This window comes from Prosopis cineraria, unplaced genomic scaffold, assembly GCF_029017545.1.
Source record: "Prosopis cineraria cultivar Desert tree isolate PC_DT_omini unplaced genomic scaffold, ASM2901754v1 PC30, whole genome shotgun sequence".
NCBI classification, from domain to species: domain Eukaryota; kingdom Viridiplantae; phylum Streptophyta; class Magnoliopsida; order Fabales; family Fabaceae; genus Prosopis; species Prosopis cineraria.
Genome location: NW_026555361.1, coordinates 1 through 117438, shown reverse-complemented (window position 1 = coordinate 117438; position 117438 = coordinate 1). Strand labels below are relative to the sequence as shown.

Sequence of the window (117438 nt, the reverse complement as noted above, 5' to 3'; positions counted from 1 at the left end):
TATACCCTTATCATGGTAGAAAATTTCTACCATGATAATCCAAGACAATATATCACAGGTCTTAAAATATCTCAAAAAGCAATTAGAACCATGAGGGACAGACAGGATCCTCATGTCATGATATTCAAATCAGATCATAAATCAAGAGGGACAGACATAATCCTCTTGGTCATATAAATACTTTTAATAAAAAGGATTAGAGTTTACATGCTTCACAAAAAGATATGTCCTAAGTTGGCACAAGATACATTGTATAATCAAAATAAGAGGCAACATAAAAGATGGTGTCTCATACACCATAGTTACACCTCTGGTGCTTTCTCGGCCGGACTCGCTCCTGTAAAAATATTAACCATGGGGAATGAGACTTAAAAGTCCCAGTAACAAAAATTAATATGTAATGATGCATGCGGATGTAACTAATCATGCGATTGCTAAGTGGGCACACAAAAACATTTAATCGAACCATATTTCAAACAAACCGAACAAGTATTTAATTGCATGACTACACCTTATATCCTCTTTTCGCCATGCTCGGACGCCAAATCACCGGCCAAAGGTGAGTTGGACCAAGCGACACGCCACTCATTGGGTCCAATGAGGGCTTACCACGTGGTAATAATTAACCGAACAGAAATTCCCATTAACACCATACATTAAAATACCTGACAAGTCATGCATCATTCAAATATCCAAACAGGAATATATCCGAACAATAATATCTCATCATGATAACAAAAATAAATTTTTAACCCACTTGGCAATAATTTCAAACAAGTATATAACAGTATTTATTTTCAATAATTCATATTTTTCCAAACAACAAAACAACACATAACCATTCACAAACACACTCATCACAACACATTAATAATGGTTACCTTGTGTCTTGAATAACAAGTTCCCCTTCACAACTCCTCTTTCACCACTATCTTTGTCAACACAATCTACATAGTTATTTCATAATACTATATATTAATTTTACATTAAAATAATAACTCTAATTTAAAGAGTTAAAAAGTCTTAGATCTATAATCCATATTAACACTAATTTAAGATTTATGCCTCATTTAACTTCCAAATTCTTTTCTAAAATTCTCGTACCCTAATAAACTATTTTTAAGCCTCAAATTACTTTAGTATCACAATTTCATCCTTCTATATTCTAAAAATTCGTCCAAAAATAAATTAAAAATTTTAAAATTATCCTGAAGCCTCAAATCACCTTTCTATAACCTCAAAAATACCTATTCATACTTAAATAAATATTTAATAATCAGAGGTTCATCCCTACATCTCAGATTCCACATAAATTCAACCATATAGATCTAGATTTTAACTCAAAAATTCTTAAACATGAGTTTCAACCTCAAGAAAATATTCTATAATATTTATTATATCTCTAAGAGTTTTAACCTATTTTTTAATCCATCATATCATCAGATTAACTATCCTATAGAAAAGTTCTAATCAAATATTTACTCTATCCTACAAAATAATCATATCACTAGAAAGCTAATATTATTTAAAAAATGACTATAAAATTAATTTTTTGTAATTAAATATTTTTAAATGCTAATCTAAACAGGAAAGTTAGAACATGCATGAAGAAAAAGAAAATAATCCCCCCTTGCAAGAAAACGCCGAGCAACGTGAGAGGAAGAGAGAAAAATAATATAAAAATGGAATTGTGAGTCCCAAAATTATATTAAAAAAAAACTATAGGTTGAATTTAATTATTCAAACCTTTGGGCCAAAAGTTACAATTTCCTCTAAATTGCATCTTAGCCTCTCATGCTTCCTAATGCACACACCCCCTCCTTTTTATACATGAAGGCACCTCTTCTCTTCCCTCATCTAACCAATGGGACTTAGAAACAACAACCTTCCACCCCCTTTTTTTTTGTTCCTTCTACCTTCTCTCTTTTTTTTAACACACACATAAAAAAAATTATTTATGTATTATATCTTAACTAAATATTGCTTATGTGGTTTTAAATTTAAATTTTTAAATTCATAATTAAATACCTAATCATAATATTATTTCTAAATAACCTCAAATAATATAAATTCCTATTATTATCATTTTTTTCCTCAAAACCTAAATTCCACAATTTCTTTATTATATAAAAATCAGGATGTTACAATTCTCCCCTCCTTTTAGAAATTTTGTCCTCAAAATTTAATAGATAAGCTTAGAAACTATGTACCTAAGCAAATAAATGTGGATAATCTCACCTCATACTCTCCTCGGTCTCCCAAGTAGCATCACCTAGGGCTCCACCCTTCCAAATCACCTTCACAAGTCGGATGGTCTTATTGCATAGTTGTTTGTCCTTAAAGTCCTCAATTCGCTCCGGTTCGGATCTAAAGGTCAAATTCTCCCTCAATTCCACTTCTTCAAGTTCAATAACATGGGAGGGATCCGGGTTGTACTTCTTTAACTGTGATACGTGGAACACATTATGGATACCTGCAATCTGTGGAGGTAATGCAACTCTATATGCAGCAGATCCAATTCGCTCCAAGATCTCATACGGGCCCATAAATCTAGGTGTCAACTTTTGCCTTAATGGATCTACCAATGCCTGTCACTGGAGAAACCTTAAAAATACATGATCTCCTACTTCAAACTCTAACGGTCGTCTCCTTTTATCGGCATAGCTCTTCTGTCGGCTCTGAGCTGTTAGTAATTTTTGCTTAATCATTGCAATCTTCTGGGTGGTCTGCTCTACAATTTCTGGACCAATGATACTCCTCTCACTTAATTCTGTCCAACACAAAGGCGATCTACACTTCCTCCATACAAGGCCTCATAAGGCGCCATCCCAATACTAGAATGATAGCTGTTATTATAAGCAAATTCAGCTAATGGCAAATGATTATCCCAACTACCTGGTAGTTCAATGGCACAAGCTCTCAACATGTCCTCCAAAGTCTGGATCGTCCTCTCTGTTTGTCCATCTGTTTGGGGGTGGTATGCGGTGCTAAAACTCAGTCTGGTACCCATAGCCTTCTGTAGCGCACCCCAAAAGTTTGAAGTGAACCTTGGGTCACGATCTGACACAATTCTAGAGGGTATACCATGAAGTCTAACTATCTCCTTAATGTATATCTCAGCAAATTTCTCTAATGTAGAGGTAAACTTGATCGCCAAAAAGTGAACGATTTGGTGAGTCGGTCTACTATCACCCAAATAGCATCCTTACTCGAGAGTGTTCTTGGCAGTCCAGTGATGAAATCCATGGAAATATCATCCCATTTCCACTTTGGAATATCTAACGGTTGCAGTGTTCCAGCTGGCTTCTGATGTTCTATCTTTATCTTCTGACACGTTAAACATCTAGAAACAATAAAGTTACATCTTTCTTCATTCCTGGCCACCACCAACCTCGCTTCAAATCATGGTACATTTTAGTTATACCGGGATGAATTGTATATTTGCTCCTATGAGCTTCTTCTAAAAGGATATTCCTCAATCTTGGATCATTAGGTACACAAACTCCCTTTATACCTCATCACTGTGTCCTCAGAGATGGTAAAATTTGGGGCCTTACCTACCACTATCTCCTTCCTTATATTCCTTAAGTAGTCATCACTCTGCTGTGAGACTCTGAGATCTTCCCAGAATTTGCTCTCAAAGTCTGCTACTGGAGTACGGCCATTTGATGTTCAATCACATCTACTGGAACATCATGAAAACTGTTCCACAAATGATATTCATGAACCATCAAATGTGCAGCATGAATAGTCTTTCTACTTAAGGCATCAGCTACCACGTTAGCCTTACCTGGATGGTAATGTAATTCAAAGTCATAATCCTTCAGAAATTCCATCCATCGTCGCTGCCTCATATTAAGCTCTTTTGATCAAATAAATACTTCAGGCTCTTATGGTCACTGAAGATTTGAAACTTAGATCCATACAAGTAGTGTCTCCATATCTTCAGAGCAAACACAACTGCAGCTAACTCCAAATCATGAGTAAGGTAATTTTCCTCGTGTGGTCTCAACTGCAAACCACTCGGTCATTTTGCATCAAAAAACACATCCTAAACCCTTTAAAGAAGAAGTATCAGTGTACAGAGTGTACGGCACCACAGGGTCAGAATAGTCAACACTGGAGTAGGGTTAACTCCTTTTCAATTCTTGGAAAGCCGCTTCACATTTGTCAGTCCAAATAAATGGGGCATCCTTCTTAGTCAGCTTAGTTAAGGGCATCGCAATTTACGAAAATCCCTTAATAAAGCGATGATATAACCTGCTAAACCTAGAAAGCTTCGTATCTCTGTAACAGATTTGGCTGTTCCCACTTCATCACTGCATCAATCTTGCTAGGATCTACCGCAACACGTCTCTGGACACAACATGGCCCAAAACTTACTTCTTAGAGCCAAAATTCACACTTGTTTAATTTGGCATAAAGCTTATGTTCCCTCAAAACTTGCAAGACGATTCTTAAATGCTCACCATGAGCCTTCTCATCCTTTGAATAAATAAGAATGTCATCAATAAACACTACTACAAACCTATCTAAATAGGGTCGAAAGATCCTATTCATGTACCATGAATACGCAGGAGCATTCGTAAGTCCAAACGGCATCACCATGAATTCATAATGCCCTATATCTCGTCCGAAATGCTGTCTTAGGTATATCCTCTGCTCTCACTCTCAATTGGTGGTACCCTGACCTTAAGTCAATCTTTTGAGAAAACTGCGGATCCCACAAGCTGATCCAGCAAATCATCGATTCTCGAAAGTGGATATTTTTCTTGATGGTTACTTGTTCAATTGTCTATAATCAATGCACAATCGGAGGCTTCCGTCCTTCTTCTTTACAAAAAGGACTGGAGATCCCCAAGGTGAAACGCCGGTCTAATGAAACCCTTCTCAAGTAGCTCTTCAATTTGCTTTTTCAGTTTCGCTAACTCTGAAGGGGACATCCGATAAGGAGCCTTAGAAATTGGCCCTGTACCAGGTACCAATTCAATGAGAACTCTACCTCACGCTTTGGGGGTAAACCAAAGACTTCGTCTAGAAATACATCCGCAAATTCTTTGACAATTGGGATATTCTTCACACCTTCATCAATCTCAGCTTGGATAGAGAAGAAAACCATGTAGGCCTGGCAACCCTTCTTCATACATCTATCAACTTACGCCGCGGACAAGAAAACATGATCTTGAGTCTCGACTGGGGTCACCGACAAAGAAGATAAAGACACACTCCTCTCTCTACAATCTAGGATAGCACCATTTATAGCCATCCAATTCATTCCCACAATTACATCCATACCTCTCAGTGGTAGGATAATTAAGTCCATAGTTGTTTTCCTATTTTTAAACTCGACCACTAGGTTAAGGCATGCCTTAGTAGTCCTCACAGATTCTCCCGCAGGAGTAGACACATTCATATCAAAAGGTAAAATACACACAGGCAAATCAAGGTTCTTTACACAAGTTTCAGAATAAAAGAGTGTGTAGCACCCGAATCAAATAGTGCAACAATATCATGATGAAGGATTTTGATGTTACCTCTAATGGCATCTGGGGAGTTCATGGTGTCCTGAGTAAGAGCAAACACACGGCCAGAGACAGTAGGATGTTGGGAAGGGTTCTTCATATTTGAGCCCTGGTTATCCCCACAAAAACTTTGCAATATGACCGAGTTTCCCACAAATGTAATAGACCCAGCATTGTCCGAAATGACGACGCCCGCATTTAGTGCACTGCTGAGAGCTCGCTGTACTCGAGGTAGGGGTAGATATTGTTGGGCTCCTCTGTGACCCGTGATAACTACTATGATAGCTCCTCTATCCTTGGCCCCTTTGAAATGGACCCTTCTGCCTTCCTTGGTTCCATGAGCTACTCGAATCCTGATGGTTTTTCTTTATAATGCCTCCAGTGGGTTGAGGGTAGGTTGGGGGTCTACTATATGAATAACCCCTCTTCTCTCTCTCTCGACCTCTTTCTTACTACGAGCTACTACTTGTAGTTTTTATGCACATTTCATCATAATCTCGGATATCTAGATGAGCCAATTGTTCCCTCAATTCTGGTCTAGCCTTCTCCAATAAGCGCTTAGCCTTCCATTCAGAATCATCCTTATACTGCAGGTACGTAGAGTATCTAGAAACTCCTAGCAATGAATGTGTCCTCATTAAGGTTCCCTTGCTTAAGGCATGGAATTCCGCTTCCTTCTCAGACCTTAACTCTGATGGAAAGTAATGCCTGAATAATTTTTCCTTGAATTCCTCCCAGGTGAGTGTAGAATCATCCTGGCCCTGCTGTCTCCCACCAATCTCTTGCTCCTTCACTAGGAGCACTAATGCTACTTGTACTTTTTGATTGCTGGTGCATGTGACTACTTGAAAGATGGATTCGAGTCTCTTCACCCATTCCTCTACACGGATGGTTTAAGGTTACCATCAAACGTAAGAGGGTTAAACTTCCTAACAGTTTCCCACACATCAGTAATGGTCGGTGGGGCTCTCTGTTCACTAGGAGCACTAATGCTACTTGTACTTTTTGATTGCTGGTGCATGTGGCTACTCGAAAATGGATTCGAGTCTCTTCACCCATTCCTCTACCACGGATGGTTTAAGGTTACCATCAAACGTAAGAGGGTTAAACTTCCTAACAGTTTCCCACACATCAATAATGGTCGGTGGGGCTCTCTGTTCCTCCTGCCTAATTTCCTCCCTTCTAGACTCATGATCTCTCGGAGTGGCAGGATGTGAGGAACTGCCTTCCCCCACATGATTCTCAACTGAGCCCTATCTCCATTTTCAGTTACCTTTTGCCTCTTTAGCTCTGTCAACTCTTGTTCGTATCCTTGAACCTTATCTGTTAATGTTTTTACAAGCATTCTTAATTCCGCCAAGTCAGGCTCCTCATTTGGCAGTGGCGGTGGCAGGTGCTCATGTTGGAATCCTGAGTTACCACGAGTAACAGGAATTTTCTCTCCCGTCCTAAAGTATACAAGATATAAATAATAAAATTAGCCTAGCTATATAATGGCCATACAATGAGAAGAACCATAACAATGTATATTGCCAACCGACTATATGCAATGCACCACACATAATAAATACATATTAAATTCACACAAATAATAGTTTCAAACAAAAATTTAAATAAGTGTTACTAAAATAGAGGCTCGAAACATGATGCTCTGATACCAATATGTAACACCCTCAAATTTACAAACCGATTTTCGCAAATTATTAATTCAACAAATTATTTTTTTTCATTGAACCCTTATCATACCCTTATTATGGTAGAAAAATTTCTACCATGATACATCCAAGACAATATATCAAAGGTCTTAAAATATCTCAAAAAAGCAATTAGAACCATGAGGGACAGACAGGATCCTCATGTCATGATATTCAAATCAGATCATAAATCAAGAGGGACAGACATAATCCTCTTAGTCATATAAATACTTTTAATAAAAAGGATTAGAGTTTACATGCTTCACAAAAAAGATATGTCCTAAGTTAGCACAAGATACATTGTATAATCTAAAATAAGAGGCAACGTAAAAGATGGTGTCTCATACACTATAGTTACACCTCTGGTGCTTTCTCGGCCGGACTCGTTCCTGTAAAAATATTAACCACGGGGAATGAGACTTAAAAGTCCCAGTAACCAGAAATTAATATGTAATGATGCATGCGGATGTAACTAATCATGCGATTGCTAAGTAGGCACACAAAAACATTTAATCGAACCATATTTCCAAACAAACCGAACAAGTATTTAATTGCATGACTACAATTTATATCCTCCTTTCGCCATGCTCGGACGCCAAATCACCCGACCAAAGGTGAGTTAGACCAAGCGCCACGCCACTCATTGGGTCCAATGAGGGCTTATCACGTGGTAATAATTAACCGAATAGAAATTCCCATTAACACCATACATTAAAATACCCTAACAAGTCATGCATCATTCAAATATTCAAACAGGAATATATCCGAACAATAATATCTCATCATGATAAATAAAAATAAATTTTTGACCCACTTGGCAATAATTTCAAACAAGTATATAACAGTATTTATTTCAATAATTCATAGTTTTTCCAAACAACAAATCAACACATAACCATTCACAAACACACTCATCACAACACATTAATAATGGTTACCTTGTGTCTTGAATAACAAGTTCCCCTTCACAACTCTCTCTTTCACCATTATCTTTGTCAACACAATCTACATAGTTATTTCATAATACTATATATTAATTTTACATTAAAATACATAACTCTAATTTAAAGAGTTAAAAAGTCTTAGATCTATAATCCATATTAACACTAATTTAAGATTTATGCCTCATTTAACTTCCCAAATTCTTTTCTAAAATTCTCGTACCCTAATAAACTATTTTTAAGCCTCAAATTACTTTTAGTATCACAATTTCATCCTTCTATATTCTAAAAATTCGTCCAAAAATAAATTAAAAATTTCAAAATTATCCTGAAGCCTCAAATCACCTTTCTATAACCTCAAAAATACCTATTCATACTTAAATAAATATTTAATAATCAGAGGTTCATCCCTACATCTCAGATTCCACATAAATTCAACCATATAGATCTAGATTTTAACTCAAAAATTCTTAAACATGAGTTTCAACCTCAAGAAAATATTCTATAATATTTATTATATCTCTAAGAGTTTAACCTATATTTTTAATACATCATATCATCAGATTAACTATCCTATAGAAAAGTTCTAATCAGAATATTTACTCTATCCTACAAAATAATCATATCACTAGAAAGCTAATATTATTTAAAAAATGACTATAAAATTAATTTTGTAATTAAATAAATTTTTAAATGCTAATCTAAACAGGAAAGTTAGAACATGCATAAAGAAAAAGAAAATAATCCCCCCTTGCAAGAAAACGCCGAGCAACGTGAGAGGAAGAGAGAAAAATAATATAAAAATAGAATTGTGAGTCCCAAAATTATATTAAAAAAAAACTATAGGTCTGAATTTAATTATTCAAACCTTTGGGCCATAAGTTACAATTTCCTCTAAATTGCATCTTAGCCTCTCATGCTTCCTAATGCACACACCCTTTCCTTTTTATACATGAAGGCACCTCTTCTCTTCCCTCATCTAACCAATGTGGGACTTAGAAACAACAACCTTCCACCCCCTTTTTTTTGTTCCTTCTACCTTCTCTTTTTTTTTAACACACACATAAAAAAAATTATTTATGTATTATATCTTAACTAAATATTGCTTATGTGGTTTTAAATTTAAATTTTTAAATTCATAATTAAATACCTAATCATAATATTATTTCTAAATAACCTCAAATAATATAAATTCCTATTATTATCATTTTTTTCCTCAAAACCTAAATTTCACAATTTCTTTATTATATAAAAATCAGGATGTTACATCCTTCACTCAACCAACCTTTCTCTACTCTGCTTTTGACCGACCCCACTCCTTATAAAGGAAAGCGCATGCACAAGCACCAACTAACGATAATCTTATTAGTAAATTCTGATAATGGTAGGGTGAGTCCTCTTTAACATAGGGAAAAGGAGACCTAGCTCCTAGATCCCTAAGTGATCACTTCCCCCATCTCTGTCAATCTTGAGCCAACACCCATCGGTCCGACTAAAGCCACTTAAAAGGTAGCCCGAGAGGTGACAAAGCATACAAAGCTTTAGGGGATGCTATGTCCACTGCAACTCTAGGTGGTGTTATTAGTTTGAAAGACATTGAGGCTAAAATTAATTAAGGAGGGGCTTTCGCTGCAGCCTTAAGTAGTGAGTTGGACCTTAAAGTCTAAGGTCCTGCTTTCACTGAAGGCCTTAAGATGGTCTTCCCTATCAACTCGATCCCACCCCCTAACTCGTCAAGTGCTCAAGAAGTCAAGGGTTTTGAGAGGTCCCTAGAGGGATTTTAGGCGACGACTGTAAATAATGCTCTGGTTACTCTGGCCTCCCCTCAAGGCGTCTCAGTGCAGGGTTAGACTGATTCTTCCACACTCACGAGCCGTGTGGAGAAGGCCCTAAGCTCAGCAACATGGTCTACATGTACTCCTCCCCCTTCCACGAGCAAAGACAAAGCACTCGTGAACCCAATTCAGGTATTGACTTGTTCTGCTCTTGTCCCTCTAGTTTCCTTTTTTATCTCTCGTTATTGACCTCACTTTTTTTCTTCAGCTGGCTACACTGGAGATGGTGTCCACTGATGCCCTTCTAGCCCGCATTCATGTCCTTGAAACAGACATGGTGTTGGATGCTTGCAAGGTCGTGCAATTCTAACTCAGCTGTGATCTACTCTTCATTCTTGAATAGAATTTTAAGAAGATTCGGGCTCCTAAGGTTATGGAGAAGGTGGTCTCTATGTCTAAATTGGTGCTCCTAGGAGCTTAAGTCCCGGCATGTTATGGCATCATCAGTCGGTGCCATAAAGAACTCCCCTCCTGTCAGAATATTTGAAAAACAATTGGTCTGTGAACATTGATGCTAGCTAACATATATGCATTCTCTTTAAGTACTTTGCTTGCCTTGAACGGTCCTTCTCAGTTAGGCAAAAACTTACTAAGCATCCAGTCTTTAAAGCTAGGTGACAACACAAGTTTCTACATGAGCTCGCCCGCCCAAAAGTGTTTCCTTCTTATTCATTTATTATATATCCTTGAAACCTCTTTCTTCTAGGTGATCATATGATCCAGCGCTTGTAAGAATTAACTCGTTCATCATAGCCTCGTTGTAGTCATCAGACGGTCTTCCTAGACTGGTCACAATACGTAACGAAAGGACTACTATTTTCATAGGCAAAATAGCCTCATGCCCATATGTTAACACACATGAGCTCATGTTCGTAGCTTTTCTCTTAGATGTCTGGTATGCCCAGAGTGTCTCAAGCAATCGTACGTGCCATTCTCTAGGATTTTCTTTGATTGTCTTCTTTAGAATTTCAAGGATGATCTTGTTAGAAGCTTTAACCTGTTCATTTACCTAAGGGTAATATGGCGAGGATGTCAATAACTTAATCTCACTTTTCTCGACAAAGGCTTTGAAGTCACTTTCAGTGAACATTATCCCCTGGTCCATTGTAATTGTTTGAGGAATCCTAAACCTAAACTGAAACGTACACAGTTAATAATGTCGTCCTGCTCTACTTTCTTCATAGGGACAGCCTCTACCTACTTAGTGAAATAATCTGTTGCCACTAAGATGAATGAGTGGCCCTTGGATGAGGCCGAATAAATCTTCCTTATTACATCCATAGCCATCCTCAGAAAGGCCATGATTTGATGATTGGATGCATGTCTGATGCTAGCACTTGTGTTGGCACATGAGTCTGGCATTTCTTACACCTTCTAACATATTTGATGTAATCTATCGTTATTAATGGCCAATAATATCCATGCCTACGCACCAACCATTGCATCTTTAGCCCTCACTGATGGGCCCCACATACTCCCTCATGCACCTGTCTTAAAACCTCCATATAATTAATGAAGGCCAAACATCTAAGTAATAACCCATCGGAGCCTTTCCTGTATAATTCATCTCTAATTAAAACGAAGTGTTGAGTGCGTATTTTAATTTTGTAAGGGTATCATTGATTGAAATCTTGTAAATAACTCTTAAAATCATCTCGCCAATCCCGGGTTAGCCCTTGCGAGACCGCACCAGATTATACTATCAAACCACACTGAGTGCACGAGGGATGTTCTTCCCATTCCACCACAATTACCTTTTTGGTGAGTTTAGGTGACAGCCTTAGCCTTGACACTGTTTAAGCCAGTTCATTGGCCTCCTAATTTTGAGCTCAGGGAACATGAGTCAATGTTACCATCTCAAACTCTTCTAGAATTTGAGAAGCCCCAACATAATACATTACTAGAGCTGGGCTCGTACACTTGTACTCACTAGTTAATTGTTTGATGACTAATTGAGAATCTCCTTCTATGACCACATCACGGGCTTTCATTTCTTGATGAATCTTGAGCCTTGTGAGTAGTGCTTCATATTCCACCTAATTATTAGTATACTCAATCTAATTGAAGAGATAGTATCATTTTTATCTCCGTAAGAGAGGTTATCACTATCCTGACCCCAGATGCTTGTTTAGTACTAGATCTGTCAAACTTAAGCACCTAGGGCCCCAAATCTATTGAGAACATAGGTAGTTCTTACTCCTCTTCAAGGAGCCCAATTGAAGGGTGATCAGTCAGAAAGTCTGCTAATGCTTGGCCCTTTATTGATTTTTTAGGCAAAAATATTAATAAAAATTATGCCAAGGCCAAGCTTCACTTCCCTATACGGCCTGTCATGATTGGCCGATTAAGCATGTATTTAATTAAATCAAATGAAAAACCACATACACAACTGCATTTATTATATAATGCCTTAACTTAGTATAAGCATAATATAGTGCCAAACACGCTATTTCTATAGCTGAGTATCTAGTCTCTGTGAGAGTTAAACACCTACTTAAATAATAGACTGCCTACTCACATCCCCCATCAATATTTTAGGCTAACATACAACCTATGGATGTGGCGGTAGAAGCTAAATACAATAAAAATGGGGTGTTCTCCCTCAGGATTCTTAAGACCGAAGGCTTTGTTAAGTGCTCTTTAATCTTGTCAAAGGCTGCTTGATGACGTTTGGTCCAAGTGAATTCCTCAGTGCCTTTAAGTTTTAAGAGCTCAGAAAACTCTTTCATCTTCCCTGTAACGTTCGGGATGAAACACCTGAGATAATTGACCTGTCTTAGAAACCTTTGAAGTTCTTTCTTATTGCTTGGTGCCTTTACCTCTAAGATAGCCCGTACTTTATTTCGATCTACTTCAATCCCCCTTCTTGGACTAAGAATCTAAGGAAATTACCTGCAGTTACACTGAACGCACAATTAACTGGGCTTAACTTAAGGCCAACCTCTCTCATTCGAAGGAAACTCGTTCTCAAACGCTTAATATGATCATGTGCCTTCTTAGATTTAATCATTATATCATTTATGTACACTTCTAGATGTTTTCCTATCATATCGTGAAAGATGGCATTTATAGCTTGCTGATAGGTGGCCTTGGTATTTTTCAGACCGAATAGCATAACTACCCATTCAAATGTTCTAATGGAACCCAGGCACCTGAAAGTGGTCTTGTGAATGTCTTGTTTTATGATAAATATTTGATTGTATCTAGAGAAGCAATCTATAAATGATAATAAAGCATTTCCAACCCTAGCATCCATTAATCTGTCTGCAATAGACATTACATACAAGTCCTTAGGTGTGGTCATGTTTACATTTCAAAAATCTATGCAAACTCACAGTTTTCAATTCTTCTTGATTACTGGGACTATATTCGAGAGCCACTGAGCATACCTGCAGGGCTATATGAATCTGGCCTGTAAGAGGTGTTTGATTCGACTGACATTCTCCTGGTGAGCTGTTAGTGCAGTCTATAGTTCGGCTTTATAGGGAGCCTGTGTTCAACTAGCTGTCTCACCAGTCTTGGCATTTCATCATAGTCCCATGTGAAGCAATCCTTAAATTCCAACAGTACTTGCTTGATGGCATTCTTTTGTTCTTTATCTAGTAGTGAGCTAATGAAAGTGATCCTCAGCTCTTCTAGAGATTCGAGGTATACTTCTTCTAGTAGATCCTAGACCTCTGGAGCTATGTCTTCAAATTTCAGAGGTACAGAGTCTAGCTCATATAGTTGTGTTACCTTTTGGGTTTCATCATCATATACAACTTTAGTGCTAAAGGTTTTGGGTCCATATTCTTCTAATTTCTCTTGTATATTATGCAACCATAGCTTTTGAATGGTCGTAGCTGCTGTGGCCTGTCTTTTATCTATCTCAATCATCAACCAGTTCTATGATGGGCTTGCGCCTCTTCGATGTTAGAGGCACTATAGCGTCTATTGTGGTTCTGTATGAAAGGATTCCTTAAGCCTTTCGAAACGTAAACAGGCCCACATCAGCATTGTAATACCTCGCATCCATAAAGTCATTGACTACTGTGAATGGCTTGTCTTCAGCCCAGACCACTTTTACTTCTTCTTCCTTCCATATAAGGAGCATTTAATGTAGAGAAGAAGGTATGTACTCGTTGGCGTGAATCCAATCTCGTCCTAGAAGGGCCTGGTACTATACTGTGGCACTAATCATGAAAAAAGCCATTAGTGATGACTTGGTCCCAACATCAAACTGCAATAGTAGTATGTCGAGGACCTTAAATGCAGTCTCAGTAAACCTTATAATAGACACTTCAATTAGTATCAAGTCACGCTCCTCTCACCCCATCTTCAACATCATGCGGGCTGGCGGTATGTTTACCACCAAGCTGTTATCTACGAGGACCCTAGTCATTAGCCTCCCATCAAAATGTGCCCTGATGTATAAAGGCTTTAAGTATTGGGTCATCTTAACGCTAGGCTTTTCTAAGATAGCCCGCTTTGGCTTCCTTTCTATTTCTTGCAAGGTGATTTAGCAAACGAGCTCTGCAGCCTTCTCTTTCTACATTTGTGTCCTCATAGGTTTATATCTCTCTTCTTCCTTTAGCTCCATTAGGCAATATTGATACGGGCCTGCCTGTGCTGGCCCCAAGGAGTCTTATTTCTATTGGTCCTAGGTACCACTAGTGGTGGACTGAAACTAAGAAGGTAGTGTTAACGAGACCACGCAGCAAAGGTTAAGCGGTATCTCTCCAATGTGAATAGTCCCATCTTACTGATTTTCATTCTCACTTTCTTCATCTTGATCCTCAGTGGACTTCCTTCTAAACTTGCTAGCCTCTTACTGAATGTCGAGTCTCGTCAAGGCAATTGGGAACTTCTTTTGTCTCACAACTTTTCATTTTAGAAGCAACACGCTGCCAAGTGACGTAATGAACCTGCCTGAGCCCTTAATAGCTTTTGGCTTTGAAGGAAGCTCTATATTGCTTTCTAATGTTATTGATGGCGGTAAAGGTAGGCCATCAAGGCCTACATCTCAGCCTATTGGTGTCCCTGTAAATGGTTCACCTGCTCCTGGGGGTGTTAAGTACTTGATAAAAAGTTGAATTTGCCAGACGGCTCCTTTAGGCGGTCCCAAACCATCTTAGATCCATCTAGCTTTGTCATTATCAATCCCCCCAAGCCAATATCCCATCCTAATGGTCATTTTCTATTTTTCTTCATATTCTGTTGATTGTCTTCATTCTGGGTTTCTCCTAAACAATCTTAAACTATCTTGGAGCCATTTGGGCTTTTGATGTTCTGCCCTTCTGGGCCCACGTCCCATCTAGAAGACTTGTTCTTGTTAGACCGGCTCATAAGTTTCTCTAGGAGGTCCCATACTGTCTTAGGGTTCTCTTCAATCACTTTATCCCTGTTCTAGATGTTCCAAGTCCTCCTATCTTTCTGCCTTTCATTACTTCTCCTAGGTCGTCGTTTGTTAGAGTTTATCTCCCCTATGTTGATTGTGGTAAATGGTGGGAAGGGGTCCTCATCTACAACCATGAATTCTTCCTTAGGGAATTTCAGAATTTTCTTGTTGATCCAGTCCTGCATGCCTTGGTGTTGTGACTCCATGAGTGATGGTACTTACAATATTTCTTCCCTTTTTGTTCTTCCTTCAAAGGGATTTTATGATCGGCAAGCAGGGAGATAAAGTTTTCTTTGAGGAGAAAATTGAAGATTTCCTCTATTTTAGTGGTATCAAAAGTGTACTAGATTGTATTTGGCCTTTTGGGAAGCTCTCCAGCCTTCCTTATTAGAGCTGGGCATGTGTAGTTTTTAGCATTCTTTAGTTCTGCCACCGCCACGTCTAGGTCTCCAAAATAAGTTCTTGCCGTAGTTTGTCGGTGATGGTCATCTTCCTTAAGCAGTTCCTCATAACCCCATACTTTGGCCATGAGTTCGTAGAAATCTTAAAATTCCATCCCTTGGAATTTCTTTCGGAGTTCTATATCCAGTCATGCTTGTGCCAGCTTGACAAATTCAATTTCTGGAAGTAGCATGTGGCACCTGCTCCTCAAACATTTGAACCTCACCAAGTATTGGTCTGCCGTCTCTCCGGCCCATTGTATGAGTTTGTAGAGTTTCATTATACTGACCTCTGGCTCAGCCTTATAGAACTGGATATAGAACTTCTGGTCCATTTCCATCTAATTGATGATTAAGTTAAGGGGTAGTGACGTATACCATGTGAACGTTAGGCTCGTGAAAGTATTTGGAAACAATCTCAACTTCAAGTTAGCGAAATTCTCATAGTTAGCAATCTCACCATATTGAATTGTGAACCTCCCAATGTGCTCCAGTGTCGACTGCATTCTGTCCCATGAGAACAATGTGAAGTCAGGGATCCTATATCTCTAAGGGTATGGGTTGTCCATGTCTATATATTTTAGATATGATTTTAAGAATGTGGGGCAGCCAATTAGCCTTAACCTTAGTCCATATATATCTTAGATGGCATTCCTCAGGGCCTTCATGTTCACACTTAGTTTTGAGGCTCAATCTGATGCTTTAGGATTATTACCGTGCCCCCTAGGCCACTCGTGCCAAGTTCCTATAAATAATACAAAGGATTACTTAAAGGATGAGTATGAGCAAATATTTGAGGGTTAGGGATGTCTCTTACAAGTATGCCGCCCCAATGGTCAGCACCTATATTGATTCCTACTTGCTACCCTCCAAGCGGCCCTAAACTTAAGCCTACTTCTAGAAGAGTGCCTCTTAATGATGTGGCTATGTTCCTCATGCTGTCATGCAGAGCCTACATCATGATTTTCTATTGTTCTTTCTCCCTACATTCTAACATTTCCAATAATAGTGCAAAGAACCTTTGGTTTTCTTCCAGCTGCTTATCCATTTAGTCTTGAATTCCCCGTAGTACTTCTACCATGTTGGATATGATCAGTGGGTTGGGTTGTCCACTTCCTGACTTTAAGCCAGGGCTCGTGCTACTACCACCTGTCGTCATCGGCACTACATGTTCACGATGTTCAACTACTTTAGCATCAGGCGATAAGTGTTCTAACCCTGCATGCGTAGAGGTCTCTTCTAGTTCATGAGAACCAACACCTGTTTCATCAGTCCTTTTATCTCTTCGTGTCCTTGCCATCTTTGTTACACATGTCCCACTGAGCATGCCAAAAATTATTCACGGTGAACAACAAATACTAGGTGTGCCAGAGATGCTGAGTCTCAATTAATAATAAAAGGGTCCCGAGCTCTCTTTTTACAGTTTACTCGAATGTAAAAAGATACAAGGCTTTGGTAAAATAAGTGTTTAATTGTTATTGAAACATGAAAAGATTGCAAACCTAAAACTGAAAACTAAAAAGGGGTAATGAATGTAAAATTGTGAGTCTTTGATTAAGTGTTGACTAGTTTCTTCTGTATTTTCTTCTTCTCTTTATAGTGTTAGAGTAGAGATAGCCTATTCCTTGAAATCTAGCACGTTTTGTCGAAGAATTAGGAATCTCGCAAAACTCATGGCACAGTCTTCACTCCATGCTCTCTATTTTGATAACTAGCCTGTTTCATCAAGATACTTGGCATAGATTTCGGCATTACTTAAAATCCTGTTTTCGTGCCAACGGTCTAATATTTGTAACTGACAATTTTAACATGTTTAATTATTGTGGCTTTTATTAAGCTTCGGGGCCAACTCCTTTTGTTTATATTAGGCTTGACACTTCACTTACTCAGCTCAACTAGCCCTGTGATCTATTTGAGTGAGGTTTCATATTTAGCCCAAATATTATGAAAAAGAATGTAATGCAGATTTAAAAAATTTTTAATTTAAATAAAAATAAAAATAAAATTTTATTATATTTTCAAATAAAGTTAATAACTTGATCATCTCTTATTAATTTTGGTCAAATAGTTAAAGGTGGAAATAGATAAAATTCAAAGAGGCACATTGAGGGATAAGTTTAGAAAATGAATGGTGGTATGGTGCCAATTGAGAATTAATTGAGAGGAGGAGTAAACGAAGCATATGCCGTAAATGCTGTCATCTTTGAATGAGACATTGACAGATCACATGGGAAGGAAAACATTGTCATTTGAACATGTCCTTCTACTTCCTTTTTTTTTTTTTTTTGCCAATCTATTTTTTTTGTTACCTTTGTTTTCAATCTATTTTAAATTTTAAAGTTTTACTTAAACTTTAAGTACTTACAATTCAATCTATTTTATAATTTTTTTATAATTTAAATAATTATAAAAATTGAATGGTTTTGAATAAAAAACAATCTATTTCATAATTTTTTTATAATTTAAATAATTATAAAAATTGAATTGTTTTGAATAAAAAAACTATAGGCATTAAAATTATAGGAATTGAATTACTTAATTCAAGAATTGAATTGATATTTGAGGAAAAAAAATTAAAGAATTAAAAGTTATCAGGCATTGGCAGACCACATGGGAAGAGAAACAAAAAAATGGGCCCATTAATTGTTTTGTTTGAAGAGTTGCTCAAAACATGATTATAATTTTATTCAAATTCATTAAATGAGTTGAAACTTGAAAGGGTCTAATAAATAATAACGGAAGAGCCGATGAATTTTTCAATTAAAAATAAAAATAAAAATAAAAACAATAATGACAACAAGGATGATGAGAAGGAAAAATATAATTGCTAGGTATAAGTTCCTATATTTTTATTTTGTTATTCCCAATCTTTTAAATTTCATATGTCCACAATGTTAATTCTTATCATTACCAAGGGAAGTAATATATATGCATATATAAATTTGATTAATTTTGTTGGTGAGTTGATAAAATCATAATGGGTTTGATATTGTATAATTAAAATAGTTACTAATTTTTTTATCTATCTACCTTAGCAGTTTTTTTTTTCTTGAAGTTTTATCCATTACATGTTTAAGAATTTTTATTTAATATCCTACTTGTTTATCTATTTTATATTCATTTTTTCATGCAATACATCATAATTTTAATAAATCAATGCAAAAATTAATTAAATTTACCTATATGTTAGTTACTGTTAAGTCCTTATAATTATATTTAAAAATATAAAAAATTAATAATTATTAAAAAGATACTCTCTTTGTTCAAAAATATAAAGTATTTTTTGAAGAGTTCAATGTTAAAAAATGTAAGGCATTTTTAATCTTTTGAGATGTAATTATTATTTTTTAAAAAAATATTCTATTAAATAAATTATTTTATTTATTTTAAATAGTTAATATGATAAATATAAAAAATAAAATTAATTTAAAAATAAATAATTAGTTCACTAATGAATGAAATTTGATGAAAAATATTTTATTTTTTCAAAAAAGGGAGTACTGTATATTTGAAAAACGGAAACTGGGGAGAAGCACGTGGTCACATGGCATGGGACGGAGGATCTGCCAGCTGCGCCGCCTTACACTGCTGGCATCCCTCCCTTAGCTGTCAGTATTCTGTGAAACTCAAACTTCCACAGTTCCCCAAGACCATAAAACATTCCATGTTTTAAAAGTCGCATTCAACGTGACTGCCCACCCTAAATTTTAAATTGCTCGCATTTTAAATCATGAAAAAAAAAAACAGATTTAATTTTTCTATTTTACTTATTATATTTATTAATCTGAATTCTTGTATTTATTGTAAATTTATGATATTTTTCTTAGTTATAAAAAATTAGGATTAAAGGTAAAAATATAAATAAATATATTTTTGTGACAATAAGGATTTTGTTGATATATGTAGGGTTGCACAAAAGTCTCACAATCTTGTTCAACCCAATCCAACTTATACAAATCCAGCCTGGTTCAATAAAAAAAGGGACTCGAATGACTAAAAAAAATCAAAAAGGCTAGACTTTTATTTTGTAGTTGGACTGGATAGAAGATCAAGAAATTAAACTATTTGATTCAATATAGTCCTTTAACTAAAATAATTTTTATTTTGGCTACAGATTGTTATGAATTTATTATGATTAGCTTTTAATATTTTGTGATAAATTTTATATGATTATAAGTATTTTTGTTTCCTTAATTAAGCTTATCAAGTTAAAATGAATTATGGCTCTCATAGAGGGAAAAGGAAAAAAAAACAAAGTGAAATACTTGACCACCAAGATTAATCTCCTAACTCTATAGACCAAATATAATCCTATTCAATTTTGAGTTAAGCCTGAATGAAACCAAACGATAGGTTGCATAACTTAATTATTTTCATGAAAAAATTAAATTTCGGGTCATGATGAACTTTTGTCTTGTTAGTCTTTTTTGCTGCCCTAAATATACAAATATTGTTTGAAAGTTGCTCATACTTTGAAATGGCAGGAGTCAATTGAAAAATGTACAGGAGTTTCGGTTTTTATGATCTAATTGACTAGATTGATAGTCAAATTAATGATATAATAATTAAATAAAATTAAAATTAAAATAATATTAAATGATATATAAATAATAAATAAATACTCCCTCCCTTAAAAAATGTAAGGCATTTTTTGAAGAGTTAGATGTTAAAAAATGTAAGTATTTTTTGTCTTTTAAGATGTAATCATTGCCTTTTTTTTTCCAAAGTGTTCATATTAATAATGACTTTATATTTATTGTAGAGTGTTTAACAAAAGTAAATATGCAAAGATAAAATTAGTTGAAAAGTAGGTAACTACTTTATTGGATGGTGAGATTCAATTAAAAATGTCTTACATTTTTGAACGGAGGGAGTACACAGTATGTCTAATTTTAGGTTGTGCAAAAACTTGACAGTCTTGTACAACCAGATCTAATCTGGACAAACCTGATCTAGTCCAAAAATAATTGACCCAAAGAACTAAAAAGATCAATAAGACCATTTTTTTTTAGTTGGATTGGACAGGAAACTAAGTTGTTAGATCATTTAGTTTGATCTGATCCTATAAAATTATTTTAATATAATTATAATAATTAGTTTTAAGTATTAACAATATCATAGTAAATCAACAATATTATATAATATAATTTTATAAATTACCCCATATAAGTATTAACCATTTTATAGAAAAATATGACAATAGATATCCACTATTTTCTGAAAAAAAATAAAGTTAAACTCTTCATTATTGTTTGCATCAATATAATAAAATTCAGTAAGAAAAATTATATAAATTGAATATCAAAACAAATTTTAATGTTTATTTACTCTTTTTAAAATAAAAATATAGTTAATTGATATAGAACAAAATTATCAATGGAGCTAAATGATATAATATCTTATTGTTTATATATACATACATACATACATATATATATATATATATATATATATATCATTGATCTCCTCCGATGGCCTCTCACAAGATACTGGGAGTGAAGAATAGATCCCCTCTTAACTAAACTGCTAAGTAAACAATAATTAATGGGATAATAGTTCTTATTATTATTGTTTTTAAAAAATTTATTTTCACTCTTGTATAATATATATATATATATATATATATGATAAAAATACACTAACGTTGGTGAAAAAATAAAAAAACATATAAAAATGTTAAAAGTTTGTGTTATGCATGAATCATGGACCATGTAGTATATCTTATTTTTCATATTATGTATGGTACTTATTATACACGCCACCCATGTCAATTTAAGGTGAATTTTTTAAGATTTAAAACATAATTTTAGTTAGGCTGAACATGAGAAAGTGATTGAAAATATGAGAGTTGTTGGGAGAATTTATACTAAACACATGGATGATGTATTGGGAAAAAATTATTTTTTATTATTAATAAGTACTCTCTTGTTAAAAATAATTCTATTTGAGACAAGATCAGGTATTAAATGTAAATATTTTTCTTGATGAGAATTCAAACATTTATTCATCACGTTGTGAGATACTAACCTCATTGAAAAAAATTATTTTAATAAGCTATTTAGAATAATTTGTAAAAAAATTTAAAATATCTTTTCAAATTTCATGATTAAATTAATTTCTCCCAGCAACTCAAATTTTATACTTAACTAAAATCAGTTTTTCGAAAAAATTTAAACAAATTGGCTTAAATGAAAAAAATAAAATAAATTTTTTGGGACAACTTTTAAAATTAAAAAACAAATATAATTTAATTTCAGGTTAAAAATTTTAGGGAGAATGATAAAAAAGTCCCAAGGGGACAATTAATTTAAATTAAATATCAATTAATTTTAAAGTGCCAAACTCTAATAGCTTGCAAGTTCGACACTCAATTTTATAATTTTATTATAATAAATTTATAACTTATATTTTAAATTTTAATAAATAAAATAAATTTATTTATTTTTCAATTATATCAAAATTTAAAAAATAAATTATAGATTCATCACAACAAAATTAAAAAAATTAAAAGCTGAACTTATAAACCTTTAAAATTTGACACTTTAAAATTTATTTGGATCTAATTTAAATTAATTAATTCCTTTAAAACCTCTCTATCATTCTCTCAAAATATTATGGCATGTCTTTAGAAAATTTATGCTAAAAGTCTCATAAATTCCATCATCCAACCCTAACCTTGAACCCTAGTCCTTAGAATTAATTAGAAAGGGAAAATGATATTTGCAGGCCAAATAAGAATAAGAATATTAAAGACAAATATGGAGTTCAAATTTTGAAAATTATTGCCCAAGAACCTCTAAAAAATATAATATTTTTCATTATGAAAATAACCTTCCTCCTTCCTTCACTAATTTTTTTTTAACAAAAGTTATAAGGAATTTCAAATCCTACCAATTGCTAGCGACAGCGTCATCGATCATTTTTGTCATAAAGTATTTTTATTTTTTCAATAAAATAAAAAGACTAAGGTCCTTTAGAACAATTTTCAAAATTTGAGGTCTCTATTTATATATAATATCGTTCGTGGTTTGCAAATGTTATTTCCCCCAATTAGAAAAATACTTTGTTCTTCCTTTATAAGTTACAAAATTATGTTAGCTGATCTGGCCCTAATTATTTGCCAGGTTGAAGACCTGGCAAATAATGACACTTCATTTGTGGGTCCTCTAAAGGTTTTTTATTAATTACATTTTATTGTTTTAATTTAACATTGGCCCTTAGATTCATTGTATACTCTAACGTTAAAGCTTCTTTTTTTAAAAAAAAAAAAGATTATTGATCTGTCTTCAACTGAAGCAATACATTTTTAAGTTTTTAATTTACCCTTGTCATTTATTTAAATTTTTCATTTTTGTCCCTTATATGAATTTTTTAAAAAAAAAAAGGACACTTGAGCTGTAACTAAACTAAGAATAATTTGATATCATTATTATGGCTTGATGTTAAAGCATTTTGTTTCATGAAGCGTCACAATTTGCTGTCTTCACATGATTACAAAGCAAGCCCTACTTATCAAATATGTTATAGAAAATGACAAGTGTGTATAAATACTAATGGTCAAGGACAATTGAGATGAACTTATGTTTGTTTTCAAGTAAGGAAAACGATTCAATTTCCAACAATATTTATTGTCTAAAACCAAAATCCAAGGAAACTATTTCGTCTGATCAAAAAAAAAATCCAATGAGTTTTTACTTAACCAAAGTTAGTTAATTTAAATTGTTGGATGTATATTCTCCTTGAAGATGTGTCTCAAATTCAAATATTGTATACAAAAAAGCCAACAAGATTGTAACATGATGAATCAATATTTAAATTCATGTTAAGAGAGGTATATATATTTAGTGTTCAACTATATCATGAATAAAACTTTTTTCCATAAAAATGTACATGTAGCCATAAAAACAAAAGTTGTGTACATAGAGTAAAAATCCACTCAAATTGCTTTATACTCATGTAGTACGTTTAATTTTGGTCTCAGCCAAAATTTGTTGGAATTGAAAGTGACTTTCAAAATTGATTGTTATTACAACAAAAAATGCAAAGAATGACTATGTTCGTGAAGTTTTGGTGATTTTGGTAGGTTTGTCTTTGTTTTGATTATGTTAGGATTAATCATTTCAAGACAAAAAAAAAAATTGAAACAACACATAATGAAATCATGATTAAAAATGATGTCGGGATGGGACGGGACATGAGTTGAGCACCGTGACATCCTGACCCGTCCCCCCCCCCAACACACACATATATGTATGTATATATAATTATATATGTATGTGTATTAATTTTAGTTTTTTAGTAACATATATTAATTTTGTTTGATAGATAATAAATTTATTTTATTTTTTTCTAAAGTTAATATTTCTAATATTCTATTACTTGTGATTTATGATTGATTATTTGTATTGTTTTAAAAATGTTATGTGATTTGATAAATATTGTGTTGAATTTAAGTTATGTTTTTTTTTTGTCTTTATATTGTGTTAGTTTTATTACTCCTTTGACAATATTCATGTTTGCTAGCTGTTAAGTGTATTTTAACTTGTAATTTAAGGTAATATGTTGATGATTTTTGAGTTTACAAGATGGTATTTTTTGGTTTAATGCTGGATTTCAAGAACTCTCATTATTTTATATCTTGAGAAGATTGTTGAATGATAATACTTTAAAAAAATACCTAAAATTTGAATGTTAAAATATATTTTAATCATTTAACTTTACATAACGTTTCATTTTAATTTTTTAATTTTATAAAGTGTCTTTTCAATCCTTTAATCCAATATCATCATTTTTATCAACCAAAAATTCATACATTAAAATTTTAAATATTAACAAAATATTTTCAAGTGTTGAATATTAAGTTTAATTTTTTAAAATAATCAAATGGATAACAAAAAATAATCATTTAAAACTAGCAGCATTAACGTTAAATGATTGAAAAGATATTTTATAAAATTAAGAGATCAAATTAAAATCTTATATAAAGTTAAAAAAATTAAAAGTATATTTTAACAAAATTTAAAAATATGGATATTGACAAAGAAACTAGTTGATTAGTTCTTAATTTTTCATATATTATTTTTCCTCACTTTTTTTTTTTTGGTTTTAACCGGAGTCTTTCGATTTTGTTCCAATTCCAAATAAAATGGGATACATTGGGACATATCCCAAATGCCACTAGCATAAACATTTGTTTATAAGTGGGAAAATCCCACATGATCAGGCATATATAATTTTAATCATGTAATTTTTTTTAATTTTAATATTTTCAAAGCACTTGTTCATCTAGAATTCCCTAACTCTAATAAGGATGCCATTAGAATGTTGAACTAATTATAAGACTAAACAAAACTATGATATATATATATATATATATAAATTATTAAGTAAACACCAACATGTGCTTATTTACCAAATGGCAAATGATATGATTAAAGTCAACTTCAAGGGCCGATAATATAATGTATATAAAATATCTCAAATATTAGCTCATCAAAACTAAGATTGCAAGTCGGAAGAAGAGGGATTAAAAGTCTTCGATCATATGCATACTAGTGAATGATTGAATTAATAAAGAAAGACTTGGACAAAATGGATGACCTCAGAAAAAGCACCATAAAAAGGAATGGTCAATGAATGACCTTAATTCTATCGGTTGATAGGTCGATTTGAAATAAGGTTTGAAATTTCCTATTAATATCAATAATAATGATAATAAATAATATCAAAATTGCTAGCCTAACAAACATCTAATGTGAATTAATCAAAGTTTTAAATATCAAAGTAGTTGAATGAATAAAAATCAAGGACAAATGGATACGTAGTAAAAAAAACCAATAGCAATTGGGCCTAATTGAAAGGGATTTGATACCACTTAAATAAGGTGAAAATTTTAAATTTTGTTAATGAAAAGAAAGTCATATCATTTTATTAAAATTACTCTTGTTATGATTCAATGATGAATATACATCCTCAAAACACTTCCAACTTTCTTTTGTATCTTTCAAAATTTTGGTTTGTAAAAATTATAATTATGGGATAATGAAATTTTTAATCTCTCAAATTTGCTTCAGTTATTGATTTAATCTCTTAAATATTTTTATTGATTTGGTTTATTAAAGTTGTATTAGTTATCAATTTGCTTATATTATTTAAAGAAGAGGTAACATTATTAAAATCTATAAACGTGGATGATGGAATATTGAATAATGAAAAGGAATATAATTATTTAGGCAAAACTAAACTCTCTTTAAAAAAAAAAGAATGAAACATAAAGTATAAGAAAATAAGTGAAATAAGGAAAATAAGAAAAAAAGAGAGAAAAAGAAGACTAGAAAACAAAGCTGATTATTTATTCTCATTTAATTACAAATATATTTCAAATTATCAATATATTTTATAAATCAGATTAATTTGACGATCATTTGTGTTTCAAAACTTAGGGTCTGTTTGGATTTCAGTTGGGTATAATAGATTATGAAAATAATTGATTAAGTGGTAGATTTTAATCATAATTGATTATGTTATAACGTAATCTGTTTGGATACTGTTTTTTTAAAATTGATTTTAACAGAATTGAAGATATTTGGATAATTTAATCAAAATTAATTTTAACTATATAATTTAATTTTTAAATATCAAATATTAATTTTTTAAATATATAAAGTTTAAATTTTATTAAGGAAAAAAAAAGAAAAAGAAGAGAGTTTAATTTTATTTTTATTAAATTATGTGCTTTCTTTGTAATTTTTTCCTGGGCCTGTTTTTGTAATTTTCCCCAATGTTTTTGACAAACTTTGGCAGAAAGCGGACGAAGGGAGCTTCGGAAAAAACGCGCGTTTTGGCCCATAATCAATTTTTGATCATTTTCGACTGTTTGGATAGATTGACAGAAAAAATCGATTTTGGGTCCAAAACGAGCGTTTTCTCCTTATCCAAACGGGCACTTAAAGCACTATGATAATAACTTAATAATACATAAATAGCTAAATTAATAAAAATTAAATTTAAGTGGACAAATTAATAAAAGAAGAAAACTTGAAGAACTAAATATTTCATCATCTCTAAAATTAACTTTTTCCCATTTACGTGTTACTCTAGATCCATGGTAATTTAAACATGATGGATATATATATATATATATATATATATATTGTCAGAATAGTATTCTCTACCAATAATTTAATACCAATCTTTTTTTTTTTTTTAACGTACAGACGTCAAATGATAAAATCAATCTATTCAAGGATGATAGTTCCTCCCAACCAATACAAGCTGTACTATATTAAAACCCATAAAAATAATAATAATAAGTTAATTATTATTAAAAGAAGCTTTTATTAATACATGTAATGTACACAAAGTTCCTCATTAAGCATGTTGTTTTTACTGAAAACCTCACTTTAAGCACGCCTGAAATTGTACCTTCCTCACCTCTTGACCTAATTAATCCTAATTAACATCGAGCATGATTTGCTTACTTCCTTGGGACCAACTTTATGGCTACCTTAATTAGGTTTATGTTCAATGATATTGGTTCCTGTATCCTTACAGTAATCAAATTGTCACTAAAAATAATTAATATTTTGATACAGAAAATTAATATTTGTATAATGAATTTATATTTTTCAAATTTAATTCCTATTTGGGATTGTTTCTGGATCCATGAATCTTTCTTTGTTTCTTTCTTTTGGATAAGAAAAGATTCCTTCTTTCTTACGTTTATTGATAACTATAGATACGATTAATTTTACTTTAAATTGATTAATGAACCTACTCCCTGCATCTCATTTTATAAGGCATTTTTAAAGTAAAATTACAATTACTTTTTTCTTTTAATTTCATTTCTATCGTTTGATATCCTGAAAAACCTGAAAATATTATCATATCACATCCAAATTAATTTGAACCCCATTATAGAAAACTGTTATTATCAATGATAGCCTTAGTCTATGAGTATCTTAGGAAATTGAGAATGTCTTCAGCATATTTATTTAAGAGAAAATCAATCAACAAGTCCCCATAGTTTTTCTTAATTTTGAATTAATTTTTTATAATTTATTTTATTTTAATCAAGCCTTCTGTAACATCCCAATTTAAATTTTAATAGTTAATTTTAATTAATAAAAATTTTAAAAAAATTTATTATTATTAATTAATTAATTAAAAAAAATTATTAAATTATTATTAAAAAAAAGAGGTATGCAAAAAAAAAAAAAGAAGAAGAAGAGAAGAAGAAAAAGAGAATTTGTTTTCGGCCGCCGCATCAATAGTAATATAAAATAATAATAAAAAAGAGAGAGAGAAAAGAAGAAATAATAATTAAAAAAAGATGTGGGACCCACTGAATTTTTATAAAAACTCACCTGTTCCTTCGTTTCTTCATTCATTCCTTCGTACGTGCTGAGGCAGAGAGAACGCGAGTCGCCGGTGCGAAATATCTAAATTTTTAAGGTAAGAGTTTTTAATAGGATATTTAGGGTGTGATTTTAAGCTTTTTAAGACTAAGTAAGTGTTTTAAAAATTTTTCTTAGTCATCCTTTTTCTTTGGTTTCTGAGTTTGTAGTGGTAGAAAATTTAAGATCTGGAAGAGGGATAAATTTATGTTGAATAAATATGATTTTGACGTTGTCAGTAGTATAATAAATGTTCTAGAGTATAAATTTGTTGATGATCTTTGAATTTGTGGCTTATGGATCAAATTCTAAACTATATCTAAAAATATATGTTGATTTATTGAGGTTTAGATGATTATTTGGGATGAGAAATGAATTATTATGGTTATAGGATTATAATTCTAAGTTAGAGACTCAATTTTTAATTTTTGGGTATTTTAGGTACGAATTTATGAAATAAAAGAAAATTTTGATAATAGAAATTAGTTTAAAAGTTGATTTTTACATTATTAATGTTTATTGATAATTAAAAGAGGAGTTAAAAAATTTTACTTAATAGTATTAACTTTAGATTTGTATTAAGATTGAGATTAGAAATTATATTATATTTTTAATTCTATTATTAAGATTAAGATTATAAATAATATGTTATTTGTAGATTGTATTACTGGTGAAGATTATGGTGAGAGAAAAATTTTAAAGAATAATTTATTGAAAAAGCCACAAGGTAACCATGCTTTTAATTTGTGATTAGTGTTACTCCATGTTAATTGGGTGATTATTGAGAAAATTATGCATTTTGTAATATTGTATAATTGTACAATATTATTATGAATTTGTTTGATTATTGTGGGAGGTGTTGGGAGACTTGCTATTGTTGTTGTATTTATGTGCCACGTGGTACACCCCTATTGGAGCTCAATAGGTGGTTTGTAAGGGCTCGGGCTAATTTACCTTTGGCCGGGTAATTTAGCACCGAGTGAGGGCTACAGCTCGAGGTTAATAGAGGGATATAAGGATGGTTATTTGTGTGTATTGTAATATTTTTTATATTTATTAGAATTATATTATTTTTAATTCTTACTTAGTAAGCACACACTTAACTGTTTGTATACACTATCATAAATTGGCTTTGGTTACTGGGACTTTTGAGTCTCATTATGTGGTTAACAATTTTCAGGAGAAGAGCCATGAGTGACACGTGGAGGAGTCCCAGAGGCTTAGTGGTATAGATCCACTATCTCTTTTGGGTATTTAATTTATGATTTATAATGTGTTATATTGTCAATATTAGGGCTTTTTGTTTATTGTCAATTATATGAATATATAAATGTAATCATGCCTTTCAAACTATTTCTATTTTTGATACAATTTGAATGACTGTAATTTTAATATTTGGTTTACTTTGGATTGGTTAAAATGGCATGATTATAAAGCCAAATAACTGGCTTGTGTTGAAAATTGACTAAATTGCTTATTTTACTTGTTGGGAGTATAAGGATGGACAAATATGATTTAGTTTACTTGTTGGGAGTATAAGGATGGATAAATGTGATTTAGCCTAATGGCATGTGGGAGGTAAAAATTTATCTGAAATGTTATAGTGTGTGAGTTGAAGCCAATTATAAAATATTTTATATTAAAATTATTGATATAAAAATGTGTTGGGTGGCCGTAACCCAACTATGGTTGAGTTAAATTATTTAAAAAAAAATTTGGTGCGTTACACCTTCATAATTTGATTCATTAAACATATTAATTCGTAAAGGTTAAAATCAATAATGAATTATTAACCTTCCAAAACAAAAACTCTTTTGAAGTTTATAGAAAATTTGATTTAATATTTTTGGCCAAAAATAAGAAATAAAAGTTGATTTAATACAATATTTACATTTGTATTGATTTTTTTTTGAAAATTTTATGTGTATAAAGACATTTAGAAGAAAATCTAATTATATAAATTGTGAGTTATAAAAATTATGTAATTATATAATATTTTAATAAAAATGTAAATGTTTTAAATTTTTTTAAAGGAGAAATTTAAGTTTTTTAACCTTCGAGATTAAAAAAATTTAATGAATCAAAATATAAGATCTAGATTAAAATAAAATAAACTATAGGAACCTAATTTAACATTGAGAGAAACGGACATCTAGATATATTTTTCCTCTTGTTTAGGCTAAAATATAATTTTATCCCAAGCCTAACTACTTGGGCTAAAAATAATAATTTTAGATTAAGTTCACAACTTCACATGAGTCTTCTAGATGAAGAGTGACTACATGCTATAAAAGAGTGGATGAAGTTATGAGAAAAGTTACAACTAATGGCCTTAAAAATTAGAGCATGAAGCCATGAGAAAACTGCTTTCTTGTGTTTTTAAAAGGAAAGCCACCACACCCATACCCCTTCAACTCTACAAACATTTCTACATAATCTCTCGTGAGACTTTAATGGACACAAATCTCAATCAACTCAAAAGCATCCCAAAAGCTTCAATACTTGATTTGACTAAATTAGATAAATTTTCCTTTAACAAATTTGACATAATGTCTTTAACACATCACGCATCTAGCAAAGAACACTGAAGTTCAATTCTCCAACAACTAATAGAGTGCCAGCTCCTAATAAAATAGTAATAACAACACATTAGCATTGTTCCTTTTAGATTTTTTATTTTTTATTTACTGTAATTTCCTTTTTATTATCATCAATATCATGGCTGCTCTCACCATGCAAGTCTCACATGTTTCTTTATCTTTATTCATCAATTTGTTTTATTTTTAAGCACTTATATTCAGAAAAATTATAATAAATACCCCTAGAAACTCAGCATTTAATTTTAAAAGTCAGAAATATCACACTTTTTGGAGACACATTTCTCTGGGATGCCCGCACAAAAAATCTGCCAAAACGCCTTTATTTGATGCAGCTCCACATCCTAGGACTTCAAGACTTAGGATAGAGCTGATTTTTTTGTTTTTGATAAAACATGATAAGTTGATTTAACTTCTTCAATCAGTTGAAACTTGAGCCAATTGTCCCTGGATAAAATTGCAAATACTAATGGAATCAATTAAATTCAGCTTTGAATCTTCAATTTTTCAAACAAAAATTTTAAACTTTTAAAAATATCATTAATTTAACAAGGGAGTTAGAGAAATATAGGTAATGAGAAAAATAATTAAGAGTACTTTTGAAATAAGCTTTACAAATAAATTCTTATTTTGATCAAAATATCTTACATTGCATAACATCAAATTACATAAAAAAAAATCTTATAAAATAGGATAGGAAATTAACATTTTTTATATGACTATTTAATTAGGTTAAGTTTAAGTATTATCAAATCTAATCAGAGGTGACTCTCTCAAAAATATTTTTTATATTTATATAAATTCAAACCTGAAATTTCATATTCCAGCAGTGATGAGTCCATGACCCTTTCCACTAAAGCCAATCTGGATGATACTTTGTTTTCTCCTTCTTGGGACAATATAATTATGATTTTTGGAGTACGCCAAATAATGAAAGACTGTATTTGTGATGCCCACGGACATGTCTCTCTCTCTGTTCACACCTGTCATCTTGTTGCTATGCTTTTGGTCTCTTTGGAACTTTCCAGTTCTATTACTCATTTTTTGAATTCAGGTAAAGTTATTTAATAGGTAACGATGTCACTTACTATTTCTAAAGAAAAAGTTAAAATTTTGGATTTATATTGAGAAAAATATATGGGAATCAGATAATTATTTAAATTTGCCATTCTCTGCAAAGAGACATTGTTGTGTTGTTGGACACATTACGTATTCAAATAAATAAATAAGAATTACGCCGTCTTTAAAGTAAACAACGGCCAAAAATGTAAAAAGAGAAAAGAATAGACATCCAAATTCCTTATTGGATATCTGTTTCGGAAAATCAAGTTATTTTGTTATATTCATCCACATCTCATATCCCAACATTCCCACAAGAAAAGTATTCATATTTTTATTTGATTTTCAATTAAAATATGGTGAATATGATTTTTTTATTATTTAAAAATATAATAATATATTTTTAATTTATATAATTATCATGCTGCCGTAAAAAATATATTTTTTATTTTTATTGAAAATTTATATTTATGTATAATATAAAATTTATTATAAATTACCCTATTTATAAATTATGAATAGCATAATTTGTTTTTTAAAATTTTTACATCTTTCATTAAAGAACCGCACTAGAATTAATAAATAAAAAATAAGAAAAAAATTTTAAGAGGTCTGCATGAATTTCAACCTACACCACACTATTACAAATTCACCATATGTAAATAGCATGACATTTTATAATTCTATGAATATATAAATTAAAACATGATGTCATTTATATTTTTATTTATTTTCAAAAATAGATTGTGAATTCTACTTGTATAGCGCCTAAATCAAGTTACTCCCTCCACAACATAATATAAATTATTATTAATTATTTCATGATTTTAAAAAATAGGTAAAATTTTCATCTCTTGACAAAATTTACATCTTTTCAATTATGTTCACATCAAATATTATATATAAGTGTTTTGATATTAATAATTCAAATTTTAAAATATTTTTTGCAAAACAAATAGTAAATGAAATAGATGTATAACTAGAATTTTATACTCGTGTAATGCATGGGATATTAACTTTCAGTTGTAATATAAAAATAAGTTCGGGCTGGGGTGGCATTAGAATAAGGATTTGTACTTTAAAATGATGATTTATATTACTTATTTTGGATTTTAAAATATTATAATTTATATTTTAAACAATGAATATATAACATTACAATATCAAACTTAATTTTTTTAAAAAAATTTAAAAAATGGCTTTTTAGGTTTGGCCTTGAGCCCATTTAATAAATATTTGTTTCAAGAAATAACTAATTTTAAGGTTGAAGGCTTTAGAAGTATTAGTCCATAAGAGTCAGATTCACCTTTTTTTTGATTATGTATATTAGAAGTTATTTCAATTAGCAATTTATTTTTGATGATATATTTCTCTTTTACATGGTGAAAGAATAAATAATTTATTTTATTAAAAAATTTATTACCTTTTACATGTTGAAAATAAACATCAAATTATTTTTGTAGAATTTATTTTTAAGTATAAATTAAAATTCTAGAAATGAAAAAAAAAAATCACTGCATTGTATGCCTACCAATTTACAATTTGTGTAATTTTTATTTAAATTTTGTTTCACGTTTCACACATATTTTTATCATAGATTTCATATTCATAATTTATTTTTTTGGAAATTTTTATTTGAAATTGAGATTCATTAATTTTCACAAAGTATTTCTTTTTTGTATAAATATAAAAAAAAATAAGTTGTGACATATACACTCCCTCCATTCCAATTTATAAAATACCGTTTGGAAATAATTTAGTATCTTAGTATACAAAATATTTTAAGATTTCATTGATTATATTTGTTCAATATTATCCTTCCTTTTGTATTATATTTTATTCTCTATTTAGATTTCACAATTAAAGTTATCTTAAATTAGGGATATTTTTAAAATTTATTAGTATACATAATTTTGTAAAAAATAAATTACTCCCACTAGACCATAATACTTTAAGTATTATATAAAGTATTATGGTTCTCAAAAATTCTAGTTAAAACCTTAATCTTTTAAAAAATTTATATCTTTTTAATTATACCTTTATTAAATACTTTATATAAGCATTTTGATAATAATAATTAAAATTTTAATACATTCTTTTTTTCAAAAAGTGTAAGAAATGAAGTAGAGGTATAGTTGAAAAACAATTATAAAAATTATCAATATTTTATATTTTAAATTAAGTAAAAATTTTAAAAAATATCTTATATTATAATTCAGAAGGATTATTTTATAATATTAGTTCCATATTTATTATTCATTTTCCTTATGAGTCCCATGTCCACCTTTTTCTATTATAAATCTTTCTAATCTTTTATTTTTTATTTACTATATAATAATTAAAAAACAAAAAATGTCAATAAAATCTATCAAAATTATATAAATGATAATCTAATCCCTTGAAATACCATAATTTCAATAAAAATCTTGAAAACTTTTGTGTTAATAAATTTTAAAGTGAAAAGACTATTTTACTTTCACTGAAAATAACAAGCCCTAATCATGATTTTCATTTAAGGAATCACAATTTTCATTCTGTAAATCATAAAAGTTGAATAAGAAATCATAATTTGTCAAGTATAATTTTTGTTATAAAAAAAACCCCAATCATAATTTTTGCTTAAATTATAATAACTTTTATTTAGTGAATTACAAGAGTTAAATAAAAAATTATAATTTCTTAAGTGTAATTTTTATTATTAAAAATTAAGTTTTCAAAATAACAAATCTCATTCACAACTTTTGTTTGAAGAATAATAACTTTATTTAAAGAATTACAAGAATTGAATAAGAAATCATAACTTGTCAATAAAGGTAAAATTATCTTTTTAATTTAAAATTTATTGACAAAGAAGTCTCTAGTCACTTTAATAAAATTATAGTATTTTAAGAGAACAGATTATCATTTATATAATTTGAAGAATTTTATTGTTATTTTTCTTAAAAAATTTCTATAAAAAAATAAAAAAAGAGGACGGATGGATGCTAATTACAATACAGGGTAGATTGCAAAAATAATTATAAAGAGTACCAAATACTTTGTATATTATACAAAGCAAGATTTTTAGAATATGTTTTACTCCCTCCATTTAAAAATATAAGACATTTTTAAAGAAATTTGATGTTAAAAAATATGAAATATTTTTAATTTTTTAAGGTATACTCATTACTTTTTTTTTTAAGTATCCCTATTGAATATATCACTTTATATTTTTTTTAAGGTGAAACACCCTATCAAATAGAGATAAATATAAAAAGATATAATTAATTAAAAAATAAGTAACTATTTTTATTTAAAATAAAATTTAATTAAAAATATTTTTTATTTTTTAATGGAGAGAGTATATTATATTTTGGGAGGAGTACATTATTTTCTTCTTATCACTAACAATAAATCCGAGATAAATTACACTATTATTCTTCTTATCACTGACGCCGAGGGAAAAAAAAAATAAAACACTAATATTGAAGAGTCCAATGATGGGTGGCATAAAATAAATATAAATGAAATAAAAGAGAAATAAATAAATAGGGAGTCATGGACAGAGACAGTAAAACGAATCTTGTATAAGTACATCAATAAATTTCTCTTTTCCTCTGTTCCTTCCTTCCCCCCTTACCCCTTCCCTTTTGGCCCTTGGCCTTCTTCTTTCTTCTGTCTCTCCGATAGCGAAACCGTGTCTCTCTTGCAGAACGCGCAGAGGTAGAAGAAGAAGAAGAAGAAGAAGCCATTGAAGGTCAAGCATATTATCAGAGCAATCTGGCTTTTCTCTGGTCATACCCATTTCGTTTCATGCCAGATGTAAACCCGATTTCACCTTCTTTGTCAGCTCCAACTTCAAGAACTCTCTCTGTTTCTTTCCTCTGTACTCATTTGCTTCAATATCTCGCACTTCTTTTCTCTTTCAAGGATAACGAATCTGAAAGAATGCTTTCTCTCCGGTTAAGCCTCGTCGTTTCGCTGCTACTCCCCTTATTCCCTCTCCTCTGTCTCGGGATTCGGTCGTTACCGACGAGGGTTGCTGTCGGAGATCGGTTGGAGTTCGATGGCTTGTTTCAATTCGCCGAAGCTCCGGATTACAGAAATGGAGCCCGGTGCCCGGTTTCGTCAAATAAGGGTTCAGTTTTGTCTTGTGATCGGTCTCTGGTTCACATAGCTATGACTTTGGATTCGGGTTATCTTCGGGGCTCCATCGCCGCCGTTCATTCCGTCCTCAAACACTCCTCGTGCCCCGAAAATGTGTTCTTCCACTTCATCGCGGCGGAGTTTGACCCGGCCAGTCCACGGGTCCTGACCCGAATCGTCCGATCCACTTTCCCTTCCCTCAACTTCAAGGTCTACATCTTCAGGGAAGACACCGTCATCAACCTCATCTCATCCTCCATTCGCGAAGCCCTAGAGAACCCTCTGAACTACGCGAGGAACTACCTCGGCGATATCCTTGACCCCTGCGTTGACCGGGTCATCTACCTGGACTCCGACGTGATCGTCGTCGACGACATTGAGAAGCTCTGGAACGTAAATCTCACCGGGAATCGAGTTCTCGGAGCGCCGGAATACTGCCACGCCAACTTCACCAAGTACTTCACCGACACGTTCTGGTCGGAGCCGGTTCTTTCTCGGGTCTTCGCGTCGAGAAGCCCTTGCTATTTCAACACGGGCGTGATGGTGATGGATTTGGGGAAATGGAGAGAGGGGAATTACAGGAGGAGGATCGAGACGTGGATGGAGTTGCAGAAGACGAAGAGGATTTACGATCTGGGTTCGCTTCCGCCATTCTTGCTGGTTTTTGCAGGAAACGTTGAGGCTATTGATCATAGGTGGAATCAACACGGTCTAGGTGGAGATAACGTGAAGGGAACTTGCAGGTCGCTTCATTCTGGTCCTGTGAGTCTCTTGCATTGGAGTGGGAAAGGGAAGCCATGGGCGAGGCTCGATGCCAAGCAGCCTTGTCCTCTGGATAGTCTCTGGGAGCCTTATGATCTGTTCAAGCCTCAGAACAGTGGAAAGGATCAACAATGGGGCTTGTTTTCTTCGATTCTGGTTGGGTATTCGAATGATTTGTTATGATTCTTTGATAGATAATTTGTTTACAGTTACTGTCCAGATTATTATTCTTTGATTAGCTGTGTACAGAGATGGATTAGAACACATTTCAGGAGAGATTGAAGGGAGAGAAGAGGAGAGTGGGTTTATATTTCATTTTTTGTTTAGATTCTTTCGTGTAATTTTCATGTATTAAATTTCCAATTCTTCTTCTTCTTCTGGGGATGGAGTTCTTGTTACAATCTGAATTTTTCTACAGAGGTGGGATTAAGTTGTTTGTTATGGGACCATTGATCATTGCATCTACGAAACAAAGTGGAGAATAATAGTAGTAATTATAATAACAGAGTTGCTGCATTCTTTCATTTCAATCTAGTTTTTTTTTTTACCAAATCATTTCAATCTAGTTTGAATTTATCTTTCTAGGGAATCCTCAATCGACAAAAAATCAAGGGATAATATAATTGTTGCTGCTTGTAGTGTTAGCGCGTTTTAATTATAGTTTCTATATTTTCAACGTTAGTGTTGTTAACAGAGTTAAATTTGTTGATATATATACCCCTCCCTCTAAAAATATAAAATATTTTTTAAAAAATTAAATATTAAAAAATATAAGATATTTTTAACTTTTTAAGATGTAATCATTTTTTTTAAGTATCTCTATTGATAAATAATTTTTTATTTATTATAAGGTGTTTAATAGGGATAAATATAAAAAAATTAAGTTAATTTAAAAGTAGATAATTACTTTATTGCGAGGTAAGATTCAATTAAAAATATTTTATATTTTTTAATGAAGGAGTAAATGACATTATCAATTTTATTGTTGAGCTGGTTAAATTATGATTAGATGTATATTGTATAAGAAAAATAACCATTAATTTTTTTGTTTTTCTGTCACCGTTGGTCATCCGTTTCTTGTTTAAGAATTATAATTTAATGTTCTACTTATTTTTTACATAGTGTTTATTTTTATACAATACAATATAATTTTAACAAGCCAAAATAAAAAGTGATAGTGTTAAGTTCTTGAGGCTTTAGCAAATTTAGCCAACATTATATGATTAAATAAAATTAATAACTCACTTTTTTTTAAATTAAAATAATGGCCATTTTTAATTTACCTTTAATACAAAAGATAAAATCACCCTTAAATATCACAATACCCTGGTTCTCCTTTTTCACACTGGTTTCATTTTCACCCACTCGAAGACGTAGAGATGACACTGCATTCTCGATTACGACGATGAAGAAACTGACAATAGGCAACGAAACATCTCACACTAATGGATAAACGAGTTAGAGATTCAACTAGGAGACCGTAAGAACACGAGGCGAGGCGAGGTAGACTGGAAGCTACAAATTCAGGTTGAAAAATCACAAATGCGAGGTGAGGAAGTCCAAAACTGCAACTTCTACATAAAGCCACACTAAAGCTGTAGATCCAAGGTGAGAAAGTCTGATTAAACTCTGTTACAAAAGCCAGAGTTCAAGCAAAGATTTTTTAAGATTTTGTTTGATATGTTTTGGGAAAATAATTATATTTTTTTGTGTTACTGATCTACGATAATACATCATTAATATATGATTATATATCAATTATAAACAAGTTTATGTTTGATTGTCTGGTTATGTTGATCTACGATAGTATATTAGTGATATACTATTATATATCACTAATATATAAGCTACATGAGTGAAAACTTATCAATTTGTTTATCATTAATATACAGTCATATAATATCACAGATTAGTAATAAAATTTCCTTTTCAATGTCTAATATCCTCTTTGTAATATCTGGGAAGAACAGAGAGGGAGAGAGAGAAAAAGCTCTGCGATGAAGACGGTGATTCAGAAAAATTAGATCAAAAATTTTGATGAAGAAAAGCACTGTACGAGAGATGAATATGATAATCTAAAAAAATTAGATCAAAAAATATAATAAAAAAATATTCAGAGATGATAAATTTGAGAGGGAGCACACATAATATGATTTTTGATGATAAAAATAAAAGACCTAATCAGCTAAAGATTGGTTAAATCAAATATATTCTATTTTAATTATAAATTTATTCTGAGAATACAAAAGAAAAATACATCTAATTAATTTTATGAATGAATCATATTTTAAAATATTTAATAATCCCATCCATAATTTATGAGAGCCATTGAACTAATTTTCTCTAAGTTCTTAGGGTTATATTTAAAAATTTATGAACTAATATAGTGTACATATGAAACTTGATTTGAAGTAATGAAAAAAAATATAAAGATGAATACTTAAATATCCTAAAAATATAAGGACTAATGGTTGTATTTTTTTTAAAAAAATAAAAAGATTTGTTATTAAATAAGTCAATGAAGTGATTGAATAATTAAGTAATAATTAAAATTGTAGTTGAATTATATTCACACTGAACAAAATATTTTATAAAAGCAGACAGGTCATTAATTTAATGATTTATTAATTGAATCAATGAAATTGAATTGAATTTTAATACAACACTAAAAATACAATAAAAAAGAGAGTTTGGTTGGCACCGATGGAGAGTATGATTGAGTTGTGATATAATTCATGGGTTCTCTGTGATTCCAAGGGAAGATAGGATTAAATTAAAGTGGAAAAGGACGAAGGAAAGAATATATACACTGCCACGTGGCAACGCTGGTGGGGATGAAGAAGATTGAAGGTTACTTCCAGGACTTTCCCTTTAGGTTAGAGGAACATCTCCCTCATGTGGTTTTGTTGGACCCCACATAAATTGAGCTTTTATCAATGGCTATGTTCTACGCGTAAAGCTTTATCTTCTTTTTAATTAGTAATCTTGACCTACAATTCTCTTTCTCACTTCAATATAATTGAATTATAATAAAAAAATTGAACCGAATATTAAATCAAATTAAATATCTAAGCCGATTCAATTGATCTTACATTGGTTTAAACTAGTTCCTAATTTTTCCTTTTAATAATAGATTAATTATGTATCCGTTTATTGATTTTTCTAATTGAACCAATTAGTCCAATGTAGATTTTTTCATCTATATATTGTTTATTTGAAACACAAAGATAAATTATACATAATTCCCATATAGCATAATTAAATGTCGCAAAATTTGTTGACAATTTAGTAAAATAAAATAAGGTAAAAGAGCAAATTAGCTATTAAAGTATAAGTTCAGAAACATATAAGATTTTAAATTTATTTTTAATATAATATTTCAATTCAACTTTTGAAAAGAGTGCAAGATGATTCTTATCATTAATAAAAGTTAAGTTTAACCATTAATTGGTTAGAAATGATAGAAAATAACCTCAAAATTATCCAAAAAAGATAAATAAAATTTACTTGATTATTTCCTGTAATTTTTTAGGTCTTTATAATTAATTTTTTTTTATTTTTTGTAATTTTTTAAGTCTTTTTTTATCATGTCCATTAATTATAAGTTAAAGTTAACTTTTAATAATAAGGTTAGAGTCACATTGCATTGTTTGTAAAAATTGAATAAAAATATTATATAAAAAATAAGTTTAGGATTCTAGACGCACTTGGGCACTTGGTACTATAATTTTAGGATTAATTTATCATTTAACCTAAGAAAATAACAACTAAAAATAGAGGATCCCAAAATATAATTACCAGATATGAACCTCATGTACATAGCTTTAATGACCCTAGACAATCTATTTTCATAATTATTATTTTTTATAAAGTTAGCTCAAGTCAATGAGATAATTAGCATTTCAATTCATTTTATCAGCATTTCAAGGGAAGGAATATTCAATGACTTTCTATATGAAATTTTATTTTCAATTGTCATTGTGACGCATTTTTCTTGTTTATGTTGTCCACGAATATGCCTAGAAAAGAACTCTTGAGGAATTAAAAAAAAAAAAAAAAGTAAAGACGTGTTAGCCGCTGGACCAATGTGCTGCAAACGTGGGACAGCTGTACAATAAGAAGTCATTCATGGCTACCTCTCCTGGTTTACCAAAGTTGACTTCCCCAGCCCCTAGCCGTTATAAAAGCCAATCCAAATCCAATTTCTTTTATTTGCTTACGAAATTGAGTTCATATTTTATATAATGAAATTTGGATTAGATGATTATAAATGTCTAAACTATTTAAATTGTTTAAAATTTATATTATCAATTTGATAAATTTATTTATTTATTTATCTTAAGTGAAATATGAATTTAGAATTACTAATTTGAATTTCAACGATTAAATTTATGTATTAAGTACAGTCATCAAATTTAATAATATAGTATGAAAGCCTGATTTGTTATCACAAATTAATAATCATAATAATTGAGAGATTCAAAAACTCAAATTAATAAATGACCCAATAATGCATTGATTAAAAATGAGAGCTAATGAGAGAGAAACAGCCTATCTCATAACAAACATAGGAGTGAGAATGGTCACAAGAGGCTCAAATTATTATTCTCACTTTACTCCTTTCCATTTTAATATTCCCTCCATTTAAAAATATATAATATTTTTAATTAAATTTTATTTCAATAAAGTATTTATCTACTTTTCAATTAACCCTATCTTTTTATATTTACTCTTATCAAACACCTTATAATAAATATAAAATCATTATTAATAGGGCACTTTTGAAAAAAAAAATAATGATTACATCTCGAAAAATTAAAAATTTTTTATATTTTTGAACATCCAACTCCTCAAAAAATGTCTTAGATTTTTAAATGAAGGAGTATTTGAAAGAGTAATAATTTTTTTCTTTTAATTTTATTCTTTGTTTATTTATTATAGTTTGAATTTCTAGACAATAATTTATTATGATTATTAATTACAAAAAATAATAAAATTGCAAAGTTACATAGTTTTTAACAATTTTAAGGATATAATTATCATTTTTTCATAAGTATGAAATTGATTAAATTTGCCTTATATTTAAGATCCGAGGGGGTGTGTATGAATCATTTTGATTAATTAGGTAATGAATAGCATAATTATCTTTTTTATTAGTCATGTATAATTGTGATGAGAATCCGTTCACTACAAATTGGGACTTTAACTTAATTAATTAATAGATTTATGAGTAATTCAACCTAAATGAATTGCATGCAATTAACTTGGATGCAGTTCACTTTGGGTGTATCGTGAAGCAGTCAAAATAAAATTGATTATCTAATTATGTATTTAAATTTAACTATTTTAATATTTCGCAGTAAAATTGAACCAATTAATTAATTAATCAATTGTTTAAGATTTGTTACATGTCGATTCAAGTGGGGGGAAAAGACAAACATACATACTGAACTCCTTCACGGGACCTTAGTATATGAATGGGATTAAGCCATTAATAGTTTAATTAAACAAATAACCGTTAAAATGTCTCTTTCCATTTTTTTTCAAATATAAAGCCAATAAACCATCACATTCCAAACCTTCTCATTTGGATCCCAAGTCACGCAACTGCTAGGATCAATAATACAAACATAATAGTATTTGGGCATTATCATAAGACATAAATCAGATACAATATTATATTTTTAATTAATTAGCCCGCAAGTTTTTCACGGATTGTTTCCACTTCTCGTCGACTTATCTGGAAAGCCTTTTCCAACACTTCATCAGGAACCCCTGGTTTACTGGCAAACGTAGCAATTGATGCTATTTGGGCACCTGGGTTTTGACTATTAAGCCCAGAAACAGCTAGTGCAGGCTTTCTAGGATCAACATTGTATAGAAAATGAATCAAACCCTTGGGAAACACAAAAGACTCACCAGCCTTTAGATTTTGTGTGAAAACCCGATTTGATGTGTCAATAAAGCCCACGAGGAGTGTGCCTTGGAGGCAAGTGGTCACTTCCGAGGCTCGTGGATGGGAGTGAGGTGGCACGATTCCATTGGCTGCTAAGTCAACTCGAGCCAAGGTCAGGCCTAAGGTGTTAAGCCCAGGAAGATTAGCAATGTTGGTGAGGATGACATTAAACCCGAATTGGCTAGTGCTTGTGTTCCCAGGCTTGGACAAAGAGGATGTGGCAAAATGAGATGAAGTGGCTAGTTCTGGGTCAATGCATGGAGCTCCATTGAGATAAAGGGCTTGGGGCTTTTTTGTATCTGCAATGCAATAGTCTTGAAGGGGGTCAGGGTCGGGTTTGGATAGACCTAGTAAGAGATACAATGAGAAAAGGAATAATTTAAGAGATTGAAAATTTCTTCTCATTTTTAAGGTGTTATATAAGAAAACAAGACAATGGATGTATGTCATAGGTTTTAAGTTGTGTGAATAGAAGTTTTGTATATTTATAGGGGAAGAGAAGTTGGTGGATGGTGAGAAAAATGGTATGAAACAAATGTGAAGCTTTTCTTCTATGTGGGGTATGGATATTGAGTAGCTTAAGAGTATGGAATGAGAAAGACACAAGGCAAGCTTTAGAGAAATGTGATCAAATCGGAAGAAGCCACTCAAGTTGATGATGTTCATGTTTCATTTAACTTGAAAGTGACTTTTGATAAGTATGAGAGAAGCATGTTTATGGGGTTAGTTTCTCGAAGTCCATAATTATTTGTGGCTCTATAGCTTCTTTATTTTGTCAAATCATGTATTTTCTCCTAATTTTATCCTTATTTTTTTTTATCATGCATGGTTTGAATTGGTAACAGTAATTTATTATGATTATTAATTGTAAATAAAGGTAAATTTAAAAAGTTACATATTCTTTTTTTTTTTACAATTCTAAAGATAACTAATATTTTTAAATAAACATGAAATTGATTAAATTTTACTTTATACTCCCCCTGTTTAAAAATATAAAGTATTTTTAATCGAATTTTACTTTTTGATAAAGTAATTACCTACTTTCAAACTAATTCTATCTTTTTATATTTACTTCTATTAAACACCCTACAATAAATATAAAATTATTATCAATAACGGCACTTTTGAAAAAAAAGTAATAATTACACTTCAAAAGATTAAAAATGCCTTACATTTTTAAACATTTAACCCCTTAAAAAGTGTATTATATTTTTAAACGGATGGAGTATAAAGTAGTAAAAGGAGTACTTATTTAAATAGAAGAACTAACTAAATTCCTCCCTCCCTAGTCTCTACCCCTCTCCATAATATATTATTTCATATATAGTTTTAATCAATCAGAGCATTAATGATTTCAATTAGACAAATTAGATGGGATAAACCACCGTGGGTTCTAGGTTAAATATGTGAGTTTATTTAACCCATCTTAGACTGGGGACTTGATGAAAATCAAAACATAATATATTAGGTAAGTTAAATGACCGAACATGTATAAGCCATTATTTATTTTTGGATTAATTTACAATTTGAATTCTAAGCTATAAGTTTAGAAGTGATTTGGACTCTAAACTTGTATTTAGTATATTTTAAATCTTAAATAATTAAATTTAAAATAATTTCACTTCTACCATTAAATTAAAAGAAACATTCGTTACTTTTTTTTTTAGAAAAAAAAGGGAGCTTGATGTACAATTTTTTTTAAATTTCACTCTCCCTTTCTTTTCCATTCTCCTTTGAAGAAAATTGAACATCAAGCCCTATTTTTTAAAAAAAAGTTATGGACATTTCTTTTAATTTAATGATGGTGAAATTGTTCCAAGTTTAATTGTTTAAGATTCAGAATATATAAAATATAAGTTTAGGGATCAAATTGCTTGTAAACCTATAGTTTAAGGTCTAAATTATATATATACCCTTTATTTTTTTAAAAAAAATATTGTCCTTGAAAGAAGCACAAAAAATTTAAATGCATTGAATCATTCTAATGTCTAAAATTTTGATAATATTTGAATATTGTTTTGTAGGAATAGTTTCACATATAGAATCTTCAATTCTTCATCTCTCCCATATATTCTACGTTGCAATGTAAACAAATTCATTATTTCGTTTCTAATGATTAAAAATCAATAAGGAATAGGGGCTTTTGTAAACATAATTCATGTTATAGAAGCAAAAAAAAAAAAAAACAGTTCAATATTTATTAAATTTTACATTGTGGCTAATTTATTACATTTGTTAATGATATATCATTATATATCAATAAGAAACCCCTTGTAAAATTTTAAATTTTTAATAATAAACTCCTTGTATATTAATGATAAAATCCTTATATATCAATATAAATCGATTATACTATCAAATTTTCAAAAATTTAGTCCATGTTTTTTGGTTATGAGATTTTTTTTAGCTAGTAAGCTGACTTATCCAAAAGAATATGGTAATCAATGTGGGAGACGGATGGTTTTGCATTATGCAACATGAAGATGAAGGCGTATGTGTCTTTGAGTAAAGTTGGTAATTTAAGTCAAAGCTAAACAAACTAGTTTGAATAAACTCAAAAAAATTTAGGATTAGATTTATAATTTATAAAATTTTCTTTAGCTCTTACTTAGCACTCACAAACCTCTCCAAGACTCTCAATTTGCACTCCTAAATACTCCCTTTGTTTCTATATATAAAAGAAACTATCATTTTTAATTTTTTTTATATAAGCAAAATCACATTTTTCAATAGACATTTATTGTAAATTTTTTAAATTACCTCTCATAATTTTATCATTTATAGATATAACAGACAATTAATGAAGGCTTAATTAATACAATTAATAAAGGGTATTATAGTCTAATTCTTTTATTTTTTGACATAATTAATATAGTTAACTTAATTTTCTTAAATTGTGTGATACAATTTTTTTTCTTGTACAAATAAAAATGGAGGGAGTAAAGTTTTAATATTCTAATAATGTTTGTTTTGAATATTTTTTGAAAATATTAAGAAAAACTAAACAGAAGAGGTTACTTCATATGCTTTCATTTTTACTCCTTCAATACTTGGTCTCATGTTAATAAGATAGAAAAAATGTGGATTGTAGTGTTATTTTGTTTGATAAATTTTAATTTTTTAAAGATAAAAATTGAAGCTAGATAAAAAAAGTAAAATAATATTTAACTTTAAATATTTGAAGTCATTTTTAATAAGTTCGCCTTGCCTGAATTACAAACTGCATCTATGAGATAGAGGGTTAGAGATTGTCAAAGATGGGGTAAAAATTTGGAATCAATAATCATGTAACTTGTGTTTTTTTTTTTCAAACTTTCTTTTAGATTATTATTTTAATATGTTGGTGTATTTGCCCAAAAAAATATAATGATGTATTGTTTATGGATATTATTTTATATTTGATATTTTAAAAAATTGATAGGTTAACGGGTTGATTTACACTACTCAAAATTAAATCTAGAGTAAAATTTTTATTGATTGGATCAATCTTTGCTTGTTTAATTTTATTATTTATAATTATAAATAACAAAATTTCTTATGTATGTTTATATATTTGTTATATGTTAGCCTCATATGTTAATATATTTATTTTTTTGATAAAGTATGTTAATATTTTTTTTTGGATGAAAAAGTATGTTTATATATTAATGATACTGATTTGTTGCATGGTTTATAGTGCATGACTTTTCAACATATTGATACATTGGGCTTGAGCCCATATTGGATCACCCTGACAAACGGCATCGTTTAAAGTGCCCCGAGGATGATGCCAAGTCGTTTTACATGTCCCCGTTCATCTCCGTTCTGTCAGTATACTTGGCCAATAATATTCAGATATGGCTCCAGTTAAGCTAATTCAACAGGGTCCCACATGGGTCCACTGTCCAAGCTCCTCTGGGAAATTTATCTCACTCGTACCTTTCACGCTGCATCTTTTTTCTTCCAAAGTGGGCCTTCCTTCAATTTGCCTTCCATTTCACAGTTATCTGGATCGAATCAATCAATCATCACCATTGTGGGGGATAGCAAGTCTGTCGTCCACCAAATCTATAGTATTACTCAAGTTTGGTCGCGATTTCATCGTTCTATTCATTCACCATTGGTAAATTCTGTGCTGGATCGTTTTTTTTTATTTTCCATTTTAACTTTTTGCTTGATTTATCTGGTGCAGGTTATTCTATCGCAATTATACATTCGACCTTTTGGGTGGCCCAGTGCTTAATGTCATTAAAAAAGTTAATCGTCTTTGGGAATACAATCAAGGTGATCTGTGGGTTTCAAGTTTTTGACCCCTGAGGTTGCACTTTGCTCACGCTTTGTGGAATGTTTGCTTTGTCTTGATGATTGGGTTTAGGACTTTTCCAGAAGTGCACCGCTAGTGGACAAAGAATGTCTTTACCGTGGAAAGGTTGTGTAGAATTTGAAGTTAAAGGAATCAGTGAGCGAGCAGTACTGCTCACTGTCACGGCACATGCACATGTCTTGCAATCACTTTACTCATCATTTGCTGTAATTTTTTAGAGCCTTCTTTTTGTCTCCATTGTGAGTATTCTTACATTTCTCTTTTCTGTGAGATTCCCAGGATTGATTGATTGTTTTCGTTTCCTCATCGCTAGTTTACAGGCCTTGCCGTGCATTATTTCTGTGTCTTACGGTTCTAGCTGAGTGGTAATTGAACGGAAATTGAACTTCCATGTGTGATTTCGTTGTAGATTCTTCAGCATGTGAAAATAAGGTAAATCCATTTGTCACTAAGATTGTTTAAGATCACTGATGGATTCTTTTTTTTTTTTTTGGGTTTTTTTTGGAATTATCGTTCCCCTAAAATTATATGTCTATCTCTTAAGGGATTACCAATTTATTATTCTTCAAATCCTGTGCTTTTTGGTGCTATTGTGAGTTGTCCTCTGTGGTGTTGCCTGCAATTATGGTTACGGTTTTCGTTTTTCTGTGCTATGTTGGCAGATGGGAGAGACGGCGGCTTCCAGTCCTGGTTTGCAATTGTCTGTTTCGTTTGGTAGATTTGAGAACGATTCGCTGTCCTGGGAAAAATGGTCGACTTTCTCACCAAATAAGTACTTGGAAGAAGTTGAGAAGTGTGCCACACCTGGATCAGTAGCCCAGAAGAAAGCTTACTTCGAAGCTCATTATAAGAAGATTGCTGCTCGGAAAGCTGAATTGCTGAGTCAAGAGAAGCAATCAGACATAGATCCTTTGAGACCAGAAGATGAAAACGGTGAAGATCAGAGTGGCATTTGTAGGGCTGATACGGAATTTGATGCATCCAACAATGAAAATTCCATCGAAGGGGTCAAGCAAGAGACCCATTCTTTTGGTGAGATCAGCCGGACTGTCGTTGATTCTTTGGAGGAGGATTCTGCAGTCTCTGGAGATCATCAAGTCTCATCTGTCTACGGAGAGAGTGAGCAGTTGGAATGCATATTAGACAGTTCCCAGGTAGAGAAATCTGAAGAAGAAAGTCCTACCAATGGAGCTGAAGACTTAAAGGAAAGCTCTCTCAAATTGGACGAGGAGATGGTAAAGGCTTCAGAAGTCGAAGCAAAACATGTAAAAATGGAACATTCAAAGGACTCAAAGGTGTGTTTGATGTCATAGAAACTTCATTATATTTGTTTTATTGAAAAATTTGACTTGTTAAATCTCAGTTTATATGATGTAATAACTTTGGTAATTTGGATACCCTGTTCCTTGTTTCTCACTGTTTAGCTAGGACAGGCTACCGCTGGAGATAGGAATAGTAATGCAGCAAAGACAAAGAAGAAACCAGTGCTGCCTTCATCTAAGGCAGCTCAGGTTTCCACACCTAGAAGTTTAAGATCCACAACAACTCCAACCAAAACACCAGCATTTGCCTCAACTAGGAAGGGAAATTGTGTCTCTTTGTCTGGGAGGGGGACTACATCCACTGGAGAAAACAAAAGAATTGCTAATAAATCTTTGCACATGTCCCTTAGCTTGGGTACAAGTGAACCTGATCCGGCCTCTCTTTCATCAATGAGGAAATCATCTATCATGGAGAAAATGGGGGATAAGGAAATAGTTAAACGAACATTCAAAACATTCCAGAGCATCAACCTGCCTAAAACTTCCGGTGAAGAAAGATCCTTGGTAAAAAAGCAGGTAATTTTTATCATAAGGTTATGGTGTACTCTTACATCTCTTTTTTTTTGAAAAAAAAAAAAATTACCAGCGGAAAAACTCATTCATTTCTTAATGTTCCTTGCAAAATTCTTGGGCAGATTCCTTCTAGGGCAACAGAGCCAAGGATTCAAAAGTCTATGCGAAAAGAAAATGGACGGTAATCTTTTGAGGCTTTCTTATTATTAATATGCGATTTTAGTTCCTTCAGTTTAGTTTCTTTTGATAAATTGCATCTTTGTCATTTTCATACTATCAACACATCTCAACATATTTCGTATTTTTGACAATCATTTACATTTTTAAGACTGTACCAATATATGATGGCATTGCATTGTGGTTTTCCTTAGAAGAATTTTAATCAATCACACATAAATATGTTGGGTTCCAGCATAAAATTTATACGCTTATTTCCCTACAAGTATCTTTTGTGACCTTGATTATTTTTCTTTATTTGGGAAATGGAGGCTGGAAGAGCATTATGAGTCATATTATAGTAATGTCAAAGCCCCATCATGTTATGGCAAATTCGATCCAATTTACTCCTGTGCAGTGCCCAATCACTATCCAACCTAAAAGCTGTTCATTTGTTCAATACTATCATTGACCAACTTTTGCCCACCGTTTTTTTTTTTTTTTAACTATTTGTATCATATTGAATGTGGAACTTCTGTTTTACTTTTACACCTGTAGTACAAGACTACTTTTTCCAACTTGACCTCTTGTTTGGAGTCCACTTTTTCCGGCAGCCTATAACCTTATACTGTTAAATTTAATTTGTATTGTTTACCTAGATAAAATGAAAAAATTATGAAATGATTATAGAAAATAAATTGTCTGTAGGAGCTAATAGGTGCCTGTGCTTGATAGAGAGGCTGTTGATTACCTCCACCTCTCCCCTTCCTCCCTTCGCCAGGAAAAAAATTAATATAAAATCATAAAAGCATCTCTTAAGTTCTGTTTTGATGCTAGCACAGAGTGATCTCTGTAAATTTGTGTTTGCTGACCTACTGAAATTGTTCATAAATGCTAAATAGGCCAACCAAGGTTGATAGTATCAATAAAATAAGTGGAAATGCTGTCCGAGCTTTTGGAAGCTTAAAAAATGACATGAGAGCAGAGAAAGGAAAAGAGGTATGCACAAGTCCTGCTTGTCTGTGCAATTAAGTGTATGTGATGATATTAATGCCTCTATTTTCATTTTGGAAGTCTTGTTTATTTCTTCTGACCCATCTCTTCACTTTTCAAATCAGTTTCCAAAGAAAATAGAGGAAAAATCTAATACAACAGAGGCAGAAAGAGTACGGCTTCAATCAAAATTGAAGGTATGCTATTCTGTATCATAATTTTGCTCCAACAAATTACTGATATTTCTTGTCCATTCCATCTCTTAGGCGTGGCTTTATGGATTTATAGTTCATCTTAGATGTAGTCAGCTGGCTACTGCTATCAATTATCCATCTCATATGCAGAAAGTGCGACTCTGACCCTCATTTCTGAATACAGGAGCAAAGGGAGGCAGAGAACAAGAAAGTAAAACGCAATTTCAAGGCAACACCTTTGCCAGCTTTTTACCGGGTTCAAAAAGTATCAAAAAGCCGCTCAGAAAAGGCAAGTATCATACGTCTGAATATTTGATATCTACCATGTTAACGAGTAGGTTGAGGATTAAATACAGCAGATCTTTTCCTACATAATGAAGCGTAGCTGGAACGTTCATCGCTCTTTATTTTTCCCATTGATTATGATGATTTGGACTCATTTAATCGTCCTTGGAAAACTTCTGTTTTGTACTGCCGTATGAGGTATTCTGGCAGATGAGCAGAGGTGATGGTGATTAGTGGGCCACACTAATGATAAATGTTTACTTTGAATTCATTGTAAGTCATTTCTAAAATTGTAGCGCCTTACTATTGTCTATCTAGTCATCCAAATAATGGCCCCTTCTTAAATTAAGTAACAATGCAAAAACTTCAAGGCGTTGGATTTGGCTGCTAGTAAATTATTCCTCTTGATTGGCAGATCATTTTTTCGTTACAAGGCATACTCTCTGTTCGATCAAAATGAACTCTGAACTCTGAAATGTTTGTATTAATGGTACTAAAGAATTTTAGAGCCCATTGCATGTAAAGTTGCTAACAGACAAGCAGAAGCTTTAAACAACTTTATCAATAATTATTATATACGTGATTATTTGCGAGCAAAATGAAGGAAGAAAAGTGAGAGAAAAGCAGGAATGCATTGATGTAGGTTTATCCTTTCAATATTTTAAATCTCAAAAAATTTCTTCTTAATTCTTTCGTGTTCTTGTGCAGGGGGATGTTAATTCTGAGACGCTTCATCAGTAGCCCTTTTAAAAGGGTGAAGAAATAGAGAAACAAAAATGAGATGAAGTACATCAGTGGACAGGTAGATATATTATGTTCAGAGGAAATGTTAACGGCAATAACTCAGACCTTTGATTGAGAATGAAAGCAGTCATTTATAATTTGTATTTAAATTTGTACAATAATGAGAAATGTATATTGTGGAGTTTACTGGATAATGTGAGGAGTAGGAATCCTGCATAATTTACCGATAATAAATTTCTTCGCCTCTTTTGCAATTGCAATGTACCAATTAGAAAATAACAGAATATGAAGTCTGTAATATACAATTCGCATACTTCATGTGCAGGGTTGCATCATTTTCCTTCTTCCTCATCCTTTCTATGGTTGATTAGTATGGTTTCTGATATGTTATTAACCATAATTGGACAATTTTCTGAGTTGCTATGCAGCGAAGCAGTACTGTTGCTGGTATATTTTGCAATATGGGGAGCAGCTCTGATGACATGTTATCTTTAGTGAATAAATACAAATTCTCATTAATCTAAAATTACAAATCAAAAGAATTATCAGAGATACTGTAACAGAAAATCACAAGAAGCTATGCAAATTCTCGTTAATGTCAATGGAATACAACATTAACGTAGAAATAAACTAAAGAATGAGTGAGATGGGTAACGTCAAAATGATGGTTTGAGTTCCTGAATTTTCCAGACACAGGCTGTCCCGATGGTTGTCATCTCCACGTAGTTTGGGACCAATCAAATTGTCTCGAGTACGAGATTATTTACATCCGTGTCTTGTGAGCAAAACATGGAACCTCCCATGGCTTTGAATGAAATAATGTATTCCAATCGGCAAAACTGATAATTCTTCTGTATATACACATACATAGTGCCTCTGCATATGATATTTACCCAGAATTTGTTTTTGTTGTCTTCCTCTTCTGCATGTTACGAGCGATGTCGATGCAGGCCTGATCTACCATTCCCAGAAAATCCTTGACGATGACAAATATTTCCAGAAGATTCTCTGCTTTATCTTTTGAAGCTCCTCCTTGATAATACTCTGTTGTTTTCTTCACAATCTGCATTACCCTTGTCTGCTCATCTCTCACTGATCTCAATTCCTCCTCAGCATTTCTCAGAAAATGGTTCATTTCCCTCACAAAGCTCCCTCCTTTACCATTCCCACACTCGGAAACAAGTTGTTTGATTTCAGCTATCCGAGTTGAGAGGGATGAGATTGAAGCAACTAAACTATTGTAATCTACAAGGGCTGCTTTCTTCACATTGGAAAACTCTGTACTGATTCCTCCAACAAATGGTAATCCTAGCCTTAGGTATTCCACTTCTCTTTGTTCTTCTGAAACAGAGTTCTCAGTGTCTCCTTTGCTGTTTATTTTCCTACTTCCGCTGCGACTCAGGCTGTGATCACGGTTAAAAACGCAGCGTTTTCCCTCAGACCGGACTACTTCTTTGACCACAAAGTGAAGCAATGTGGTTTTCCCATCTGTGCTTTTGACATCAGAGAGCTTCCTCAAAGAAGACAAGTTGAAAGCTTGAGCATTGCCTCTTGAAGTACCAGCATTCATACGGTTTCCGGCTTTAAGAACTGCTTCAAGAAGCTTCACAAAGAGACCTCGAGTTCGAAGCTCCTTGCAGCCCAATTCAAGAGTGCTCAGAGACTCCTTGATCTCCATTAACTCTGTGTCATAGTTCGACCTGAAAAGCATAGCATTCAAGCGCTTGAAAGCTGAAGGAACAGCTCTGAGGATGTCATAGAGGAAAGATTCTGCAACAGCAAGTCTTGCTGGGTCTCCCCTGTAATCAAGGATATCAGATTGCTCTTCTTGGGTTGGAGCAACTCTAACAAGCTTCTCAATTGTATCTGAATTAAGGCCTTGACCTTCATCAAGGGCATCAAGAATTTCTCGTCGCGACACAGCTAGAGATCTCAAAACAATAGCAAAGTTCTGGGATTTTCTTGAATCAAGGATGAAAGTTGTGCTTGATTGTGCAGAGACCTCCTTGCTTGGACTAGATGAATTGCTTTGCCCTTTTGGTGTTCTTTTGTTTGTAGCCACATACCCAAATAGAGCTTCCATAAGATCTTGATCAACCCTGAATGAAGCATTAATGGACAAATATATCAGAATTTACTCTCACTGATTTTAAAACTAGGATTTTGATTATTATTGTTGTTATTACCTGAAGGAGCCACGATCCAACTTGTCCCAAACCATGGAATGATCAGCATTAGCGGTAACCTTATCCCAATGCAGAGGTTTAAGTTTCACTTTCTTATCATCGCTTTCTCCCGAAGGCTTTTCAACTGGGGTAGGCGGTGGTTTTGAAGATGACCTCAAACTTCCGGCCACGGGCGGAGCAGGTGGTGGTGCTGGACTCTTTTTAGCCGGCACCGGCGGAGGAGGGGGAGGCGGTGCCGGACCCTTTTTATCCGGAATTGCCGGAGGAGGTGGAGGTGGAGGTGGAGGTGGTTTTGTTTCAGTGCTTTTCGTTTTGTTCACAGCAGAAAAGTAAGCAGAAGGTGGTGGTAGTAATGGTGGTGAAGCAGAAGAAGCAGCCGCAGAATGCGGTGGAGGCGGCGGCGTCGCTTTTGAAACAGCAGAAAAATAAGCGGCCGGTGGTGGTGGTAACGGTGGTGAAACAGTCGCCACCGCTGACGCCGGCGCCGCAGGCGGAGGAGCTATTTTTCGAGACAAGTTTCTCCTCCAGCTCCGATTCAACCCATGTTCACCTTCTGATAATAAATTTTTCTCCGAAGCCGAAGACTTACCACGAAGCAGAGGAATTTCTTGAACAGGCTCAGATTTTTTCCGGCGATGATGTCCTCCATACCCATCTTCTGTTTCTGTTTCTGTTTCTATCTCTACTTGTTCTACTTCTTGTTCTTGATCTTGTTCTTTAGCTATGCTTCGAACCTCCTTCTGTAATCCCTTCTTGGAGGTATTTCTCCCTTCAAGCTTCTTCCAATAAATCACATCCAAACCATTCTCATCAACAATCAATCCCTTCACATTCCCTTCAATTCGCTCAAACGTGTTCGTCTGAGTCACATCTCTTCCATTTGCATTTCCATCCCCAGGTTCTGAAGCAGAGCTCACACGTCTCTCTTCTCTACGTCTTTTCTTTAAACACCATCTGACAAAGAAGAACGCTAACGCAGAAACAACCAGAGTGCTTGCTGCAGTAATAGCCACAGCCCTCCCTACCTTACCCTTCGATGATGAACTTCTGGTTGTTTCCGCCGACGCCGGCGTCGGTGCAGGCTGTACTTCTGATGACGGCGGAACAACCGGCGGTGGTAGAGAAATGCTCGGTTCAGAAGCTGGGGGTTGAGTTTGAGATGGAAAGAAGGTTTCGATGTTCTGAGGCTGGGAATTACAGATTGGTGCGAGCAGAGAAGTGTGAAGAACGAAGAGAAAGCTTAAACAAAGCCATGGTTTCACATTGGAGGAAGAAGCCATGAAAGCTGAGGAGAGAAGAAGAAGAAGATCGCAGACCAGAGGACGGCCGAAATATTTGGTTTTTTGAAACCGAATCTGCAAAGATTGTCCCTTTTCTGATCTGGGATTATTCCAAGTTTCGATTTTTTGGATTTTTCTTGTGCTATTGGGATTAGAGAGAGAGGGAGAGAGCGAGAGCGCGCGGTGCCTATATTTTCTGACAGTTTCAATAGGAGAATGAGTTTATTATTGTTTTCGGGTCTTACTGCTCACTCGTCCTCAAAATCCGCAATTTCCAAAAACACCCTGAAAATAGAAATGAATCCCAACATTCTCATCAAAGGTCAGTTATGTGAAAAAGGTGCCGTTCATATGAATGTGAGAAAATTCTGATGTTGATGTCTTATAGATGATTGATTTTTCAATATTTTTAAAATTCTTGTGAGTTGCGAGATTTACCATGACATTAATGAACCCAGTCCAACTCGCTCTTTCACTTCAAAAAAACCAATGGCTACAAGGGTAATATAGTACTTTAACCAGAAAGGTCTGGTCTTCGTTTGAAACAGTACAACGGGTGGCAAGGGATTAGGTGGTTCCTTCGTTCACTGTTTCAAACAAAATTGAAAAGGTTAAAAAAACATGAAAAAAGTTTGAAGAGGTAAAAGTTTAGGAACGTGAAATTAATCATCCTTTAAATATGAATTTTAGTGTAGGCTTTTTATGTGCATACCTCCTTCAGGGGTAATTTATAAATGTTTTCTTAATTTTTCTTACACAATTATATTATATCCAATAATATTATATTAAATTCAACTATAATCAAGCTTAATTCAAGATAATTTTTTATTTATAAATTCAAATTCTTAACCTTAATCCCATGAACATTAAAAAAAATCTGTCCAATTTTATCTATTTATTTCATAGTACTGAAATTTGATTCAATCCAAATAGTTAAATTATTAAATCATTGAACTAGTATTTTAACTAGTTTAATAAACTATTTTATTCATAACTAAATTAATCATGAATCGACCACCGTTTTTATAATTAACTTTTAAATTAATATCTTAATTGATTGAACGATTAATTTAATTTTACACTACCTTGATTTATTCCACCACATGAAATGACCTTAATGGTTGTGGGAGTAATCTAGTACTCTCACAAGAGAGATTTGGTCTTCGTTTGAAACACTACAAGGGAGTAGAAAGGGATTGAGTGGTTCCTTCCTTTACTGTTTCAAACAATAAAAGCAAAGAAAATTAAAAGTGTTTGAAGGGGTAAGAGTTTAGGAATATAAAATTACCCATTCTTTTAAATATGCCATGTTAATGTGAAAAATTAATTAATATTATAGAATAGTGGTAAGATCTTTTGCTGACTTGGTGAAATAGCCTCCAAATATGAAAATGTACCAAACCCCCTTATGTATACAGTAATGGTATGGTGGGAGGCTTAGAATATGGTTCCAGAACTTGGGATGAAGATGACTGCTTTTGACTTGGGATTTTAGTGGTGGGTCCTACACAACCTCCAATGATTAGGTAACATGAGAAAAGGCCAAGGGTGGCTCACCAAATTTTCTCTTTTTACCCATTTATCCCATCCATCTTGAGCTAATATAAAATGTCAAGAGTGTCATGCATGGATGACTTTGTGAATTGGATTTGATCAAATATTTTTAAATGTTCTATTTTGGTCAAATATATTTTTAAAAAAATAATATTTGGTATATAATATTACGAAATCAAATTTGAGAGTTGTTGTCTTGTTGATAGGGTCTTTATGCCAACTTATTTTTTAGCCATCTGTAAACTGAAGGGTTATCTAGTCCCTCCTTCTTAACCAACATCATTATGGTTAAATTCTTTTTAATGAGGATGGTACTCTGCTATGTTAAAACAATAGTGATATTATTTTATATAAAAAATGTTTATGTGAGTTGAGTTCGAAGACTATTATTATTGGAGTTTACATTAAAATTTAAAAAGTGCTTATAGAGGTATTTGCATATCGCTCATTAGCAAGATTCTTCACACACTAGTAGAAGAATTTGAACACATAACCTTGAAAATTATGGATCAAATTTTAACTGACTGGACCAACCTTTATTAACTAATAATGATGCTATTTTAATGATAAATTTAAATCGTTTAAATTAAATTCACATAGTTCATGTTATCTAACCTTTTTTACATTTTAATTATTTAAATTTAAATTTAAATTTAAAGAAAATTCAAATTCTTATTTGAATTGATATCTTATTCCATCCAAAAAATTGTTAGGCCTTGTTAGATTGCAATCCACAAAGACCAATTTGAAAACTGGGGGTTGGGGAAAAGGTCAAATTTGGAAGATAAGGAAGCATATTGGTTTGGATTGTCAAACCAACGCAATTATTGGAATTATTATTTATGATTTATTAGTTAGGTACGAAAGATGAGAAATTTTCCTCATGTTTATGTACAAAATCTAGTTTTTTTCCCCTCAAACAAAAAAAATCTAAATTTAATACTTGGTTTAAACTAATTTCATCGAAACCTAATTGAGAGCGTCCCCCCACCAAAGTTTATAAAAAGATAAACAAATAAAAACTAAAACAAAAGGTATGGAGGTTATGTTCCAACTACCTCTTCTCTTTAACCCCACAAATTGAGCAAAAGGATCGGCTCGTCGAAACCCATGATTCCAATTTATGCATTGAAATGAGGAGACCCATTTTATCAGAGATAGAATAAAATAAACATGAAAAAGGTGTGTGTGGGTATTATTTTTATGAACTTAAATTAAAAAATGGTGTAATGAAATAGTTACTGTTAAGTTATTGTAGTATTTGAAATAATAATAATAATAAATTGAAAGAAAAATTAATTATTTGATCTTTATAGTTTTAATTCAATCATAACTCAGTCTCTAAACTTTCATTCCTTATAGTTTTAGTTATTTAAAATATTAGTCCTTATATTTTAAAAAATAAAATTATAGAAATTAACTTTTAAAAATTTTGATGTTTGTAATAATATAAATAAAGATTAAGAATTTTAGTAATTTAAAAGGTAAAATACTCTGGCCACCTCTCTATTTTTCCTTAATTAGATATACCTCCATTCTATTTTTGAAATTTATATGAACAACCCCTAGTATCAATAGTTATAAAACACAAACATCTCATCTATTTTTAATATTTCATTTTCATCTACCCAATGTTAATTGACCATTGAGTGACATGTATTGCATCAAAATACCCCAATTTAAATATAAATATTATCTAAAAATTAATCATATTACCAAACAAAATTAACATATATTTTTTACTTTTTAAATTATATTTAATTTTTTTGTTCTGTAAACATGTTTATTGAAAAAGTAATTAAAAAATTAATGGATCAAAGATTTTTTTTGGTTATAAATAAAATAAAGATTTAATATAATAAAATTTTCAGCATGATTCATATTCATTTTCTTAAAATTTATTAATTTTAACAAAAAAAATTTAGGTTATTTATTTAAATATTGATGTACTTAATTATTCAAAATTTTTAAAATTAGGAGAGAGAGTAGGAAATTAAATTATAAGGGTAAATTAATAATTTTAAAATTTTCAATATAATTATAAATAAAAAATCAAGTATTTTAGAATCTTTAGCAGAAAATTCTTAACAATATTAACAATTGGATTAAAGTGCAGGTTTTGAAAATAAATGAAAGACCCCCATAAGTTTAGCAAAATAAAAATGAGGTCACTGGGTTTAACTCTATTCTAAAATATTAGTCTTTAAATTTTAAAATATTTTAATTGGACAGTAATTTTCTGGAAGTATCCGCCCATCGCGATGGAGAAGCCTTGGGATAACCTGTACTGTAACTAGAAACGTGGTTAGACGAAACGTTTCTATCCTGTAACTTCAACGGGGTTTTATGCTTCGTCTCTTGTTTATTTGATTGTTTAGTTTTATTTGTTGGCTTTCTTTTGTCTGGTTTTGTTACTCGCTGGGGCGTTGACCTCTCTTGTTTGTCTTTGATGGGGAGTCAATGAATCCCCCAAAAAAAAAAGACTAAAACTTTTAAATTACTTTAATATTTATAATTTTATTTTTTTAAATATAGTGTTAATATTTTAAATGATTAAGAATATAATGACTGAGTTACATTGATTCAAAGTTCAGTATTGAGCTATCACCAAATGAAAAATATAAAGATTAAATTATGATAAGTTAAAAATTAGAGACTGAATTATAATTGAGTTGATAAAAATTAAGTGATTAATTTTCTCCAATACTATGGTATGTCAATATATGGCATAAAAAATCCATATCTGAATGTCCATTGAATACATAAAAAGTCACAGCTTTCTCAACAACTTATTATAAAGGGCAAGACTTAATTCCTAACCTTATATATTTAATATTTTTTATTCAATCAAATTATAATAAATATATTTTAATATATTAATAATATTAATAATAAGAGTTTGCTATAAAATATATAATCTAAAAAAGATATACATATATTAATTTAATTAAAAACAAACATCTTATTAATATAAGATTAAATATATAACTTTTTTTTATTATATATGGTTTTATAGAACTCTATTATACCAATTCATAGAGTTGTCAATGAAAATTAACCTGGGCTTTATAAGCTCATTTCTTAGCTCAAACCCATAAATTTCGATTATATATATTAACAGCTCTACTAATCTATTATCTCTTATGTATATAGGGGGGCTGTCAAAATTCAAAGGTAATCATTTGTGAAAGTGATAATTAAAGAATCATTTACAAAATAATAATTAAAAACTTTATAAAGTTATTGATGACAATTGAAGATCTCAAAATATTGAAATTTAAAAAAAAAAGATTATGATTTTTATTTTCAGTTAAAATATTTATAATTATTGAAATAATCAATAAAAGATTGCTCATGAATTTAATGAAAGTTGATTGTAAATTCAAGGATAAAAACATGAAAAAAAAAAACTACAGCAATTAAGAGCAAAATTTAATGAAACTATAGAGATTAATAATTATATTTTTCTTATTTTTAATTATAAATAAAGATCATAATCTTTTCTATGATATTTCAATAATTCAAAATCTTCATATATAATTAATATCTTTACAAAGCCTGTAATTGTCATTTTTCCTCAACATTTTCTTGCATGGTATGGTGTCTAGAGTATTGGATTGAAAAAATTTTAACCTTCCAAAAGGCGGGCTGATATGTTCCACTCTGCCTAATCCGTGAATTGGCCTTTTTTTAATTTTTTTTTTTTTACAATTTTGTTTGTATTCTTATATTATTTTTTAATGAAAAAAGAAAGAAGTTATTGTTTTGCACTTATTTTAAGCAGAGATTTCGTTTCTTGTTCAGAACTTGATTTCATGTTTCATGTCTCACATCTCATTTTATTTATGATTTATATTTTTATGGGGATAAAATAATTATGTAAATTAAAATAGATTACATTTTTATAGGAATATATATATATATATATATATATGACTGGCAAACAATAGTATGTTCTGTTGGCGCCATCTTTAATGTCATATTAAGGATTGTTATTTGGGAAGAATTCTTGAGTAATTATAAATTCTTACCTTGCAATATCCTAACCATAATTTATTGTTTGTCAGTCTTATAAGACCTATTTGTTTTCTATTTTTAAAAACTTTTTTTATTTTTGAAAATAAAAAAATTTAAAAATTTATTTAGATAAGTGTTTTTTATTTAATTATTTTCAAAATTATTTTCATTTTTTATTTTTAAAAACATAAAAATAGAAACAATTTTAAGTTGTTTTCATTTTATTTTTTATTTTTAAAATACACTACATTTGATTATTAGAAATTATAGTTATCTTGATTAATTTTTATTATTAATCACTAATATTAACTATTTATAATCATTACTATCAGTACATTTGTTAATTCTAAAACTATTTTTAAATTGGCATAACCAAATTACTTTTCATTTTATTTTGTTTTAAAAATTATATTACAGAATAGTTATTAAAAACAAAAAATTAGAACAAAAATCAAACAGGCCCATATTCTCCTGGTTCTATTTCAAATTCAAAAAGTATATAATTAATTGATTTGAAACGTGATATTTGGTTTCTCATTATTGAAAATCTGAATCATGATTTACATTTTTAACATTAACTAGGAGATTACTCGTGTGATGCATGAGATGTTGCTGTAATCGTTAACAAACAAAATAATCAAGAGACTCTTGTAGTTCTTCAATACATGAATAATTACGCATGTAACCAGAGGTGGATAGTTTTAAATGCACTGTAACATCTGGTTTCATATTTAATTGAATTAGCTTATTATGATTATAAATTATTTTTGTAATGAATTTCATCTTTTGTAATACAAATAAAAGGATAATTTTAGTGTTATATAACACACACAAACCCAACTCTAATAAAGTTACGTTGAATATCATATCAGTTAACTAACTAATATAAAATGTGGCTTACATTACAGGGATATTCACAAGATGGGATATGACTTGAATACTGCTGTCCTTCATTCCATCTTGAAAAATGAATGGGATTAATTTTTTGTCACATCCCATTCCAAAAATTATCTTGTCCAGTTCAAAATTGAGATAAGACCGGAATGTTCCAATAAAATAAACAAATGTAAAAGAGAAATTTGGGTAATAATATTTATTAAATTGTATTTTGTTAAATCAAAAATAAAAAAATACAAGTATATAAATTCAATAATTGAGTTATAGTAAATATAATTTAAATTAAAAAAACATAATCACAAAAACATAGTTTAAAGTCAAGTGTGCAATAACTACAAATGACTTCTAGACTATAAATACTATAACAATAATAAAATCATTGAGTTATACAACTTAAATGAGCGCATTGTTATGTAAAAAGAACATAAAATATATAAAAAATATACTTTAACTTGACTAAATAAATATTAATTATTAAAAAAATATAATAACACATTTGGACTAGGATGGTCCTATGTCCTAAATATATTTTTGTTCCGTCATACAAAATCCTATCCCTTTGTTTTGGAGATAGGATAGATCCATTCTATTATGATTGAGACAAAATTGAGCAAATCAAGATGAGACAAGCATGAACACCCTTGTTATATTATATGTTTATATCCTTAAAATATTTGAACTTTGATCAATTCCCTCAATATAAAAAAAATAAGAGAAGTTAATTATTGCCGACAATTGAATGCTTCTACCGGGAACGGTTAAAACTTCAATTACTTTTTTTTTTTCATTTGTTAAATTTGTTTTAAATTTTTAAAAACCAAAAAAGAAGGTCAACTGAGCAGTGTTTTGTTTGTCTTTGTTTATTTTTTTTAAACGCACTATATTTAACCATTAAAATCTACTGCTACATATGACTCTTGTTTCTATCGCCATGTTTGATTCATCAATCAAACAAGCCCTACGTTTTAAAATTGTTATATGGGTTATCAACCTTAGTTACTTCAAACATTAATTCTTTCAGTTAATTTTTATACAGTTAATATATATAATTAAAATAAGATGATAAAATTATTGAGATATCAGTTAAGAACGTTATTTTAATTCCACTAGTAACTCGTGAGGTGGCCTTTTAAGAAAGTGTTAGGGGTAACTTTTTTTTTAATAAAATTATTGAGATATTAGTTGAGAACATTATTTTAATACCACTTGTAACTCGTGAGGTGGCCTTTTAAGAAAGTGTTAGGGGTAGCCTTTTTTTTTTTTTTAATTAACAACAGAGGCAAAAGCCTACAGGTAGTAAAAAAGAACAAGAATGAATTAACCCTCGTTCCCTTAGGACTTTATCTAAGGTCGTAACTCATGATAGCTAAATGTTTGGTGGGATGTGGATTCATAATAATGCGTTGTTGGATTCCTCCAAAGGCAGCATATACGTTACTACTACTAGAACTATGGATATTCAATCTTATCTAGCTAAATTTAGTAGGATACTATTTTGCATGAGTCTAATCATGGCTCAAAGGATTGTTAACTTTTGAATAGATTAAGGTCATTGTTAATATTTTTGGGTGAAAGTAAAAGCAATGTTTTGAAACTTGGATTGACTCGTATAGTTGGACTGGTCGAATTGTAACCCAAAAAAAAAAACATTTGGTTCAACCATTAAACACATTTTAATAATTGGCTCGAGTTAGCCCGCTTTAACCTAGATAGGTTTTAAAAACCCAACAAAAACCTAGACCAAATTGTTGGCCCATTTTAACCCAGTTTTTAGTTTTAGTATTACTTTAGTAGTAATTTTTTTATTCAAACTAAAAAAATTTAATGTCAAGTTACTCCTTGATTATTATAATAAATTATTGAATGCATGATTTGTTTATTGACATTTTATGAATGAATGTGTAGAGGAAATTAAAAGCTTATTTGCTTTAAAAGAACCATTAAGGTAAATTAAAATATATTTACTTATGAAACAAATGTTAAAAATTAAAATTTAATATGTTATGATTGAAAACCTCTAAATTCATAATGATACTGTCAGTATTTTTAATGTTTTTTTGTTTAAATATATGTATATAAATAATACTTTTCATTTAATTATTAAGTTACCAGTTTGATCACTGTTTTAATTAGTTAAACCATGAAAATCGTAACTTGCTAACCTTTCTAATTCATCATTCGATCTAATTTTTAAAATATTGGGTGAAAGCATTGTTCATGGCAGGATGATCTTCTTTCAAATAGATGAGTTTGCATGTCTCCTAATATTCTAGCATACATGAACAAAAAGTCTCTACTAAGGGGTTTTTTTAGTAATGGGACTTCTTGGATTATTATTTTCTTCCATTCTAAAGAAACCACTCTTGTGATGAAAGAGAAAAGAAAGTATTAATATTATCATTTTTGACAATTTTCGACCGTACTTTCTCAAATTTTGTGCAACCATACAGGATGTGAATTAAAGAGCTAGGAGAATTGCAACTAAAGGGGCAAATTCTTTTGCAAGGGCTTGCATCCCCCAAGATAACAAATTCCGATTGAAGTCAATCCCAAATAGCTTTTTAAAAGAAAGATTTGATTTTTTCCTCATAAGTTGGCCATTTCCTAATAGTGGATCAAATATCATTTTTGCTTTCACTTTGATGAAATTGACAATTGCTTTATTGGTAGATTTGATGGAAAAGCTATTGTCTGAATATGGCCTCTAACAAAGAATATCATTCTTACCATGTGGATTGGATTGTGGGACAAGTAAGATTGAATTTATCAATATTGAAATACTAAAAAACTCTATCTACATTTTTTTTAACTTATCATGAAGGGCATATTGATCAGGGTATGCAAAATCTTAACCCTCCTTTCCCAATTCCCTCAATTTGAAAGGGAGGGGAGATTTTTTTAAAAAAAAAATAAAAATCTTTCCCTCCCCTCCAATTTTTCAAATCAAAAAAAGGAGAGGACAAAATCTTTCCTCTCCCCTCTAACCAAATACTCTCTTATAGTTATATAACACTTTTTAAAAATTGAAATTGAAAAAGCAATCACTTATGTTTGATATGATGGGATTTTTTTAATAGAACTGGATACTATATTAATTGAAAAAAAAAACTCAAAAAGGGGAAGAAACAAAATAATTTTCATATAAATTAGGCTCCTTTCATCATCTACCATATCTTAATAACAAGGCCATGGTTGATCAAAGACCAAAAAAAGAAATTTGAGTTTTTAACTATATGAGCTAATTGGGCTAACAAATAAAACTCACCCAAAGCCGAAAATTAAAGAATTAAACACATTAAAATCTGTATTTATACATGAACGGAACTTGGGACTGAAACTCATAAAAAAAGCCTAGGATGGGGACAGAGGCCAAATTTGAAAGACGAGGAAGCATGCTATTAGTTTGGATCATCACGGAACGTTATTATTGCAATATATTTTTTTTTTTTGGCTGGCGCCATTGTTGCAATTACTACTTTATTGAAAGTAATCTCTGTGGAGTGTAGAAGCTTGCAGAGATAATAGACCCAGAGAGCATCCAAACAAATCAAAACGCGTAATCCACCAAAAAAAAAAATCAAAACGCGTGAAAAAGGGGTGATGATGACTGCAAAGCACACGACACGTACACCAACAACCTCAAACTTCGAACTCTGCCTCATGGGAACATGTTGACGGACCCCACAAAATGAATGAAGGGTGAGCGTTGACTCTTGCAATGTACAACTCTAATTTATGTCATTCAAATTAAGAGTTCGTCATTATTATATATGAACATTTAGAGCCTATTAGCCGCACTAACTTCTTAGCTACATTTTCTTTTTCTTTTTATTTTCTTTTTTTAAAAAAATATAAGTTGCTCCTTTTCTTTTCTTTTTTTAAAAAATATAAGTTGAGTTTGATTCATTTGTTTTTATATACACTAAAAAAATTTCAACCCAACTCTTATGAATTAGTGAGTTAAATAAGTGAATCTATCAACTTATTTATTTTTATTTTTTTTAACAAAATTACACCTAAATTATAAGTTCTAATATAATATAAGTTCTAATATAATATTTCATTTTATTAAAAAAAAACTCACTATTTGTGGTTGAACAATAAATATCAGACGTGCCAGATATGTTGGGTCTCAATAGATAATGAAAGGGGTGTTGAATTCCCTTATCGCAGTTCGTTTGGATATAAAAAGATAGTAAACTTTGGCAGAACAAGTATGTAATTTTATTGAAGTGTTTGAAAATTACAAACTAAAAATTAAGAATTGAAAAAGAGCTAGTCAATATAAATTATGCGAATTTTGATAGAATGTTGACTGGATTTCTCTGTTTTCTTCTTTTTATTTATAGTGTTCGATAGCAGAAGCCTTTTCTTTGACACTTAGCACGTTCTATTGAAGAATCAGGAATTTCGTGAAACTTATAGCACAGTCTTTCCATCTTGATCAACAGCTCGTTTCCTCAAACTACTTGGGCATAAATTTCGACATTACGCAGGATCATGTCTTCGTGCTAACGGTCTAATATTTGAAGCTAACGAAATTTCGGCATGTTTATGTGTTGTAGACTTTATTAAGCTTCGGGCCGGCCTCTTTTGTTTATTTAGGCCTGACGTTTTGATTAATCAGCCTAACTAGCCTCGTGATCTATTTGAGCAACATTTCATATTTAGCCCAAACAATAGCCCCCGCGTGTCAATGACTGGTAACATAAGCCATGCGGCACGTTTGAAAAAATCAAAACGTCACTTCATTTTTGAATGCCTTTTGCTGATATAAACTAGTTTCCAAATTTTGGTCACTTCTCTTGCTTTCTTTGTCGTTTCTTGAACTTCAAGTCTTCAGTCTGCTAAAATTTCTCCTACCCTAATTCTATGTAGGATGGTGGGTTTGGGCTATCCAGATCAAATTTGGATGACCCAAAATTAAAATATTTATAAAAAATTTATAAAATTTTTATTTTAATAAATATAAAATTAAAATTAAAAATATTTAATTTAGATCATTCAGATTAAATCTATATGATTCATATTCAATGGGATTGAGAGGAAAGAAACCAAGTTCCTTCTTAGCTACTCCCTCTATTTAAAAATGTAACACATTTTTAACCGAATTTCATTCCCTAATAAAGTAATTACTTACTTTCAAACTAATCCTATCTTTTTATATTTACTTCTATTAAATACCCTATAATAAATATAAAGTCGTTATCAATAAAGGCATTTTTTTAAAAAAGATAATGATTATACCTCAAAAAATTAAAAATGCCTTACATTTTTAAATAACTCTTCAAAAAATGTCTTATATTTTTGAATAAAGGGAGTATATTTTTTCTTATTTCATTTTTTTGTTGCCACTCTCATGACCTTTTATTTCTTCTTATTAAAATTGTTAGACATTTCTAATCATATTTTACCAAGTAATAAAAATGGTTATTTTCTTATTTCCATACGAAATGATACGTTTCCCCCCTTCTTAATATTAAGTATTAATAACTCTTTTATTATTTTTGTTTGACCTTCTTACTCCTTCATTTTGAAAATGATAAAAAAGCATGTAATCAGATTATTCCTTTGTTTCTTATTATATGACATTTTTTAAAAATATTTTTTTAAAAGAGTCGAGAAGGGTACAAGAGGAAGATGGGTTTTCTCTATTGTGCCCTTTACGATGACCCCATTTCTCCATTCGAGTTCTTGTTTTTCCTTATAAAAGAAGCCAAAGGGATGAAGGTGAAGGAGTGAAGAAAGAGAATCAACATATAGTGGGGACTGTGAAATTGAGGTTGCCAATTTCTTGACTATCTTGGGAGAGTCTGGATAGAGAGGGGGGAAAAGGTGTTTCAGTGCTAGGCCCATATAAATAGTTTTTTAGAAGTTTTATCTAGTCTAGAATATGGATCATTACTTGGGTGTTCTATATTTTTTTTTACAATTATATTTTTATTTTATTGAGTAATTAATGAAAGTATTTCAAATAAATTAAATATTATATTTATTACATTTAAGGAGAATGATTAAAAAGATGTAAGAATTTTTAGAAAATCTTGATTTTAGCTAATTTATTTTAGAAAATGTAAATTAGTTAACAATAATTTGTATTGTGATTTGGAGGGAGTAATTATTTATAATTAAGAGAATTTCAATTGAGGATCATGGAAGAGAGATATTTACTAGTAGGTCCCAAAAAAATTTTAAAATTTCACCGCAGGATTTCTGGACTAAATTGAAATAAAATAGGTGACTGAAAAGGCCAAAATGCCTTTTGCAAAAAAAATGATTGATAATTGATGTTAGTAAATTAACAAATAAAGTTAGAGAATTAACAACTAATGATTATGCATTTAGGATAAAATGACTGAACTAATATGATTATTGACAAGTCATGTAATTTACAATCGATATTGGTAAATTAACAAGTAAGAGTTAGATAATAAATAATTGATATTAGTATGATTATTGACAAGTAAGGTCAAGTAATCTACAACTGATATTGATAAATTAACAAGTAAAATAAAAAAATTAACAACTAATGATTATATTTTTTGATCAAATAGAGTGAATAAGTCTTGCAAAGGATTTATAAGTCAAGTTAAATAGTTAACAAGTTATGTTGACAGATTAACAAGTAAAGTTATTAAATTAATAAGTAATGTTTTTAAGATTATAAAATTGTGTAATTAACTAGTTAACTATTTAACAAATGCTATTAAAGAATTAACAAGTACAAGTAATTGAGAAGTAGAGTTAAGTAGTAATTGAGTAGTTAATTTTACAAAAACGCATTTAATCTTTCCAACGCCCATTTTATTTCAATTAAATCCGTAAACCTGTAGTGAAATTTTGGATTTTTTTTTAGCCATTGATAATTATTCCTTAGTTGAAATTCTCCCAATATAATTTTTGAAGGTCCTTGTCATTTTTCACATACTGATAAGGGCAAGTATCATGGTGCATTTACTTTGTAAAAAATTTCAAATAAGACATGTATTTTTTATAATTTTATACTTCTATTCTTGATATTTTGTATCCTTTAACTAAATAAAAAATATTTAGATTCAAAAAGTTATTAGATATATAAAATAGTTGGGTTAATAGGCAAATCACTCTTTATACTTTAGATCAAGTAATATTATTGATTTTGAACTTATTTAATATGTAAATTATTCTCTCAATTTTTAAAAATAGTACAATATAACCTCTATTGCTAATAAAAGTTAACTTTAATCATTAATTAATTATAAAATGATAGAAAAAGGCCTAAAAAATTACAAAAGAAGACCAATCTTTTTTCATTGTTTGTAATTTTGATTCTTTTTTTAATACTTTTTGATGTCTTTTTTATTTTTATTTTCTAATCAACTAAATGTCAAAGTTAATTTTTATTAATGATAAGAGATAAATTGTATTGTCTTCAAAAGTTTAAGAAACAATTTATATAATAAATGAGTTTAGAGTTTGTGGTGCTATTAGAACTACAGTTCAAAGGATAATTTGCTCATTTATCTAATATTTTAATGGGATTAATGAGCATTTTGGACCTTGAAGTATTGTACTAAAAGCATCTTGGATCTTAAGCTCTTAAAATGTGTAAAATTAATCCTAAATTTTTAAATTCACAACAAATTAAACTTCACTATTAACTCACCATTAATGCAGTTACTGTTCACTTAGTGGGGCCTAGTCAAAAGGCTAATGTGGCAGTTCCTTACTGATGTATCATTTTTAATTAGTATTACAGACCCTAAACTATTGCACTAGTAGCATTCTGAATCTTAAACTTTAAAATTCAGAGCAAATTACTCTCATCATTTATGTGTAGAATGCTAACTATTATGTAAACTAAATTAGTTTCAGTGTGGTTTGTCGCAATAAATGTATTGTTAGTTGAGGTGAACGACCTATAATTTTGTGAAATAATATTTTACCTTTTTTTGCAATTTTTTCCAAGCGATTGGTATCTCATGCTTTTATATTTCTCTATAACTCTGATTTAATCTTATTTTAAATAATGTTTATTTATTTAATGTTAAAAACTTGAAATCTTATTTAAAAATAAGTTTAAGTATCAAAGGATTTTACGAACGATGGATGTAAAAGCCAATAATTTCATTAACAAATTTTAAACTTAAATTAACCAGTTCATTAAAATCTTAAACTTATTTTTAAGTGAGATTCTAAGTTTTCACCATTAGATAAATAAAACTTATTTAAAATAAGATTAAATTAGAGTTATAAAGTATATGAAAGCATGAGATACTAATTGTTTTGAAAACATTGCAAAAAAAAAAAGGAAAGAAAAAGTCATTTCACAAAATTATGGGGCATTCGCTGTAGCCAACGATGCATTAACTATGATAGACCATATTGAAGCTAATTTGCTCTACATAATAGTCAACGTTTTTCACATAAATAGTGTGAGTGATTTGCTTTGAATTTCAAAATTTAGGGTCCATGATGTTACTCACGTAATAGTTTAAGATTTATGATACTAATTAAAAATGACACATCAGTAAAAAACTGTCACATCAGCATTTTGATTAAACTCACTAAGTGAATAGTAACGACATTAATGGTAGAGTTTAATTTGTTATGAATTTAAAAGTTTAGAATCAATTTCATATATTTTAAGAGTTTAATGTTTAAGGTATTTTTCGTGCAATATTTTAAGGTTTAGAATACTCATTAACCTTATTTTAATGATCTACATAAGATATAAAGAATATAAATATATAAAAAAACTACGTCAACATATTCAATATAATTTTTTAAAAAAAATGATCATCAAATTATTTATGTCATTGCAATTTTTTATTTTTCAAATTATATGAGTATATCTTTGAACTTTACAATAAACTGTCAAAATCTCCCAGTAAGTTATGGAAATTTCTGCCCCCCCCCCCCCCCGGGGAAACCCAAAAAAAAAAAATTTTGTCTGAATTCCGGATACTAAAAATTTATTCTTTATTTAATTAATTCCGTGTAATGAAAAGGATTTTAAATGGAGAGGCACTGAGAATGGAAGACACGTGATGGAGGAGCAGAAGTGTCCCTCTTTTTTTTTTTTTTTTAATGTTTTCTTTTACATGCTGTAATTTAGATCTTTTTAAATATGTTTATCCAGTGGAAAAAAAATTCTACATTTATTTTTTATACTTAAATTATTTTTTCAATTAAATCAAAATATATGAATATTTTATATATATTATTTATTGTATAATAAATTCTTATTATTAATCTTATTCACATATTAAAATTTATTTTCTTTGATTGAATTATATAAAAATATACTAAATATATAAAGTTCAATAAGTCTAACTGTTCTTAGAATATGTTTAATCCCAACAATTTTTTTTCTTCAAAAAAAGCGTCCATTGGATTCGATCATTTATAAGCGTCCATTAAACTTGACCATTTCAAGTCAACTTGGGCTCCTCTATGACCTCGACCTATCCGCGTTTAGTTTTACAACTTAATAATAATAATAATAATAATAATTACTCTATTTGTTCAAAATTATACTCCCTCCTTTAAAAAATATAAGATATTTTTAATTGAATCTTATTCCTAATAAAGTAGTTACTTACTTTCAAACTAATTTTATCTTTTTAAACATCCTACAATAAATATAAAGTCATTTATTAATAGAAACACTTTTAAAAAAAAATAATTACACCTTAAAATACTAAAAATGTTTTATATTTAACTTCTTAAAAAATATCTTACAATTTTTAATGAAGGGAGTACAACATTTTGAAATTAAATTATGCATACCAATAAAACATAAAAATGATACTCCACTAACTTATTTTTTTAAAAATAAAAATAAAAATTTAAAAATATTCTTTATTTAATATAATTTAAAATCTACACGCTTAATCATTACACTATAATTATTTTAATTTTATTTCCATCTAAAGGATTTTATATTTTTAAATAATTGATAAAAAATTATTTTATAAAATTTTTTTGAAAATATTTTTATATTTTTAAATAAAAAAGCATTTTTAGAATTATTTTATAATTTAAAATAAAAAGAGCATATTATTATTGTCGTGCAGAGGATGTCTCATTAATTTGTCGGCGCTCGGCCGTCACTAATGAATGATGATAGTATTGAAGGCAAAACAAAGAAAGTAATTCATGAATTAAAGACATTTGACCTTGAAGTTCCTGGAAGATTCGAAAGCTGTCGTTTCGCCCTTCACGCAATGAGTGTTTTTCATAACATTTGACATCTTTTATTGTCAAATGTTCTTTTCTGACATGATTAACGTCTAGGTATGTTCTCTAAAGTCTAAATAATAAATGTTACAATTGCGGTTGGTAATTCATTCCAAGTCTGATAAGCCAGCAAGAAAATACTTAGGATTGAAAATTCTTTTAAATTATATAAATAATATTTTAATTTCTTAAAATATTATAAATTTTTTTTAAATTTTTAAAAACTTTTTAATTATTAAAAAATTAATGTAAAAGATTAAATTGCTCTTAATGGAAATAAAAATTTCAAGCCTGAAAACAGATACTTCAAGTGCCCTTGATTAGCAATTTTTGTTTTAAAATTTATAACTTTTCTTTTAAAAATTATAAGAATTCAACAACAATTCAAAGTTCGCATTTGAAATTATGATATTTTTTAAAATGTTGCAAATATCAATTATCATTTACTAGTTTTGTTATAATATTAGTAATTTTTCTTCTTAAATTTACAAAATTTCAATAGTAATTTACAAGTTCACATTTAAAATCTTGATATTTTTTCAGTATTGCAAATATCAATTATCATTTACATGTTTTGTTCCAATATTAATAACTTTTCTTCTTAAGTTCGCAAGAATTCAACAATAATTCACAAGTTTACATTTAAAATTCTGATATTTTTTAAGTGTTACAAATATTAATTGTGATTCATAATTTTTGTTCTAATATTCATAACTTTTTTTTCCCAAAAACACGAGAATTTAATAGCAATTCGCAAGTGTTTATTCTAAGGTTTGAGATTTTTATTTCAATCAAGAGTAACTTGATCTTTTCTATTAATTCCTTAATGTTAGAAAAGTCTTTATAGACTTCATGGAAATTTTGGCATTTTGAGGGACCAAAATGCCATATAAATAATTCAAAGGAATTTTAATATCATTTTTTCTATTCTTTTTTTTACTTCATAGTTATTCAAGCTGCATGAATAAGCTTTAACATAAATGAATATAGTTAGAACATATGAATTCTTTTTTTATTATTAATAAAATAAAATTAATTTTCACTTCATCCTTCACTTAGCGCTCATAAATTTTCTACTAAACTTTTCAATCACACCCTTCACATTCTAAAATGACGTTTTAATGTTTCAATAACTAATTGTTTTGAATAGTTTTTAGAAAATGAAAAGGAAACGTAATTCTTATATTTTCATTTTTACGCTTTCAAGAATTTTAATCTTTTAAGATAAAAATTAAAATTGCTAAAAAAGTAAAATGAATATTTAAGTCATCCCAAATAAACCTGAAAGTCCACTATGGTTGGGATGGACTTTGACCATTTGACATTTTTTACACGTATACATATTTTAAGTTTGGCCTGAATTGAACTTGACTCATATAAATGAGCTACATCCAAATTATCATCTCCAGATAAACCTCACATTTCATAAATTCTAGTTAAAAAAAATCACAGTTCATAAATAGTCTGATTTGTTATAATTTTTATATTTTAATTGATGATTATACCAATATTAATCATATATTTTTTTGTTATACTTAATTACGTTAAGCTCAATATTTCATTCAATCAATTAGAATAGCCTTGCCCAACATTAATATTGGTAACAAGGGTGGTAATAGACTAGCTAAATTAAGTTTTGATCAAATAAATCTGAATATGTATGGTAGGTAAGAGGTTTGAGTGACTTAAAACCCCTATAAGATTTTTTTTTATAACTCAAACTTGAGTCTCCCAAAAACTTGACCTAACTTGAATATTTATTTAAAAGCCTATTTAAAAATAAATCTTTTTAATAGGTTTACATATTAGTTTTACAAGTTTTAAATATATTTTAGAATTTAGAATTATTAAATATTGTTTGGTTGAACAAGGTGCTTAATTTAAAGAATACATATACCCAACCTTATTCATCAACAAAATAAATGCTCCTTAAGTCATGTCCAACCTTGTTAAGCCTATGAATAATAAGGTAGTAGATTTACCAATTATAATATAATATAATAATAAAATAATAATATTAAAATTAATATATCATCAATTTGTCATACAAAAGTTAATAAAAAAAATTGGTAAGAAAGAACATATCCAATGCTTTCAAGTTTCAATTCGAAGGAAGATTAAGAAGAAAGAGATAGAAGAAAGGCAAAGGGAATGAAGTGGGTTATTTCATAATTACTAAATTAAATATTATAAGAAAAATATAACTTTAGGTATCTATATCTTACTCTGATTTTTGCTATAAATTCTTATACTTTTTTTAATGTTATAAGTCCTTACACTTTATTTTTTAGTGTTCTAAGTTTTTTCATGAGTGGTATTATAGAAACCTAGAATATCAAAAAATAAAAGTGTGTGGACCTAGAATACTAAAAAAAATAAAGAGAACTATAACAAACTCAGGCAAAGTATAGGAATTTAAAGTTATGTTTTCACGATATTATATATGTATTTGTATATGTAATGTATTACATAACAACAACAACAACAACAATAATGGTGGTGGTGGTCACTGCAGCAGCAACAACAGGAGGAGTAGGAGGAGGAGGAAGAGGAGGAGTAGCAGCAATAGGAAGAGGAGGAGGAGTAGCAGCAGCAACAACAGCAGTAGGAGTAGCAGTAGGAGTAATAGTAGCAGCAGTAAGAGTAGTAGTAGCAGCAGCAATAGTAAGAGCAATAATAGCTACAATAGCAATAGTAATAGAAGTAGTAGCAGATAGTGGTAGTAGTAGTTGTGATAGTAGTGGTAGTAATAGTGGTAATTATAGTGGTAGTGGTGGTGGTGATAGCAGCTGTGATAGTCGTAGGAGGGGTAGTAATAATGGTAAAAATAGTAGTGTAACACCCTCAAATTTACAAACTGATTTTTCACAAATTATTAATTTAATAAATTTTTTTTTTCATTAAACCCTTATCATGCCCTTATCATGGGAGAAAAATGTCTACCATGATACATTCAAGACAATATACCACAGGTTTTAAAATATTTCAAAAGCAATTAGAACCATAAGGAACAGACAAGATCCTTATGACATGATATTTAAATCAGATCATGAATCAAGAAGGACAAACATAATCGTCTTAGTCATATAAATGCATTTAATAAAGAGGATTAGAGTTTACATGTTGTCAAAATAAAAAATGTCCTAGGTTGGCATAAGATACATTGCATAATACAAAATGAGAGGCAACGTAAAAGATGGTGTTTCATACATCAAAGTTACGCCTTTGGTGCTTTCTCGGCCGGACTCTCTCTTGTAAAAATATTAACCATAGGGAATGAGACTTAAAAGTCCCAATAACCAAAAATTAATATGTAATGATGCATGCAGATGTAACTAATCATGTGATTGCTAAGTGGGTACACAAAACATTTAACCGAACAATATTTTCAAACAAACCGAACAAGTATTTAATTGCATGACTGCACCTTACATCCTCCTTTCGCCATACTCGGACGCCAAATCACTTAGCCAAAGGTGAGTTGGACCAAGCGACACGCCACTCATTGGGTCTAATGAGGGCTTACCACATGGTAATAATTAATCGAATAGAAATTCCCATTAACACCATATATTAAAATACCCTGACAAGTCATGCATCATTCAAATATCCAAACAGGAATATATTTAAAAAATAATATCTCATCATGATAAATAAAAATAAATTTTTGACCCACTTGGCAATAATTTCAAACAAATATATAACAGTATTTATTTTCAATAATTCATAATTTTTTCAAATAACAAGACAACACATAACTATTCACAAACACACTCATCACAACACATTAATAATGGTTACCTTGTGTCTTGAATAACAAGTTCTCCTTCACAACTCCTCTTTCACCACTATCTTTGTCAACACAATCTACATAGTTATTTCATAATACTATATATTAATTTTACATTAAAATAAATAACTCTAATTTAAAGAGTTAGAAAGTCTTAGATCTATAATCCATATTAACACTATTTAAGATTTATGCCTCATTTAACTTCCCAAATTCTTTTCTAAAATTCTCATACCCTAATAAACTATTTTTAAGTTTCAAATCACTTTTAGTATCACAATTTCATCCTTTTGTATTTTAAAAATTCATCTAAAAATAAATTAAAAATTTTAAAATTATCCTGACACCTCAAATCACCTTTCTATAACCTTAAAAATACCTATTCATACTTAAATAAATATTTAATAATTAAAGGTTCATCCCTACATCTCAGATTTAACATAAATTCAACCATATAGATCTAGAGTTTAATTCAAAAATTCTTAAACATGAGTTTCAACCTCAATAAAATATTCTATAATATTTATTATATCCCTAAGAACTTCAACCTATATTTTTAATACATCATATTATCAGATTAACTATCTTATAGAAAATCTAAATTAAAATATTTGCTCTGTTCTACAAAATAATTATATAACTAGAAAGCTAATACTATTTATAAAATAACTATAAAATTAATTTTTTAATTAAATAATTTTTTAAATGTTAATTTAAACAAGAAAGTTGGAGCATACCTGAAGAAAAAGAAAATAATCTCCCCTTGCGAGAACACGCCGAGCAATGTGAGAGGAAGAGAGAAAAATAATATAAAAATAGAATTGTGGGTCCCACAATTATATTAAAAAAACTATAGGTTTGAATTTAATTATTCAAATTATTGGGCCAAAAGTTGTAATTTCCTCTAAATTGCATCTTAGCTCTTCATGCTTCCTAATGCACACACCCCCTTCTTTTTATACATGAAGGCACCTCTTCTTTTCCCTCATCTAACCAATGTGAGATTTAAAAACAACAACCTTCCACCTTTTTTTTTGTTCCTACTACCTTCTCTTATTATTATTATTATTTTTAACACACACATAAAAAAATTATTTATATATTCTAAATCTTAAAATTATATCTTAACTAAATATTGCTTATGTGGTTTTAAATTTAAATTTTTAATTCATAATTAAATACCTAACCATAATATTATTTCTAAATAACCTCAAATAATATAAATTCCTATTATTATCATTTTTTTAATAAAAACTTAAATTTCACAACAATTTTTTTTATCTAAAAAAAATCAGGATGTTACAGGTAGCAGTAGTAATAACAGCAACAATAGTAATGGAAGCAGTTGCAACAGTAGTAGAAGTAGCATCAACAACAGTAACATTAATAGCAGGAGGAGTAATAGTAACCACTGCCACTACCACCAACCCAATTTGTGAATACTAGTTTCTTATTAACGAATAATCAATCCATAAACATCCCGATAGAGACTCTTCAAATTACAAAGCTTATCATAATTTTGATGAGATCTCAAAACCTATTTTTTATTATAAATATTATGTTATGGATGTCCATAACTCATAGTTTTTTTAGGATTCTTTTATCCTTAATATCCTCATGAATGGCATGGAAGGAGTTTCTTAATCTTAATAGCTTATAACTTTCAAAGGTTATATATTACACCATTATATTCCTCATTATATCTTTGTAATATTAGCTTAGGACTTGAATGGTTGGAGGTTTATAAATAGAGGTCATGTCCAAAGTATATATATATTAATGAATAAGAATTCTCCTCCATTATTTTCTCTTCATTTCTTGTATTGTTTTGTCCTTTTCTACTCTTTATATTAACTATTTTTTTATAAAAAAGTAAGTAACGATTTTAACATGCATCCTTTGTATTATTATCAATGTTAATTCGCTCTTTAATTTTTTATTCAAATTTTTCTGTGACTAATTTGAATAGGCTCGTTTGATCTGTGGAGTCAATAATGAGAAAAATCTTTGGGCCCAAAGTCCAATGGAAAGAGAGATAGCCTAAAGCTCAAGAAAGAAATGGCTTGGAACCCATCTTCCCTTGGACTTTTGAACCCATTCATGGAGGGGGGAAAAAAAAGCTCTTTTAACGCTTCACTAGAAATGATTCTTCCAACTCTTCCAATTTTATCATTGCTAACATGGACCTATTTCATCAATAAAAATTAATTCAGTTGATAAAACTTTAACTCAGTCAACAAGATCTTGCGATTAAACCCTATAGCTCATGTAAAGATCTTATTAATAAACAATTTATAAATACATTTATAAGCTCTTCAAGCCTGATAACATGCTTTGTGTTGAACGAAATAAGAAACATATTGAATATGAAAGTCTTAATTTATTTTTCTTTTCACGAGGCAGGTATAAAGGATCAAGTACAATCAATAGATCAATAACTATTGTTATAAGTTAGGGTGTAATTGTCTTTTATTATGCCTTACTGAGAGATTGCAAAGATCATAGGTATCATGGGTTGAAATGTTAAGCCTATCAAATAACAAAGAAGACGATGGCTAAATCTTTTCCAACAATCTCTCCCCAAAGACACATAGGGGATTTGAACCCATAGCCTCACTTTAATATAAATGTAGGATTAAACACAACCATTAAACTAGAAATTATAGTTAATTAATAATTAGTCAGGCGACTCTATCTTTTTTTTGGGGGAAAATTATTACAAAGAACCTAGAGAATACAATATTTGTTAGAGAGGATCTAAAAAAAGGACCAAATAACAAAATATAAATTTTAAAATACTAAATTGCCCCCTAATTAAACCTTATACATTTTTTAACTACATTTCATATGTTGTATTAATAGTTACTAACAAAAACTTATTATTTGAGAGAAAACTATTTCTTTTATATGTATATATATAATATAACACGGGGATGAAAAATAATAAATTAAAACAAAGCGAACCTAATGCCCAGAAACTTGTAGTAAGTTACTAATCTCATCTCCCTTGAAAATTCATAAGTGCAGAGATTGAGGCAAGATGTTTTTTGAAAAATGTAATAATTCTTTAAAAGTACAATTTTTTAAATTATATTGATTTAACTTTTTAAAAGCAAAGATTTTAAAATTATATTGATTCAATTATTTAAAAGCAAAGGTTTTTTAAAATTGCATTGATTTAATTGAATTTAATACTACTTTTATTTTAGTGTGTGGAATTAAAAACTGCACAACCTAATTTTGAAAAGAGTGCTTTTGTAACTTATTTTGAGGTATTATTGACAGATTTTATATTAGGGTTATATTCCTTCTATTAAAAAATATAAGTTATTTTTAATAGAATCTTATCCTCAATAAAGTATTTATCTACTTTCAAACTAACCCTATTTTTATATATTTTTTTTATTAAATACCCTATAATAAATATAAAGTCATTATCAATAGGGACATTTTTGAAAAAAAGACAATAATTACATCTCGAAAAACTAAAAATACTTTATATTTTTAAACATCTAACTCCTTAAAAAATACCTTATATTTTTGAACCTCAAAGTATCAATTAATTACATTTACCTTAGTCCTTCATCCTAATTTTTCTTTTTATAGTCTTTTATAATAAATTTCAACAGTATTAGATCCCTCTCTTGAATTTTTTTTGAGTAAAATAAATGGACCACCCTTCTATTATGTCTTAAATACACAGATCCATTTTGAAAACTCATGTGAACTTCCCTTGAAATTAAATATATGTTACATAAGCCTTCCTTTTATATTTAAAATTTTATTTTCATCCATCCAATTGTTAGTTGATTGTTAAGTTTGACTTTTAAACTTTTAATTTAACTAAAATGCCCTTCTTTAACATAAAAATTATCTAAAAATCTATATTCTTAAAAGATATTTTTTTGTGTGCTATAGAAAATATAATAAATACATTTTCAAATTTTTATTATGTTATAAAATTTATTAATTTTTATCATATTATAAAATATTATGATTTTAATTTTTATCAAATTTTTGAAACTTAGTTTTGTTCATCTCAAAACATAAAATGATATAAGTTCAAGAGATTTTATAAATAATTTAAATTTACAATTTGTAAATATGTTTTTTACAATAAAATAATGTAACTGAAAATAATATAATTTAGGATTTATTGTGGTGAGGGATGAATTTATTGAATAAAATTTTTTAATACAAATTTTAATTTAAAAATATGTTTTTATAATTTTTTAAAATATTTCTAATAAAATTAACGGATTAAACTAAATTGTATGTTTTCAGTATGGAAGGAATGTCTATGCAATTAAAATAAAGTAAAATGTCAGAGTATTTTTACTCTCTGTCTCTTGGCTACCTAACTATAATTCTTTAAACATTCTTGAGAAATCATCAATGTCATAAGTAAGGATGTTAAAATTTTATAACCCAACTTGTCCCTTTTTAAAATGAAACTCATTCAAATTCTTTCGTTCCTTCCATTCCCAAACCAATTTGGAACCGTGCTTCGATGCAAGGAAGGGAAGAATACAGAAATTTGAAGGGCGTTATGGTCGAATAATCAGAAAGAAGAAAGGTGAGTAAGGGATTGGGCTGCAGACTCATTCTCTAGCCTATTGGGCTTAAGGCCCAACTAATACCGAGAAACTTGAAGAAGGCCAGCCATGGTGAAACGAGCTGCGTCGCAGGTGATGGAATGCGCGGCGAAGGGGAGGGGAACTCCGTGCAGCGGCCCCGCCACGAGACGCTGTGCTCGCTGTGAAGCTGTTTCTTATTGCTCTGTCGCTCATCAGGTTCTTCTCTTATATGTCTCCTTCTCTTCACTTGATTGTGCTTCCTATACACATTTTTTATCCAATAAGCTTCTCGGTTTCGAATTCCTTGCTTCTTGATTTCCTGACGATGGTTTTTTTTTTTTTTTTTTGGGTGGGGGGGGGTCATACGAAAATGAATTGGAATTGGAATTTGGGTTAGGTCTGTAATGTGCTTCATGACCTAGTAGCAATGAATTTTTTGAGTTTAAAGCCTCCATTTCATCTTCGTCTTGTATTGGTTATGTTCATTCTCAATTGTCATATGAGATTGTATGGATGATATTGTGAGAAGATGTCCTCTGCACTACGAGAAACATAAAAAATGGACCTGTGTGACCATTTCTGATATAATGATACTCAGAATTTATTTTATGCCGGATGCTACTTTCAGATATATTCTAGTTAAATATTGATATTCTACTTCTACATTAAATACACATAATTTTTTTCTCAACATTTTGCATAGGTAGCACACTGGGTTCATCATAAACAAGAGTGTGAACGGTTGGAAAAACAGAGGAGGAATGCGGATGTATTGAATGAATTTCCTTTCACATTCTCTCGAGAAGCTACATTTCAGGTGATTGGTGATCTGCTTGTGGGTGATATTGATCTGCATCTTTTTAATGTGTGTGTGTGTGTTGTTCCATATGTTTGTTTATATATCTTGTTTACTTAATGCTCTTGTTATTCCAGATTTGTGAAAAGCAGGAGACTAGGTGTTCATTCTTGGTCAAGAGGCATCTTCATCGAGTTGGAATGTGGATGCATGAATGCCACTGTTTGGCGTCGTGTGCTTCCTTTGATCAGTTGGGGTTTTCTCTTACGTTCATATTCTGCAACTTAAATAAATCCTTTTATTTTATGTTTGAGCATTGAAATTCAGTTTAAGATAAATAATAACAAAAAAAATATGCTTCACTTTTTGTAATCTTCAGATAACCTTTTCCCATTAGTCTACTAGTTTTAGATCAATGTTCATTGTTGGAAAAATAAATTTATGCAGATTAAACAAAGGCTGGAATCTCCCAAGTTATTTATGCCCATGTTCTGGTAATTTTATGCTCCAAACTTTTTCGTCTTCTCCTCCTGATCCTCCTTTAGATGTAGAGTAAATTTAACATATGAATGACCAGGGCCTGAATCTCCTATATCAGAGGAGTTGCATAGTTGGGGAGACTACTATAAGTGGAGGTGCATTCCGCTAGACTCACCTGTTGCTTTACTTCTTCACTGGGTATGAGAATCTCATGAGCTCTAGCAATTGCTTTATCTTCATTTACTTTCAATGGCTTTTATAAACATGTCTTACTAGCTGCTATGTTTTCTAAATGAAGTCACTATTCATGGCCATTTTTTTTTTTTGTCCGCAAGATTTCTTTTCTTGTTGACATAAGTCTGTTTATGTAGTCTAGGAAGGGGGTTTGTATTAAGTCTGTTTACGTAGTCTAAGAAGGGGGTTTGTATTAGACAAAATTTTGATATTTTAAAGTTGGAACAAGGGGGGTGAAAATTCGTTTACTTTCATTTACTTGGATCAAAAGGAAACGTCCAGTAAAGGTTCTTCATATGATAGTACATATAGTTTACACGTTTGAACTGGTATTATTCTGATAATTATTTATCTATTTATTTTCTGGTGTTTTCTGTTTCAGCCACTTACAGTATATCATGCTTTGCAACTAGTTGGAATCACGATCTTGAATCCTGAAATTAGTGATAAGCTATACATACATTACCTTGGTAAACTATCACTTTCAAATTCTCTTTCAAGTGTTATAATTTGATTCGGATGCCTTTTTCCAAAGAATTCCTTCTTATGCTCTCTGTGAATTTTAAAATGTTCTCTGTTCCCTCGTTTTTATTGGCTGTGTCGTTTCAGCGGCAGTGAAACGTTCATCGTCGTTTAAAAAACTCTTTGCATCTGCATCTCCCTTTTACATTAGTAATTTGCATGATCCCTCAGCATTTGACTTCTATCTCATTACTTGTCTCTAAAAGGACCTGAGAAAGAGCTTCTACAACTTGCCGTATTTGGGGAGTTACAGGCACTCTTCCCTGGTGTGCGTGTTCATATAGAACTTGTTGGGCCTGCAATTCCTGTAGACAGGTCTATTGGAGTTCTTGTGATTCATGTTCTGTCCTAATACTGGTTACAAGCTGGTCTAAATGCATATCTTTCTTGTTTGCCAGTAAACAGGGATGGAGAGAAGATCAGTATTTCTCATTATGCTCTCTGTGATAATGATGAGTGTTCTTGCAAGTTATCAGGTGATGATGTGATTTTAAAAACACAAACTGATACCACTTCGGCAGTGTCACTGCAGCTTTGGCAAGGATTCTATCATGACCGTTATAGTGATATTGTTAAGGTATCTAATCTTCTAGGAAAAATTAATCATCTGGTCCTTTGACTCAATAAAAACTTGGTTCCTGAATTTTGATTTGGTGCATTCCAATCTTTACATTTTTGACTTAGTTCCTAAACTTTGACTTTCAAAACTTAGTTCCTATAGTTTTATCTATTTAAAATGCTGGTCCCTAAATTTTAAAAAATAAAATTATAAAGGATGAAGTTATTATTAAGTTTAGGGACTACTGTTTTAAATGGCTAAAACTATAGATACTAGATTGCAATGAGTTAACATTTGGTGACTAAGTTACAATTGAGTCAATTTATAAGGATTGAGTTGCCTCGAGTTAAAATTTAAAGACTGAATTACAATGGAATCAAAAGTATAGAAATTAAATGATTAATTTTCCCAATCTTTTAATTGCCAATATTCATATTATCATTGTTTGCAGTTGACTTTAAATGTCTGATTATTCAATTAAGCTATTTTCTCTTAAATTTTGTTCCCCTAACAGGATAAGGATTCCTCTCCGCATCTAGTCATAGCTCCAAATGCTGGCATTGCAGCTTATACTACTTGGTTACCTAGCATTGTACGCCTACCACCTTATGCTTCTCTTTTATGTTTCGGTGTTGCTTTCAATTTATGAACTATTTTTTTTTAATAGTAATAAACAGATTATAAACTGGGCAATTTTGCCTTTATTTTCATTATTTTTATTCTGTTCTCTTGATGAATATTTCAGGAGCTAATGAAAAAGATGAACATCCCGGTTGTTTTCACAGACTATTGCGAGGAAGCTTGCCATCTTGCAGCACGTTGCATTGAGTCTGTAACTGGCCGCTCTCTTGGTTTACCTGTAAGCATCTTATCTCTATTCATTGTTTTGCAAGTTGTATTTATTTTGAGAGATTCTTCAGTAGAGAGTTGATTCATAATTATCTAGATTTTCACATTTCTTACCGTTTAACAGATATCAACAAAAGCATTGAACTGTTATGTCGTGTAGGTTCAATTAAATCCATTCAGGCAGCCTATAGTGGTAGAAGATAGTGCACTGTTGCTTCCTTGCTACTCAAATTGCTTTCTTTTTGGGATGTAATTAACTTACAAAAAGTTGATATCTCAAACTTATAATAAATGAGTGTATAACTATGTTACTTGCATGTAAACCAGATTTGTGAGAATGGATTAGATTCCCTTTTACTGAGATTTTGAACTGAATCTGCAGAAATGTCATATGAGTTACTTGTGAAGAGTGAGAACACTATTCCAATCTTTCACTGTCATCTACGCCCAGACTGAGTTTTGCGTTTGTTTTTTTTTTTGGGGGCCAAACAGGCAGTTTTAATTGTCTTACAATCCATATCAGGAAATTAGTGTTTTAATGGGTTAGTGATCTGACTCTGCAATGAGAAAACTTGTAGAACACTTACATTGCTCCCTCCAATCCAGAATTATTGTCATTATAGAGCTGTACACACATTAAACAAATCTAATAAATAGAATAAAATGTAATGCTATTTTCCTAGAATACCCTTATTTATTATAAACAACGCTTCATCATTAATAGACACTTCACATTTATCAAAAAGTAAAATTTTTATTTTATTGTGTACGTCAATAATATGCAGAGATTATAACTATCAGTTATAATGTACCAATTCCCATTGTATTTTGTACACTTAAAAGATATCAATTAGACCTATACAGTTGGCTTAATACTTTTTTTAATTTTATTTATAAATCATTTTTAACATATTTCATTGGAATCAAGAAAAATTTTAAATTTAAACCTCATCTAAAAATTTAATAAGTTTTTAATTTTACTTGTATTAAATATACATATTTTAAAAATAAAATATTTTAACATTTAATAACTTTTCTAGCGTTTATTAGGAGCAAAAGAAAAAATATAGATAGAATAGTCATTGGGTGTCCTGTAAATAGGATTAAAACAAAATTCTCTCTCCTCTAATACATTGGACATATCTAAGGAAGATTGGTACAATAGAAATGGGTAAAAATTAAAGAAAGGAAAAATAAAATATTTTACTAAAATAATGAAAAAGAAAAAAGATGACCTCAAGAACAGTTCAAAATAATTGTTCCACCTCATCTTTCTATAACCCAATTTTTAAAGAATGGCATTTTGGGCCTAGGATAGAACTAACTTATAGATGATAAATGATATTTATTAAAATGAATTCAGTGTTTACTTCCACCACTAGAATGTTAAAATATTTAAATAAAATAAAATATTGTGAAACTTAAAATAAAATTCTGGACTAATAAATAGTATACTAACTTATATAATAATTGCATATTTAATGTTAATTAAAGAATCATAACTATAAAAATAACAAGAAAAGAAAGTGAGCAATGCGTAATAGTGCCATTTTGATGCAATGTTGTCTTTAAAGAGTAAACAATGCCTCTGATTTTGAGAAACGAGAATATAATGATAAAAATATACCTGGAGAAGACAACTTTATTGCATTTTATATCTTGATGATAACAAGAAAAAGAAGGGAGGAAAATAGTGAGAAAAAAATTACCAGAGGAAGAAAATAGAACTGACGATTTTCTTTTTACTAGAAATTGCTTGCTTTCTTCTTATCTGATTTTACATTATTGTATTTTTCTGAATGAGTGAAGAGGGAAGACGATAAACTGGAAAAAGTAGAAAGAATGGCAATAGACGATCAGCTCAAGTGAAAAGAGAAAAGGAAGAATGAACTTTAAGAATTTTCTAAGAATATTATTTACAATTAAATATCATGGAAATTTTAAACTTTTTAGATCATACTTCTTTTTTCTTTTAAAATTACTTTTTAGATCATAGTTCTGAGTTAACCTTTTTTAAATATTGATCTTTCATTTTTTCAATATTCATCGTCAACATTTTCAATATTAGTCTTTAGCATTGTCAATGCTCATTTTTTCAATGTTTTACTTGTCATATTTGACATTTCTAATAATCATATTTCGTATTTCTAATATTGAAAACACTTATTTCTAATTATTTTAAATATTGAAATCATACAAAATAAATATTAAAAACTTCTAAGGTGACTATTGAAAAAAAATAAAAAATTGAATACTGAAAAATGATTAACGAAAAAATTTAATTAGAAAAATTTTAATCCCAACTAAAGGTCATGGTCATTTTCTGAAATTTTTATGATTTTATAGTCTTTAATTATAATTAATGTTTTTTAAAAGTCCTTAAATATCAAATTCCCAAAAATTTAAAACAGAAAAAGCAAAGGAATGGCGTCGCCCGGACTCGAACCGGAGACCTTCAGTGTGTTAGACTGACGTGATAACCAACTACACCACGACACCGAGTCAATTGTCAACTCATTCTATTGAAACACAAATCTCTGCTAATTCAAATCACCAAATTGTCACACAAATTGAAAATTAAGGTAAATTATAAGATGCATGATTTTGAAGAGCCCACAGCTCCTCCACCGCCAATATCCCAAGCTTGTTTGACATCAAAATATTGACGAGAACAATTACCAAACTTAGAATTAAAAGCCCCATTTAGTGGACACCTCTGTTGAATCTTCCCTCGCCAATCAACTCTGTTCTCCTTCATTTACAATAAATCACAGAATATGAGCCAAATGGTGGAAGGTAACAACAACAACAAAATTTTTTTCCTAAGGTAGTCTGACTCTTAGAGGAGTGCGGATTTCAAAGAGAGAAGAAGTTGACGGTCTTGGATTGAATACTAGAGAGGAAGGCGATGAGACAGAGGAGATTTTTTTCCCCCTTTTAAATAGAAGGTCATGAAAATCGTGCAGGGAAAAATTAGTTCATTTTAGAATATAAAAAGCTTCTACACACCAAGAGGGGTTCCACAAAAATTATGGTAACAAGATTGAGATTTGATGTTTGACAAGCAAGTTAGTTCTCACATTTGTTTGCTTCTTTGAAAACATAATCGAAAGTATGTCCTTTGACCTTATTTATAAGTTATTTTTAGCATGTTTTATCAGAATTAAAGAAAACCATAAATTTCATTAACCTTATCTTAAAATTTAATAAGTTTATACGTTTACTCCCAATAAATGTTTTTAAATATCATCAGTGGTATTTTTATTTAAGGCATTTAGTAAGGAAAAAAATGTAAAAATAAACATTAAAAATTGACAAGTGTCCTATAAATAGGATTAAATTTTTTCTTTTCTCTTTATCTTATAAATATATAGGAGCAAATTAAAGAAGTATCAATCTAGTTTCTCATAATCAAGCCCCTTATTTTATTGATAATATTTGAGAGTGGATGGTTTTGGGTGAACTTGCACTAAATGAGAGTGAGTGCCTTGATTGAGTCCGAGTGGATACTGACTTTAGTGAGATTGTTATTTCAGAAAAAGGTTTAGGCCTTCTATGACACCCGTGCATTCAACAACAGTGTTGGAATAATAGCCCATTTATTTAGAAAACCCCTTAAATCCAATTACCTTGATAATCAAGAATGAGACCTCCACATGTGTCAAAGCTGTTGGTGTCAACAGAGCTGTCAATGTCTAGTTTGATCCCAACAAATTTTATATCCAAAATTGTAGGCTAGTAACTTTAATGTGCCGGAAGACAGGAAGAGATTCATGAAGAGGAACAGATCTATAAATGAAACATCCCAACAAATTTTCCTAAGTGGAGGTGGTACAGTGAGAAGAAGAAAGTATTGCTTAAGAAAACCAAGAAGAAGAAGTAGGACAGTAAGGGTAGGTGTGGAAGAATGAATTTCTTCCCAAAATCTCTCCATAGGTGGAGAGAAAAATTGAGGAAAAAATATGGTGGATCTTACACTATTTTTTCTCCTACTTTTCTTTTCACATCTAAATATGGAAAAAATAATTTTCTCTCTTATTTTACTTGCTAGTTTTCTTTTCTCTCATATTTGCTTTCTATCCAAAGAGAGTATTAAGGACATGATGATTGTTGACTTGATTATTATTACTTTTCGCAAGCGTTTTTTCTTTTGGGTAAAATTTTGACTAGCAATTTTTAATAAAGAGGAGGATTAAAAAAATTCTTATTCTTGTCAGTATTATTATCATTATATATATAAAAATAGAATAATATGTTACGAATGAATGCCACATGTTCCTTTTTAAGAATGTTACAATTTTATTCTTTGGGATGATGTTCCAGCAATTCTGTGATTCAAATTCAAGTTTAGAATTAGGTTTTAGTTGATTTATTATTTTCATATGTATATAAAAATAAAATAGAGTATTAAGATTTACAGTTAGGCAGATAATTTATCATTTTGTATATATATAAAAAAATTAAATTTTTATTATTTCTTGATAGATTTGTGTTTGGACATCAAATGAAACGACAAAAAGAAAATCCCAAAGGAAATGAGGAAGAAATGTCAAGCCCAATAATTCATCTACTAAGAGAAGGCACGATCCAATTAAAGGCAAACGTTTGTGCTAAGCATGTGCTAAGTTAGGAAGGGAACATAACTTGAAGGACTCGGAATGACTAAGCGTGGAATATTGTTATTTGGACACAGGGCCAATATCCCAACTTGTGCCTTAAATCTCATGAGGTCATTATTCGGATTAAGTAAGTGTTGAGTCGTGCAAGAAATGTGTTCTTTAAGACTTAGAGCAACTGAGCCGAGAAGACTATTACTTGAATTTGCCTTGAATCTTGCTAGACCGTGGCATGTATAGCAAATATTTTGGCACATAGGTTGGGTTCTGGATGTTGCGAGACCAATGGACTTAGACCAAAAATATAAATATAGCTCCAAAGAGGAAAGAAAGCAACAACGAACAACTAACAACTCATTCAAACACTTTGTTACTCAAATTAATTTTACTTTATTCTAAGGATTCAGCTCATATTTCAATCCATTATAGTTCTATAACTTAGTGTCAATAATAAAAATACACTCTTCCAATTTTCCTTGCATCTTTACATTCGAGTGAATTGAGATAAGGGAGTTTGGGAATCCTTTGTTTGTATATTGAGATCTTTGACATGTCTGGTATTATATTGTTAAGAAGCCACAAACAATTTGATTTGGAAAATAAAATTATATATATATATATATATTTAAATTCAAATTAATATCTCTCTATCTAAAAATTTAGAAAAAGATTTTGGGTTTAAAAATTTGAATCACATTTATAATTTCTGAAGATATACTTAATATTATTGAACCTTGACTCAATGGTACCAGGTTCAGCCTCAACTTCGCTACGTAGGAGAGGTTGGAGGATCGAACTTGGGAAGGCTCCCTTGGCGCAGTGGGTGCGGGGAATAACCCATGAACTTTCAGGAGGAAAGCCGGCTTGGTTGCCGTAAGGTGGCACGGCCCAGTCCACCACTTGCAGCAGTGGGCTCGGGGGGGTGTGACTGTTACATAAAAGACGCCTTTTATGTAACAGTCACACCCCCTCTCAAATTTAATGTTGGCAAAAAAAAAAAAATCTTTAAAATTAACTCCACGCGTAAATTAGATAGTATGGGACTTAGTGATAGGTTGTAGTATGGGAGGATAACTAACGAACTTGAGTCTGTTATTTTAATAAGTAAAATTATATAAAGCATTTACATAGCTAACAATTAAAAATATGTTTGAATAAACAACCAAATATAAATCAAAGATAGTGTGATAATAATACTTCATCAAACATAGTTTTTGGATATTTTATATTTTTATAATGAGTATTTTGGTCTAATTAAAATTATTCAGTCTTTCCTTTACAACAAATTCAATTTAAAGCTAATAATAATCTTATTATTAAGAAATTTGAGTTGTTTTATTTTAATTTTTTGAAAATAAAAAATTTTCAATTAAGATGAGAGAAAATATGTTCTCTCCCCAACCAAATAAGTCAAATTATATAAATCAAAGACAGAGAGATAGCATTATTACTTCATCAAACAAAGATTTTGGATATTTTAGATTTTTATAATGAGTATTTTGATCTAATTAAAATTATTCCGTCTTTCCTTCGAAAAAACTTCAATTTAAAGCTAATAATAATCTTATTATTATGAAATTTGAGTTGTTTTATCTTAAGTTTTTGAAAATAAAAAATATGTTCACATAAGATGAGAGAAAATATGCATCTCTCCCCAACCAAATAATTCAAATTATGTTTAACTAACTAAATAATGATTCCAAATTTAACAACAATCATTCCAACCTTATATTATATCACTTAAATAAATTTTATTTATACTATATGTTTATAATTCCACATATGGGGCGCGATTTTAGATAATTGTACATTACGTCCATTTGAATTCAAGGAATTCTATAATATAATATCTACATCTCAATAAAGAATGAAAAGTAATTCCAATTCCTTTGTATATCTGAGTACAACTTGAGTATATTAGCATTTAAATATTTCAAGATATTGAAAATATAGACAGCTTTTAAATAGGTATCAAATAAATCTCATTTTATAAAGAATATACTAATAGAAGGAACTTGATATCCAATTAGAGGATAATAATGTGCAAATAAAAAATAAAAAATTGAGCACATCTACAAATTTAAAAGAATTTAAAAATATTATATCATTTAATTATTTTTAAAATTTAATGTAATATAAAACTATCTTAGCTCTTCATCTAACATGCAGAATTGCATACTATCTTCTTTGACTGGTCAAACCGTGTTCTCCTTACGTCCCACATGCAAGTCTATCAAGGGGAGGAGATGCTCTCCTCATCCTTTCTCTCCTTTTCTTCTCCTCATCCTCTTCTCCACCTTTGATTAAAAAATGGATGGCTCAGATTTAATTATTTTATAAAACAATAATCATAATATCATATTAAAAAATAAATAGATAATTTTAAATTGTTAAAATTTAATTTGTTTGGTTTATAACTGTAATAAAATAATATATAAATTTAGTAACAATATACAGCTATAAATTGTGCATGTTAAATTTTAATAATTTAAATTTATTTTTATTTATATGATATTTATTTTATAAAATAAATAAATTTGGACCATTCAATTTGTTGTTTAAGGGTTGAGATGAGGATGAGGAGAAGAAAATGAGAGAAAAGATGATGAGAGGATCTGAACCCATCTATTAAGGAGATGCTTTATCTCCTCTCTAATGGTCTCAAAACTAGAGCCGGTAATTCAGCCTAAGCCTGATGAGCCAACCCAAACTCTTTCAAAAAAGTTAGGGTTGGGCTTGGCTATATGAGTTTTTTAAGAGGATATGATACTTTAAACCCGACTCGAATAAGCCAGACTTGCTTGAATTATCGACTCTACTCAAAACAGTCTCTGACCAGAACATGTGTTGGTATCTTCTTACTTCTTTGATATTTCCTGTGCCAAAAAAACATGAACTATATTTGTTAAGAGCATGAAGTAGGCGTATTTTGCACCATGTCCTTTGCTTGCTACAAGAGGTTTAAGTCCTACTATACAATGATATGTCTCGCCTTTTCACATAGCCTATGATTCCTCGCCTAAATGGGCTTTTAGTATTGTTGGTGGTTAAACAACAAATACTAGGCATGCTAGAGATGCTGAGTTTCAATTGATAACAAAAGGGTCCCGAGCTCCCTTACCACAATTCACTCAAATGTAAAACATGTACAAGGCTTTGGTAGAATAAGTGTTTTAATTTTTATTAAAATGCGAAAAGGTTACAAGTCTAAATTGAAAGTAAAAACTAACTGATAAAACTAAAGGCTAAAGGTGCAAAATGCAAATCTTGGATTGAGTGTCGACTGTCTTTCTTTTGTGTCTTTATCTTCTATTTATAGTGTCAGAGTGGTGGTAGCCTTTCTCTGAAGACCTAGAATATTTTGTTGAAGAATCATGGATCTCATGAAACTCATGGCATGATCTTTATTTTGTGTTCTCCATTTTTGGTAATCAGCTCGTCTTATCGAAATACTTGGGCACGATGTTCGTAGATTTTAGAAGTAATTGAGATCATGTCTTCATGTGCCAACAGTCTAACATTTGTAACTGACAAGATTTCAACATGTTTATTTTATTGTAGCTGTTATTGAGCTTCAGGGTCGACCCTTTTGTTTAGATTAGGCCTGAATCTTTAGTTGTTCAGCCTAAATAATTTTGTGACCTATTTGAGTGATGTTTTATATTTTAGCCCAAACAAATGATCTCAATTACTTCTTGCCCTTTCTACTGTAAGCCATGTGGCACGTTTGGAAAAATTAAAACGTCACTTTGTCTTTGAACGTCCTTTGTTAATATAAAATTATTTCTTTTTCTGGTCACTTTTCTTGCCCTTTCTACTGTTTCTTGACATTCAAGCTTTTGCATCCCTTGCTCTAATGTTTCCTTTGCTCACAAACGGCTTCCTCCATTGTTACTGTTGCCTCTACTATTGCTCGGTCTTCAATATCTATTAAAAGTTTGCCTGATTCCCTAACCACCATCTAGAATCTTGTCGCCTTACTCGGAAGACTGATGATGGTACATTTTTGATTGTTAAAAACTCATATCTCCCTTTTGGGTCTTCATTTTGATATTTCTCTTATTTTTATTATAGGAGAATTTCTCATTCCATGATTTTGTTGCTTTCTGGTAAGTTCTTTACTTTTCCTATTTAGCCCTTCTGTTTTATTGGGAAAATACACTAATTGTTCATTATCTTTTTAGTACTTCTCCTTGGAGTTTCCAAATCTCCAACAAGAGTGATGTCAGGTATTTAACTATTTCTCCTGACTTGTTTAAAGTGACTGCCCCCACTTAGCCAAATCCATGACCGCTAACCTCAGTCTGTAACTTGATCTTGGCCCAAATGACTTCACCTTTCTTGAGTCATTCTGCCGAAAGCTTTGAAACTGGCTCTAGTATCTTTGCGCTTGGGTTAACTAGGTGAGACATTTAAAGCCGACCCATGCGCATCAGTAGAAGGAGATGGGTCTCTATGACCTTATCCAGCTTTCCTTGGTCGATGTCAATATTCTGGTCAACCTACTGACAACCTTCTTGAGTTTTTGGGCTCTGGGCTATAATGCCTTCATCTTTGAGTTGAGTCCTATGTTAATCATATTATGGGATGTCTTTATGTACCTGGGACTGCTTATCACTAAGGAGGAGAATTTCTACCCAATCCTCGAGAAGCATGACTCTTATGTCACCTTTCCCGCCAATCTAGAGAGCAAGATTAGGGGCATTGGCTCCTATATAGAGATTATGGAGTTGTTCTTTGAGAAGCTAGTTAACAAGCCTGTCACCCTTATGGAGCACCTAGTCTTCATTTGGGTCCTATTGAGCCAATGGATCCTGGCCTTGAGGGGAGGAAAGCCTGTAAAACTGCACCTATGGATTGCCTAGTCCTCCTCTGTGGCAACCAGATAGCCCTGAGAATTATGTTTTTATGCCGTCTATATAATGGCATGAGGAAGTCTCTGATGAAAAAGCCCTTCAGTAACTTCTATAGGCCAGTTTGGTTCTTGACATTATGGATGGTGGCTTACTTTCCTCTGCTTTGTTAGGAACCTTTTCCCAATGATTCCCATGCCAACCACCCCTTCACTTGCCTCTTGGGTGGTCATCCTTTGACTAAGTTAAAGAACTTCTTTGAGTTCTTCAGTCAGCAGAGTTGGCCCTTGCGAAGGACCCTAAAGCCCTTCAACATTCCGGACCATTGCCTTCCTACCTAGTACAGACATTTGGTGGACCAAAAAAATAAGCCTGCCTTGCTGTTAAGGGATGAGGTCTTCCTCTCAACCACCACTCCTAAAAAAATGTGGTTGTCGTATACTGGCCCCTCCTCTAAATCTTTGAAGGTCTACTTGAAGTCTTGTCACCCTTAACTAGTAGGGGGCTAGTTTGGGTTGAGCCAGTGCGTCCCTTAGGGTCTGTCCCTTTAAATTAGCATGGAGTTGTTGGACCAGAGGGCTATCGACCATATAGCTGTTCCACATACTGCCCAAAGGTAGTGCAAAGTGGAACTTATAGATAGAGATGCCTGCCTTTGCTTTAATAAATGGTGGCCTTAGTGCTTTAGGCGCATAATAAAGAGTCATACTAGTAAGTATTATCTCCTGCATTCATTCCTTTCACCTTCAAATATAATATAACCTATTTTGACCCTTTTGTAGGCCATGATTGGACACAATCACATGTGTTGATGAACTTTTTGAGGGAAAATATCGACGCCTCCACTACTTTGGAGACCCAGACGCCCCCTCGTTAAGGACCCTCATTCAAGGGATGGAGAAGGATGATGTATCCTCCCACATCTTGGTCCCAAAGAAGCTCGAGGTTAAGAAAAGTCACTCCTCAAGTCACTCGGACAAAGGAGATGGACTTAACAAGAGGAAGCGAGCTCTGTCTCCTTCGCCTGACTCTCAGAAGAGGAAGAAGATAATGCCTCCTCTCATTAATCAACCTTCCTCCACTCCTCTTTCAGTCGGACCCACTCCCTAGAAGGGAAAGCACATGCATAAGCGCCAACGAACCATGATCCTGTTGACAGAATTTGATGACAGCAGGGTGAGTCCCTTCACCGTGGAGGGGTGGTGGCTAAGATTTCAAACCCCCTAGTAGTTACTTCTGTTGTTGTATCTGAGCCCACGCCAGACCTTCAGGTAGTCACCTCTTCTACCTCTGTTGTCCCTTCAGCAACTCTAGACTCCCAGGGGGTTGTCTCTGTTACAATCCCTAAGTTAATCCTTGAGGATCCATTAAAGGTTGCTCGAGATGTGGCTTGAGATGTAATGGAAAACATAGAAGGATTTAAGGCTACCCTTGAGGTTTGAGGAGTCATGTCTACTATGGTTCTAGATGGTACTGGTGGTCAAGAAGACCTTGGGGCTGCTATTGGTCAAGAGCATGTTTTTACTGCAGCCCTGAGTGGTGAGCTGCGGCTTGGGGCCAATGAAATTTATAAGATTGCCTCCACTGAGGCCTCAAAAGTGGTTCCCCTTATTAGTTCAGTCTTGCTTGTCAACTCAACAACTGCCTTCAAGGCTGGGGGTTCTGAAAGGCCCTTGGAGGGATCTTAGGCAGCAACTGTAGTTGGTCTCACAGCTACTGGCATTCTAACTCTAGAGAATGCAATAGTCACTTTGGCCTCTACCCAAGGTGTCTTAGTGTAGGGCCAAACTGACTTCTTCACGCTTGCGGGCCATGTGGAGAATGCCTTATGACTTGCTACTTGGTTCGCACGTACCCCTTAGTCCACAGGCAAAGACAAAGCACTCGTAGACCCAAGTTAGGTATCAGCCTGTTATGCTCTTTTCTTCTTGTCCATTTCCCTTTTTCTCTCATCACTAACCTTGCTTTTTCTTTCTTTAGCTTGTTTCAATAGAGGCAGTCTCCATTGACACCCTCATAGCCTATATCCACGTCCCTGAAATGGATGTGGTGTTTGATGCTTGGAGAATCGTTTAGTTTGAACTCAGTCGGGACCCACTCCTCATTTCTAAGCAGAATTACGAGGAGATGATTCAGGCCCTCGAGGTTGTGGAGAAGGCAGTTATTATGCTTGAGCTGGTGTTCCTTTGCACCCAAGTCTCGACATGTTACAGCATCATGAACCGCTGCCGCAAGGAGCTCTCACTCCTTTTAGACTACTTGATGAATAATTGGTCTGTAAGGGATGAGTACCTTGCTGCCAAGGCCTGGATGACTACTGCCAATGATCAGGTCCAAGAGATTGCTCCTCACGTGGATCATTTCCAGGCGTTACGAGCTAAGGTGGTTGACTTGATGCATCAGCTAGCAGTTGCCGAGGAATAGCTGGCACGGGCTGAAGTTGAAGAGGGTACTATGGAGTCGGAGTTAGAGGTTGTGAATAAAGCCCTGGATGATGCACGGGCCATCTCGAATGCAAAGCTTCACCCAATGCTTGAATTTAAAATGGCCCTTAGTTAACATTAATCCCTATCTGCTGAGTTGGATGCAGCTTTAGCTACATGGAAAGTCCTTCAGACTTATTATAAATAGTGAAAAAAATCCGAGTTAGATTGTTACAAATAAAGGTGCCACTAGTCAACTACATTTCTAGAAAAAGTTGCGTTCATTTCTTGGAGTGCCAGTAAACTCTTGCCCTACACTACTAAGATTGAAGCGTAAACATGCCTAAGTTATGGAAAATAAAAAATTAATGAATATTGGAATCCAACCTATCACCTTTTCCATTCCCAAGTCTTAGGATCAAGGGAACATGTGGCTGAATGAACAATGCCTTTCTTGAATTAAAAAGCAATGAATATTGGAAGTTTTGAATAGCCCCCATAAAAAAATCTGCAATGTCATGAATTAATTACAATGATGATCAAACTCGTGCAAGAATAATGTGTCACACTAGTAAATTAAACATAAGCATGAAACAAAGAATGTTAGAAGGCCAGCGCGCACTCAAATTCAAAATTTGAGAATTTATGCTTGATGAATAGATGAACCAAAAACATAATTCCGCAGAGAAGAATTTAGCACAGAATCTAAACTACTAGTTATCATACAACAAAGGCTTTACTAGCCAAACTCAATCCTCGAACTTAAAGAAAAACACCAAAACTACTGAGTATAATGTAGTGAAAATCACATTTTGAATGAGATAACAAAGAAAAGAGGCGGAATGGAAGCTCACCTAGCTGCAAAAATATGAGTTAGGCACTACCGCTATAAACTTCTCAGCATTCACCAATGATGAGGTTGTCACTCCCATTTCAATGTTTCTCCTTCCACTGACCCAGCCTACAATTAATAACAGAAATATTACAACTCACTTCATACAGTGTCATGTTAAAGGAAATAACTTGTGCCCATTAAAGTGGGGAAAAAATATATTAAGTTGGACCAAGTCAAATTCCTGAAACACTTTGATTGTATCTCCAATTATAAATGGCTCCGTGAACTATATAGACAATCCATTGAACACCGTGGCAACTCTTGGATAAACGATAAAAAAGAAGGTCAAGCCATCCATTTCTTAATAGTTTATGAAATTGTAACTAATGCTCACCAAAACCTTGTCTAGCAGAACAAGCATATTGAAAACTTCGTTTTTTTGTATAAAATATTGAAAACTTTAATCCTACAATAATAGTAGATTATCAAGAACCAGGGGGAATGTGTTTTAAGACTTTAGTGAATATTCAGAAAGAAAATAGATATATCAGGCATCTAGTATGAAACTATAGAGCTAAATAGAAGGACTCCTGAGTACTTAGAATTCATATGTTATGCGTTCTAATTAATTTAAGTCTTAAGAACTAGTGAATATGTTTTTTTATTGTTGTGAAAAGTAATTCTGGTTCAGCTTCAAATTTAAAGGGGAACATATATTGACCGATCGACAACCATGAATATTTTTTTATAAAGGACCATAAAAATTCAAAATAAATTGAAGGATCAAAATATAACTGATAGACCATAATGCCCTTGCTAAAGAGTGTTGATTAAACGATTGCATTATGTCCATCGGTATTTTGTTTGTTTTTCTTTACTCCCTTTTCAGACTTGGCATGGGGTGCATCGTATGGCATTCAAGAATTTCGGTAACACTTAATATAGAGTGGTTTTCAGCAATTAAAGAGCTTCTTATTGAACTGAGTACTCTTCACTTCATCAAGTTAATTAAAAATAAATTCATAATATATGAGACACATGAACGTCAACTAATACCCATATCCTTGTAAACTATCAAAGAAAACTAAGAAGTGAGGTGGGATAATGCAGGAGATTTGACAGGGGGTAATTTAGTATTTTTAAATGGGTTAAGAACTATTTTTCTCCAAACTTTTTTCTTAAAACATTGGGTACTCTATATTGAAAGGTAGGCCAATATCCCTCCCTAAAAATTTTTTTCATGGGTATAATTATCCTTCTGTCAAAGACCATCATCTTTTTTATTATCTACTGATGTGAAATAGTTGTGGGGCCACGCATAGTGACAATGAAGTATTCTGACCCATTTTTGACTCCTTTTTAGAAGGAAAAAAATGGTATTTAACCCTTTTTAAATTTACATTTTAGTAGTTGGTCATCTTTAATAATTAGCATTTTTAAGGCCCTCTCCAATAAATATTATTCCCACCTGGATTTTCGGTCCAATTTTTGCAAATTTAAATTCTAACTGATAATATATCCAAATACACAAACAGTAATTTAATTGCACAGCTGAGTAAATTATAAGCGAACTACAAGTAATCAATTAGTAATTATTACCCGCCAGCAGTGACGACGAACATAGGATAGGAATTTTCGGGTGCGAATATACGTAGCATTAGAAATATAACATTCTAATCGTAAAAAGATTGTTATCCTAATGCCTATTTGTCAGAGGTTTTTTCATTATTAAAAGTAAAATCAATATAACAAGAAGTTAACAATTAATTTCATGTTTATAGAATGTTATATCTCGATTTAAAAACCAAAGTTTAATATTATACGTTGTTTAATTATTGTAAAGCTTTTTTAAAAAGTTATTAGTACAAATTTTAAATATATATAGTTTAATAATGTGTTATTCGGCTGACTTTAAAGACGACTTGACTTCCTCTATTGGATCATTACTATGAAAAAGCAATATTAATGCTCACCTGTCTGTTGAATTTTTGTACAATATCCATTGGTTCATTAACATTGACAATATTGCAGGATAGCATACGTCTTATGGCCTGGCTTATCAAGTAAACCCAAATGCAAAATAGTTGGACCAAGTCGTGGAAAGGGACAAAATAGAGAGGCACTACGAATGGAGATGAAGACAGAATATGAGAATTCAAGGACTTTTCTTCTTTGAATTTAATATCTCAATCCTACGCCATATGAAGTTGTGAACGTGATTAAAGAAAAGGATATAATATCATCCTTGGATGAACATGTGAACACAGCGTTTTATCTAAAATTTGACTATTTATTAATATTAATTATTAATTTCTGACATAACTTGTTTTAGGTTAACGTTAGTGTCTCAATTATTCTCGTTTCCCTAAACTCTAATAAAATAATTACAAATATTTAAAAAAATTGAAAGACATTGTTTTTTTTTTAGTCTTTTCGTAAGTTTTTTCCCCCTTTCCAAAAAGTAATTTTATTCTCAACCATTGAACTAGAGTTTTTAAGTTCTCCTATTAAAAAAATATAAAATACGTTACCAATCATATCTCTTGAATAATTATGACCACTATATCTATATATGTTTGACGTATATGGGATCACTTAATATATGCATTAAATGCCTACATTATTTAAACTTTTAAAATTCATATCAATGATTTTAAATTCACACTTTATTTGAAATGGATAAATGAATAAGTTTATTTGAACTATTAATATAAATTTTAATGCTTAAATAGTACAAGCACTCAATGTCCACAATCACCAAATTCAAATCCACATGTATGCAAGTGAAACACTGAATGACTTAAAACCAAAAGCACACATGGATTTGTCTTGATGACTCAAGTTTTCTTACTTGATTTTTTCCCCCCTTTTGTGTGTGGCCAAATGCCCTTGAAGTGGGAATATCACTACAAAAACAAAAATACTTTAGTAACAGTTTTAACCTTTTTAGTGGCAGTTTGAACCACTACAAACACAATTACTAGCTGTTCTGCAATCCGCTACTAAACCTACCATAGTGAGCATAATGATAGTGGTCACAAAAATCATTACTGCAAAGGTCAAACTGCTACAGATAGAGTAGTGGAGAAAATATATATATTCTTGTGGAACTTTGTAGCTCTTACAAACCGCTACAACATTCTCAAATATTTGAAATTTGATGCCAACACTTGCAGGGGTTCTGAACCGCTGCTACAAGGTTTCTAAAATTTGAGATTTGGTGGGTTTATTTTATAGCGGTTGTAACAACTACTACAAAATTTAAAATTTTGAATTTGCCTCTAGTACAGAATTTGAAATTTTCTGTTGCTTTCTAGAGATTTTGTAGAATTAAACGTCATGAAATTAAATTAAATTAAATTATGGATTTATAGTATATAATAATCTCATTTGGCACAATGGAATCTCTTAATTCTTACCTGGAATCTGTTGACTCTCACATATACCTAGATTATTTTTCATTTTACAAACCTCTTGCTTTTAATTTATTTCTTTTCCTCAAAATCGTTCACTTTCTCCAACTTTTACTATAAAAAAATTGACTTTCAACACGACAAATGTGGCCATTGAAAGTCAAAAAGTCGCTACAATATCACCGTGAGAGCTCTTATCATTGATTCAATCTGTGACGATAATAAAAGTTATTACTGAAAGTTGAGAATCGATGGTGACAAATGTCACCGCAGAAAAGAAAATTTGTCGCAGCCAAACGATAGTCGCAACTAAAAGTTGAAAATTGACGGCGACATTTTGTTGCCGCAAAAACCACAATTGTCGCCGCTGAATGTTAAGTATCAGTGGCGACATTTGTCGCTGCGGAAACTACCAATTAGCGGTGACTTTTTTGTCATTGCTGAAAAGTAATGTTAGTTCACTTACACACATGGCACTACGTCACCGTCCACGTGGCATCTCACCTCATGCCACGTGGCGCCATGTCACCCTCCATATAAGGCCCCACCTCGCACCACGTGGTGCCATGTCATCGTCCACATGTCGCCCCTATCTTAGGCCATGTGGCACCATGTCACTCTCCATGTGTCGCTCTCACCACACGCCACATGTCATTATGTCACTAATTTATATTTTCATTTTGAAAGTTGTTTCCTCCAAGGTTTGAACTTATGACCTCCTCCTTTTGTGTTCAACCATTTTGCCACTGAGTTGGAATGAACCTATAGTCTATTATAACATAATTAAACACACACACACACACACACACACACACATTAAACTATACAAACACACATATATATTAAATATTAAATATTATAAAATATCATTACTATCCTTAAATACTTCAATTTAATTCTTTTAATTTATAAAATTGCAAATTATATTATTTATTTTGTTTAAAGTAAACTATAAATATAATTGATACAATATCATTTGTATTATTTATTTTATTTTGTTTTACTTCTTGAGGTTGTTATATTATTTATTTCTGAGAATAAATAGTAAAAATAATGATGATTATACATTAGTTTATAATTATTTATATTTCTAAACTAGCATCAAGCTTTAAAGTTACTAATGTTAAATGTAGAATTTAAATTAAAAAATTAGATTAGATGAAATATCATTCTATAAATAAATAAATTTAAGTATCACATGTTTAATTATTATAAACATGTAGTGTTATTAACTTCTACATTGATCTAATAACTTATGCTTTCTCTCTCTTCTCTTCTATCTTGAATATTTAAGATTTTTTACTTATTAGTTATAATTTTAAATTTAACTTGTTTTAGTTATTAATTAGTCAAAAAAAATATATTAAAAATTTCATGCTTATTTTGACTATTAAACATTTCAACTGGTTTTTGAATAAAATTATCCAAACAAATTTCAGTTTATCTAACAAACTTTTAAAAAAAACATATCCAAACATAAATCATATTAAATTTATTGACTTTTTTTTTAACCTTAGTTTGCTAACCTTGGTTGAATTTTAACCTTAATTGCAAATTTTTTAATACAAACACACACATTAAATAATATGGTTTGGCTTAATTCTTTACTTTAGCTCATTAGCATTAAGTATTATTTTTACCTTATCTTAAAGTTACAATTTAACCATAGAATATATTAAATAAAAACTCATTATGTTATTATATATATTCATTATAAAATTACAATAATACAACAAAATTAATGTCTTAAAATGTTAAATATTAGATAAATTAAAATAAAAAATTATGATGATAATACAAAATCAAACTTTCAGCGGCGACATTCAAAGTTGCCGCTAAAAGTCTCATTTTTAGCGGCGACACTAAAAAGTCGCTGCTGATTCTCAACTTTTAGCGACGACTTATATGTCACCGTTGAAACTTACAATATAAGTTTTTTTAAAAAAATTATAACATATTTCAAAATATGTTGACAATTAGCGACGACACTAAAAAGTCGCCGCTGATTCTCAACTTTCAGTGGCAACTTCTATGTCGTCGCTGAAACTTACAACATAAGTTTTTTAAAAAAATTATAACATATTTTAAAATATGTTGACAATCAGTGGCAACACTAAAAATTCGCTGCTGATTCTCAACTTTTAGCAACGACTTGTATGTCGCCGTTGAAACTTACAACATAATTTTTTTAAAAAAATTATAACATATTTTAAAATATGTTGACAATCAGTGATGACACTAAAAAGTTGCCATTGATTCTCAACTTTCAGCGGCGACAGTAAACGTCACCGTTGAAAGTGTAGCTTTCTGCGGCGACATGCACTTGTCACTGCTGAAAGTCTGACAATCAATAGTGACTATATCTTATCACCGTAGAAAGTCACACTTTCAGCGACGACTTTTACTGTCGTCGTTAAAAGTTGAGAATCAACAATGACTTTTTAGTGTTACCACTGAAAATTTCCCGCTGAAAGTCTAGCGGCAAATTTTTTTTTTTTTGCAGTGTTTCCAGCACTACCCAAGTTGAAGTTATGGAAAAAACCAATACCATCATATAGTAGAGCCCTAGAAGAGCAGATTAATTCCGGCGAAGGAGGTATGGTGATCAGGGAAAGTCTAGCGATGGTTTTGGAAGAAAAAAATTGCCACGTATTCCTATTAGTGCCGCTAGTGGCATTAACGTTGTTTAATTGTAGCCTTGACACCTAATCCTTAGCATTGTTTACTTCAAAAAAATAAAGAGGACAAGAAGCGGTGTGGAAGGAAAAGATGAAGAGGTGATGAATGTTAAATGAGATGTTAATGAAATTCAATTGGATTTAGATCAAACAGGTGGCGGCAATGCTAAACAAGAACAAATAGTGAAAGTTTAATGCAATGTTTGGTAAATAGAAAAATATTTTTTAAAACAAAGATAATAAATATACATTTATTTCATTTTCTTTTTAGATACATTTTCCATTTCTTTTCTAAAAAATAATTTGTCGTGCATCAAACATATATACACTAATCTCTTAATTAGCTTGTCTAATCTCAGGCAATCTTAGGACATTGAGATTGCCTAATCTCATTTGTATACCACATGGTCCAAGTCGTGTTTGGTTTGTGTGCTCGTCAACATCATTTGAGGAGCAATTGGAGTGTCCAGATTTTTTCTTTTATATTTATTATAAAATATAAAATTTTTAATAAATCCATCTTATAATCAATTTGGATAATGTAGATTTAATCTAAATGATCCAATTTAATATTAAATATTTTTATAATTTTTATAAATTAATTATCCAGATATGTTATGGACCGCCTGAATTTAATAATAATTTTTTTATAATTTTTATAAATTTTTATTTTAGTAAATATAATATTAAAAAAATAAAGATAAAATTCAAACTGCTACTTTAAAAAAATTAAGAAAAAGTAGTAACTTGAAAATTTTAAATCTAGACTTTTTAGGGTACATCTGGATAATTAATTTATAAAAATTATAAAAATAAATTTAGTATTAAATTAGACTATCTAAATTAAATATGTATTGTTTAGATTAATAATAAGATAGATTTATGAAAATTTTATAATTTTTTATAATACATATAAAATAAAAATATAAAAAATAAAATTTTAAAATCCAGAGCATCCAAATTAAAAAAATCTGAATGGTTTAGATTGCTCATCATATAATGGGCACCAAAACCAGACTCGGTCTAAGTCTAACCCCTTTTGTTTTGGTTCATAATATCTCGACTTTTCTAACGCCATAATTTCCAAGAATGTTGACCCATCAGTTTGCGTGTTTTACTTCGTCAGTGTCGTCTTGTTTGCATACTCTTTTTTTCCCCTTCGAATTTTTGGTTTCAAATATAACTTTGAATGCTAATAATTAGAGGAAAAATTATACATCGAAATCCGTTCACTAGATAATATAAAGGTGCCAAGGCAATTAACAAGGCCGCGCAATAAGCTAAGGCAAACATTACAATACCTTTCTCCCCAGTTAAGACGACAGAGTGACGATGTGGTTCAACCTGTTGTTGCTCATTACATTAGCAGCCATGACAGAAGAAGCTGAAGCTCAACCCTTACCTGGTTGTCCCGACAAATGTGGAAATGTCAGTATTCCATACCCATTTGGCGTCGGTGAAAACTGTTCCCGGGCAGAGAAACGGTTTGATCTCACATGTAACAGCTCGACCTTATTCATCGGAAAGATGAAATGTTCTAGCATATCCCTCCATGGTCAAATGACCTTGTTCATGTCTGTGGCTTCAAAATGTGACAATGAACCAGGAGTCACAACAGGTTCTAGCTCGTCTATATCCCTTACCATGGGTAGTGCTTTCACCATTTCTAGCACAGAAAACAAGTTCATAAATGTTGGTTGTGATACTTACGGCTACTTAAATAGTTTCGTGAACCACAGTACTACCGTTTATTCCACCGGCTGCTTAACGCGGTGCGACACATTTCCGAGTGAGATGTATGCTAAAAATTGTTCAGGTATTGGGTGTTGCCAGGTGGATATTCCTGTTGGAATGAGGAATATCGATTTTGAAGCATATAGCTTCAAGAACCATGCGAATATTTCGGAATTCAACAATTGTAGCTATGCTTTTGTTGTTAAAAAGGATTGGTACAATTTCTCCCTTGGGCATCTAAAGCAGTTACCCTTTGATGAAGCCCCGCTTGTGCTAAATTGGACAGTTTCAAATGTTACTTGTGATGTTGCTAAGACAAGATTAGACTATGCTTGCACCAACAACACCGATTGTGTGGACTCTCCTGGTGGATTTGGGTACAATTGCAGATGCAAACATGGTTTCGAAGGAAACCCATACCATCCTGATGGATGTCATGGTAATTCCCTTATTTCTTCTTCTTCTTCTTCTTTTTTTTTTAATTTTAACTAACTTGAATTTGCATACTTCCCTTCCTTTATTTTTTTCCCCTTATAATTTCTTATTTACTGATACACTTGCTCGTATTACAAACTGAAATTACAGATATAGACGAATGTCAAGATCATTCAATGAACAAATGCAGCGTTATTGAATATTGTGTCAACACGATCGGGGGTTTTCGTTGCGGACCAAAAAGAAGTCTATTTTCAAGGATCTTCATTGGTAATGGCCTTTAATTCATTGTGTGTGTGTGTGTGTGTGTGTTTTTTTTTTTTCCTTCGGTCTCGGTTCGCAAATTTCTTTTATTATCAATTTTGCACAAGGCTTCATAGACTGAGTGGGGCAAATATAGCTCAACTCTCAAGATTGATGCTTCCATGTTTCCTCCGTGGATGATATTTTAATTTCTTTTTTCAATTTTTTTGATACATAAAGCAATTTCTTTTTCAAATGGCGATTTCATCATTTATGTTTGACTTGTTAAACGTTGGGGATTGTTGAAATGGTAAAATGATGATTATTGGTATGTAAATGGTTTTCTGAAATAGGAGAATTGTTGTTGTTAGTGATGAAGAGGGTAAGAGTTGATTGTTGGGATAAAGATGGTTTTTTTTTTGTATTTTAATTTGATATGTATTTTGGTATTTTTATAATATAAATATATTTATTTAAGAAACATTATTCCTCATTTCCATCTGCATATCAAACACTTTTTTTTTCGGCCATTTCTGCGTATCAAACTTATTTATTCCTTTTTCTAATTGTACTGCCATCTTGCGCCCCAGAAAACAATTTCCAGCATACCATAGGCTTTTGTGTTACTAATTTGCAATTTACTGCATGCTTCCATATTAAAAGTTGACATTAGGTGCATTTTTTCCCACAATAGTGTCAAAATTTGGATAGTTTGAAATTTCAGAAGTACTTAGCTTGTTGCAAGGATTTAACACTCATCTAATTATTGCCAACTAGCTATATGATAATTTGCAACTAATCTTCCAAAGCTTAACATGAAACATTTTAGGGAAAAGAGTAATTGATTATTAACGACGAAACCGGAATTTCAAATTTAAATTTTTTGTCTGAAACTTGAATTAAATTGAAGCATTGGTCTCTAGGTGTCATTCCTCCATATACATACATATAATATATTCCATGCAGTTCATTACATAAGTCCATAGATATGTATAGTCCTATCCATGGCTAAAGTGCTTTCTATTCTTCAATGTTGATATGTAGGTACAAGTGCAGCCTTAGTTGCTTTACTTTTTAGTATGTCTTGGCTGTATTTGGTATACCGAAAGAGGAATCTCATCAAACAAAAGGAACATTTTTTCAGACAAAATGGTGGCTTGATCTTGCAACAACGACTCTCTGTTAAAGAAGCTTCTTCCCAAACAGCTAAAATCTTCACTATGGAGGAGTTGAAAAGGGCAACCAACAACTACCATGATAGCTTAATACTTGGAAAAGGAGGTTATGGAACTGTTTATAAGAGAATTCTTAATGACAACAAAGTTGTTGCAATCAAGAAGTCCAAACTTGTTGATCAAAACCAAATTGAACAATTCATCAACGAGATGGTCATCCTCTTGCAAATTAATCATAGGAATGTGGTGAAGCTACTTGGATGTTGTTTGGAAACTGAAATTCCTTTGTTAGTTTATGAGTTCATCAACAATGGCACCCTTTATGATTGCATTCACAATCCGGGGAAGGCTTCCAAGATGTCTTGGGAAACACGTCTGAAGATTGCAGCAGAGACAGCCGAAGCACTATCATATCTTCACTCTAGTGCCTCCACACCCATAATTCATAGAGATGTGAAGCCATCTAACATACTTTTGGATGACTCCTACACAGCCAAAGTGTCTGATTTTGGAGCTTCTAGGTTGGTTCCAGTTGATCAAACAGAATTAGCCACAATGGTACAAGGAACTCTAGGATACTTGGATCCAGAATACATGCAAACCAACCAACTCACTGAAAAAAAGTGATGTCTACAGTTTTGGGGTGGTGCTTGTGGAGCTACTTACAGGAAAGATAGCTCTTTCATTTGATAGACCGGAGGACGAAAGATGCCTTGCCATGCACTTCCTATCATCCTTGAGGAAAGGTCAATTGTTTGAAGTACTTGAAGTTGGCATAATGATTGAGAACAATGAAGAGATACTAAAAGAAGTGGCTTCACTTGCTAAGAGGTGCTTAAGACTTAGAGGTGATGAGAGACCTAGCATGAAAGAAGTTGCAATGGAGTTAGAGGGAATAAGGATGACAAGGAAGCATACATGGGTAAACAATGATAATAATTCAGGGGAAATTGAACCATTGCTTGGAGAGACATCTGGCATAAGTGAAAGTGGCGATAGCATCAGCTATAGAAACACAGGAGATTATAGCATTACAAATCATGTGCTGATTGACTTGAATGATGGAAGGTGATTTGTTGGTATGCCAGTCTTACTGCACCAATAATATTTTCTGTAATTTTGTTATTTTAACGGAAAATGTAGACCCTTGGGCATTTTCCTTGTAACTTATAGATGCTAGAATTTATTTTTAGATACAACATATAATATCTATTCATGGTGATTATTGTATTATATGATATCAATAATAAAGCAGCATTGATTGGTGTTTGGAGGAAAATATTATTTATTGACTTGGGATACCCAGAGCTAAAAAGGAAATATCTTCACGGTCTTTGATTTTATGGATCTCTCAATGAGGTTGGAATTCATGCGATAATTACTGTTTCATGTTCTTTTTTTTTTTTTGCCAACAAACTGTTTCATGTTCAACAATAGATTAAGTACCCTATAAATTTCTTGTGAAAATAAACACATGGACGTCTTATCCATTCAAATTGCAATTCACTTCATGATATATTAACAAGTTTTATCAAGTAATCTAAAAGTTCAAAAGCACTAATTAATAACAAAAACACTCTAATTCGATTCGAAGCTTATGTTAGACAAGTCATTTTGTTGAGTGATTTTTTATTTTTATTTTTTTTAAAATTAAAGCATTTGATGCAGATATTTGATCTACTCGTAGATGATATGTGTCATGATTGTTCTAGAGCTTTTCTTTTCCCAATACATGTCTTATTGTCATAGGAGTTGGTCATTGGTTGTTAGTTGAGAACAGAGTTCTCTAGGTGCTTACAAGCATGTTAGAATAAGTGAAGTCTACACTAGGTGATTGGTAATAAATTGTTCTCAATTGTGTGCTATTTCACCTGGTAATGGATAATTGCATGACTATGAGACTATCTATCTTTGATTGTATATGTTTGATCCTTTCTACACTATGGTAGGCTTGCACTAGGGCTTCACACCTTTCCTATTACTATGAGTTGTGTGACTTCATCTAACACCAATATGTGTTACTAGAGGCTTCCCTTATTATGTTAAGCTTGTTTATATAACTGAATTGAATTACCAAGGGACATTTTAGAGTGACCTTAACTTGTTCAAATATATTCAGGCAAATACATTGATATTCTTGCGAGGAATCACTACAGATGATTTCGGCAACACCTTAACACCAATAAACATGAAGAGGATGAGCCTTATATCTCTACTTTAGAGGCACAACAAGTTTATTGTGTCAAAGATAGAGAACATAAAGACTGAAAGATGATTGTTCATTTGAAGTCTTGAGACCTTTATGATATGGGTGATGATGATGCTGATATTATCATGAGAATGAATCATTATAGCCAAATAATTTCCTGAACTTCTTCCCCGAAGGATTGGAGATGATCACTTACCATGTGTTAGGTGAGATTTTACTTTTTTTTAGTTGAATTTATTTAAAATCTAATTTAGGCAAAAGATAAAGTGTATCTTAATCCTTTGACTTTATACAAAGTATCATTATGGTCCCTTAATTTTATAATTTTTTTTTCAGTTCCTAAACCCTAACATAGTTAATTTCATCATCAAGAAAATTGAACTTTTAAATACTAACAAAATATTCTCAAATATTGATATAGTAAATTTAATTTTTTAAAATACAATGATTGGCACAAAAAATAATCATTTAAAACTAATGGTGGCAGGGTTGTAGGATTGAAAAGATACTTTATCTATAAAATTATAAAATCAAACTAAAATCTTATACAAAATTAGAGGATGAAAGGTACACTTTAATCATAATATAATAATGTGGATGTAGAATAAGGTCAATTAAGCAAAGGAAATAAAATTTATTTCATGTTGTACATTTATTTAATATATATAAATTTCTGTATATTTTCTCATCGATAAACTTTTCCATTTTAAGTATAAAAAATAAGTAAATATAAGTGAAATAATTATAATAAAATCAATTTCTTCATATTTAGTAGTATATTACTAAGTATCCTGTGAAATGCATGGGATGTATGAAAGTAATTTTTTTAATATATCAGTATTTAATTGATTATTATTAATGTGTGAAATGATAAAAAATAATTTAATAATTTTTAAAAATTAATAAGATGATCTCAACTTTATGTAACATGGGTGGAAAAAGTGATTAAACGTAGTTTAATAACTTTTAAGATCTAGTTAGACAATCTCAACTCCATATGGCATGATTGTAGAAAGTGAAATTATATAGCTTAAGTGCTTAACCCCTTCTCAAGAGAAAATTTGTAGTGAGAATTTGCAAAGAAATTTCCATGCCTGCCAAATCAAAAAATGATTATTACAAAGTAAAATAAGACCACATATATTATATTCAAATAGAGAATGGCAAAAAAGACTCAAGAGATAATTAACATATAAATTATAAATAAAAATAATAATAAGTGAAAGATATGACAGAAAGATGTTGAAATCAATATAATAATTTTCAACATAATGCACCTAGGTTAGTAAAAGACTTGCATCATTGATCAATAAATGAAATCTATAGGCATCAAGGCCTCTTTCTACAATGAGAGTCACTTCTTCCTACAATACGTGTGTGTGTGTGTGAAGGCAATTAAATTCTTACCACCATAAAGGATGCTTTTCACGTTGCTGTTTTAGTGCATTTCTTGTCTTTATTATGGGGTACATAGATCAAGACGACTTAGAAAGTTAACCCATTCACATTACTTTTAAGAGGGATGTGGATAATAAAAACCATGTTGCTTTTAATAAGAAGAGACGTGGTTTATGAAGAAGTCACATCCATTTTTCAAAAAAAGGGACGTGGTTTCTTTAAAAACCAAGTTGCTTTTATCCATAAAAAGTAACGTGGTTAATATAAACTACATATCTTGTTATAAAAGTGATGTTATTTATTTTTTAAAATAATTGATCAATATTTTTCTTTATAGTCGTTTGAACTTGCAAATTTTCACAACATCAACAACCCAACATATATAGCTAGAGTGTTCAATAAATAACAGCAGTATCAATATAAGCATATAAACCAATGGAACACCAAAATCATTATCTATTCAAGTGTTCAATATTTACAATCAAAGTCCAACAAACTACAACAATATACTAATTAGAGTTTCTAACCATCTAACTTTTCTAATAAGTCTAGCTAAAATTCTAACTATAATGAACAAACTATAAATTATGGACTATGTAAATAGCTCTTGAAGAAGTTGACATGCCAAACTATTTCTTCCCTAGTGTAAGGGTACTCATTGTCAAAAAGCTACAAATTTTTATAAGATTTTCATTATATCTGAAAAAATTCCAAAGGCTCTTTGCATATTCTGTAATATCTCAAATTTTTAATCTTACATTAAGGATTGATTAGGGAATGAATTAGTAATTTAATGTAGGATTAGAGTTCTAGATAGTGAGATGTTAATTTGACTCATTGGAATGTTATATGAACAGATGTGAGTAAAAGAGTGGAATCCTGAAGTAGAGCATGTGAGCATAGTGAGGATTTCCCTCACTGTGCCAAGTGCCGTGGTGGAGGATGGGTGCGTCGTGGCGTATGATGCAGAAATCAGATTAATTAAGATGTGTCCAGCTCATGAAATAGAAGGGAAGAACAAGAGAAAAGGGTTCTGGCATGGAAAAGAGAAGGGATTCTACTAGGGCTTTGGTTCTTGGAAGTAAGAGCGATGTTTTTGACTTGTTACTTATTGGGTAAGTCTCGTATTACCTTAATATCTAATTCTACCCTATTTTCTCTTAGTTTTAACTAGCGAGTAATTGAAATCAAAAGTTTTAAGGAGTTAATTTCTTACCCTATAGTAGTAAAAAGGTTCTCTGAAACTAAACTAGTACTTTGTGACTAGTTTAAGTCGGAACGATAAAATTTTAAAGCTATAAGCACAATTTGACCTAATCTAGAGAGAGAGTAGTGAGATAAATTTTAGCTAGGTAAAGGTTAAAACTTGTAATGAGGGGTAATTAGTTGAGATACGTGTGATTGAGTGTAAATTATGGAATTGATAGTGATTAGGTGCTTAATTGCAATAATTGACACTTTTTGTTGATTGTGAAATTGACTTTAGATGTCAATTTTGTGTAGATTTTAGTATGTGATGCGTAAATAAATGAAGAGAGATTCAAGTAAGGAAATTTCACAGGTAACCTTTCTATCGGACAGAAGGGTTGAGGTAACCATATAGTTTATTATATTTATTAATTATTATAACTGTGTAGAAGTAAATACAAGATGAGAAATATGTTATTTTATGAGTTTTATGCATGACTTAACATTGTAAACGGTTTTAGCATGAAATTGATTTGTGAAATGAAATTTAAAAGGATAGTGGTTTCGATTGATATATATATATATATATATGTTATGTATAAAAGTGGGTTATATGGAAATGTGAATAAGCAGTGAAAATTGTGAAAAGAGCATGATTATAAGGAGTGAGAGTTCATCCAGGATATGTGAGGATGTATGTGTATGGAGATGTGAGTGAAAAATCCATATGGTCGGGCTGGTATCATATGACATCCGGTGTAGCATTATACGAGTTGTTACTTAGGTGATCTGATACAACATATTATGGAACTATTATCATGGGACATCCGGGTAGTCAAGCAACTCTCTAGTGCCCGTGAGAGTGCCATTAGGAGTCAACGATGCCTCTATCACAAGTGTGTAAAGAGGGAAACCATAGTCCGAAAATGGGTTAGATTACCTTTGATTGAGTATTTCTACCATTGAAAGTGTGCTTGGGTCAACAAGTGGTTGATACAGGAGAGCTTATGATTTTGTATCAAAGATCATTGGAGGTTTGGTGGTTAGATAATCATACTAGTGTGTATTTGTGCGGAATTCTTTTAAAAAGATGAAATTTTTTCATACTTTGCTATATATTTGATATTACTTTAGTTTTGTTACTTTAGCATAATTGTTTGTCATAATAGACATTAAATGAACTATATCGATTACTGAAATTTTTATCCCACCCGCAGTTATTCATATTTTTACATTCTGATACTTGTAGGTCAAAGGAGAAGGACATAGACTGAGTGGAGGATGTATCACAGACCATAATCTGGAGAATAGTAAACCGATGGATGAATCGACTTAGGTCTATTTCTTGCATTTCTCCCCCCAGAAATTTTGATTGGAAATGATGTTTTATGCTGCCCCATGCATGATATTTAATGACTTTCCAAGTTGTATCTGATTTGACATCCGACCGATGCTCATTCATATGAGGGAACATTGAACTGTTCAAAAATATGATTGTTTTTTATTAAACTATGGGAAGTGTCTGGAAACATAATTCGGGAAGGCATTTCTTGAATGGTTGAATTTGATAGGACCTAAGCTGCAAAGATTAGACGGGATTTTGATATAGGTTTTCGATTTCAGTTTTCAACATGAGGTTTCGATTTCGATCTTATATTCCTTCATGATTACAAAGATTAGACAGGATCTTTTGGGATCAGTAATAATAGTATGATTTAGTTGACGTTTCTAGTAATAGTTTAAGAAAATCGATTTGTACTGAAATCTGTTTTGACTAGTAATTAGATTAGGATTTGAATAATGAAGCTTTGAATCTCAAAATTTGACAGAATATAATTATTCATTTGATCTTTCAATTTTAATTTTTATCATTTAATTGATCTGTAAAGTTTGCATAAGTCATTGATTTAATTTTTTTGTTTAATGAAAAAAATTAATCATTTAATTTTTGTAATTTTGACCTAATTATAATGTGGTCTTTCAATTTTAACTCGTTATAATTCAGTTCTCAAAGTTTTAACTCAGTTATAAATTTTTTTTGAACTTTGCCTCTTGCAATTTAATATTGTAAATTTCAATCTTTTAAATATTGGTCCCTATATTTTAAAAAATAAAATTATAAAAATTAAAAATATTTTAAAATTTTAATTTTATAATATTTATAAAGATTAAAAGGGTTTTATAATTTAAAATATTAGTAATAAATTTTAAAATATTTTGAATCTTTATAATTTATTTTTTAATATAGGGATCAATATTTAAAAGATTAAAAACTTTAAGGACTAATTGCAAAAATATAAATTCAGGGACTGACTTAAAATTAAGTCAAAAATTTAGGGACTGAATTATGACAAATCAAAATTTAAGGACTGGTTACAACTAAGTCAAATTTTAAAAACTAAATGATTAATTTTTCCTTGTTTAATACAATGTGACACTATTAAAATCTGTTAAACATTGATAAGAAAATGTGATGATAGTTATGTAGATTAATTAAAAAAAGTATAATTATTTTAGTAGGAAAAAATAGATTTAAAAATTTCAAAAGAATAGAAAAAAATGAGAACAAAATGAAATGGAAAGAGTTATATTGATGGAAATTAAATTACTTAAAGACTAATTTATTCACATTTAGTTATACATACATGTCAAATTATTTTACATTTTAAATTTAAGTTTGAGAGTTAATTTTTGTTTCAAAACTTAACAAATTAATATGATAATTTAATAAACATGAGGATTTAAATTGATAAATATTAAATTTGGAGGATCAAATTGATAACTAAAATAAACCCAAGGTGATGGGAGTTTTATTATCTCAAATGATTTTATTTGACACCTTTGAACGTTGAGTTTAATTACTTTAAGCACAAGCAACACTTTCAGGAAAGTGCATAAAAATATTTCGAATCTTCAACCAAAAAAATAAAATAAGATTCAGATCACTTAACACATGGAATTATTTAAATCTCACCCTCGGGTGGTCAAAAGAACAAAGATTTTCTACTTCACTTCCCTTTCATCCAGCGTCTAGACGTCACCCTTCCAGGCTTGAGGCATTTTCATTGCTCATTACCGGAAAGATACAAAAATTTGACAAGAAGATGCACCAGCCGGGAATCGAACCCGGGTCTGCACCGTGGCAGGGTACTATTCTACCACTAGACCACTGGTGCTGACTGTTTGGTTTCTGTAATATCAACACTCACATATCAACAATTAAGATACCATTATCCAAATGCCTTCACGTCCTCGTGTTTCTCTTTGGAAGAAGTTGTGTAAATGGCTTATCTTTAAAAATATTAGAACCGATAATTCAATAAGTTAGACTTAATTTAGATTAAATTTATTTGAATCAAGTTTAAAGTATAATATTTTATTTAAAAAATTTATATAGTCAAGCTCGACCCTAATACTTTCAAGCTTATTCAACTTAGCTGAATATTCAAAACTTTTTAAAAATTTTTTTTATTTTTGAATTAATTTTAATTTTTAAATAATTTGTTAAGTATAAAATATTATTTTAACTTTAAAACAATAAAATAAAAAATAATAGACTAAAGTATACTTTTAATCCTCTAACTTTATATGAGGTTTTAATTTATTTTTTAATTTTATAAAGTATTTTTAATCCTTTAACTCTACTTTATTAGTTTTAAATGATTATTTTTTGTATCAATCACTGCAATTTTTTAAAAAAATTAAATTTAATATGTTAACATTTGAGAATATTTTGTCAATATTTAAGAGTTTAATGTAAAAAAATTTTGGGATAAAACTAATGGTGTTATGGTTAAAGAACTAAAAAATATTTTATTCAGTTAAGGGACTAAATAAAACATTGTGTAAAGTTAAAAGGACTAAATGTATACATTAACCAAAATAATAACTTATCAACTTTATACTTAAGTAATTTGTTATTGTTTGTTATATTATGTGTAGTTTATTCATGAATATTTTCTTTTATTTAAATATTGCTCTTATCATGGTCATATATAAATATTTTATATATTGTAATTAAATTATATTATTTTAATAATAATCAAGTTAATCTCAAAATCATAGTTAAACTACTAACTTAAAATTATTACTCGATTATTTTAAAATTTTTAATAACTTTTGGGTAAACTGTACTTTTTATTTTAAAAATATGAGAAAAATAGATATCATTATATTATATAAAATAAGTTATTTAATTATGAGTAAAATACTATTTTTGAATTCTTTTTTTATTATCTTTTTATATTGTTTAATCCCTACAGGTATTTATTTTAATTTACTTTTAATTTTTAACTAAGTCTGGAGTGAACAATAATCAAATAATTATTCAATAATATTATTCTATTTATTATGTTTATTTAGTAGTAGAGTCAGGAATTTATATATACCCAAATTTTATTTTTAAAATATTTTTACATTAAAATTAATTATCTTATTTTATAAAAATATAAAATATATTTTTGGATACACAAATGATGTATAGGACTCAAAACTTTTTGTTAAAAAAATTGGGGCTTGAAATATAAAAATCAATATTTAAAATATTTTAAATATTATTTTGAGATATTTTATTGATTAAAAATAATAAATATATGAAAATATAAATATTTTTAATTTTTTAAAAAATAAATATAGTAATACACTCAAATATATGTTATTTTAGTAAAAATGACATAAAATTTAAAAAATTAATTAATATTTATTATATTATATATATTTTTTAAGAAATTTATTTTTTATTCGAGTATTCGGGTTAACTCCGAACCCAATCGGGCTTAGCCTAATATTTCTTAGGCTTATTCAGGAAGCCTGAATGGGCCCGAACATTAAACAAGATTATTATTCTTTTGAGATTCAATCATAAATTTTTCTTGGACGGGTTCGAATTGGCCTGTTGAGTTTAGTCCAAATTATCAGCTTTAGAGAAGATTAAATCCTTTCTTTGGCAAGTATCTCATGATAAATTACCTAATACCTACTAACTACCAAAGAGCTCAGAGAAGCCTTGGTCATGATCCTCTCTATCCTTCTGAGCGTGAGAGTGAGGAGAGTACTCTTCATATTTTATGAGCTTGCAAACCTATCAGTGAGGCTTGGTGTGATTTTATTAATCCTAACTTGTTAAATGATGGTAATTTGCAAGCTTGGTTGGATTGGAATGCGCATGCTAAAGCAGGCAGAGGCCTCTTCTAAAGATGACCATGGTGTGAAATCTTTACCTATGTCTGTTGGCTACAATGGACCATAAGAAGTAAATGGATTTTTGAGTGAAGTTCTTACAATATGCAAAGCATTCAGAGTCTTTGCTCATTTAGGCTTGACGAAGATTCTATCAGCAGAAGATTTCGGAGTCAGATTTTGCAGATTGACCACGATGCAAACCAGCATTGACTACGACCACACACTGGTAGGCTTCGTCTTGACGTCGATGCCTCAATTACAACACTCAAGCAAGGATCCTGTGGAGGATTACTCAAAGATGACAAAGGCGTGTGGATCTTGGGCTTTCAATAGCAGCTTGGTGCTGCATCGTGTACGGAAACGAAACTCTTGGCTGTTTAGTTAGGTCTACAGATCTGTCGGTTCAATGCTTTGACTTATGTAAAGCGTTCATTCTGACATTTGCGCTGAGCAATACGCTCTTAACTTATCCCCAGCTTGGCTTTTCCCAAGTATGGGTTTGCCCGCTTGTAACTTAAAAAAATAATAATCATATAAAATAAAACAATTAACATACCGGAACATTTGCACAGATTCTAGATTTCCGATGTAAGAGATGTAGTTCACATTACATAAATAATAAAATATAGTCACGATAAAGTTGGAATAGGGTAGGCTTGACTGAGCCCTCAAGGTCTACTTTTTCATTTTTCACTCATTTTTTAAAATTTAATTTTTATTTAAAAAGCTTAAGGTTGGGCTGCAAGTTTTGTTTTGAAATTTAAAAAAAAATCAAAATTTTATTATTTTTGTTAAAAATAACAAAACACATTTAAAAATTTAATAATAAAATTCAAATCTTAGTATAAAAACAGTTCATTATTTATAAATGCACAAACGTAATAATTATAGAAAAATAAAAAATATCAAAAATTTTATACAGCACACTGATATTATTAAATTATATTAAATTAATTTTAGAATAAATTAAAATTAATAATAATATAATATGTGTAGGATCAGGGCTTCAGGCGAGTAGTTTTTCGCTTCAAACTGTGTCTACTAAAAACAAATTAATAATATATAATAGAGATGAAGAGCTGTCCAGGCTTGAGCTCTTTTTTACAGGGCTTATTAGAGCTAGGCCTTTAAACCTGATTATTTTAAAAAAAATTATTTTTAAAATTCAAACTCTTATTTAAATAAAACTTTTAAACTTCATCCTTATTCTCAATTCTAGTCATTTAGTCGTTCAAAATTTTAGTTATATCTGCCAATGGGGCGCGTGCACCTACTTGGTCTCTGATTCTGTGTCATGGATAACTAATTCCTTCGAGTCAAATCCATTTTATAAGGAAGTCGCGACAAATATTCATGAGAACACGCGCAACGAAATCACACATTTTTTTTCATACAAAAATATAATTCATGACTTTGGGAGTGCTACTGAGGGCAGTATCGCGCAAAAAATTTAGAACTTAAGAATGCCCCATTCTCAAAACATCAAACCCAGGCTATTGTATTATTCATCGTATCTAGACGTAGGTTTCAAAGCCTATGTTCACAGCTTATTGATATTGCTGTCATAGCTGCCTTCAGAACAGAACGCAAAAATACAGCCTTCTCTGTTCATATTGAGCCATTAGAACCCTTTTGGAGGAGTGTTAGCAAACCTCCAGCTGAATTGGTCCCTGCTCATCGACCACCTGGCATTTTATCAATAGGAACTGTCCCAGAAATTTCTCTAAGGTTCCAATCTGAAAGTTTCATTGCCAAGGCACCCAAATTTTGATCTAGGTTCTTAGTCTTTGTTGTTCCCACGAAGGTCTAGAAAATTAATGTCAGCTAATACAAAAACAATTTCCACTGCAACAAAAGAGATGGACAAGTATTAAGATAATAC

General features: G+C 30.9%; 5 protein-coding genes, 2 non-coding genes and 1 pseudogene across 19 annotated transcripts; 4 read left to right on the top strand and 4 right to left on the bottom strand.

The window, feature by feature from the left end:
• Positions 1–35448: 35448 nt before the first annotated feature.
• Positions 35449–37277, top strand: LOC129294974 (probable galacturonosyltransferase-like 9). The gene has a single exon (XM_054933461.1). The coding sequence runs from the start codon at positions 35653–35655 to the stop codon at positions 36928–36930; it is 1278 nt and encodes a 425-aa protein (XP_054789436.1). The 5' UTR covers positions 35449–35652; the 3' UTR covers positions 36931–37277.
• Positions 37278–42367: 5090 nt separating this feature from the next.
• On the bottom strand, positions 42368–43143 carry LOC129294976 (germin-like protein subfamily 1 member 1). The gene has a single exon (XM_054933464.1). It carries the CDS (start codon positions 43106–43108, stop codon positions 42440–42442), a length of 669 nt encoding a protein of 222 aa, XP_054789439.1. The 5' UTR covers positions 43109–43143; the 3' UTR covers positions 42368–42439.
• A 3512-nt stretch (positions 43144–46655) lies between these two features.
• On the top strand, positions 46656–51467 carry LOC129294972 (protein WVD2-like 7). Of its 12 annotated transcripts, none has more exons than XM_054933450.1 (11): positions 46656–46805; positions 46875–46966; positions 47058–47212; positions 47320–47438; positions 47669–48301; positions 48431–48844; positions 48964–49022; positions 49900–49996; positions 50116–50187; positions 50369–50473; positions 51178–51467. In XM_054933450.1, exons 4-11 carry the CDS (start codon positions 47397–47399, stop codon positions 51208–51210), a joined length of 1455 nt encoding a protein of 484 aa, XP_054789425.1. In that variant the 5' UTR covers positions 46656–46805; positions 46875–46966; positions 47058–47212; positions 47320–47396; the 3' UTR covers positions 51211–51467. The 12 variants fall into 12 exon arrangements, with proteins under 12 accessions (XP_054789425.1, XP_054789422.1, XP_054789431.1 ...); XM_054933453.1 differs by having other exon boundaries at positions 46658–46766; XM_054933455.1 differs by having other exon boundaries at positions 46737–46755.
• Positions 51468–51691: 224 nt separating this feature from the next.
• On the bottom strand, positions 51692–54910 carry LOC129294973 (formin-like protein 8). Its single transcript, XM_054933460.1, has 2 exons — positions 53400–54910; positions 51692–53312 (listed from the first exon to the last, which is right to left on the bottom strand). The coding sequence occupies exons 1-2, from the start codon at positions 54677–54679 to the stop codon at positions 52103–52105; spliced, it is 2490 nt and encodes an 829-aa protein (XP_054789435.1). The 5' UTR covers positions 54680–54910; the 3' UTR covers positions 51692–52102.
• A 24895-nt stretch (positions 54911–79805) lies between these two features.
• LOC129294975 (uncharacterized) lies at positions 79806–83604 on the top strand. 2 transcript variants are annotated; one of them, XM_054933462.1, is made up of 11 exons: positions 79806–79951; positions 80439–80552; positions 80669–80781; positions 80979–81025; positions 81109–81209; positions 81628–81715; positions 81974–82082; positions 82173–82344; positions 82841–82918; positions 83072–83185; positions 83336–83604. In XM_054933462.1, the coding sequence occupies exons 1-11, from the start codon at positions 79823–79825 to the stop codon at positions 83426–83428; spliced, it is 1158 nt and encodes a 385-aa protein (XP_054789437.1). In that variant the 5' UTR covers positions 79806–79822; the 3' UTR covers positions 83429–83604. The 2 variants fall into 2 exon arrangements, with proteins under 2 accessions (XP_054789437.1, XP_054789438.1); XM_054933463.1 differs by having other exon boundaries at positions 83300–83420.
• A 1996-nt stretch (positions 83605–85600) lies between these two features.
• TRNAV-AAC (transfer RNA valine (anticodon AAC)) lies at positions 85601–85674 on the bottom strand. The gene has a single exon. It is a non-coding gene; the product is annotated as a tRNA-Val (tRNA).
• A 17667-nt stretch (positions 85675–103341) lies between these two features.
• Positions 103342–106846, top strand: LOC129294971 (putative wall-associated receptor kinase-like 16; annotated as a pseudogene).
• A 6634-nt stretch (positions 106847–113480) lies between these two features.
• TRNAG-GCC (transfer RNA glycine (anticodon GCC)) lies at positions 113481–113551 on the bottom strand. The gene has a single exon. It is a non-coding gene; the product is annotated as a tRNA-Gly (tRNA).
• Positions 113552–117438: the final 3887 nt, after the last annotated feature.

Bases quoted from the DNA above. Each gene is read 5' to 3' on its own strand.
- LOC129294974 (XM_054933461.1), top strand. From the start codon at position 35,653: ATGCCAGATGTAAACCCGATTTCACCTTCTTTGTCAGCTCCAACTTCA.
- LOC129294976 (XM_054933464.1), bottom strand. From the start codon at position 43,108: ATGAGAAGAAATTTTCAATCTCTTAAATTATTCCTTTTCTCATTGTAT.
- LOC129294972 (XM_054933450.1), top strand. From the start codon at position 47,397: ATGTGTGATTTCGTTGTAGATTCTTCAGCATGTGAAAATAAG. The intron at 48,845-48,963 runs GTAATTTTTATC...ATTCTTGGGCAG, and splicing joins GATCCTTGGTAAAAAAGCAG to ATTCCTTCTAGGGCAACAGA. The intron at 49,023-49,899 runs GTAATCTTTTGA...AATGCTAAATAG, and splicing joins ATGCGAAAAGAAAATGGACG to GCCAACCAAGGTTGATAGTA.
- LOC129294973 (XM_054933460.1), bottom strand. From the start codon at position 54,679: ATGGCTTCTTCCTCCAATGTGAAACCATGGCTTTGTTTAAGCTTTCTC. The intron at 53,313-53,399 runs GTAATAACAACA...TGCTTCATTCAG, and splicing joins TTGGATCGTGGCTCCTTCAG to GGTTGATCAAGATCTTATGG.
- LOC129294975 (XM_054933462.1), top strand. From the start codon at position 79,823: ATGGTGAAACGAGCTGCGTCGCAGGTGATGGAATGCGCGGCGAAGGGG. The intron at 80,782-80,978 runs GTTGGGGTTTTC...AAATTTATGCAG, and splicing joins TCGTGTGCTTCCTTTGATCA to ATTAAACAAAGGCTGGAATC. The intron at 81,210-81,627 runs GTATGAGAATCT...TTTCTGTTTCAG, and splicing joins TTGCTTTACTTCTTCACTGG to CCACTTACAGTATATCATGC.